General features: G+C 39.4%; 4 protein-coding genes and 1 long non-coding RNA gene across 9 annotated transcripts; 3 read left to right on the top strand and 2 right to left on the bottom strand.

The window, feature by feature from the left end:
• The first annotated feature begins 16,741 nt into the window (after positions 1–16,741).
• LOC124115068 (Rieske domain-containing protein-like) lies at positions 16,742–22,868 on the top strand. The gene is made up of 3 exons (XM_046475906.2): positions 16,742–16,947; positions 18,601–18,780; positions 20,234–22,868. The coding sequence occupies exons 1-3, from the start codon at positions 16,902–16,904 to the stop codon at positions 20,461–20,463; spliced, it is 456 nt and encodes a 151-aa protein (XP_046331862.1). The 5' UTR covers positions 16,742–16,901; the 3' UTR covers positions 20,464–22,868.
• A 3,155-nt stretch (positions 22,869–26,023) lies between these two features.
• On the top strand, positions 26,024–39,571 carry LOC124115069. Of its 5 annotated transcripts, none has more exons than XM_046475908.2 (6): positions 26,024–26,284; positions 34,308–34,419; positions 35,630–35,745; positions 37,303–37,388; positions 38,010–38,186; positions 38,616–39,571. In XM_046475908.2, exons 1-6 carry the CDS (start codon positions 26,208–26,210, stop codon positions 38,723–38,725), a joined length of 678 nt encoding a protein of 225 aa, XP_046331864.2. In that variant the 5' UTR covers positions 26,024–26,207; the 3' UTR covers positions 38,726–39,571. The 5 variants fall into 5 exon arrangements, with proteins under 5 accessions (XP_046331864.2, XP_046331863.2, XP_048242222.1 ...); XM_046475907.2 differs by lacking the exon at positions 26,024–26,284 and adding an exon at positions 29,106–29,259; XM_048386265.1 differs by lacking the exon at positions 26,024–26,284 and adding an exon at positions 31,810–31,904.
• Positions 39,572–52,716: 13,145 nt separating this feature from the next.
• On the bottom strand, positions 52,717–67,620 carry LOC124115070 (zinc transporter 1-like). Its single transcript, XM_046475912.2, has 9 exons — positions 67,299–67,620; positions 61,103–61,294; positions 60,042–60,270; positions 59,642–59,830; positions 58,859–59,000; positions 57,825–57,868; positions 57,412–57,491; positions 55,954–56,136; positions 52,717–55,104 (listed from the first exon to the last, which is right to left on the bottom strand). The coding sequence occupies exons 2-9, from the start codon at positions 61,277–61,279 to the stop codon at positions 54,838–54,840; spliced, it is 1,311 nt and encodes a 436-aa protein (XP_046331868.1). The 5' UTR covers positions 61,280–61,294; positions 67,299–67,620; the 3' UTR covers positions 52,717–54,837.
• Positions 67,621–71,436: 3,816 nt separating this feature from the next.
• Positions 71,437–92,824, top strand: LOC124115072. Its single transcript, XR_006857939.2, has 3 exons — positions 71,437–71,670; positions 83,567–83,659; positions 92,161–92,824. It is a non-coding gene; the product is annotated as an uncharacterized LOC124115072 (long non-coding RNA).
• On the bottom strand, positions 85,715–95,356 carry LOC124115071 (glycosyl hydrolase YngK-like). The gene is made up of 3 exons (XM_046475913.2): positions 95,202–95,356; positions 92,501–92,682; positions 85,715–91,959 (listed from the first exon to the last, which is right to left on the bottom strand). Exons 1-3 carry the CDS (start codon positions 95,341–95,343, stop codon positions 90,718–90,720), a joined length of 1,566 nt encoding a protein of 521 aa, XP_046331869.1. The 5' UTR covers positions 95,344–95,356; the 3' UTR covers positions 85,715–90,717.
• Positions 95,357–115,655: the final 20,299 nt, after the last annotated feature.

Below are 115,655 nucleotides of genomic sequence, written 5' to 3'. Positions count from 1 at the left end.
GATTATTCACTAACCTTAGGACTGGTGAATATTGTAATAAGAAATTAATCATTTGTTAAATCACAAATATGGCTTAAATGGTATCCTAGTACAGGCTCTTCATGTTCACTATTTTCATTCAACTTAATTTCATTCACATGATTATAGTAATCAAAGTTAATTTTCACCTCCTACCTTGTTCGTAATAACCTGTAATTGTTTTCACTCTTAAGCACTTCAGAACGACTATTTCAATTTCAATTTCGTTTTTGCACCGGATTCCGACTTTTTGCACATCGACCCTATGGAGGCGTGGTCAAAAGAGGTCATACGGTACATTAGAATCAAGTTTACATTTACAGATTTGAAACCAACTAAAGTAATACAATAAAATAAAAACGCCCCTCCTATACAGTTAGGTTGGAAAAAAATGGAAAACAAAAATATGTTTTTACCTGTCCCAACAACTACAACTGTCACTGAGTACATCTGCTGGGTCATTATCGGCACATGTACAACAGGTATGTACCCCAGGTGGCAGTATGAACAGCTCTTACGGTCAGGAGAGTACGGTATTAAAGTAAACAACACTCGCGACACATACGACTGCCAAACTGAAACCGGTTTCGTGCATCGTGACAACATATAGTGCCATATATATTGTCAAGTTAAATCCGTGTATACCAAAATGTATCTGGGGTACATTTGTGTACACAGAGAGTGTTTTTAAAATAATATTATTGTTTTGTTGCATTTATCAACATTGTACAGAGAAACAAGTAACAATGGCCTCCGGGGGTAGGAAACAGCATCGGACATATTGGAGTGGGTGAGTGAGTGAGTGAGGGAGTATGGTTTTACGCCGCTTTCAGCACCATTTCAGCAATATCACGGCGGGTGGATCAGAAATGGGCTTCACACATAGAACCCATGTGGGGAATCGAACCCGGGTCTTCGGCGTGACGAGCGAACGCTTTAACCACAGGGCTACCCGACCGCCCCTCTGTACATATTGGACAGCACTAGAGTGGAGTATGGTATGACGACCATAAACTTATAAAAGGAATCTGTGGTACAATCTATTAAAGAGGAACGTTAAGAGATCTTGTGTTGTTTTACTTAATTCTGGAAAGAATAGAACGGTTGCAGAGACGCAACACTAAGTCTTTCCATCCGCAATATCTTTACGTAATGCAAATTCAGGCATTGAAGGTCATGATGATATCAAGTAATTATGCAAGTTTATTTAGATTTAAAATGAGAACTGAAAAAGAAGAAATATTTCTTTGTAATTTATCTTCCGAGAAGTTTTTATCTCTTGTTGAAAAAGGAGTTGATGATGTATTTACAAATTGGAGGGGCACTCTCCTGTGCTGGTGAAGAAATAAAGAAAGTAGTCCACATTGATAAGGGAATATACAGGAATAAGAAATCTTTACAAAAACACGTGCCGGGAGAAGAAATGTTATTTCTTGAAAGAGAAACAATGTTTTTTGAAGATGCCATTAAGTCCTCGAAAGAAGTTTGGACAACCCTTATGATGTTAAATCCACTTAATGAGTACATGTTTACATAATTTTGAAATTGTTAAATGTATGATTATTTCAAAAATATTTTAGTGGTGATGGTGCTACAAATGATACTTTGATTTATCAGATCAGGAACAATGTCAGAATGACAGAACAATTATTGATTCACCAATTACAAGAGAGGTCATTCAAAATGCGACATACGATTTGAATAACAGCAAGGGTCCCGGCATTGCTGGTTTAATTCCAGAGATTTCTTAAACATTCTGTTAATATTCTCCTCCCATGCCTTGAATTACTTTTTAATGTGAATTTAGAAAAATCTTATTTCCGGACTATTGGTGTGATTATTCCACTACACAAATCAGGATTATGTACTGATGCACACAGTTATCGAAGAATTACCTTACGAGTGTTTCTAGCAAAATATTAGTATTTGTTTCTATTATAAATAAAAGACTTACCTTTTAGACTTATTGACTAGATAATATTTCGGAAGAACAAGCCGGTTTTAGACAAGGCTACTCAACCACGGGTAATATTTTATATTTAATGCGATTATTCACAAATATATGCATGCAGAGAAAAGGCGTTTGATTCTGTTAATAGAAAGATAATGATATCATTGTTCCTTTTCAAATTGTGTAAGTAACAAAATTGGTAATTTCTTATGCAATATTTATCAAAATGTAAAGTCATGTGTTATATACCGTGGAATATAATCTGATGTATTTACGTGTAATATTGATGTACGCCAATGTATTTTTAGCCCCCTCCTTCTGTTTATTCATCAATGAACTTGCTGCACAAATTAAGGATAATTGTACGGGTGGTATACAGCAGCATCCAGATATTAAGATATTTTTGTGGTTTGAGCTGATTGTATAGTTCTCTGGTGCTATAAAATGTTTGCAGAATTTGATAGATCAGCTGGAGCTGTATACTGTACTGATTGTAAACTCCACAGAAACACTGAAAAAACGAAAGCGTTACTTTTTAAAAAAAGGATACAAACTATCCCGTTGGGAAAAAAGATTCTTTAACTCCCAAACTCCCTTTTTATAAATATTTGCACAAGAAAATTCTCGCGGAATTCTCGCACCAGTATTGCAACGATCCAGGCAAAAAAGAAGGGACTCTTACTTAGTTTAAAAACTTTCACTGATTTCTTTTTCACAGAAATTGATTTGATTAAAAAACTACTCCTATTTTTTATATGGATCAGATGACTGCGATGATAATGAATACAGAGCCATGGTCAATCCATGTACTTCCTTGGCGTAAAACACTGTACATCGAGTGTTACCACTTTACATAATTATTTCAATATTGGTTCAAGATTATTAACATGTATTTTGAGAGGTCACCTAGAAAATTATATAATATGATGTTGTCCTATGAAAAACATGGAATTCGTAATTGGGTACATGATGAAAAATCCTTATATTACAAAAATGCGGCTATGGACATGTTTGGCCAGAGACCATATTATAGATAGATATATTTTATGGTCTCTGGTTTGGCATAATCAATGTGTACCGAATAATCCAAATCCTTTCTTATCATCTGCAGGCAGAAAGACTTGCAAAGCCAAGGATATCTACGTACACAAATGGTTATCGTACGTTTTAAGTGCAGAACACACATATTTCCCCAGCTGTACTATTTTTTTTACATCAGTTTTAAAATATGTAGAATACCCTTAGCACAATTTAGATGCAGCTCTCATAGACTTAGGATTAAAGTAGGCAGACATAGAAATTAGGGAATTGAGAAAGTAGGCAGACATAGAATTTAGAGAATTGAGAATTATTTAGCAATGTGTTTAACATGTGATTGAAAATGAGTTGAGATTCATTTTCTGTTAGTTTTTACGAAATACGACTATCTAAGAAGCTAATGTATAGACCTCGTTTTATGAAGTTTCAAAAAGTATTATAATAATTTTGATGTGATCATTGTTTCTACTTGGATACCAAGTGGTATGTGCCCCTTTGTAATTTCAAGTTTGATTTTTATCTTACCTTTAAGCATTTTTTTTCAAGTAATTTCCAGAATTTTTGCAATCCCAGAATATATGAGTGGTTGCTTCTTTGTCTTTGACTACAACAACTGCTATCTACATATCCTATTTTTTATATCAAACCTTTTTTGAATGCGTCAAACGAAAGTAGTTTCCTCTTATCATCGATTATGTCATTTACCCAACGGTCACGGTTACCAACGGTTATACCATTCTTTAAGCAAAAGACCTTTCTCGCACATGTCAATGTTGTCATGTCATTACCTTTAACAGCACTATAATCAAACTGAGACGCAAAATCCCACCATGCTGTAATAACATCTTTATAATAATAATTTCGTATCAGTGGTCAACTTTTGTTTCTCAAGTATTGACTGTTAAGTTCAAATATGTTACTCTGGCCAATCTTTGCATGATTCAGTTCGAAAAGGGTGCAGCATTTGGATTGATGTTTGAAATATTGTCTCAACATTGACAATTTTGGTGCTTGAATTATTTCATTTATTTTAGGCACATTTAAACCCCCCGTCTTCTTTTCAATATCATATGATTTCTCTTCACCATATCAGGTTCTAAATTCGAAATAAATCGAAAATAAACAATTTTATAACAGTTCCATTAAGGTTAGGAAGAGGGCAAAACAAATTATTTAGTTTTGGAATAATAAGTGATTTTAAACTGAATTTCTTCTCAACTAGGGTTTGGTTGCTTGTTGTTTAACGTCGCACTCAGCACTAGTCCAGCTATAGGACGGCGGTCTGTACATAATCCAGTCTGAAGCAGACAATCCAGTGATCCACGCAATTGGGATACGATGACATACATCATCCAAGTCAAAGAGCCTGGCCACCCGATCCCGTTAGTCGCCTCTTACGACAAGCATAGTCGCCTTTCATATAGCTGGAATATTTTTAAACAACACACCACCAACAACAACAACGGCAAGCATGGGTTGCTGAATCCAGTGCTTGACATGATGATCATAGATCACGATTATATACATCAACCATGTCCGCCTTGACCACCCGACCCCGTTAGTCGCCTCTTAAAACAAACATGGGTCACTGAAGACATTCTAAGCGGGATCTTCACGTGTCTACCAACGGGGTAAGGTTACAGGATGACCCCACAGACATTTTTATTATTTATTTTTTCGTTCGTTCGATTCTTCTTCTTTCCTTCCTTTATAAGAAATAGAATTTATACAGTTGAAAAGATTGTGTGTACCACATACCTCGTGCTTACCATCAACTCATCAAAGATTTCAATCAGTCGTAATCCTCTTATTTACATGACTGGCTTCACCTGTTACGACTTTTTACCTTCTTTCACCCGCTTTGTGTACATAACAGGCTTATCCACAGCCAAAAAAAAGGAACTGTATAAATCCTACCTCATATACTTGTATATATGCTTCTAATACATACTTCACTTGCCTGATAGCGGTGTTAGAACCTACTCCGAAAAGTAGATCCTAATTTTAATAAAGAACTTGCGCATCCATATATCTTATGCTTGCTGAGACATTATCACACTGATCTTTTCACCAGACCCTCGTTCTCTGTAGTGTGTGACGACAGATACCAGGATGTCTCCGGTGGCTGAACGGGTATCTTCTTCAAATGTGTGGGATTACGACTCGAATATTGATCCAAGCTGCGTAAAATCCTAATTAGTCGGTTTGCCGTTTTGTTTTAGCGCGCGTGTAACGCTACTCAGTTGAGAGACTTACTAGTCGAAACGCAGAACGAAACAGCGATAGCTGGTGCCGCAAACCCGATAAACGTGTAGTTCCTCCTTGGTTTTGTGAAAAGATGGATTTACGTCACGATTAGACAGCGACGACATTTCATTCTAAGTTATCGTGTATTTGAAAGTAGAGAATGATATCCAAGAGGATTATTATAATCAGTTTGAGTAGTGGAAGTAAATATGATGCGAAAACATGCATAATCATTCCATAACATCAAATAAAGAAAGTATATATTCCGTATTTTTTCACTGGCCAGAAATTAAGAAACTCACCAATAAGTCACAATAGTAATCAGACATATTTGTAAACTTAAGACGAACAAAAGGTACACACAACGTAGATAGTACTAGACACTACATACATTCAGATTAACATAACGTGATCGTGTCGGAATGGGTTCAAAAGGGTAATCAAGAAAACAATACATTGTAAAATCACAAGGAAAGAAACAACAAGGATCTAGTTCGACAACACGTTTCAAGGTGCATTTGAAGCCTAAACTTAAGAACACCTAAACACAATTGCCTCTGGACCGAGACATAAATATATAACTAACAGGTAACGACGTCGACAATAAAAAAAATCATAATTCTGGTCCACATGACATACATGTGTTATATACAGGCGCTATAACGATGATTATTAATGATACTTAAATAACATCAAGACTTATGTGAAAGAAGGATATGACAATATTACAATTCGCCATTTCAAACCAACAAAATTTGTTGAAAACGTGAGAATAAGAAACTAAATCAGTATCTGTTTTTGTACGTACCAGAGGGTAGTCCGAACTCCCGTGATTGCCGGCGGAGGACTTTTGTCCTTGTACATTTCCTTAAGATGTGTGTGGTAATGTGAATGTATTGTATTAAGATTGTGCCAGTGCGAGTGTACCACTAAGCGGATATACACCTCGAGCTGCGGAGTTTAGGCTTGGGTGTGATGGAGGTGTGGCATCCTCGATTATCCAGTGTATCATATCTTCACGTACATAACGTACTGGATAACTGAGGATATGTTGTGGTATTTCAGTGGTTTATTAACGGGGAAATATAAATGAAGACACAATGCAATGAATACAAAGGTCTTTTACACTTGGATGACAAATTTATTATACAAAAAACAACAAACAAACAAACAAAAACAGTAGGGAGCGTTGTCTAAATAGAAATGAGAATATTTTTAGACATTGATCTCGGGCTATCGCTGTGAGGAGCTTGATTGATCCCAAAAAATGAATGAAGAAATAATAATGAATTAACACCATTAATTCAGAGCATAAAATTACCACTTTACACGTCAAGTTAACTCAGAGCTCAGAGCATGAAATTATCACGTTACACGTCAGTGAGTGCGTTGGGTTTAACGCCGCTTTTAACAGTATTCCAGTTATATCGCGGCGTGTCAGCTTAATGTGGGAGGAAAGCCCGAAGTGATGCAGGTCTCAGACGTTTACCGCTTCGGTGAAACCCACGAGAACGGGTATGGTGCTGACAAACCTAGAAACATAATCGGGGCGAACCGGGACTCGAACCAACAATCACAGGTTTCTGGCGTGCCCAAGGGACGCAACTCTGCACAGTGAATTACGGCGCCTTAGACGACTGGGCCACCCGTGCAAATAATTACTACTTTACACGTCAACTTAACTCAGAGCTGAGAGCATGGAATTACCACTTTACACGTCAAGTTAACTCAGAGCATGGAATTACCACTTTTCACGTCAAGTTTATTAACTCAATACGTATAGCTGCTTTCTCGATTCTGCGGGCAGAAACGGTTTTCTTTGCTCCTTGACACGTGATTCATTTGCATATATTTAATTCCCAAACTGGCGTTGGTTTCTCCGGAGACCATAAAATATTGTATTATGGCCTCAGAGTTCTTTAAATAGATTGCAGGTCGCAAGTTCATTTAAATAAGACCACGTGCCTTTAACATTATTGGTACAATTCAAGTTAATACGGACTCCAATTTCAATATAATAAGATATTTTACTCCTAAACGTTACCTCTCAACGTGAGATCTCAAAACCTAACAATTAAGTTCTTTACCTGACATTGTAGTTTTGAATTGCCACCTCACTGGTCTGTTACAACAATCATCTAGCAATCTCATTAAAATCAGATCTTAGTTCTCGCTACCGCTAAACAAAGATCTGAGGACATCCCATTACGGGTCACGTCAGAACGACCTATCATCCGACCAATCAGCGCGTCGCTTACCAGATCATGAACGTGTCCGACTGACACTCACTTACCTTCTGACGAAATACAATTTTATATATATTAATGCGCACATTCCAGAAAAATTGCGATGTTTAGGTAATGTTTGTGAGAGATGGGAAGAGATTTTTCGATCACAGAATTGAAGAATGACATTATAAGATAAAGAGGTTATCACGCTTTTGTGTTTGGGGATGGTAAATATCCTGTAGTAGGAATAAACACTATGAACAATGTTTATTCCCAATACAGGATATCTACCATCCCAAAACGCACTCGCGTGATAACCACTATGTACACGTGGCATATCTATACGTCGAGAACACATTGTGTTTACATCACCTTATAAAAAGTAGATATGAAAATGAATGTTATATATGGAAAATCCTTTTTATGAATATATTTAAATATATTTTAAGACAAAATCTATCTTACTCTTGTGTGCGTAAGAATATGAAAAATCCACACACACCTCAAGACACACCTGTGAATTGCGTATTCAAATATATCCATTACATCCTATTGAAGAATATCATCAAATCTTCACACCTGTACACACCTTTGCTCTTCCGAAGTCTAGAATCGTGCAATAAACAACCCCATACCCAACAGTCATTAACCACTCCACTAAGACAACACGATAGTCTCTCTTGTTCGAATAACGGCTCCAAATGTTTAGTTCAAAACTATAGATTAATACCATAATAGGGGAATCCCGGATTCTTGACCTATTTTTATCTAAACGCTGATTGGACGGTTTCTATGTCGTCAATATTGACGACCCCTTTCGATTGCAACATAAGTTGACAAGTAACGTGATACCGAAATCAAGAATATTTTCGCGAGACTTCCGTGAAGCACGAATAGGTTCTGGGAGCGCTAGTACTTATGTTTGGGTAACATCAAGATATACTTCCAATTCATGATAGGGCACATTTCAACAAATCGCTTACAGTAACATTATGTATATGCTTTGGCGAATATCATTTTGAGGAAATTTAAATTATATTTCTAAACTAAGGACACCAAGAATTAAGACACCGCCCAGTCATATAACATTGACTCAGTGACTTGATTAGGTGTCATCGACGGCCTGGATCGTTCATGATATGATTATCAATCTGTGGATTATCTGGCCAGACTCGGAATATTTATAGGCCGATGTCATATAGCTGTGTGTGTGGTGTGTGTGTGTGTGTGTGTGTGTGTGTGTGTGTGTGTGTGTGTGTGCTTGAAATAGTCCGGACTAATGCCGATGTTATAGTGCCAGCCCACAGAGATACATGTCGCAGTTTAACATGATTACCCCACTCAGACACAGTACACAAGTCCCTGTTTTAGCTTCATAATGCCAAGCGTCAGGCAGGGTAAGAACAAGTACCATCTTTTAACATCTTTTTGTGTGACGCGACCAGGAATCGAACCCCCGACCTTCCGCTCCACGGAGGCGGTCGGACGAGAGTGAAAAGTGTTTTGTATACGAGCATAGAAAATAATGCATATCTATTATATTATATATTATGAAAATGTATAAGGCATTTATATTTATAAGACAATTTATAATTGCTCAAATGCGCTAGGACCACGATGGATCTTATTAGTACCCCGGTCACTGTATCAGTCTGCACTCGAGTTTTATTCTCAGCTCCCTGGGGAGTATACAACCCATGCAAGCAAGTCAGTCGCTGGAAAGTTAACAGTCTATCATCTCCTCCTACCGGGTACCCATTCACTCCTTGGGTGAACAGACACATATTTCGAACCAAGTCACTTGCCTAAACCTCTAAGGTTACATGTGCTTCGGCGTGGGAAAAGACCGAAGCCCCAGAAACTCTCAGGGGTCAAGCTAGTCCTGCACCATGACTAGTGATTGACATGATGAGCATCGATCCACGCAATTGGGATACGATGACATGCATCAACCAAGTCAGCGAGCCTGACCACCCTATCCCGTTAGTTGCCTCTTATGACAAGCATATAGTCACCTTTTACGGCAAGCATGGGTTGCTGAAGACCTATTCTATCCCGGATCTTCAGGGGTCATTTTCAAGGATGACATTGACATGGTGTCATTTTTCTATCCAAAGGCATTGCTTGTATTTTATTCCCAGTTCTTATTTTCAGATTTGTTTGATTGGTCAGACCCTGTACAGAAGTGTAGACAAAAGACAGTTGTTGTGCAGCGAGGTCTCACGAGGCAGACCAGTCAGACTGGATCTGTTGTTGAGTGTAATGACGAGAAGATTGCCCTGTTCAGATACCATCGGCAGGTGTACGCCATCAGGGAACGGTGCCCACATGCAGGTAACTAGTTAACAGTATCGATAATATCTGCAAAAGTATTGTCAGTATTCATTTTGCTTATGTACACTCCGTGGAGGAATGTAGTGTATACAAGGTCCTGAAGTATTGGCGATGCTGGAACACATGAAACAATAAGACTTGCAAAGATTGCTACCATATTCGACGTAATAAGCGCCCGACTCTAATAAGCGCCCATGGCGATATTTGCTGATATATTGGCTAGTGAACAATCCCAATTAGCGCTCCTTCCGATTGACACCAAGAATTAAGACACCGCCCAGTCATATAACATTGACTCAGTGACTTGATTAGGTGTCATCGACGGCCTGGATCGTTCATGATATGATTATCAATCTGTGGATTATCTGGCCAGACTCGGAATATTTATAGGCCGATGTCATATAGCTGTGTGTGTGGTGTGTGTGTGTGTGTGTGTGTGTGTGTGTGTGCTTGAAATAGTCCGGACTAATGCCGATGTTATAGTGCCAGCCCACAGAGATACATGTCGCAGTTTAACATGATTACCCCACTCAGACACAGTACACAAGTCCCTGTTTTAGCTTCATAATGCCAAGCGTCAGGCAGGGTAAGAACAAGTACCATCTTTTAACATCTTTTTGTGTGACGCGACCAGGAATCGAACCCCCGACCTTCCGCTCCACGGAGGCGGTCGGACGAGAGTGAAAAGTGTTTTGTATACGAGCATAGAAAATAATGCATATCTATTATATTATATATTATGAAAATGTATAAGGCATTTATATTTATAAGACAATTTATAATTGCTCAAATGCGCTAGGACCACGATGGATCTTATTAGTACCCCGGTCACTGTATCAGTCTGCACTCGAGTTTTATTCTCAGCTCCCTGGGGAGTATACAACCCATGCAAGCAAGTCAGTCGCTGGAAAGTTAACAGTCTATCATCTCCTCCTACCGGGTACCCATTCACTCCTTGGGTGAACAGACACATATTTCGAACCAAGTCACTTGCCTAAACCTCTAAGGTTACATGTGCTTCGGCGTGGGAAAAGACCGAAGCCCCAGAAACTCTCAGGGGTCAAGCTAGTCCTGCACCATGACCGTCGAATATATTTATTTTATGAAAAAAAATAATCTAGAAATGCATACAAAAGCAAGTCTAGCCAGCACAAGCTAGCTCTATTCTGAAATCAGCATAGGGATTTTTTTTATATTTTTAGAGTCAAGAAGGATATTGTGTAATATAACATTTCAGAGACTAAATGTTAGTCTAGGGTCAAGCTGGCGCACACGGTCACCGGTCCAACTCCTCTCCTGTAAACAGGACCACGTGCTACATGAAGCCTCGTTAACCCTGATCCCAATTAATCCGGAAACATAACTTACTTACTTGCTTACTTTGGAGATTTAACGTGCGCTTTCCGACTGATGCGTATTTCGCACACGGGTCCGGAAACCGAGTGAGTGAGTGACACTAGGAGATTTAACGTGCGCTTTCCGACTAATAGCGTATTTCGCACACGGGGAAGCACTTTATACTATTGGGAGAAAAAAAAAGCGTAATGAATAAATAAAGAAGTGCGACCCCAAAAAATGTAACTTTTACAGGTCTAATCTAATAAAGCTGCGGGGGGTGGGGGTTTGGCTTGGGGGGGGGGGGGGGGGGGGGGTGATAATAAAGTACTCAATAATATGGAAAAATTTGGGCGTGGGTTGGAGGGGAGGGGGTCAAGCGTGGGAAGGCACGGCGTCGGCGGGCGAGCATGGTGCTTAGCGACGAGCTCCTCCCAGGAGTCTCTTCGCAAGGGCCTCATCCTTGGGGTTGGGCGACTTGAAGAGGTTCTTGGTGAGGAGGGCGGCTGAGTGGGCGACGAAGTGCTTGTTGGTCTTGATGTCGCAGTCCATGAGGAAGTGGGAGAGATCTTGATAGTTGAAGATCTCGTGTTCGAAACTCTCCGCACCTATCATCTGGATCAGCCTGAGGGGGGCGTCGGTGTTGGAGTTGTTGGTGGAGAGCTCTTGTCCGTTGTTGCAGATGTGGGTAGCATCTGGCATGCCGGGAGCCCTGTAGTGTCTGATGATGTTGTGAGCCTTCTCTAGTAGTGCGGCTCTGAGGCTGGAATCCTGGACCTGGACCGGGGTGGTCTGGGTCTGGACGTCACTAAGAGAGGGGGGCTCTGGTTGACTGGTCTGGATTCCGCTGTCACTCGTGTAGGGCGACTGGGTCTGGCATTCCGTGGACACAGTGGTGGGAGGTGGGCGGGAGGCAGGTTCGGGTGAGGGGATTTCTCTCCTCTTCCTCTTCTTTCTCCCGTGGCCGGTGCCCTCGGGTGAGCGGAAGGGCTCCTCCCCTCTGGAGTCGAGGGGAACGAGGTCCATCGCAGCTACCGGGGGTGGCGGGGTGGTGGGGAGGGAAGTCATTATCTCCATGTCTAGGACTGGAGGAGGGATCTTCTTTACCCGTGGGGGCCCCTTCTTCTGCGCCAGGCGGGGAGCAGGAGGTTTAGGGGCTGGTGCTCGGGCCATCTGAGGCTTGGTCTTAGCCGGGGCTTTGACCAGAGGTCTCTTCCTTTGACCAAGGTCGAAGGAGATGGAGAGCGTGGAGGTGTTGGACTTGTAGGAAGTCCTGAGGGAGTAGTCCCCAACCCGGTAGGCCAGCAAGGGCTCCAGGATGGAGACAAGCTCCCTCGGTAACGACATTGAGAGGTCTCTCATTGTCAGCTTGGTGGTTTGGAGAGCTTGGGAGGACGTGTGCGCGGGGCGAGAGTCCAAGCCAAGATTGTCCGGAAACCCCGTGTTTCGTTCTTTTATAGTATGTTACATTTCTATATATAAATAACTGCGAGTCCGTGACATTTGGTTGGTTAAGCAAGCAATTCTGTTTGCCTTTATGTTTCCTTATACCTTTTCAAAACAAAGTAGGCCACGCCCACAAGCGGACTTCTGTTTCCTGATTGGCTGATAATAGAGTGGGTGGGGCTTCGTTTGCGTTAAATTGCGCCGAATGATGTCACTGATTTCGTATCGTTGTCAAACAAATTTGTGCAATTGATTAAATAAGCAGTCCGCTATATCATTGACATATTAAGAATTGGCTTCACTATTTCTTGCGTTGAAATGTGTAAATCCGCCACGGTTCGGATTAACGGGGTTTGGCGTAGATATCACTCTTGTTGCTCCAGTTGCCATATCTTTGGTGATGGTACAGATACAGATACGTCATCAGCTGAGTCAGATGCTGGCTGAAGAAATCATCTGTAGAACAACAAATACTTCTTGATTCCAATATCCCTAGCTTCCAATACTCATCCGGTTACACTGAATTTCCCTGGCAAATATAATGCGGTACATACATTATTTGCTACCACCCGTCAACGTACATCTTAATACAGTACAATAACAGCAATATTTTGAGACCATCCCCAACTCAGGTGACATTTGCACCTGTGAGAATGCACAGGTGTAAGGTACTTACCTCAGGCTATAGGCCGTTTCTTCCATGCTTGACAATACACGAATAGGCTAAGTTTATCATTTTGCCTGGAAAGGTACCTTTGAGGCTGATCACAGTGTCAATTATGATAGGCTAGATTTGTTAGATTTACGTTATTTGTGATTCGTGATATTAAATGAAGCCGAAAAGGCAGTTTTAGCATTTCCGACAGTACTTTATGGGTTTTTTAAACAATAATCTGTGGATAACAATGTGTGACGTCATTTCCGCTCATGCCCCAACTACTGGTTGGTTGTCATTCGATTATATACAGGCATTCATTCACACACTCCTCCAGCTACAATTCGGAGCGTAACTCAGAACCTATAATTCCCTTGGAAGCGCCCGGCTAACACCAATCCAATACAGGTCATCTCGGCTCGCGTTGGGTGGAATCCATATTGGAACTGGATTCACTAGTTCACGTGACTATCACATTAGACAACACAATCTGGCAGCAGTCGTGACCCTTAGAACTATTACACGATATATTATGATAAGCCTATTTTATTTTAACCATACCAATTTTTTTTAAAAACTTGCCCCTCATGATGTGTATGTGTGAAGCCCATTACTTCATGAAGTCACACTCGGGTTCGATTTCCCACATGGGTACAATGTGTGAAGCCCATTTCTGGTGGCCCCCGCCGTAATATTACTGGAATATTGCTTATAGCGGCGTAAAAGCATACTCACTCACTCACTCATGAAGTAACATTCCGTATTATAAATGTCATAATAACTGCTAAAGCGGTGTAAACCCATTGTCACTCACCAATACCTGAATGTTGTCTTTTCCGTCACTGAGGCTTGATGAGATAACGATGATGCAGGAACCACTCTTAAATAAGATCCCTCCAACCTGTACCTGTATTTGCTCAATAAACGTTTCCCAACGTCCCCAATAGATTTAGATATGGAATGTTATGATGTGACAATATAAGGGCCGGTCGGGTAGCTTTGCGGTTAAAGCATTCGCTCGTCACGCCCGAGACCCGGGTTCGATTCCCGACGTGGGTACAATGTGTGAAGCCCGTTTCTTGTGTCCCCCGCCGTGATATTGACGGAATATTGCTAAAAGCGGCGTAAAATGAAACTCACTCACTCTGACAACATAAAATCAATATCTCACTCCAGCGAAAAAACACTTTACGTCAGAACTACCTTCAGTCTGCCTCAATGACACTACATGGTTTTCAGAGAAAGATTGTGAAGATCAGTTATAAAATAGATTGTTTGATAGGCATTACTTAGAAGTTGACGGATGACAAAGTAGACACAATTTATGGATAACAACTTCTTTAATACTGTAGAGACGACGCTTCGGTATAGATCCTTATACCGTTGTCAAGCAAGACCTCCAGTAAAATGTGTCTACCTTGTCATTTAGAAAATACATAATAAATAGAGGAATTATCTTTTCTGGTCCAATACATCGTTCTCTCATCTCGTGACCTGACGAAGTTGACATTTTCAAGACTTAATGAACTCAATGGTCGACATACACATGTTATTGACAAGAATATGCAAATATCATGTATGTATTGTGCTCGAATAATATCTTTTATTCCTAATATATGATATTTACGATACGGAAACATATTCGGTTAATAATGTATATGAACGAATAGGTATGAAACCCTTACGTTTACAGTTCTGTTCCTGTACACAGTTTCTTTTCTCTCTCAGAAAGAATTGTTTGATAGGCGTTTCTGAGAGGTTGGGGGATGACAAACGTAGACACAATTTATGGGTAATAATTTGACTGTAATAGCGACGTTTCGGTAAAATAGCGACTACAGTCTTGACAACAGTATAAGGATCTGTACAGCAACGTCGCTGTAATAGTACATTAAAGAAGAGGTCATCAATAAATTGTGTCTACTTTGTCTCTCAGAAAGGGTTTCACTAAAGGGGGTAACAGATTCAGATTCAGATTCTTTATTCTCCATAGACCACCGACGGTGGTACAAGAGCATACATAAAGTACAGAGATAATTATATATATACAAGAGCATACATAAAGTACAGAGATAAATATGTACATCAAGACGGCTGTGTGCCTTTAGATTTAGCATTCAAAGTGGTAAATACGAATAATACATATTTTGATAGACGTTTTAGCTCGTTTAGTTTGGTCGTTGAAAATAGGCTTTTCAATGAAAACGCATTTGACAAAGTTAAATATCTTCTAGGAATAAGTGCCAGTATTTTGTTATCAAAAGCTTGACATCGAAATATATAATGGAATTCATTTGTTATTGCTGGGGAGTTACAGAGTGAACATAGACGTTGTTCTCTGGGTACATTATTTCAGCGGCCAGTCTCGACTGGTAAATTGTGGTTATTAGTGCGACATTTTAAGAGCGGGTAATAAACAGATTTAAGTAGATGGAGATAGTTTTCAAATAATGGCATTTCTTTAAGATATTTATAATGGAAACCTTTCGAACTCGACAATATTGAATTTCTCCAGGATTGTAGAAAATGATCGGTCAATATTCTTTCCACAGACGAGACTAGCCACTTGGTGTTGAAATTACATGGCATATCGCCTACTTGGGTCAGGCCACAGGAGCTTAATAGACATTCTAGATTACACAACCAAGGGTGAATATTGGAGTTTACGTTAGCATCCATCCTTATGAATTGATGTATTAGAGTCGAAAACTTATTTTGTTGAGATCGTATAATATGTCTATGCCAAAAACCTATAATTCTCTTAGCTACTCTAATATTAAGGGGGGTCCTGCCTTATTCGCCATAGACCATAAAAGGAATTGAGGATTTCAAACCAGCCGCTAATTTAAGGAATTTTAAATGAACCTTTTCAACCATATTCAAACATTCAAATCCCCATACTTCGGCGCCGTACAGTAAGATTGGTAACACCATAACATCAAATGCATTAATAATACAAACGTTATGCAAGTACTGTAGCGTGTTTTGACAGCTGATACAACTAACGGCTGTCTGTTTCATTGTACATGCACTGACGAGCAATTAGCTACTGATTGCTCTTTCCAGAATTCCCGTTGTTAATTGACATCTGCCAGCTTAATGTTTTAAGGCGATTAGACGCCGTTACTTAATTAGCTGTAATATGCCAGTCTTATAGGGATTTAATTACATATAATGATGTAAATATTGTGAACAAATACAAAGGTACTGATACAATTGCTATCTTAAACACAAGTGATCAAAGAACTGAATGTATTTACTTAAATAGTTAACTTTAAGGTTTAACATATATCAGGGATTTAGGTGCTGTGCATGGACTGGAACGGTAATTAGAAGATAAAAAAGGATTCAAAGACAAAACGACATTGCGAGTGAACTAAGGTCTACAGTCGGAAACACTCGGCTAGTTACGACGTGCTCAACCCTGGCATACAATATCCGAGACTTTCGAAAATGTTCAACGAGTTGCGATTGCTGTAGGAAATGACCCCAAAATGTAAACAGTGTCAAGGTCATATTTATGAACGCGCGTGTTTTGACAGTCAGTGAGTCAGTTCGTGTGTACGCTGTCAGTACATTTAACAGCCGTCACCGTGATGGCACACATAAAGATTAGATCACAGTAGACAACAAGCCAGACCCGGATGCGATGGAAGACAAAATTTACATCCCAGTGAGCGGAGTGAAAGTTTCAGGTGAGACTGATGGTGGATGGCAATCCTCTCCATTTCTTCTCACGAGGGAAATATGGTGTCTTAATGTGGCGTTGGCTAAACATCAAGGATTTTGACAACATACATCAATATGACCCATAAATAGAGTGTGTTTTGATCCGAATGTCGTCACAGCCTGTTACCGGAACTTAATGAAATTGAAAGACCGAAGTGAAACTTCGACGGTACAGGGCCAATCAAAAATGTATCCCCGCTGTAATATATACTGGCCCGTCATCCCAATATACCTAAGGTATTTTACTAGACCTACCTACCACGTTGCCGTGGATGTCACCGAGTGTGGAACGTCGCCAAACATTCGTATCCCCAAGTAACACATAGATTTTCGAGCGGATGTCACCTTTTTCGAGACCTTAGAAGATAATCAGCTGCTTAGGCCTATTCACTTAGTGAATCACTAAAACTAACATTTAGTCTCTGAAATCTTATATTACACAATATCCTTCTTGACTCTAAAAAATTCCCTATGCTGATTTCAGAGCTAGCTTGAGCTTGCTCGACTTGCTTTTGTATGCATTTCTAGATTATTATTTTTTCGTAAAATAAATATATTCCACGGTCATGGTGCAGGACTAATTCACTAGCCGAGAGCTGCGATGGGGTCCTACAGTGAAGACATGACGATGTAACGTCATGTCTTGACTGTAGGCCCCCATCGTGGCTCACGGCTACGTATTCACCGCAATGGTAGAGATGGCTAGACTATATAGAGGATATTTGTTCTTTCTTAAAACTATCATATTTATCCCACTGAGGTAACATATGACAAGGTTGATAATTTCATAAGTATTCCTCAAGATATACATGTTATGTAACAAGAAAAGACAAACGCTCTATTTGTTATGTGTTTTACTGATCTTCACCATATTACTCTCAAAACAATAGTGTCAGAGCAGTCTGAAAGTAGTTGCAGCATTATGTGTTGTTACACAAGAGTGAGATATCAGTTATTTGTACTCAGATGAATGCAGTAGTTCACACGAAATACATAAAAAATCATACTGATAGTGCTTCAAGTAAAGATCTATAATCATGCTACATCTTTTCTAAACTGGGGCTTCAGCTACACGGTATAGTGGTTAAGTTGCAGTGAAACTTGTTCAGTAAAACACCAGTTGACAAAATCAGAAAAATAGTTTTTGACTAGATTCAGTGTTTGAATGCTCATTTCAAGACAGTTTAATCATATCATATATAATTACTTTTTTTACCAAGACGAATCAGAACTTTGATATCACAAAGTAATCATTTAAAGTATGTTTGTTTGATGTTTAACTCCGCACTCACCAATATTCAAGCTATATGATGGCGTCTGTAAACAGCTGGTAAATAATCAAGTCTGGACCTGACAATCTAGTGATTGACATGATGAGCATCGATCCACGCAATTGGGATACGAGGACATGCATCAACCAAGTCAGCGAGCCTGACCACCCTATCCCGTTAGTTGCCTCTTATGACAAGCATATAGTCACCTTTTACGGCAAGCATGGGTTGCTGAAGACCTATTCTACCCCGGATCTTCAGGGGTCATTTTCAAGGATGACATTGACATGGTGTCATTTTTTTTTCCAAAGGCATTGCTTGTATTTTATTCCCAGTTCTTATTTTCAGATTTGTTTGATTGGTCAGACCCTGTACAGAAGTGTAGACAAAAGACAGTTGTTGTGCAGCGAGGTCTCATGAGGCAGACCAGTCAGACTGGATCTGTTGTTGAGTGTAATGACGAGAAGATTGCCCTGTTCAGATACCATCGGCAGGTGTACGCCATCAGGGAACGGTGCCCACATGCAGGTAACTAGTTAACAGTATCGATAATATCTGCAAAAGTATTGTCAGTATTCATTTTGCTTATGTACACTCCGTGGAGGAATGTAGTGTGTACACAAGGTCCTGAAGTATTGGCGATGCTGGAACACATGAAACAATAAGAATTGCAAAGATTGCTACCATATTCGACGTAATCAGCGCCCCACTCTAATAAGCGCCCACGGCGATATTTGCTGATATATTGGCCAGTGAACAATCCCAATTAGCGCTCCTTCCAATTGATCAATGTACACAAGACTTATTTATTCGCGTATAATACGCACTCGTGTGTTATATGCATTCTTAATTATGGGCAATTAAATTCTGGATAAATGTATCTGTCGCATATAAACATTTCAGTGTGTCAGTATAAACCACAAAATTTATCTTTCAACTCTCTTTTTTCCACCAAAATAATATTCTAATAAGAGCCCCCTATTTCTAATTTTGAGAGCGCCTTGGGCGCTTGTTACGTTGAATACGGTATTTGAATTAACTTAGCACCCATCCTTAAGTGAATTTGCTGTCCCTTCGACTTAAGTTGATGCAATAGATGCAATCCAAGTAGGCTTAAGGTATTTTCAGACAATTTTCCATTTAAATAACGAAATCATTCCAGAGAGACTTTTTTGTATCATATGGATTTTATTAGTCATATGACAAACTGCCCTGTTGAACACTTACCAATACATAAAATTATACACTTAATTAATATTTAATTGAAAATTAAGTCTCAAATAAGACCATGAGAATCAATATTGGCAGTATGGTTTTCTGCTTGTCTCTGCTAGTTGACATGAACATAGTCAGAAAATACTTTTCGCTTGCTTGGATAGCAGTTTTCCTTATATTGTACGAGCCCACACGCTACACTTGGTTGATAGGGTGAATGTCAAAGCCTGTAATACTGGACACAGATGGACTTGAATATAAAATGGGTGACAAAATCAAAACAGAACCATGGAGAAGGAATCATGGAGGGGAATATTCTTATTTAACTGTCAACAGATCAGTTATTTGTTTGTTGGGTGTTTAATTCATCAGGGATTGAAGGTCCAAGTGAGTAAGGCATAATGGCAAGTATGTTGTTTGTCGTTTGTCTGTGTGCAAGCCTATACATAGTATGTCCATCTATTCATTTTCAACCTCCCATCTGAACAAGCTGAAGAGATGAAGCTGAAACTTTTGGAGCATGTCTAGAATCATAAAGGGTCTTATATTTGTTCATGGTGTTGAAATAAAATATACTTCAAATTGTGAAAAAGCCTCTTCTTTTCAGACACCACAAGGTCTAGGAATCAGAAACATTCATAAGAAGTGTAGTAATACAATCAGAATCAGATTTGTTACTGCCAATAAAATAACAAATACTTTTTAAAAAAAAAGAAAGAAACTCTTTAAAACATGTCTTAAACACTGATTTCTCCCATGTTCACAGGTGGCCCCCTCCACTTGGGGGACATTGAGGATCTACCCGGGGGAGGGTTGTGTGTCCGCTGTCCCTGGCATAGTTGGCAATTTGACCTTGACACTGGACAGGTCAAGATGCCCAAAGGAAGAAAAGTAACTGCCCAAGTGTTCCCAGTGAGAGTAAAACCTGATGGCAGTTTGTTGATTGGTTTTGATAAATTTGCAGATGTCTATTTCAGTATTGAAACAGAGTTTTAATGCTGCAATTTGTTAGTGCTGTATTCGATTGATCACCATTCATTTGTTTACTATATTCATTCGAGGCATTTACTTGATGATACCAGTATTTTTAGTCTATTCTATGTTTTCACCAGTTTTCTGGATAAGGGCAGATGTGATAATTTTTTAGGGCTGCAAATGAATGATATTTGGTCAAGTTGCTGGAAACGCATATATATATTTCACCTGGCATACTGATGATTGTGTTATCAATCTGTGGAAGTGGTCTACTATATTTCACGATAGAATTTGACTACAAGACAAGTATTATCTTAAACATTTCCTAAAATCCTGTTTATTGTGTTTGTTGGATGCTAAACCGTCACAAGATGTCGAGGTTGGATGACTCACAGTCAATAAAGTCTCCGAGCCTGACCACCATCTGGAGATTAGATAATTATTCACTTACAGCTGCAAAACCAGGATTTTCTTCATTAAAATTATGAGCCTGAATATTATTTTAAGAAAAACACCTTGCAACAATGTAATTTAAGTTTTTTCTTTCAACAGTCTGAGGTATAGTTATTTTTTTCAAGAATTTTCTAGGATAATTTTGTGTGTGGATATAGTCCCAACCCCTCTAACATTCAGTTATGTTAAATGGTCGGTCCCTAACCTGGAATCCCCATGATGGCCTATTTGATATTCATGCAGCAACTTCATAACTTAACATTAATAGATGTTTAGAATTAGTTTTTTATTGATGGTGCTTCACAATATGTTAATGTGTTACAATGTCTTAAAATTTATTGATATTGATATTATTACCAGCAGTGCTGGATGTGAACGTAATTCTAATTTTTCAAAAAAACATACATTGTTCAACTGAAGACTCTCCAGATGGACTGCACAGTCACCCAGGGTGCCACAACTTTGTGCCCCTTACCTTCAACAGCTTGCCTTGCAAGTGTGTCCCTTTGCAGGAAGGACTTTCGGATCATGGATACAAAGGCCAGATTGCCCAGATCATGATCCTTGGTCTGACAACAGCATTCCTGTGCTTGTTGGTTTCACCAAAGTGGTAAATGTTAAAGAATTATATCCTGATATCAATTTAAGGCTTTTCTCCCAATTTTTTTCATATTGCTAAAGGTCATCTAAGGAGCTGCTATTCACTTTGTCAAGTTGTGTCCCTCTTGCATGCTGGAAATCCTGGTTTTCCCTACCTATGGGTCCAGGTTTGTCAGCACCATACCCGTGCTCCTCGGTTTCACCTATGTGGTAAAGGTCTGAGACCTGCATCACCTCGGTCTTTCCTTCCACATTAAGCTGACATGCTGTGATATAACTGGAATACTGTTGAAAGCGGTGTTAAACTTAACTCACTCTCTTCTACATATTACTGAAATACAGTTCAAAAGGCTTTCGCTTTTACTCATAACTCATTTTGATAATAAATTATCTCACATTGTTTAATGGCTATCATTTCTGAAAGATGATAAGATATTTTGCTTGGGAAATGTAAGTTTTTTGGTGAACTGACCTTGACCTCTAGTCTTTGAATATACCTCATGCTGATGCTGTGGTGTACAGTTTTCTTTGTTTTATGTTTTTACTCTCAGTTCTATTTCGCTCACACACAAAAGTTTCTCTTACACATGGGTGTATTTAGATGCCATGTTGGTCAGGATGAAGAAATTATTTATTAATATTGTGACATTGATAGTTACGGGTACTGACCTTGATGAAACTATATATATAGTTTGTATATGTGTTTTATGCTAATTTATTATGAAATGACCCTTGATTATAAATAGAAATATGTAATGGATGGATGCCGTAATATTACATATTACAAGTATTCTTTTGTATACCATATCATGTTATTTGAACACATTATTTGCGCTGTCACAATTAAAGTTCCTATGCTGAGGAACATTGACAGAAATTATTATATTCTTGAAAGTTACAGTGAGCAGCAAAACCTGGTCATCTTGGTACTATACTGCTTCCTTTTATCAGTTATTGTTTCATTTATTTACAGCCAATATATTTTTAGTACATCTGTCTTCGTTTTATGAGAAACATTTATCAAAATATTGTCAAGATAAATCTTTTTTTACGTTAGTGAAATTACATGATTTTTTACTTTTTTAAAATTGTTGTTACATATTAGACTGTTAAATATACATGAGATGTTACGACCTTTTACAGTAGTGAAGAGGCTGTGCCAATCATTTTTAGTTAACATACCTTTAGAATTGGATTTATGATTGAAATTCAAGAACCAGATAGCATAAATGAGAGAGTTGTATTAAGGGTTTTGGTGTGTTTATCAATGTGATGATCTATGTACATATATATGTTATTTAGTCATGACCTGGGTTTGTCCCTCATATGGGTATCCAGAATAAAATTGATATAAAAGTGAATTAAAAATTGTCTGGAATAACTTTGTCTCTTGTTTCTATTATTGGGATAGAATCAAGAAAATTATGCTGTGTTGAAGAAGTTCTTCCTGGAAAGATTGCTTGGTTGTCCCAGCTGTCTGCCATGCTGGAGTTCCATCCCTTAGATGCGCAAAGGTTTGAATCCATAGGGGATGTGATCCTTGGTTTGTTAGCACCATATATACTCACCACCAAAAGAACGCGAACCAAAGAAACATATAGAGAAGTATCTAAATAAAGAAGAGATGTTTCCAATGTGTACCACCTAATGACAAAACTAACAATCAGTCAAGTGTTACAACAGAGTGTCCTTATTCTTGTCACAATATGCTGCAGGTGATTTCCAAACTTTACAGCTAATCCTGCACAAGACAAATAGTGCATCTCTAGTTATGCATCTATGATGTCACATGTGTTGTGTTCATGAACGTCGGTTCATGCAAAATAACAGTATCTTGGTTTGTGCATCAACCAATCTAGTATCTCTTGAATGTGAGTTATTCTTCACATATTAACCAACATGTATGTTTTTCACATTTCTTTTGGCGGTGAGTATACATGTTTATGGGCTGTAATACAGTGTCTAAGATGGTAAGTTTCTCCTACTGGAGTCAGTTTTTGTTTTCCTCGAACATTAAGCAGACAAGTCGTGATATGACTGAATTACTGTTCAAAAGGCTTTGACTAATCTCACTAGCTCCTACTGAAAGGGATCCGTGAAGATCTGGGTAAGAATAGGTCTTCAGCAACCCATGCTTGCCGTAAAAGGCGACTTTGCGTGTCCTAAGAGCTGACTAAGGGATCGGGTGGTTAGGGTCACTGACTTGGTTGATGCATCTCATCATCCGAATTTCGTGGATCGATGCTCATGATGTCAATCACTGGACTGTCTGGCCCAGACTCAGTTATTTACAGACCGCCGTCATATAGCTGGAATGTTGCCGAGTGCGGCGTTAAACTTACAAACAAACAAACAAACAAACCTACTTAAAGGCAGAACTCATGGACGTGTACACCATCCACGGGTCAACATGACGTGAAGCGCTCGTATAATACCACTAACTATAATTTCGGGTTTCTGTGTGTTGGGATCGCTGTGGTACACGACATCGTTTACAGCTTAAATGATTCTTGATATTCATCTTAAAACGCACAACGCTTTGCCGACAAAAAACAGCCAAATGAGACGAGACAGACATGTCCATCTGTAAGTTCCAATAGCGTCCTGAATCCATTTGCGTGTGTGCGTGCGTGCATGCATGTGTGCGCTTGTACCTGTCCGGACTTAAGTCGGTTTTATAGTAGTAGCCCACTGAGATATAAATTTGATAGTGCTAGCCCACTGAGATATAGAATTTATAGTGCTAGCCCACTGAGATGGATACGACACCCAGACACTGTATACCAGCATCGCGCTGACCAGGGTGCTGTTGTACAGAACAACCTTATCACTACGACTGTCGTAAGTCTATGTTAAGGTATGGGAGTTACGATCAGCTTAGCGTTAAGATATCGCTTTGTACAACGGCACCCAGTCTTTGATTTATCCCCTAAATGTCTAGCGCCTGGCATGGTCACAACAAGAACCATCGTTTAACGCCTGTTGGTATGACACGGCCAGGGGGTCGAACCTCCGACCTGTCGCACTCTGGGAAAACACTCTATCCACTAGACCCGCGGAGGTGGTCACCATTGTCCTCTCTCATAACGCTGAAGATTGTCCATGTGACGGAGGCTAACTGACTGGCACGTCGGCTTTCGTTCGTATCGAATGATGGTACCAAGACTTCGAATTAGTCGGCCCTTCCTGTACAAGAACTAGAATATCCACATAAATTATTATGTATTATGTACAGGAATATTAAGTGGACAGACTATTGCAGTTCTTCGCAGCTTCCAACTGAACTGATGACAAGATAATAAAGGTGATCTTGATCCGCCCGCCTCTAGAATCGCCCGCGACTAATTTAAGTTTTAATGACTGTTAAGAGACGATATTTTCTTCTCAAATGTTTGCAGAAGATCTCATCTTGTTCATAGCATCAAAGTAATGGAGTAGGGCAGGGACGGGTAACTCCGATACTCGGGTCCGGTTGGTACTGAGCAGGACCCGGGTACCCACAGGACTACCCGGACTAATGTTCCCATTTCTTTCTGACTATGCACGCATTCCTTCTGACTTTTATATTTTTGAAAAAAAGATAAAACTTCATGCAGTAAACATCAGTGCATATGCATGACCAGATCGTTTTATACGTGTATCTAAATACATTTTGCCAGGACTACGGTCAAACTTTTTCCCAATCGGACAGTTTGTACCTATCTCTTGAGACCTACAGCGGGTACCCGGGTAGGGTCGGGTAATAGCGGGGTGGGTACCTGGTAGTAAATTTTGACTCGTCCCAGCCCGATAATGGAGTCACCATGGCCTTAGGCCCATCTCTTTCAATACTTCGACCCGTGATGATCCGGGTTAGAATTGGTCTTCAGCAGACCCTGCTTGTCGTAAAAGGTGCAGCGACTATGATTGTCGTAAGAGGCGACTAACGGCAGCGGGTGGTCAGGCTCGCTGACTTGGTTGAAGCGTGTCATCGTATCGATTTAGATCGACCCTAAATAACTGGATTTTCTTGTCCAGAGTCGATTATTAAATGCCGCCGTCATATAGCTGGAATATTGCTTAATGAAGCTTTAATCAACAACCATTCAATCGTCTTACATCGAACCACATGGGCATAACTATATTTATAGGTCACGTGGTTTAGAATCAAGATTACTGCCTTTGTTTAATGAAATAAACAAAAAGTCCTTCCTCCCTAACCCAATCAGTTTTAAAAAATAGTCATTAGAAACAAGTTTTTCAACCGGATTAACATACAACATGGCTAAATCCAATAAGCCGACGCTCAAAAGCACAGATTGTCCCACTGTTTGGTAACCCCACCTTAACCTGCACAAGGTATAATCTCGCCACATGGCCACTAATCGTGTCAACGAAACACCTCATTGATTCTCAAGCAGTTTGTTACGTCTGGCTAGAATCTCCGCCCTAATCCGCTAGGCGTTTCTAAGGAGCCCATTGTCTCTGATGTCTAACAAACTAGCCAAACCTGCTCTGGTTACCTCCCGTTTCTATACAATATAATACCATATTATAACACTGTACTGTTCAGTACTGCCGTGTAATTATCGTACAATCACAACCCAAGATCACCTGTGACAGAATACAGGGTGGTTGTCTGACGGGAGTTGTGGTCGCGAGGAGCGTATGGTTGGATATTGTCTCTGCAAAGTTTTGCAGGAATTTAAAGAACCTTTTTAACCTGTTAACGGATGGCTGGAATTGATGTGAAACCAGTGTCGTCCAGCGCGGACTTTTTGGACAACACCAGGCCCATCATTAACGCCAAGTATGTATACCGCCTTTAAATATATACAGATAACAATATCAATAGACGCTAGAAATACAGGTGTTGACGTTTAAGGTGACTTGTCGAGTAAGTAAAATGTTAAATTTACGATATAGACAAATGAAGTACTGTTTATGACTTTTAACTGTGGTTGCTAAGGGACCGCTTGAAATTCCGTTTCCAATGACTGTAAAATAACATGACGAAAACATCTAGTCAAGACTGAACACACTGAAAAATGCTTTAGCCAAGGTCATGGAATATAAACGTAAACAAAGGTTGTCTGTGGATTAGTGTAGAATGAAAAACAGGTTTATACTTGAGTTTGTATACATAGACTGCCGGGGAAAGAAAGTATATACTTAAACATGTAAACTTCACTCTGTTCATTACTGTGTAATTTGACCTCCATGTTCCTTGTTGCGAGATACTCATTGATATGAGGGGGCACGGGTGGCCCAGTCGTCAAAGGCGCCGCGATTCGCTGTGCACGCCAGAAACCAATGATTGTGGGTTCGAATCCCGGTTCGCCCCGATTATGTTTCTAGATTTGTCAGCACCATACCCGTGCTCGTGGGTTTCACCGAAGTTGTAAACGTCTAAAACACGCATTACTTCGGGCTGTCCTCCCACATTAAGCTGACACGCCGCGATATAACTGGAATACTGTTAAAAGCGGCGTTAAACCCAACTGACTCACTCATTGATATGATGGATGTATATCGCCTATGACACCCGTATCAGTTACATCGCCATAACATTTCATTTTTAGCCACTGTCAAACATTGGTTTATATTTCTGTGGCCCTGCAGTTTTTCTAAAAAATTATTGTTTTTTTTTATCATAAATGTAAATAATATGATTCGGTAATAAGGGATTTCATATTTGTATCAACGTTCAAGTCTTTTATGATTATCGTAAACGTTGACACTTTGCGGTAAAAATATTTAGACATAGACATATTATATCCGTATTTATACAAGCAATATAATATGAGGGCATTATCAAGCAACAGTGATCCGCTCATTTCTGGTAACACGCGGGCGGTTTAATGATAATTCTATCCATTTTAGCTATAATATTTAATTACACATCCACTCAAGTTATTATCTTTATCTAAACAGCCCCTTATCCATTCAAAGCAATATTCTGAGTAAATCATGTTTGAGGTCAACAGGTCTACAAGTAGATCACGACCAACATTGTCAGTATTATATCATAAATCTGGCACTTGGTTTCCAAACCCACCCTTCGTGAATTACAAACCATGGTCGTCGAGTACCCTTGTATAAGTTACATACACACTTTAGCGGGTTAAGTTCATTGGGTCTTTACGTAGGGATATAAACACAGCCTGCATGAGTGTATAAACTAATAGCTAGTCACCCCCCGGTTGAACGTTCGAGTGTTGGCAGTTTGGTTTGTATTACGTAATTAAACATAAACTCTGAACTATTTGAGCTAATTATAAGGATATATGAGAACCGCAAATCTACGTTTAAGTATTGGAATTACGACGAGACGGAGTTACGGTAGATTTTGAGATTAACAACAGTATTACCTTTACGGTAAGCAGCGAATATGCTTGTCGTAAGAGGCGACTAACGGGATCGGGTGGTCAGGCTCGCTCACATGGTTGATGCATGTCATCGTATTCCTGTTACGTAGATCGATGCTCATGATGTCAGTCACTAAATTGTCTAGTCCGGACTCGAGTGTTTACAGACCGCCGTCATATTGCTAGACTGCAGCGTTAAACAAGAAAGAAAGAAAGATATGATTGCCTTGGGTCTATTTTAGGCAATCGGAGTTTACAACAGTACTATTACAGTACGAGGATTACGTACGAAGGTTGCGATTGAGTGGTTCGTAAGTTACGACAGTCTAGGCCAGTGCTCAAGTGTTGGAATTACGATTGCCTTGTAGCTACTTTTAAAAAAAGTAGGGCCATCTTCTAGTATGGGGGTTGATACCAGTATTCGCAAGAAGCTCCTGCCAATAGGCCTGTGGCAGGTATATCTTACGTTAGGCCCGTAGTTTCCCATTTGTATGGGCCCTTATGGCCTGCAGTAAATTTGTGTGTGAAATTATTTGTTGCAATAAGCTGCAGTTTTTTTAATCAACGCCTGACGAGTTGAGGGCCTATGGGTCCCGATGGCAGCCTGGTCATATTTTTTTTATTTCAAACATAATTTTTGACAATTAGACAATTTGTGAGTGCTAATATAAGATCGCTTGAAGCGGACACCACATTCCTTTTCCCCTTGGCGATTCCGGCTTAGAACAGGCAGTCGAACAACCTACGCCTGTTGAACGGAGGGCACTAAATAGAGCGGGTGGCCAGGTTTGGTAACTTGGCTGATTGTGTGTGATCATATCCTTAACTGGGGGATCGTTGCCCATGATATCAATAACCGGTTTGTCTGGTCCAAACTTAATATCTACAGATCGCTGTCATATAGCTGGAATTTTGCCGAGTGCAGTATTAAACAAACAGCCGAATGTTGAACAATTCCTCATACATACATACATACATACATACATACATACATACATATACACACACACACCCACCCACCCACCCACACACACACATATATATATATATTATATATATATATATATATATATATATATATATATATATATATATATATATATATATATATATATCATCAGAGTGCCCTCTTCCATATCGGACAGTGGCGTTGTACCTGGAAACTCCACACAGGTAAATAGTCAAGCGTTCGCTCGTTTCCAGTGCTCACATTGATTCAATGTATAGCAAGCTCCCGACAGGGCCCGAAATCGATTCCTTCCATTGAAACTGTCGTCTGCACTCACGCGACTGACAAGTGGCGCAGGGGTGATCTTGATAAGCATGTTATGGAGTCGACAGGTGTCTATAGATATATGGCAGACTTTCCGTCAATCGACAGTTTCGGAACGGGTCTAGATCATTTGGTGCACGACAGGTAAGTGAGCGTCGGGTGGTGAGTATAGGGGGAAAACGGATTGCACGGGAGGATCACAGAGCATAGCAATCATGAAAAGGCTCCACGTACCCATAAATAATTCGGGAACGACAGAGCATTGGGACGTCCCAATATACTAATATTTATCATACGCTGTTTTGGAGGGGAAGGTGTGAGTGTCGCTGTGGATTTTACAGGATTGCGCGTTTGGGGTCAGGTTGGACGTTCATGGCGTACGCAGGTCTAGTTAGCCATGTATGAATATTAAACTAAACGACGGTCATGCATGGGTGAAAATGTCCGATTATTCAAACAGTTTGGTTCATGGGATCGGGTAAGAGGAAGAATTAACCCGTTGAAAGGTCAATACTCAAGTACGTTCGATGACAAAATCTACGCCATGGAACCAGGGCTGAACAATATTTAAGCTGAGCCGTTTTAACAGTTGAGATGATCGACCACAGTATCATCCAGGTTGCACGTGAGATTGATGGCCATATGCGTTTTTGTAAATCGAGAATTATAAATGTATTTTTGTGAAGTGTTGCAAATAAATATTGTTTTACTAGTAGTTGCCAAAATTGGCAAATTTTGATGGGAAGAAATCGGAGAAAATTTGATCATTCTGATTTGAAGTCAAACAGGATAATGCGCATCCATAACGATTAAGAATACCCCTGTTAGGCTTGACGTCAAAATATAAATAGCTGATATGTAAGCACGTTTTTACAACTAAAATAGTAACTGTATATATAAGTATATTCACTGTTTAGCATGAAATTATTTGGCTATCTGTCTTTATGTCACCTTAATCTATCACATATCGTGTTTTACAGATATTAATGCACGTGTGTATGCGTGCAAAGTTCTTTTCATATTGAAAGGTTTCCGTTTAGGCATTTTTAAAAGTAATTACACTTTCTGCATCGTAACACCTTCAACAATAGGACAACCAGCAGCAATGTGTTATATATGCTTAAATATTTAAACGGGTAGCATCGAGACGACCTACTTACCGAACCTGTTATTGATTTTCTTGATCCACACGTCATTAAATATACAGACAGCTTACTAACCTAAGCTGGGGTGTGACGCCCCGTGTCAGCCTGGCCTAGGTGTCTATATAAACACGCAATTTAAAGGGGGACTATATGCTTTCTGCCCTGGTTGTCTATATAAACAGACGGATTGAAGGATTGAAACGCAAGTTGCCCAACCTGACAATCATAATGGTTGTTGGGGACCTATATTTATATCTGGAATGCCCATTGATGTCATTCGTGAAACTGTAGTTAGGGTAATCGTCAGCTACTGGATTGATACACATCCTAACATGTGAATTAGCAGACATGGTCTTGAATGACTTCAGTGAAACTTGCTTGGATTGACTATTTATCCAAGCCTAGCTATAGCTTTAACGCGACGAAATGTGAAACCACAGCGAAGGTGTTATGGTACTTTTGTCAGCGTAAATCGGCTTTAATACATATTCATTCCATTATTGTAACCTGTACGTTAAGAGTGAGTGAGTATGGTTTTACGCCGCTTTTAGCAATATTCCAGCAATATCACGGCGGGGAACACCAGATAGGGCTTCACACATTGTACCCATGTCGGGAATCGAACGCGGGTCTTCGGCGTGACGAGCGAACGCTTAAACCACTAGGCTACCCGACCGCCCCTGTACGTTAAGACGTTTGAAACTTCATGCAGTGTTAGAGTAAAGCGAGCCCACACGTTGCACCTTTTAAAACATTAATATATGTTTGAGTTCAAGTCTCTCAACCGTTTTGAGGTTTCGCCATATTTATAGTATACCCGACCCTTTCTAAAGCAAGACAACATGTCTGTGAGTTTGTCTTCATTCAAATACACCATTTTTGTATATTTTGATAAAATATCCCAAATATGTGTTTAGTGTGTTCTCTGTCATTCAAAGACGCCATTTGTATATTTTTAGATAAATAACCCGCAGTGGTTATTTTTTTGTCAACATATTCCGCGATTTATTTTATATACACGAAGTTTTGTTTGTGTGTTGTTTAACGCCGCACTCAGCAATATTCCAGCCATATGACGGCGGTCTGTTAATAATCGAGTCTGGACCAGACAATCCAGTGATTGACATCATGAACATCGATCCACGCAATTGGGATACGATGATATACATCAACCAAGTCACGAGCCTGACCACCCGATCCCGTTTGTCGCCTCTTACGACAAGCATAGTCGCCTTTCATATAGCTGGAATATTGTTGAGTGCGGCGTTAAACAACATACCAACAACAACAACGGCAAGCATGGGTTGCTGAAGACCTATTCTACCCCGGATCTTCACGGGTCATATACATGAAGTACACATATGCTATAAACTCGCCGTGTGAGAAATCACTGGGAGGTAGCATGAACCTCTGGCATACAGTACACCCTTCACCGAGACCCTAACAACGCGCCGTTGGTCTAATTCCACCCCGATCGAAGCACTGCTTTTTAATCTCCGTTGCCACATGCTTAAACTAATCGTTTGGGGCTTGCTATAATGCCCTCTATGTTCAAGCTCTTGCTGTATGGTTGAACCACAACTTAAGAACGCATTACAAAGAGATTATCGTGGGAATATAGGCCCTGAACCAGCTCCTTCACACGTACGTAGAGGTTGTTTCTCATAACGTATTACAGTGAAACTCCGGTACTCCGGACCCCGTCCCTGAATCCCTGCTTACTGGTCAATTCCTGTTGGGATAAAGGAATCTAAAGAGATATAACAGTGTACATGTATGCTTCGTTAATCCTGAAACTTGCCAATACATACCATTTCACCTGGAACGATACCGTCCGGATTAACAAGGTGTCACTTTACTTGGTACTCTTTCAATATATACTTTTCTGTGTTCGCACGGAACTTTAATTAAACTAGCTGTGTAAAATGTTTAACCTGTTACCTGCATACTATTGTTCATACCATGTATACAATACAATCTCGTTGTATTATCAACAGTCATTATTCTTTATAGTTCAAATCACTATGTAGTTTGAATAGACATGATTTAATGTGTAACTTGATATTGCTCAACCGCCAGTTTTACAGCAATTAGCGGCCATAAGTTGAATTGTTTGAGGTTACTACAATTCATTGTTAAGTCAATGCTAAGCTCTATGAAATGAGTCACTTGTCATTACAATAACTGGTGCAACACGGACTTGAAGCTGCGTTTAAATTGTGAAACACTCAAAATATTAATTACATAACATTTCCCGACGGGATCGAGTATATGTAGTATTGTACAACTTATAATAATAGTCATATTAACAGTGAACCAGTACTGTCATAGGTTGATATTATGATATTATATGCATCATTTCCTATATATTTCCATATTAGAATAGCCATTTTATACAATCGTATCTGTATTTTGCGTTCTAACGAAACAAATTCGTTTTCATTTTCAAACTACGCATATTGACATATGTAAACAAGAATCGTTTATCTTATGATATGATTCAAAACTCCTCCATGGCAGTATTTATTTGACTACCCTTTTTAATTGCTTCTCTGCTGAGGGCTTGCAACCATTTGGGGAAAATACAATGCCCTTGTACCAACTTTTAAGGAGGCATCAGTTTCTTTGATATTTACCCAAACAGATCAATGTCACTATTTCGAAACTACATGGAAGTTTGGGATATATAAGAAGCAGGATGTGATTCAAGCTGTTAATCTAGAAAAGTAAATCAAACAAAATTTGTGTCGCTGGTTCCGTACGATACTCAAGTGAGAAACTGCGATTGTTATCTGACGTCACCAATTTCCCAAACGTATCAAGTTGCGTATCTATGACGTCAAGCGATTGTTGATCTTCGACTGCTCCTGCACAAGCGTTTTCTCAAGGTACCGCTGACACTTGTGTTCTCATTAGCTTAAAGGTCTGAACTAAAGTTTGTTTTAAATGTGTGCGGAATATGTAAAAAATGACGGATGTAGTGACTGATCTTCGCTTGATGTAGTACCTACGTATATCACAAGGGCACTGATCGAAATAACGGGGATACTGTGAAGTGCTTCAGAAGTAAGGTGAATATAGATTTGTTTCATACGTTAAAACCTATTCTGATTGAAGTTCATCACATTTCACGAAAAGCATGCCTGAGATAAACAATCGTTGTCCCAATATATCACGGTATCTCGTCACTCTGGGGTTATTTATCACAAATTCTTTCGGAAAGTTAAGATTTCATAACAATTTTGAACATACAATTTCTATGTTCACAAGTGATCATTCAGACTATGACTGTGTACAAAATTAAAGCCTTTGGACACATATAAGGCACAAATCCCATCAAGTTTAACTTGCACCCAAATACCTGTTCCCTGATATTGTAACAAACGATGTTAAAGTTGGAATGCATCAATTTCAACAATGGTATACAAGATCTGTGATATATCTGTCCATTTTCCAGGGGTTGCCATTACATTAACACCTCTGGATGATGATGATGATGATGATGATGATGATGATGGAGATTTAACGAGAGCTTCCGATATCGAGAATCAGACTCTATTTTATTACTATTACATAAAGGTAATATTTCATAGGTGGATCCAGAGGGCCCGGACCCCCACCCCACCCTCCCACAAAATTTTGAAACCCAAATGTGGTAGGCTGTAGGGAGAGGATTTGATATTTTGACCTCCCACCCCCCTTTTAAAAATTCTGGATCCGCCATTGTATTTATATACATGATGTAATAAAATGGAGTCCAGCTGTATGCACGGCGGCTTGTAAATACGAGTCTGGACCAGGTAAACCAAATCTTGAGTGATGACCCACGAGCACGACGACAAGCAATCAGCCAAATCACAGATCATGGCCACACGATCCACTTTAGTTACTCTTACAACCAGCAATGGGGTGCTGAGCTGATGACCTATTTTAAGCTGGTGCCCATGAACCCGTATTTTCCGCGTGACCACTACACCACTCGCCACTGGACCAACCTTCAGAATGTGACTAAATAACTCCATCTCACGCCTATGCTTCATGTTTCAGGACCACGTACACTTCTATGAACGAGTGGAGAGACATGGTCCACGAGGGGGGCGTGGCACACCCGGTCGTCCCCCAAACCCTCACAGACGCCAGATGGAGTCATTTGAAAGATGTAAGAATGTTTGTGTTTGTTTATGGTGTTTCTGTCAGTCTTAGATATCATATGTTACGATGTCTTAAGCCATGCTAAAGCTGTTCAATGGAGATGGGCTCGCCTAATGGCTGAAGACTTGGCGCATCACGCTGAACACCAGCAGGGTTTAACTTCGCCCCAGGGGTACACGATGTGAAGCCCGTGATATGGCTTGAATATTGCTAAAAGCGGCGTAAACCCATCTTCTCGAGGCAAGGGAGTTATATTTTGGCTGGACTAACCAGTCTATGCATAGTCCAAAATCGCGTGACGAAATCGACATCCGTGCCGTGCAGATTTCGGTCGATTGCAAGACCTGTTTTATCATAATATAGATTTTGATCATCGATCAGATCGTCTGTACTGGGCGCCGCCATTTTGTGTGAAGTAAATGTAAGTGATATGAGAGGTGGAATCTGATTGGTCAGTAAGAGGGACATAGAAGGGACATAACTCGTAATAGCCACTGATAGCGCTACTATCGAGCCCAGAAATTGACTGGTTCGGCATGTGTGGAAACTGGACTTTAAAGTCAGTTAACTGCCTTGCCTTGGGAACATGCGTAAACCCAACTCACTCACTCACCCAATTTCCTTAGGACTGCAGAGTTTTGACTTGCGTTTGTTTTCTCAAATGTGGAATAGCGTTCACTCGTCACATCAAAGACCGTTCGATTATTATATGGGTGCAAAGTGCTAAGATCCGGTATGAGAATTGGTTTCAGCAACCCATGCTTGTCGTATTAAAGAGGCGACTAACGGGATCGGGTGGTCATCCTCGCTGTCTTGGTTGATGCATCGTATCTCAACTGGGTAGACCGATGCTCATGGTGTCAGTCTCTGGATTGCCTGGTTCAGACTCGATTATTTACAGACCGCCATCTTATAGCCTAGTGGTTAAAGCGTTCGCTCGTCACGCTGAAGACCCGGGTTCGATTTCGATTCCCGACATGGGTACAATGTGTGAAGCCTATTTCTGGTGTCCCCCGCCGTGGTATTGCTGGAATATTGCTAAAAGCGGCGTTAAACCCAACTCACTCACTCACTCTAAATACGGGGTAAAACCACACCCACCCATTCATTATCATTTGACTGCTTTCTTGCTGATTACACCATGTGCGTGAAATCAGTTCATTGCGCTTTAAATGAAACCCGGGATGACGTAACCCAGTGTCCTCCTCCACACACAGATGGACTCCGAGAGACGCAAGAACATGGGGCAGAAGGCCCAATTGGAGTTCAGACGCGCCTACAGTGATCTCACCTCTAAGATAGCCTACATTCACCCTAACCCAGGTCTACCCAGGTGAGTACCTAAAAAAGGGATTGTATTACACTGTCTGAAGCTCATGTCTTGTCCATATGCCTAGGGGGGCACGGGTGGCCTAGTCGTCTAAGGCGCCGCCATTCGCTGTGCAGATTTGCGTCCCTTGGACACGCCAGAAACCTATGATTGCGCTCAAGAGCATTTAACTTTCTAAAATTTCTTGGTAAGCTTGCCCCCAAACGTTCCAAGCGGGTCCTCGTAAAGTTGGTTTGGCTTGTAAAACACTTAAAATCAGCCTAGTTGCGCCCCTGCCCGCTGGTCCCAGCAACCCGTGCTTGTCTTTGAGACGAATGAATGGATCAGGTGGTCAGGCTTTGTTACTTTGTTTACTGCATGTCGTCGTATCCCAATATTGTGCGGATCGATGCTCATAATGTCAGTCACAAGATTGTATGGTCCAGACCGCCGTCATATAGCTGGAATATTGCTGAGTGCGGTGTTAAACAACAAACAAACAGACGACATGATAATACGGATGATGCTAACCGGCATTATTTTCTGACGATACGATGTTCTAATATGTTTAATGTGACTCATACCGTAGTTCCTTTTGTAGACGCCCCCGAAGACGATGTTCATTGTCTGTTTTCTGTTAAAATTTGTAAATTTATGGATAACAACTTCTGGTTTATTGCATATAGCGACGTTTCGATGTAGATTGTTACACCGTTATCAAACTGGAGTGACACCAACCAAGTGATGAGGGAATAATTTAGTTACTGATTTACTAGTCAAGCTACTGTTAGAGCTTTAAATGCCGTAAAGATGTGGTAGGGAAAACATAGTCCTAGCTATGTGTATTCTTGAAGGTGTCTTTTTAAGACAAAAATTAACACAAGGTGGCTGTACGCACCTGCTAACGACAGGTAAGATGGCGGATAACAGACGGCATGTTGAAGAAAGCGGCAGTATATGTGGCTATATGTATCATTTCCTATTACAAAACCGAGTGTTTTCAAGTTACCCTTTCAAAACACGAACAACAGTTCCTGAATATAAAAGGGACAAAACCCTTTCCTTAATCATAAATAAGATCAGCTGAAACACGTCACAACCATCGCATCAGCGAGTCCATAACAGGTGATAGCGTTACAAAATTTCTATACAAACATACCGTTTTCATTTATTTCAGTTGAAAAAAACCCCCAAACAAGCAGCATGTTTACATGCTATTGCAATGATCCAATCTCATTAAAATCAGACCTCAGTTCTCTCTACCGCTAAACAAAGATCTGTAGACATCCCATTAGGGGTCACGTTAGAACGACCTTTCATCCGACCAGAGACCATATAATCTATTATGCCGTAAAGATGCTACCACATTTGCCTACTGATTGGTCATTCCATTGGTCGGTCAAAGTTCGCGCAAGGTCGGTCTGGCGTGACCCGTTACTAACTGGAGACTAGCAGTTTGGAGGTCCGTCGTCTATTAGAGAAAATACGTGTCTAACTGGAGACTAGCAGTTTGGAGGTCCGTCGTCTATTAGAAAACATACGTGTGTAACTGGAGACTACTGAAGTCTGTGTTTGTTTCAGAACGAGACAGGGTCGTATTGGAGGAACATGGCGTCACATCAAAGAGGTCCTCGGTCATAGCGGCAACAGGACGGTGTTTGTGGATGGTTAGTGGCAGCAACACATTTTGTTATTTCTGACGGCATGGGTCGTTGCTCATGCTATCAACCACTGGTTTGCTTACCATGAACTCGATAACTCACGTTATCATCATTTAACTATCTATTATCCAGCGCTGTCATTATTCTCCTGTATTTTGTTATAAATAAACCGGACCCGTCAGTTACCGTTGCTTCATTTCGAGTTCGATTCGAATGAGGCTACTCTGAAATTAGCAGCTAAATCAAATTACCATCAAAGTATGGGGGACGTTGCTGATAAGTGGGATGGGGGTGATGACGTCACATCCGAAACAAGGCATTGAAAGTGGGCGTGGGTGTGTGTGGGGGTATCCACGGTATTTATAAGAACAGAATAGAGATATAATACACTGGATAATCGAGGATATAATATAACATGATTGCTGACAACATTCTGCCGTATGACTTTGGCAAATAAGCTGATTGTTCAATCCGAAGTTTCAAATTAAAATAACCATCTCTGATTGAAACAGATAATATAACGTCCGCACCACTCACACATTCCTGTTTTACCCTCTGCGCTCCTTCCTTTAGCTGTACAGGAAACCCATCTGCATCCATGAACTGTGATACCCGTTTTGTTGACAGGTCTGGTGGGTGTGTACGACAGCGAGTTCAACAATTCCCTTCAGGCAGAGATTCCTCATCGACCACATCTCGCAAACCCTTGCTATGCCCCGCTCTCGCGAGATCTGGATAGCTACCACCAGCGGGATCTCAGTACAATGCAGAGATCAGGATACGTTCCGTCGTTCGGGCAAAATCGTAATTATATAAATCATATAATTATTATACATTGATCTTCACAACTCTACTCTACAACACTTTATAACTCTTTGGACCTAGTGCTTCGGATTATCTTGTTGAGTTGGTAAAGATGGGTATCATGTATATTTTTCGTCATTTCGTTAATTTCAAAACACTGACATATACATATACAAAAAAATAATCGGAATAACCTCAAGTCAACACTACGAAATCAGTTACATCGTTCAGCGCAAAAATGAAAACCAAGCCCCGCCCATTCTATTATCATCCAATCAGGAAACGGTTGTCTGGTAGTAGGCGAGGCCTAATTTTTTCGGTTTATAGAAACATAAACGCAGCAAAAATACCATGTGATAACTTGCAATTTATTTCTGTTAAATCAAATGAACAAACGATAAGTAATACGATTGATTTCCTGTTCTCCAGTGCCGAGTGTGCCGAGAGTGGGGATGGTATCCAGCTCAGATCCAGATGTGCTGAGGAAGATGAGCCTTCAGAGCCAGCACAAATACAAGGGAGTGTACAAATACAAATAATATCGTGGCACTTAGCGTGCATAAAATTGCTTGGCAACCAGTGGAGCAATGTTATATTGATGTATGAAAATGAAAATGAAAATGAAAATGAAATTAGTTTTTATGATTTATCGAAATCGCAAATGTTGAAATTATAAAGGTCTAGTGTTCATCGTAAATTATCATCTTCAGTTTAATTTTATTGTTTCTTTACTTCCGAAAATTCATATTTGATAGAATTGTATTTGGAAATAAGATTACCTCTAAATGTGCAGTTAGTTGGACCGGATATATATTTAGAGGTAGCAATCGAACATTACCTAAAGCCTGACAACCTAAAGTAACACGTGACTTGAGTACGTCACAATGGAATTACCATTCAGCACAGAATACCTGTGAAATCCCTACTATTAAAAACGTGTAAGAGTAAAAAGCGCGTCACAAATAGCGCGAAAATGTTAGCCTCGTTGATGCATGTCTGTTGTGTAAAATCATCATTCCAAGCTGTGATAAGTTAACCACTGATGAAAGTCTTTTAGTCAAATAAACTATTGTTAGTTGATGGAGTATAATGTACATGTATTGAAATTTTACGAAGCAGTATTATTCTATGTATATCTTGAAACAGTATTATGTTTTGTTTATGGTTGTGTTTGTTCAATGTGTATATACTATTTATATATTATGTTTAATTTGGGTAGGATAATTCGTGGTGATGTTTAATATTCATTGTCAGGTTCGTGTTTTGTGCGAGTATATTTGTGAAATAAACCCATGACAACCATACGACCCACTGTTTCTCTTTTTGTGTGCTCTGAAAGTCTGTCCCCATTTGGGGATTTAGGGTTAGAATAGTTTCCCAACAACCATGCCTGTCCAAAAGGATCGACGGTCAGGCTCAGTGACGTTAAATTTTAACTCACTCCCTCAGTGACTTGCGAGCTGTCAAACCCCGACGGCGTGGGCCGTTGCTCATAATATCAATCACTGGTTTGTCAGGTCCACACTACAGGGCGCGGGCATGCTGCTGAGTGCTGAACAACAAACTATCGGTCAGTCAACTGTCAATTGCAATTCCCACCGAGGGATTCTGACAGAATGTCGCCAGTACCCCCAATGCCGGTGACAAGGTCCGTCCTGTTAGGATCGTGTAGTTACAATGCCAAAATTGGCTGAGTGTGTGCTATCGTACCACATTCTATCAGCTACTGGCACTGGTTAGATACTTGCGGGCTGTCGTTAAATTGCGTGAACATTGCAGACTGTGGCGTTTGATAGTCTCATGATGATCTGTCGGACAGACACTACACGATGGGAACCCTTTAAGTACTGTTACAAGTTGAAAGGCGAAGGTTAACCCCGAAACAGCTACGTACACAACTAAATTGTGAAATGAGTAAATGACCATTGAATAATTAAATTAATTATGTTTACAATAATAACAGGCAATACAATTGGTCAAATAAGGGCGGGCACTCATGGAGGTCAAGGATTTGTTGCAATCGAATCTCCTGAGTGAGGCACATGCTACTCGTATTGCCCTCGTGTCGTTCTTATATAGGGGCGGTCGGGTAGCCTAGTGGTTAAAGTGTTCGCTCGTCACGCCGAAGACCCGGGTACGATTCCCGACCTGGGTACAATGTGTGAAGCCCATTTCTGGTGTTCCCCGCCGTGATATTGCTGGAATATTGCTAAAAGCGGCGTAAAACCATACTCACTCACGTTCTTATATAGGCACGGACAGCCTTCTAGAAAATGAACCTCGGGAAACGTCTCGAACAATGTAGTCGGTCCCCGGAATTGAATCGACAAGCTCCTCACAGTGGAGCTCTTGAACCCGGAAGGGTAACGACGGTTAAGGTCTCCACTGTTGGTTCCCGGCGCAAGCTTTATACTCATTCAGATAGACTTGAGCCCAGTCTAAACAAACGTGCCTTGTTCGGTGTATACACAACTTAGGGAGGTCACTCTATTTTATGAGATGCGATGGGCATGTCTCTTAATAAAACCCTAGTCACAACAGATAACGACCGCCCTTGAGTATTTGCTTTGCTGCCACTAACAATAATGGGAAACTTAAAACATATACAATCTCATTAAAATCAGATCTTAGTTCTCGCTATCGCTAAACTAAGCTTTGTTTAGTGGTAGCGAGAACTAAGATCTGATTTTAATGAGATTGATAATATATACTGCCACATGACACCTGATGAGTGAGTGAAGGGGTATGCTTTTAAGCAGGTTTTAGCAATATCCCAGCAATATCACGGCAGTGAACACCAGAAACTATCGGATGAACAAGTATGAGTTTGGTGTGGTACATCTTCCCAGCGTCCACTAGCCTTTTTATCAAAGTCTTGTTTCCACACAGGCCACATCAAGCCCTCTTTCCTGTGCTAAATATGATTGGACTATGGCACATATCGATAGTCCAATCAGAGAATGTTTCACAAAATCAACATCCACACCTTGGTATGAAAGAGATTTACCCTGGCCTTTTTTGTTGTTGACACGAATAATATGTCATCTTTTAACCACCACCCCCCAAGATTGCCTATATTTGTATGAAACCACAAATGTTTTGGTTATCTGATCGACTAGGTCATCGACTATGGTAGTCACCATCTTTAAGAACTGCGATCTGATTGGATATCACGTTTTCATTACAAGGAGTACAACTCGTGATCTATGCGAGGTGGCGCCATGGTTGAGCCATGAAAATAGGCCTTGATGTGACAAGGGGAGATACCAAATCACTGTTACGAGATCAATCATCTTAGTGTAGGGCAATTGGGTACTAAGTGGGTAAGTTGTTCGCACATCATGCGGAATGTTTTGGGTTCGATTCCCAAAATGGATACAATGTGTGAAAGACAATGTAAAACATCAGGAGATGACATATTCCCCGGTCTGGTGCAATTAGGAAAAGGAGAATGGCTGTTTATACCCTACTTTTGGTTCACTGCCATTGGATACCTTCAGTTCAGGGAAAAAAAGAAATAATGGTTTTCCATATTTTTCAAAATCCCAAATCATCATAAGGCACCCAGTCCACTAGACTGATCAATATGGCATGTTTCATCTAGCAGTCCACTAGACTGATCAATATGGAATATTTCATCTAGAGATATTTAACTGTTTGGGAGTTCTGCTCCGGAAACGGAAAACAACTTGTTTGTATCATGAAAAATCATGAAAACAAAACAAAATAAGAAGAATAAATATTCCAAATCATAAGGCACCAGCTCCCAACTAGACTGATCTATATAGAAAGTTTCAACAAGAAACACTTAATGCATTTGGAGGTCTGCTCTGGAAACGGAAAAGATACGTTTGATGGATTTATGGAGGGATGGACATGCTGATCGCTGTAACCCCCATGTTTCAAACAGCAATGTACAACCCTCCTTCAGTGAGTGAGTGAGATGGGTTTTAACGCCACTTTTAACATTATTCCAGTTATATCATGGCGTGTCAGCTTAATGTGGGAGGAAAGCCCGAAGTGATGTAGGTCTCAGATGTTTACCACTTCGGTGAAACCCACGAGCACGGGTATGGTGCTGACAAACCTAGAAACATATCGGGGCGAACCGAGATTCGAACCCACAATCATAGGTTTCTGGCGTGCCCAGGGAACGCAACTCTGCACAGTGAATCGCGACGCCTTAGACGACTGGGCCCATGGTGCCCCCCACAACCCTCCTTCATATAAGGTTGGAACAAAAATGACAGGAACATCATGCAAATTTGATTCATTTATCTCTGGTTGTTCAACAAAATCTATACAATTTAGAACACATTTACATACCGGTATTTAAACACAAATTACCTATCTGCAAATATACAATATTCAAAATATATTCAGTCTCTAACATCATAAAAATTCCTTAAAAGACATCCAACAGTCGCAACAAGTACACAGTCACCCATCTACCTACTCACACTTAAAAATATCCCACCCCTCCCAAGCCCCATCACCACCCACACATTTTCATCTGCCTCCCTATTGGAACAAGGAAAGAAAGAATAGGACACAGGGGATTCATAAAACCATCCTTCTCCTGGGAACTATACACACAAAGCAAACTTTTAAGCGCTGATTATTTGAACTATGTTTAAGTTTGCTTGCACTCAGAAATACCCCTGCTTATTGACAGCAGCTTGAAAATAATCCAGTCTGGACCAGACAATCCTGTGACTGACATGAGCATCTATCCACAATTGGGATACGATGACATGCATCTACCCATCTGATTTTGTTGCCTCTTTCAAGCATGGGTTGAAGGGGACCTGGGCTCTTACCTGGAATCTCTACAGGTGTATGTTTAAGTATGACATTGAAGACAGATGTAGTTCAATTGAGTTCTTAGAGTTTATACATCACATACAGTACATATAATTGTGGTCCAAAGGTTTGAGTGTATTTCTGAAAGCGAATAGTGAATGGGTGACTTGGGTTTAACCCCGCTTTTAACATTATTACAGTTATATCACGGCGTGTCAGCTTAATGCGAGAGGAAAGCCCAAAGTGATGCAGGTTTTAGACGTTTACCACTTTGGTGAAACCAACGAGCATGGGTATGGTGCTGACAAACCTAGAAACATAATCGGGGCGGACCAGGATTCAAACCCACAATCATAGGTTTCTGGCGTGCCCCAGGGACGCAACTCTGCACAGCAAATCCTGGCGCCTTAGACAACTTGGCAACCCGTGCCCCCTGAAAGCTAATACAAGTATCTCAATGATCTAAGATCTCACAAATTAACACAATAACAAACCTTTAAACACTACTTTATCAAAGCCAAGCAACCTGAGTATACCTATTCAAAGTTTAGCTAAAAGACTTCTTGAAGAAAATTGAAACAAGTGATTCATGTATGTATAAGTCGAAAGCGACAATCATGTTCATACCGTAAGGCACAATGATAGTGAAGAATGAACGGTGAAGAGTGTGTTACTCTTTTGTACCTCCCCCGTTGATCAATGCTCCTGCTTTTACCCACTGGTTTGTCTGGCCACGTCACCAGGCAACCATGCTATTGTTGAAATCCTGTGTTTTACACAAAATTTTAACAATATGATGCTTGAGACAGCGAGGTATGTTTGATGTTTTCAACAAAATTTCAACAATATCACGGTTGAGACCTGTTGATTTGCATGCCTTATGAAGCTATGGAAGCAAATTGGTCTAGGATTTATATCATAACAGAATGGAGATTTAATATGGCTTGGAAATAGCTGCAGGCTGATGTCTCTGGTAGAAATATAGTAAAGTTCGGGACACCTTTTGAGCAATGCGATGTTGATAATAGTATAAAATCTTTCAGTTGGCGTTACTGCTGTAAGTGGATGACACAAAACTAGCCTGGTGTGTACTGAAGGTGAAACAACATGCAGGCATTCCTGCAATAAATATAAGCATTGACGGAGGAGTTATTGCCATTTGTTTTCCCTGGTAGGCTTAGTGATTACTGCTACAACAACTCCAGGGATCCTATTGCTGCAGGGTGTCATTACAGCCCTATCCTATATCCATATTACAGTATCTTCACCTTATGTCTGTTCGTCATGAGGACAAAACTTTCATTCTGTATATGATAGGAATTAAATACTACAAAAATATTGTTGGTCTCCACAATTTTGCTGGACAGCAAAAACACAAAAATACTTTTTATTGTTGAAATGGTAGATTTATATATGAGAATATTTTATTTGTACACAAGACTGCATTAAGGACTTGGCTCAAGCTATTTGGCAGCCCATGCAAATGGGATTAAAGACTTTCAACCAACACTATACCTGCTGTCCTAAATTGTTTTATGTAGATCACAGTATATCATTACCATAATTTCACTGGAAAATACTTGTATTTCCCACATTTTCACCAGGTCTAAACCTAGGCTGCAAATGGGCACCAGAACATGATGCAAGGCTCTGTTTGAAGTGACACCAGAACACGACACATGGCCCTGTTTGAAGAGGCACCAGAAGACGATGTATGGCCCTGTTTGAATTGGCACCAGAACACGATACATGGCCTTGTTTGAAGAGAGACCAGAACATGACACATGGCCCTGTTTGAAGAGAGACCAGAAGACGATGCATGGCCCTGTTTACAGTGGCACCAGAACACGATGTGTGGCCCTGTTTACAGTGGCACCAAACACGATGTGTGGCTCTGTTTGAAGTGGCACAATAACATGACACATGGCCCTGTTTAAAGTGACACCAGAACATGACATATGACCCTGTTTACAGTGGCACCAGAACACGATACATGGCCCTGTTTGAAGAGGCACCAGAACATGATGCATAGCTCTGTTTGAAGAGGCACCAGAACAAGTTGCATGGCCTTGTTTGAATTGGCACCAGAACACGATACATGGCCTTATTTGAATTGGCACCAGAACACGATACATGGCCTTGTTTGAATTAGCACCAGAACACGATACATGGCCTTGTTTGAAGTGGCACCAGAACATGATACATGGCCTTGTTTGAGTTGGCACCAGAACAAGATACATGGCCTTGATTAAAGTGGCACCAGAACACGATGCATGGCCTTGTTTGAAGTGGCACCAGAACACGATACATGGCCTTGTTTAAAGTGGCACCAGAACAAGATGCATGGCCCTGTTTAAAGTGACACCAGAACATGACATATGACCCTGTTTACAGTGGCACCAGAGCACGATACATGGCCCTGTTTGAAGAGGCACCAGAACATGATGCATGGCTCTGTTTGGAGAGGCACCAGAACAAGTTGCATGGCCTTGTTTGAATTGGCACCAGAACACGATACATGGCCTTATTTGAATTGGCACCAGAACACGATACATGGCCTTGTTTGAATTGGCAGTAGAACATGATACATGGCCCTGTTTACAGTGGCACCAGAACACGATACATGGCCTTGTTTAAAGTGGCACCAGAACAAGATGCATGGCCCTGTTTAAAGTGACACCAGAACATGACATATGACCCTGTTTACAGTGGCACCAGAGCACGATACATGGCCCTGTTTGAAGAGGCACCAGAACATGATGCATGGCTCTGTTTGGAGAGGCACCAGAACAAGTTGCATGGCCTCGTTTGAATTGGCACCAGAACACGATACATGGCCTTATTTGAATTGGCACCAGAACACGATACATGGCCTTGTTTGAATTGGCACCAGAACACGATACATGGCCTTCTTTGAAGTGGCAACAGAACATGATACATGGCCTTGTTTGAATTGGCACTAGAACACGATACATGGCCTTATTTGAATTGGCACCAGAACACGATACATGGCCTTGTTTGAATTGGCACCAGAACACGATACATGGCCTTGTTTGAAGTGGCAACAGAACATGATACATGGCCTTGATTGAATTGGCACCAGAACACGATACATGGCCTTATTTGAATTGGCACCAGAACACGATACATGGCCTTGTTTGAATTGGCACCAGAACACGATACATGGCCTTCTTTGAAGTGGCAACAGAACATGATACATGGCCTTGTTTGAATTGGCACTAGAACACGATATATGGCCGTGTTTAAAGTGGCACCAGAACACGATGCATGGCCTTGTTTGAAGTGGCACCAGAACACGATACATGGCCTTGTTTAAAGTGGCACCAGAACAAGATGCATGGCCTTGTTTGAATTGGCACCAGAACACGATGTGTGGCTCTGTTTGAAGTTGCACAATAACATGACACATGGCCCTGTTTAAAGTGACACCAGAACATGACATATGACCCTGTTTACAGTGGCACCAGAACACGATACATGGCCCTGTTTGAAGAGGCACCAGAACATGATGCATGGCTCTGTTTGAAGAGGCACCAGAACAAGTTGCATGGCCTTGTTTGAATTGGCACCAGAACACGATACATGGCCTTATTTGAATTGGCACCAGAACACGATACATGGCCTTGTTTGAATTGGCACCAGAACACGATACATGGCCTTGTTTGAAGTGGCAACAGAACATGATACATGGCCTTGATTGAATTGGCACCAGAACACGATACATGGCCTTGTTTAAAGTGGCAACAGAACACGATGCATGGCCTTGTTTGAATTGGCAGTAGAACATGATACATGGCCCTGTTTACAGTGGCACCAGAACACGATACATGGCCTTGTTTAAAGTGGCACCAGAACACGATACATGGCCTTATTTGAATTGGCACCAGAACACGATACATGGCCTTGTTTAAATTGGCAGCAGAACACGATACATGGCCTTGTTTGAAGTGGCACCAGAACACGATACATGGCCTTGTTTGTATTGGCACCAGAACACGATACATGGCCTTGTTAAAAGTGGCACCAGAACACAATGCATGGCCTTGTTTAAAGTGGCACCAGAACATGATGCATGGCCCTATTTGAAGTGGCAACAGAACATGATGCACGGCCCTGTTTGAATTGGCACCAGAACACGATGCATGGCCCTAAAAAAACTGATTACATTACTTTATTGAAAATATCTTTTAATTTGTAAGATCAGCACTACATTAGGCAAGACAAGGTCATGTTTTTGTTCCACTGATCTTTATGGTCACTAGGGCAACAGCAAGAAGGCAAATACACAAAAGAAGTTGGGGGTGATTCAAGGAAACTTGCATAAAAGATAGTTGAAATAAAATTGATAACAAAATAGAAACAAAAGATGCCAAAAAGTTAACATTTTTAATTTTGATAATTTAAAAAGATAAATATAAAACATACAGATCTAATCATGATAATAAAATGATAAAGTTAGACTCAGTCTAACAAGAAAATAAATTGGCAAAGCCTTCCTAAACTGATTTAATTTGCTATTCTGTTTCAACTCGGTTTATCTAGGCCTCTCCCAGTGAAGATATGTGGATAATATTCATCTGACATTCCTAAATTAAACATTAAACATAGGGAGCAAATGTATGTTTCAGGGAGAGAAAGGAACAGGTATCACATGTTTATTACAAAATATAAAACACAGACTTCAAAGGAGGTTAGTATTTAACAAATATCTGGTACAATCTTAACTCTGCAAAAACACAAATCTGACCACAATATATTTTAATCCAACAAAGAAATATAGACTAGTCTACCAGGTATCAAATATACTAAACTAAAGTGAATTTCAATGATCTTGATATCATAAATCACTTGGCTATGACAACACTAAGTAGGAAAATTCAACCGGAAAAGGAACCAATTTTCTTAATGAATCTACAAATTTAGCACCAGATGAAGTTCATGGATTTCATGAGTGAGTGAGTGAGTGAGTATGGTTTTACGCCGCTTTTAGGAAAATTCCAGCAATGTCACGGACGGGGATACCACAAATGGGCTTCACACATTGTACCCATGTCGGGAATCGAATCCAGATCTTCGGCGTGACGAGTGAACGCTTTAACCACTAGGCTACCTGACCGCCCCCAATGGATTTCATGATTGCTTTAGTGACTTTGAGTCCACTCTGATCACTCTCTAGTGGACTAAAATACTGAAGGATGTCCCCTTGTCTGTATCAAGAGTATTTTACTTTTAATGAGATATGTATTCCTAAAATCTCTGTTATTGAATCTAATGTTGAAGTAAAGAAAGGAGAGTCAGTCTGCATTCTATTAAGCTTGGCACGATTATTAACTTATTAACCAAATTCATACCTTACTAAGCATGTTAAAGAGGTATGTAGGTTAATCACCAACACTGTTAACAGTTTTACATAAAAAGTACAATTAATAGTATTTAATTTTTCAATAATCTCACAAATTTGACGTTAATCGATTACCTTGATTAAGGTGAATGTGTTGGGTTTAACACAACTTTGAAATGTATCCAAGTAATATCACGGTGGGGGAAAAGCCTGCACACGTTTACCACACGCATCGTGACACCTTAGACTACTTCGTAATTTCTCTTTGTCAGTGTGCAAAATGTTTGATCAAATTCATAAAAACCTGCATGTGTATGTATTTTCCTAATTTCTTAACATGCAGCGACACTTGATAAGATCCTACAGCGCGGTGATGTCAAGAGACAAGGTTACAATGCAATGACATCACAGCAATAGCAAGCAATATATGACATGTTGTAAAATGGGACGTAATTAACTTTTTGTATGGCATATTACGCCATATAATTGATGATTTGACTATTATGATTATTGCCTGCGTCTCTACATTCTGGTGATTGATTTAGAATGTGCCTTAAAGGAATCAGGATTCAGTTGTGCAGTGAACAGAAATACATGGCAGCAGACATCCCTAACTTGCGAGATGTACACACATCCTTTGCTCCTCACAGCAACAAATCAAGGGGAGACAACCCAACAACGCACAATAACAAATCAAAGAAATTGTTCGTAAGCTAATAATTATATTTGTTCAATTTAGGGATAGAAGAAATTAACAGAGTAAGTTTTGGAGGGTTTTTAAGTCAATATCTGTGAAGGAATTTGCCATAGTTAACAATCACTGGTAAAAAAATTCCAACCTGTTTACTTATATTTATCAGAGTTTGTACAAGTCAAAACATATAGCCTTAAGTTCAGCACCTTCTGTGAAATCACCCACACAGCACATTATTGGAGGGAGAAAAACATTCATGAGTAAGATTCACCTTGATGCAAACATGAGACAAACTACAATGAACTACCCAAATATGTTATAAACATTTTGATAAAAAACAGTTTGTCTTGTAAGAGTCCTGGGTAGAATGTGGTGTGTATATATATTTTCAAATGACCACACATTGAGATTACAGCAGAAGTTAGTTCTTTGATTTCTGAGCTTTGAAAAGTATTCTCTATGCATTTTCTGATAAAACAAATCTGTACAGACCTTTTGAGAAATAAAAATGAATGATTCTACCTAGTTTCGTGTTGGTGTAAATGCAATCTCATTAAAATCAGATCTTAGTTTTCGCTAACGCTAAACAAAGATCTGAGGACATCCCATTTCGGGTCACGTCAGAAAAACCTTTTGCGAACTTTGACCGACCAATGAAATGACTGACAAGAAATCGATATTAGCCAATCAGAAGGCAGCTTTCTCGAGCTTAACGACACAAGTTTCAAACTGGCGACTACGCTTCAAAACATATTCTGACGTATTCTCGATTAAAAAAGTTAAAACTGATAAAAAGAACATTCTGGAATGGCTTATAGATGGCCTAGATTGTATGGATATAATCATAAAACCTGTAACTGTTGTTTCGGAATACTCTCTGTTAAATGTTTCAAGATTGCATGATCAGAAAACACATTCCGTCCGTCACTTTCATGATCTGGTAAGCGACGCTCTGATTGGTTGGATGAAAGGTTGTTCTGACGTGACCCGTAATGGGATGTCCTCAGATCTTTGTTTAGCGATACCGCGAACTAAGATCTGATTTTAATGAGATTGGTATAAATAGTTTTGATTAATTAAAACAAAAAAGGAAATACTAACTTCCAGATATTCATACATTCACCATGTATGACAAATACACATAAAACTTCTTCTTGTAGCTATCTAAAATACCATGGAACTATTGTGATCAACAAACAGATCCCTGATAAAACAGAACAAGCTATGACCCTCCACCAGATTATGAAAGTTTTTGGGTGACCCTTACAAAATATTGTCTATTGTGAAGCAACACTTTATAAATTGTTACTGTTTACAAACTAACCAACCTGAGTCACACACCACAACCAAAAGGTAACATTAAAAAAGATTAGATCTATTATATTTGTCCCCTGCTTTGTCTCATAAAATACAAAATACACAACTACAAAAGTTAAAAAATGTCAAATTCAAATTATCACATATTTAAATATAGTATTACATGTTACTTTATGTGAAAATATGTACCGGTAACATCATCTACTGGATTGAATGAAAAAAATCACATATTTAGTATAGAATAATTTCAAGTCATAGCATAATAGTATGGACAGACTACATTCATTAATTCATAAATGAAGGAATATAACAAATAAATAAACATTTTTAGTCCTCCGTCCAGCCTTCCAGCAGTTATCTCCGAACTAACATCAAACTTGGGTGCATGTTTACAGTTTATTGAACTGTTGTGTCCATCAGTCTCAACATACATACATGACATCACTTAAGTTCAAGCTTGGAAAACACTAAGGCCAGGACGGGTTACTCAGGTGTGTCCTGAGAAGGACCTGGGTACCCAAATGTCTACTCGGACCTGTGGTTAGTCACATGATATATTGCTTAAATACAATAACAATAACAGTTGCTTATGTTTGCATTTCTTTCTGACTATGCACACATTGTTTCTTACTTTTATAGGTTTGAGTAAAGATATAACTTCAGCTGACTTCAGAGTATGCATGACCAGATCAGTTTGTAGTGTATCTAAATACTTTTTGCCAGGGCTCTGGTCAAACAATTCCCAATCAGACATTTTGTATCCATCTCTTGAGACCTGCAGCGGGTACCCGGGCAGGGTCGGGTAATAGGGGGTTGGGTAGTATAAATTTTGACTCGTCCCAGCCCTAGTAATACCAACCATGAAAGACTTCTATTCACAGCTACAATAAGCCCAGGGAATCTCTATTCAAGTGGGTGAGTGAGTGAGTTGGGTTTAATGCCGCTTTTAACATTATTCCAGTTATATCACGGTGTGTCAGCTTAATGTGGGAGGAAAGCCTGAAGTGATGCAGGTCTCAGACGTTTACCACTTCGGTATGGTGCTGACAAACCTAGAAATATAATCGAGGTCGAACCATGATTCGAACCAACAATCATAGGTTTCTGGCTTGCCCAAGGGATGCAACTCTGCACAGCGAATCGCGGCTGGGCCACCTGTGCCCCCTCTATTCAAGTATCTAATGAAACAGTTATTTTGGACTTTGACTATTTACCACACAAGAGCATTAGAAAACCTGTATGCTGATGAGGTAGGCCACAAACAGCTGAAAATACCTATATACATTATTACTGATACAGTTTCAGTGAGTGAGTGAGTGAGTGAGTGAGTGAGTGAGTGAGTGAGTGAGTGGTGAGTGAGTGAGTGAGTGAGTGAGTGAGTGAGTGGGGTTACACTGCCATATTGGCCCTACTTCAGCTGGAGCTTGCAACACCAGTGTTAGAGTGCATCAGTTGAAGCTACAGCATCACTGAGTGTAGATAGTTGGGGTGTCAAGACACGCCAACCTTACTTAGGACATAGGACACATATCGCGATACTTGAGAGCTATCATATGGTACATATCATAATACTTAGTTTGCATTTGTTTTTGGCGTATGATTCTCCATGTTCCCCAGCTGACAAAATCTTGTTGCTGTCAACCAGTATATGTTTAATTCTCACAACTGATTAATTTTGGTTCATTCTAATAGTATCATGCATTTTGATTTGGCAAAATGTTTTGTGGAAGGCAGCTGGGTAACACAACCCAAGTAGTTATCAGGCTGGTTACTGCAAAAGTTAGTATCTATTACTTTCTGAAAAATGATACAGAATTAAAACATGAATAGAGACAAGGGTAGACACATCCTATATCGTATAGGCAGGTGCAAATTTGCAATATCCCGACATGTCGGTGTATCATGACACCCCTAATAGATCGACATTTTCCACTCTGGAGCACAAGCAAGCATGGACATTGAGCTGAGAAGCTATTGGCCATCACAGGGAGAACCTTGGATTTCGAACCCAAGATGAGCAGTTCCTAGAATGGCAAACATTGCTAAGGGGAATAACTCTTTGCAACAAATTTCAGCACAGACAACTGGCTCATCTGTGGCCTCACCAATCAATGAAACCCTTTAAGGCTGTGTCTAGTGACATCATCAAAATATTGGGCTGTTCTACAACACAACGATTACACCTACATAAACAGCCACTATTGCTGACATAGTATTAGATGTCCTTGTTTTTGTGTCTGAGGTTCATTTACTTAAGAATTGACCTTCGCTTTGTGTGAGTTCATTGGAGTATGAACCTTCATAGAGTGAGGGCCAAACTGTATGAACGTCAGAGCTTGCGTTGTTAGTCATCATTGATCAACTGGCCGATCATTGAAAGGTGATTAAAGATGCGTCAAACAGACACTAAGGTAAATTCATAAATTGCTGGAGACGGTCACTGTCGGCCTAGACACGGATCGAGTCGATACTACGTGTATTTCTTCGTTTGCTCATTAGGATGGGCTGTAGTGAGGATATTCATGAACAATCATGCAGTCAAGCTCTGACTTTTCTCAATGCATACTGAAACGCTGATTAAAGGTTCTAAAAGATCAGAAAGAACGCTTATGTATGTTTTCGTGCTAGGGAATTCCCAGGGGTTTCCACAGGAATGTGGAAGTAGTCCGCCAGTGTTTACGTCATTTTAAGAACACAGTCTCATGAAAAACGTATAAACGTCAAATTGTGTCGTTCATACACTTATGAACATCAATTTCGCGGTCATGTGACCGACCTCTCGTCCAATGGAAAAGCTGTATATCGTGTAAACTTCAAATTAAAAAATTATTCTACTTTGAGTTGTAGTTAAGATAGTGAAGAAGTTGGTTTCAACTAGGGGTGAAACTATACAGAAAGGTCATACTTATCAAAATACATAAGTCACGACACGATTTGTAACGAGATATTAAATAATTACCCCAAATGATTTGGAAACTTCTTGAATATAAATATTTCAGAGCAGGTTCAAAAGGAAAAAGTGGATGTGGTCACATGTTAGTAGCATGTAGTCATGAACATGCGCTAATTGCAATACATTTTGCAATATTTGACTGACAAAAACTCTGCTGGGTCGTTAAACGAATAGTGAATAATTTACTTTACAAAGTGTATCGTCTTGTATCGATACAGGAAAAAACATATCATGTATCGTAGCGTCGCATGAAAACTCACAAGGCACTGGTGCACCGATGTATCACTTCACTCCTAGTTTCAATGTCACAACTAATGAAGCAGGAAAGCTTAACTGATGCAGGCCACAGACATAAACCTTTGAACAAGGCTATAATACTGACAAGCTAAGGATAAGAATTTGGGAGAATATTGGATTCATAATCAGGGCATCCAGACAACTAATGGATGCAAGTTTAGCTGCCTAAGGGATGTAACTCTGCATTGCAAGTTGTGCTGCATGAGGGATGTATCTCTGCACAGAAATTGTCCTGCCTAAGTGATACAACTTTATAGATAATATTGTCCTGCCTAAGTGATGCAACTTACACAGAAAGCTGTCCTGCCTAAGGGAGGCAACTTTATAGATCATGTTGTCCTCCCCTAGGGATGCAACTCTGCACAGTTCTACAGCAATGTAACCCCTTGAGTATGAGACAGGATGGTTTGCTTAATACACACATAAAGATGAATATATATAACATTTTGTGAAAATGCCAAAAAATTTATCAGACAAAAAAAAGAAATATATGAATGGCCACAATTTAACACCAATTGGCACAAAAATCACAAACGATTTCCTGAAAATGATCATTCATGAAGTCTTTTGCCATTTAACCTATGAAATGTTTGATAATAACTGTGTAATGAAGATACACACTGACATACAAAAATAGCAACAAGGTATTGTTGCTTATCAGCAACAATCAAGTGAGCTCAACCTTCTCTGTTAAACCTAAGTCTGGGTGATCTGAATTATATTTTTGAACGCAATTATCTCTTGTCCTTGTTGTTTTCAGGAGACTTTTCTCAAAGATTTTCAATGTTTAAACATGAACCAATAATGTTCTAGGTATGAAGAAAGCTGAATGACACTCACTTCACATGAAATCAACGCTTCAGTTTCCGAGACCTTGTGTCTGTGAAGGAGAGTATTGAGAAGATTTTTCACATCTTAATTTCTTTTCAATTGATTAAAAAATGTATTTTTTAAATTATTTTACCACGTTCTTAATCTCGTAATGGTGATAGTTAGCCTCGTAAAGTTTCAGGCTAATCCTTAAGATAGTTCAGAAGAGAAGTCGAAACAGTCGAAGCTGACATAGCCACAAGCTCACCTAGACCCTTGGACCAGGTGAGCGAAAATGCCCAAAATAATTCTGCTTATCTGGAACAATTCACCAGCAAACACCCCTCCTCTCTCCAGTGCTCTGGTTCACAATGGAAGGAATGATGAAAGTCTACCCGAGTCTTCTCCATATGAATTAAAGAGCAAGATCTTTGTCCTCTTGATTTTGGCTCCTGATTGGTTCACTAAGGCTCTGGATGGGTTCACTCTGGTCTTCGATTGGTTCACTTTCACTTTGTATTGGTTCACTCTGACTCTGAGTGGGTGTGTGTCTATCCTTGTCATTAGGACTGAAGCTCTTGCCACAGGTCTTGCCTGTCTTGCCACAGCAGGTGTCCCCTATACAGTTTTTGTCAGGACGGCACTCAATCACACAGCTGCGTTTGTTCATGCCCTGTCCAGCCTGCAAGGTGACAGAGAGGTGAGTGAGTGAGTCAGTTTTGTTGGTTCATTTATTTAAGAATCGGTTTCAACTTTCTTTTCCCATTTATGGAGGCATAAACATAAAAAAAAGAGGACACTGATTCAAAATCAGTGACATTGTTAGCCAATCAAATGCCATTGAATCACTTGCAATTTATAGTATTTATCGGTTTTCACAGCAGTCAGCAATATTCCCTCTCTTGGTTGGTTGGTTTGTTGTTTTACGGCGCACTCAGCAATATTCCAGCTATATGATGGCGGTCTGTAAATAACTGAGTCTGGACCAGACAATCCAGAGATTGATATCATGAGCATCAATCCACACAATTGGGATCGATGACATGCTTCAACGAAGTCAGAGAGCCTGACCACCTGTTTTGTTTAAATTTCTTTGTTCGTTTTTTAAAGATGCACTCATCATTATTAGAGTTATATGACATGGTCTGTAAAAAATTGAATCTGGAACAGACAATGCAGTGATTTACATCATAAGTGTCAACCTACGCAATTGGGATAAGGTGATATGCATCAACCAAGTCAACAAGCCTGACCCCCCCATCCCTTCAGTCGCCTCTTACGACAAGCATTCTAACATAGATGCTCAAAAGCATTGCATAGAGTCTCAGGCCTAAAAATATAACAAAACCTTCTATGATGGGAGTCAATGCATAAACATGATACTATAAAACTACTAAACATCCTGCACCGTGTAAGGATGAATTTTTCCACTAAACCTAACGACGTCAACAACTCAACTGAAACAAAAATATATTGATCAACACTAATTTATGTATATATTGTTCACATGAGACCTGCATGTGAGTTTTACCTCAATGAACTCCGGCTGAATGGTTGTGGAATGTATTCCTTCATCATGGAAGATTTCCTTCACCTGGGTGGCGAGAAGCATGTAGCCCTCCACATTGTGGCAGCTGAGGTGAGCTGTTGCCACGATGCGATTCCCGGCCAGCTGCCAGATATGGAACTCGTGGATTGCCACAATTCCTGGAAGCTAAAACAATCATGACCAAAATAAGCAATCTGCATCCTTGTTTATCCAGTGCACCACATCTCCTTCTGTTGAGATAAATACCCTGGACCAGTCACTACGGATAGAAGACAGGCCTCGCTGCTTGAAGTAAAGGAGAGTTAGAAGACAGACATTGTGCTTCTAGTAAGTGAGATAACCAAGGGACATCACTCTTGTTATACTGAGAAATATATTATTGATTTTTATTTTGTTTGTTTGTTGTTAAACGCCGCATTCAGCAATATTCCAGCTATATGACGGCGGACCAGACAATCCAGTGATTGACATCATCAGCATCGATCCACGCAATTGGGATACGATGACATGCTTCAACCAAGTCAGCGAGTCTGACCACCTGATCCTGTTAGTTGCCTTTTACGACAAGCACAGTCGCCTTTTACGGCAAGAATGGGTTGCTGAAGACCTACCTATTCTAACCCGGATCTTCACAGGTCATATATATTAATGATTCTTCAACATGAATGGCAATGTTTAGACCTTCCTTCAGGTTTAAGGCACCCTAAACAGTACCACCATCACCATCGCGGAGCTCTCTATTCTATCGCTGCCACCAACCAAATTTCCCCACTGTGATAGGTGGCCACAACCATGCTTGGAGTTGAACTAGCAACCGAATGACCGTTATGTTTCCAAACCAGTGACGACTGTCGAGACGCTGAATACACCTACCCCAGCTAAATTACTTTCTTTGTCAATTTGAATTTCTATTTCATTAAATCTATCATGTCACTGATATAGTAAGAATGTAAGGGAGAAGTTGGTTGATTTTCTGCAATCTCGAACCAATATGATTATACAAACAACAAAGTAAATTCATCTGGAAAACATGGTCCATTGTAAACTTTTCAAAATGAACTATAATGAAATTCCCAAAGACAAACAAAAGTATGAACGTTAATACTTTTGGGGTAAGAGGCCAAATTTCAAGATTCTTGAAATGGTCGCGCCCACTCTGGTGGCAGCGATGTTACCGAGAGTGTAGCGAAGGTGTCACACGCTGGGAAGAGCTTGAAAAATTAAGGTACCAAGGTACATACCTCTGTTAGACCATCGTAGACTGTGAAATAATCTGGACTAAGAATTAGGCCTCAATCATACTTACATGATCCTTATCAACTTTCCTCTTGTCTGAACCTGGATATATATTAGTTTAAATTCTAACACTTCTCTAAATCCACATCACATCTAGCAACCAGTATGTAAAACATATGTTTGAATATTTAAATACAAAATTACCTTCTCAATTTTTCTTAAGATGGCTTTTGTACGTATGTGTTTTGGTACAGCTTGAAGAAGAATGTATGATGAATCCTTCACTGAAAGAAACAGGAAAGAAATAGATATGGGAGTGCTATGGAAGCCCATTAGGGCCACTAAACTATGTATTTCATCTTGAAAATTCAAGATGCTATCTTGAAAAGTCAACAAGATAGGAACCTATATTTTAAGCTTAATTTCTTGAATTTTCAAGATATTATCATAAATTTTCAACTAAGTATCTTGAAATTTCAAAAGTATCTTGACGCCTGATTACAAAGTTTGTTTTCAGTTATAACATTGCTCGATTTATTGTATATAAACTTTATGTCACTTTGAGTTGACAATTGATTACATTGACATTGTTTTAACCTTGTGCCTATCATACTTACAAAGTGGAATTGTGGTACTGATGATGATGATTACTAGCAGGATACTGGAAGAAAACAATCATAGCATCATAATCATAATCATGATAGAATGACGAATATGGCCACACATAATGTAAGTTTCCTCCCCCATATTTTGACATTTTAAAAATATAGTGAGTGAGTGAGTATGGTTTTACGCCGCTTAGTTTTAGCAATATTCCAGCAATATCATGACGGGGGACACCAGAAATGGGCTTCACACATTGTACCCATGTCGGGAATTTTAAAAATATAAATATACTACTTAAAACAACTAAAGGATCAACCGATTCTATTATATTACTATAGTTAATCTGTCATGGCATGACAGATTAACTATGGTAATTTGAAAGAATCAGATTTCCTTTAACTTTTGTTGAGTACTAAATAATTATGTTACGTTCATTTTTTTCTTTTACACCACAGTCAGTATTATGGTGACACTCATGAGCATGGGTATGCTGCTGACAAACCAAGAAACATTCAGGGTGAACCGGAATTTAAATCCACGATTCATTGGTTTCTGGTTTACCGAAGGGAGGCAACTCTGCGCAGCAAATTGTGGTGCCTAAGACGACAGGGACACCCGTGTACCCTACCTTTGAACAGTATTTAAGCTATACTGCAGCATGTTAGCTTAATGTGGGAGGAAAGAACGACAGGTGCCCTAGGAGACTTAGCCACTAGTGTCCCCTGCCACGGACTTAGCCACTAGTGTCCCCTGCCACCGACTTAACCACCAGTGTCCCCTTCCACCGACTTAGCCACCAGTGTCCCCTGCCACCGACTTAGCCACTAGTGTCCCCTGCCACCGACTTGGCCACCAGTGTCCCCTGCCACGGACTTAGCCACCAGTGTCCCCTGCCACGGACTTAACCACCAGTGTCCCCTGCCACAGACTTAGCCACTAGTGTCCCCTGCCACCGACTTAGCCACTAGTGTCCCCTGCCACCGACTTAGCCACTAGTGTCCCCTGTCGTGTAGGAACTCTGGTTGAGTTGAAATATGGTGCCTACCTCATAACTGGATCCACATAATACTTCCATTCTCCCTCCACAAACCAGATGACGAGGGCGCTGATGATGACAATGACGGACCCAAGGGCGTCGCCCAGCACATGGAGGAACACCCCTCTCATGTTCAGCTGGGACTGGGAAACTGGGAAAACCATCGATTACATCTTGTATTATGAAATTTCCTTTAAAAATCCAAATGTTTCCTCACCTTATACTTTATAGGGGTATTACAAAGATGATATACATGTGAATGACAAATTGTATTATGACAAACACATACCATGTGAACATAAAATATTTGGTCTGTTTGAAAACAAAATTTGAAAAATGACAGTCTGTGTATATGGTCAATAATGTCAATATATTGGAAGCACCCTTTCCAAAAATGTGTGAGTGAGTGAGTGAGTGAGTGAGTGAGTGAGTGAGTGAGTGTGTGAGTGAGTGAGTGAGTAAACATGAGTAGAACACTTATGGCCACCACGATCATCAAGTTTATGATAAATTGTTATATATACCCTATCCCATTCACCAAATGATGTCAGATCACAGCATTTCTTTTGATCATGAGGGGAGTTCCATCATTGGAAGGCTATTTTCAGCATTTTATCATGTATATCAGGCAGTAAAAAGCTATGTTAGTGAAGGTCTTTACCATAAGGGAGTGGATAAAACTCATTCATAATCAAGGATCAGACCTAGGTCATTTCTTTGTCTTTTTACCCAAGTCAAGTGAATATGGGCAGTCTAGGGACATAACTAAAATATGCTTTAAACCATTCTCACCAACTTTGGGTTTGCTGCTCTCGATCTCTATCTGCACATCCATATCACCCTCCCCGTCCTGGGTACTGAGGCCATTGATGATGTTCTGCTTGGCAACAAGCTTCTCCTTCTCAGTGCTTGGTTCCTCATCACTGTTGTGACTGTGACTGCCCCCTCCGTGACTGTGACTGACCCCTCCATGGGAGTGGCCTGGAGAATAGACACCCAACTTATTCCACTGACACACGTTCAATGGAGACAATTTTACCCCAAATGTTTACATCATTGGACCAAAACTTGATCAAGGCCTTCTGCCATTTCCATGTTTGCGCGCGTGTGTGCGACCAAACAAATTGGTATCTAAACTTATTATCGCCTTGAGAGAAAAAATTAGGTTGCAGTTTCTGTGTTATTCTCTTACCATGCTGATGGAACAACGCCAGACCAATGAGGTTTACTACGAGACCACAGACCCCGACAATCAGCATCAGCTTGGGGTCATCGATCTCCTCAACCTGGACCAGTCGTTTGAGGGACTCAACCAGGATGGAGAAACACAGCGCCAGGAGAAAAACAGAGTTGACTAGGGCCCCAAGGACTTCTGCGCGGATCCAGCCAAAGGTATTCTTCTCACTTGGCCAGCGTGCAATCTGGAAGAAGAAATGAAAATTTGTCAAGCAGACATGACAAGGATCACTCAAAAAATGATCTGTGTGACAGTGCTAACAACTTGATGAGCAGTGTTTCCATTACCTTATATGTTTAGGATATTGACAGGAAAATTATGGCTGGATGAGTGGAAGTGACTTACCCTGACACAAGAGAATCCCACTATAAGTGCCACCACATCAGACAGAGTGGAAGTGACTTACCCAGACACAGGAGAATCCCACTATTAGTGCCACCACATCAGACAGAGTGGAAGTGACTTACCCTGACACAGGAAAATCCCACTATTAGTGCCACCACATCAGACAGAGTGGAAGTGACTTACCCTGACACAGGAGAATCCCACTATAAGTGCCACCACATCAGACAGAGTGGAAGTGACTTACCCTGACACAGGAGAATCCCACTATTAGTGCCACCACATCAGACAGAGTGGAAGTGACTTACCCTGACACAGGAGAATCCCACTATTAGTGCCACCACATCAGACAGAGTGGAAGTGACTTACCCTGACACAGGAGAATCCCACTATTAGTGCCACCACATCAGACAGAGTGGAAGTGACTTACCCTGACACAGGAGAATCCCACTATAAGTGCCACCACATCAGACAGAGTGGAAGTGACTTACCCTGACACAGGAGAATCCCACTATTAGTGCCACCACATCAGACAGAGTGGAAGTGACTTACCCTGACACAGGAGAATCCCACTTTTAGTGCCACCACATCAGACAGACTGGAAGTGACTTACCCTGACACAGGAGAATCCCACTATAAGTGCCACCACATCAGACAGAGTGGAAGTGACTTACCCTGACACAGGAGAATCCCACTATTAGTGCCACCACATCAGACAACATGTGAAAGGAATCTGCCACGAGGGCGACGGAGTTGGTGATGTAGCCCACGATGATCTCCACCAGAAAGAATGCTCCAGTCAGACCCAACATGGTCAACAAGCGACATGTTTTACCAGAATAGCGACCCATTTCTTTTCTCTGAAACTAAACATTGGCAAGTAAGCAGACATTTGTCTTTCCCCGTCAACAACTCCAATCTTAACATTTTCCACATTAGGGTAACTTGATTAAATCTTCCTCTTCAGTTAACATGGTTTAAGATTTAATACTCAACTTTGCTAAAGACGACAATATTGGACATTAGCAAATGTTGAGTTGTATATGGCCGTAAACAATGTTAAATCCAAGAACACGGTAGGCTTCTCAGTCACATGATTAACCCAAGTGTAAATATTAATTACTTATCGAAACTGCCTTAATTGTTTGAAATAAAACAATTTGCAAAGCTGCGATCAGGACCCACAGGCCCTGACTAAATTCTGCAGGCCGTCATTTAAAACACTGCAGCTTATTGTGACATATAAACCGACAGGCCATAAGGATGGACCCATACAGATTGGAAACCACAGGCCTGACTCGAGTTCTATCTGCCACGGGCCTACAGGCAGGCGCTTATTTCGAACAAAGCATGACATGCATGATTTCTATACAAGTTCTATTACACGCAGGAACACTGATTACATAAAAAAAACATTTGAGGATGAATAAATTGACTGATGGAAAATTGTGTATTTGACACGACACAAAAAAGTCTTTGTTTATCCAACCAGTCCGATGATGCTAAAAAGCTTACTTTTAATTATCTTTGTTTATCCAACCAGTCCGATCATACAAAAATGTTTACTTTTAATTATTTTCTCACCAGCTGTGACTACAAAAACCAAAAGTACTAAAAGTGAGAGTGCCCACTGCAGTAGATTCAAAATTTAGAACCAAGACATGAAGCTGAATACGTTTTCCAACATGTGTCATGCACTGTTGATGAATTATGTACATATATTTAATGCTGTATTGAAAATGTTTTAATAAAATATTGTTGTTTTAAAAGTGGTTTATGTTTGTCCATTGTACATTTTGCAGACATTAAACCGGCAGAATTGTAAAGCTGATTTCTTTTTCCTGTGCCATGTTGAGATGTGCACTTAAAGGTATGCAACATAGTTCTGGGTGTTTTCTTTGCACACAGATTCAAGTTCACAATCATTTGGTTTCTCCAATATATTGTTCACTAATTATTAGTGAAAGTTAACAGTGGAAACGTAAATATTTTTATCTGTTTTACCATACTTCACCCTAAATTGTCAGTGTGCCAGATATTTGATCATCCTGTCTATGAAAAAGATGGCTTGCGGACCAGAGATAAAAGCACATGCAAGTATCATATTGGATCGTGAGTAAGATATCGTGATACGTATCGCACAGTTGGGGTATCATCCCAGCCCCAGAAATTACATTTATGCCAGTTCTGGCAGGACAATTTAAATCACATTAAAAATAAATTGATGAAAAATCTCTTCGTCCCATGTTACTTAGCTACCCTCCACCATATGTGGACAGGTCCTACAGTTGCTCTTCATGCACCTGCAACTCCACGTTTTTGGAGTACTTCAACCAAAACAGGCTTTGGGTCAGACGCTTTTGCGATTCAAACTTGTCGACAGCAAATTAACAATTTCCCACTTCATGTTAATAATTAGTGTGATGGCTTGGTTGAAGTGACTTGTGTTTCACTGATAACCAATAAAGAGAGAGAGGCGTTCACTTTAATTTGACATCATTGAATCGAATGCAATACTAAACTACAATGTTAAAATATCGCTGATAGTAAGAAAATAAGAAGTCTAAAATTGTACAAATTTTGAACAAAATAGTTTTTCCCCAATTTGCCTGGCAAGGGTTTAGTTTTAAATCCCAGATATATTCCTGGATACATTGTTTCTGTATGCCGAACCTGCGCTGACAATGACCCAAACAGTTCCAGCTCTAACAGGGATATGCTTTTGTATAGCCAAGACAATTGCAATTCCCATACTGTAACACAGACAGACAACAGTCATTGCACTACAATCGTTTGGTGGAACGGGGCTCAGTCCAGCATTGATAGTAAAACAGAGACCCATCATCACAAAACCCTGAGAATAGGTCAAAATGGAATGATCTGTGACTAGGAATGTATAGTTAACAAAGAACAATATAGATATTTGACCTGCAAAGTTATTTTTGGACTCGGATGAGTCCAAATGCATTACCCAACCCTACTGGGGTACCCGCTGTAGGTCTCAAGTTGGGTACGAAATGTCCGATTGTGAATTACTGGAGCCCTGGCAAAAACTGCTAAGTTCTATTCACATGTAAAACGATCCAATCATGCATGCACTGTGAAGTTGACAGAAGCCTTATCTTTACTGAAACATATAAAAATCAGAAGGAATGCAACATTTAGCAACTTGATGTGTAATCATGGAGTTTTGATTGTTATTGTCATAAAACAATATATCATGTGACTAACTAGTCTTATAAGTTATAGTAGTCCTGTGGGTATCCAGGTCCTACCCAGGACCCACCCGACCTGAGTACCCGAATTACCTATCCCAGAAGTAAAGTGTACCATGACACATCATAAATTTGATTTGAATCATTATCAATTGAAGTATTATCTCATTAATTAAATCAGTTTTGGAGACAGGTTTTAATTGCTGTAGTTGACACTGAATACACACAGGTAAAATTAAAGTGAACGAAACGGTTTAAAAATGTACCATTATTTATAAAAGTTTTATATCATAATTATCATTATATAACATATATTCAGATCAGAGGTTTTCAGACATACATTTTTGGATGGACATAATGTGAGTATTATAGGGGTAACGCTATTTTTCAGGGCAATTATCATTTGCAGAAGCCTGGGGTCTTCCATTAACTGCCTGACGAAGGAGGGCAGTTGAGAAGACCGAGGGCTTTTGCAAATGATAATGCCCTGAAAAATAGCGTTACCGTTATTATAGCTGAAATGGATATAATTTGTTATCAAATAAAAATAAACAACAATATCGGTTTTGAAATATATATTGCAATCACGACGAATGTCACTGACCCACTTTTACAAATATGGAAACGTCAGAGAACAAATCAGATGACATCACTATTGAACGTGACGTCACCTATCCCTATCCTATGACATCACCTAACAATGGGCATGATAATGGCCCGACGTCAAGCAATATGAGGGCATTATCAAGTTACAGTGGCCTGCTCATTTATGATAACATGTGGGCGGTTTAATGATAACTCTATCCATTTTATATCCAAGTCTATAACAATGCAATAATGAGTAGTGTGGCACGGACACTGTAAATACTCAGATAATGGTTTGTTTTTAAGATATAGTTGTCTTTCAGAAGTAAATGAGATGTTTTACAGTTGTAAGACATAGTTGTCTTTCAGAAGTAAATGAGATGTTTTACAGTTGTAAGATATAGTTGTCTTTCAGAAGTAAATGAGATGTTTTACAGTTGTTCATGTATTTAGCAAGAAAACTTATGAATGTTTCTTTAAAGCGTCTGAAAACCCATAACACGGGAAACATGTATATCATTCATTGTTTTCAGCACATTAAGTTTCTAGTGTTAAAGGGGCACTGATCTAACGCAATTCCCCGGACTGGTTGTTGCCTTTGTTATTGTTATTTCCCCCGTGAGTACCCGGATGATACGCAACGCAACTGAGCATGACCAGAGACTGGGCTACCGTCTGCAAGGACAGCTAAATAAACTTGGAGGATGGAGGCAATATTTGTTTTACGCATTTTTGCATAAACACTGATTTGTTAACCGTGATCTAAAAAGATTTCGACAAAGGGCGCATGTTAATTAATTTCTTCAGCCTAAACTAACAGACAAAAAGAACGGCGGAGCTCATCGGGTGTCGTCATTTGGAAATACCCCAGATGGTTATAGTTAACACTAAAAAAAGTATCCATGCAGTGAAAGCATTTTCGGTTTTCGGATTGCGTCGATAATACGATTACTACTCCCTTGTTGTCATCCACGTTTTCTCGCATAACCCTACACTTGTGTATTAGTCGTCATTCACTTGATGCTCAGTTAATGAATTTATTACAGGTACAATTAGTGGTAGCACCACATAGATTACCTGACAAAGGTTCCCATTTGGCATTTATTGTGTCTGGGGTAATTATTCAATCTAAATCCAGGTTTGAAGTGAGGTGAAATGTGTGTTATGTAATATGCACGTGGCAGACCAGCAAGAGGTGAATGATCAGTTGATTTACTTTTTTTTTGTAAATCAACGGATCGTTCCTAGTCATCAAAGGATTAACAGAAAATACGTTGATTGATTAATCACTGTTATCTTGCACAGTGGATATGCCAAAAGTGAGTGTTTACATGTCTAGGTTTACTAAAACAAAGGGAATACACACATATCCTTGCGTGAAGTGCCGATGTAAAAACAACATACTTTGTTCAAAGGGTGAACTGATAATACGTTGATTGATTGATCATTGTTATCTTTCACTCAATGGAATTTTTAGGAACCGTGGATGTTATGAAAATAGTTGTCACGTGGGCTTTCTCAGATGACCCTTGAGACTTGACACCTATGTGAAACACCTGAAACAATCCAAGTGATCAGTTGAGAAACGAACACGGGTTATAATATCCCGAAACGATATATATCTTTTAAAATATGTGATTGTTGCAGAGACACGTGACATCGAATAGGTTTCTTTGTACAGCTGCAGACGAATGGGATATTGTTCCTTTGGGTGGATATTCACGGATACATTCCTCGAACAAGGAAGCTGCCTAAAATTTATACACATAAATTTGGTAGGTTGTAATTATGGTATTTGCATTTTGTTTTCCTTCATTTGCTGTAGCATTGAACCGATTCGTCCTTGTTTCTCTACGTCTTGGTTGGGAAATTCTTCAATGCGCGATATACGTTGTTTTCACAGGCCTTTTCCCTTGTAAGCGTGTATATATTACCGTCAATTTGTAAAATGTAATTCTCTCATTCAATTTATAAAATGTGTAAATATTTCAGTCTATTTGACTAAAAAATCTGTCCAGATTGATTAAGGCGATCAAAAGGGCCTACAAACATCACAACAGATTATTATGTAGGATTAGAAGCCAAACAACATAGAAATGTACTTTTCAACGTAGCATTTTCAGTCTCTTGGTGATGACATTAAACATCAAAATGTTTGGAATTCGTTATCATAATAATACAGATGGAAATGTTTTTCAGTCACTTTGTTAAATAACTGAATATTTAGGCGTTGAATAAATTTGAAAATGTTACACATTTTGACAGTAACAAATATACACACTATCAAAAAGCAATGCTCAGGTGAAATATTTACTTTGTGTTGCAAGTCAAAATAGTGTAAACGAAAATCGCAAAATTGCCAAGCAAGTGACTTATCAAAACTTCGTCACCATTACCGATGCTAACCACAAAGATACCTACATTTCCTTATTATCTCCAAAACTGTATTTCATTTTGTTGATCAATGTGACCATACGCCCTCTATATTACTACCCATACAAGTGACTAATGCGCTTACGAATGGCGCAGCAGAGGTCGCGAACTAGTCTAGATTTCTGCTATGCATCCGGGTACTCACTGGGAAAAAACAATAACAAAGGCAACAACCAGTCCCGGGGAATTGCGTTAGATCAGTGCCCCTTTAAATTCAAAATATCTTTGAAAATAAGAGTCCATATAATATCTTCATTATGAATGTGAATCCTATATTTGGCATGTGGATATTCTAAATGCATGATTTCACTTAGGCCTAGCCTCGATGAATTTGGAACATTCCATTGGTTTAACAAAGCTTCTTTACGTCAGCTGTAATCGTGGTTGAACGCCTTTCTGTTAGATTGCGCCATTTGCTCACTGGTATATCGGCAGTGATAAAGTGATAAGCAGCTGATAAGGACACATCAACATGTCACTGACCTATGGAGTTTGATAACCTAGTCATAACAGCCAGGGGACAGTTGCCTCATACACTGGCATTTCGGCAAATAAGGCGTATTTATGCTGCCTAGTAACAATAACAAACCAATACTAATGCGGTATTTACTGACAAACAAGAGGTGTATATACTTACTGTCGGTTCTTCTCAGAATATGGCCGAACGTTGTGGAATATTTTGCACACAACTCCCTTTGCAACACAATAGCATGACTACAATTTCTACATTTTTCGAGTTCAGAATATTGCACTCGACACTCGTCAACTTAGATCTGTGTGCAAAAACGGATATGAGACGATTTCCACGGCCAATGCGTCTACTTAAGGCATCACGACTGAGTCATTTTCGGGCCGTGAATTAAATGATGTTATTTCATCGTTGTGGGTCGTTCTCCCGTCTCAAATTCGCATACAGCTGATCTTACCGGCTGACACGGTTCTTAACGTCCCTTTCCCAGACCAGGCCTTATCGAGAGGTATGCCTGTTGTACACGCGCGTGTAGTTCAACTGTACTGTATTTAAGCTTCCGCACGCAAAAACGAAATGCGCGGCTAATAATAGACAAATCCCAGTCAAATCCCAGTCAAATTCCAATTCCACACATTTGTGTCTGAATAAATATTACTCAAAAGCGAACGCCGTATTCTGGGACAAAATGTTCATAACAAATAACGTTAAAGGAGAGTATTTTATGCTCTAAGCCTTACAATTCGTACTGTAACGTGTTTTATAATTGTACATAAATTTATAACACTTAGAGCCATTAATTTTCTTATCTGTACTCTCAGTGAAGTGACGATTGAGATCATCTGTGGTTTGATTTAGTCTCTTTAGACATCGTGGTAATGGATCACAATACCCTAAACTAATAAATACATGCACGTTTGTAAAATCCGTTTGACTATATACTAGAACGGACATATACATACATTTTCTTCATACGCATTCTGGCAGTCACAAATATAGCTGACAAACGATATCCGAACTTTCTTTTCAGAACACAGGCCACTTTATTTTACTCTGATCTCTTTTTTTCCTTTTTCTAGAGACAAACGTTGCTATCAAAAGTGGTACGTCATCTGAGAGGAAAACAGATATACTGGTTGGCTCACTTCTTTACACAATATTTTCTGTTAACTATCGGATTTAGATAATTTCTATCAAAGGGGAATCTTGACTTAATATAAGCTTTTCCACTATATCATATATCGTCGAATTATCATATAAATTATTAAATATATGGAAAAATACATTTTTACAGCTAGGGGATATTCGAAGCCAGTGGCATTGATGCTGACTCACTTTAATCTATTCAACGTTTTTCAGAATGTATTCTTTGTACCCACCCTACACTTTATCAAAAAAAGAGCTTTGCATATTTTGCCACATTGTATACGGGGCGCGAACGGGCGTCTGGGAAAGGGACAACAACAGAATCTTCATATTGCCTTGTATATAGCGTGTGCGTAAATCAGCGCCGCAAGCCCGTACAACTGGTTTAATACAATTATCATTTGTATATTCAAGCCACTGATTGGTCACTATATATGTATGACTCCTACTGGTCACTCTACACATTATTATATCATAGAAACATTCTTGTGTATTTCACGCATCAATGAAACGGGAGGCTTACGTTGGTCTGGGAAAGTGACAACTACAGACTCTTCATATTGCCTTTCTTGGTGTGTGCAAAAATCCTCATAGGCTACCCCTACAATGGGTATAATACAATGCCTTTTCTATTCGGTCCACTGACATGTCACTCTTACACAATATTATGAAAAAAAGAGCACTGAGTGTGTTTCATGGTATTTTATACCGGACGCGAACATTGGTCTGGGAAAGGGAAAACTACACACTGTTCATATTGGCAGGCACAGGTTGTGGTAAAATCATTGCAACTATACCACATAACTAGTATGATACAATTATTATTGTGTACGGGGGACGGACATTGGTCTGCTAAAGGGACAACTACAGACTGTTCAGATTGCTTGTCTATTGAGTGTAGGTAATTAATCGTCGCTACCTCCACAACTGTTGTAATATATTTATTATTTTTACTATGTATGACTCCTACTGGACCATCTATACATTATTATATAAAAGAAACATCGCTGTGTGTTTTCCAATCTCAATTAAACAGGAGACGAACACTGGTCGCGGAAAGGGACAACTACAGACTTTTCATATTGCTTGCATATAGCGTGTGGGTAAATAATCGTTGCTAACCCCACAACTGTTGAAATATATTGATTATTTTTACTATGTATGACTCCTACTGGACCGTCTACACATTATTATATAAGAGAAACACCCCTGTGTGTTTTCAAATATCAATCATATGGGTGACGAACACTGGTCGCGGAAAGGGACCTCTACAGACTTTTCATATTGCTTGCATATAGCGTGTGGGTAAATAGTGGTCACTACATCCACAGCTGTTGTAATATATCTATTATTTTTACTATGTATGACTCCTACTGGTCACTCTTCACATTATAACATAGAAGAAACATCGCTGTGTGTTTTCCAATATAATTTAAACAGGAGACGAACACTAGTCGCGGAAAGGGACAACTACAGACTTTTCATATTTCATGTATATAGCATGTGGGTAAATATTCGTCGCTACCTCCACAACTGTTGAAATATAACGATAATTTTTACTATGAATGACTCCTACTGGACCATCTACACATTATTATGTAAAAAAACCATCCCTGTGTATTTTCGATTGTCAATTAAACGGGAGACGAACAGTGGTCGCGGAAAGGGACAACTACAGACTTTTCATATTGCTTGCATATAGCGTGTGGGTAAATAGTGGTCACTACATCCACAGCTGTTGTAATATATCTATTATTTTTACTGTGTATGACTCCTACTGGACCATCTACACATTATTATATAAAAGAGACATCCCTGCGTGATTTGCGATATTAATTAAATGGGAGACGAACACTGGTCGCGGAAAGGGACAACTACAGACTTTTCAGATTACTTGCATATAGCGTGTGGGTAAATAGTGGTCACTACCTCTACAGCTGTTGTAATATATCTATTATTTTTACTGTGTATGACTCCTACTGGACCGTCTACACATTATTATATAAAAAAACCCATCCCTGTGTATTTTCCATTGTCAATTAAACGGGAGACGAACAGTGGTCGCGGAAAGGGACAACTACAGACTTTTCATATTGCTTGCATATAGCGTGTGGGTAAATAGTGGTCACTACATCCACAGCTGTTGTTATATATCTATTATTTTTACTATGTATGACTCCTACTGGACCATCTACACATTATTATATAAAAGAGACATCCCTGTGTGTTTTCCAATATCAATTAAATAGGAGACGAACACTGGTCGCGGAAAGGGACAACTACAGACTTTTCAGATTACTTGTATATAGCGTGTGGGTAAATAATCGTTGCTAAACCCACAACTGTTGTAATATATTGATTATTTTTACTATGTATGACTCCTACAGGACCATCTACACATTATTACATAAAAGAAACATCCCTGTGTGTTTTCCAATATCAATTAAATGGGAGACGAACATTGGTCGCGGAAAGGGACATCTACAGACTTATCATATTGCCTTTATAGGGTGGTTTGAAAATCCTCATCGCTACCCCCACGAGTGGTATAATACAATGATTTTTTTATATACTTAGTCCACTGGCATGTTACAGTTGACATTATATAAGAGGAAATGTGTTTTCCATATTAGCTAAGCGGGAGGCGAACACTGGTCTTGGAAAGGGACAAGTACAGACTGTTCATATTGCTTTGTATGGGGTGTGGGGAAATCATCGCCGATACCCCACAACTGGTATGGTGCACTTATTATTTGTATATTTACGACACTGAATGATCTCTCTACATATTATTATGTAAAAGTAGCCTCCTTGTGTATTTTCCATATCAATTAAACGGGAGGCGAACACTGGTTTGGGAAAGGGACAACTGCAGACTGCACACGGTCCTGTGTCTAAATATAGACACGGACGCGGTGATGGAGGCTGGCTCGGTCTGGGAAAGGGACAAGTACAGACTGATAGTGTAGCGACCCGCACAAGTGGTATAATACAATTATTTTTACATCTTTAAGCCACGGACATGCCATTCTACAAAGCATAAAACACAAGAATAGCCTGGCTTATTTCCATATCAATTAAACGGGAGGCGAACATTGGTCTGGGAAAGGGACAATTACAGACTGTTCATTTTGCCTTGTATACAGGTGTGGGAAAACCCTCATCGCAACCCCACAACTGGTATGATGCACTTATTTACGACGCTGAATGATCTCTCTACATATTATTATATAAAAGTAGCCTCCTTGTGTATTTTCCATATCAATTAAACGGGAGGCGAACACTGGTCTGGGAAAGGGACAATTGCAGACTGCACACGGTTCTGTGTCTAAATATAGACACGGACGCGGTGATGAAGGAAGGCTGGCTGGGTCTGGGAAAGGGACAAGTACAGGTGGTAAAATACAATAATTTTCACATATTTAAGCCACGGACAGGCCATTCTACACAGTCCCATATGCAAGAATAGCCAGGCTTATTTCTACACAATTAAACGGGAGGCGAACATTGGTCTGGGAAAGGGACAATTGCAGACTGCACACGGTCTAAACACTAGTGTAGACACGGAAGTTGTAATGACGGCTCGCTGGGTCTGGGAAAGGGACAAGTACGGACTGATTGTCTAGTCTACTATAAGGTGTAGGAAAATTATCGCCGCTACTCCCACACGTGGCATAATACATTTTTTTACATAGTTAAGCCACGTACAGATCATTCTTCACAGCATAATAGACAAGAATAGCCAAGCTAGAAGTGTTGAAATCCTCATCGCTACCCACACAATCAGAATAATAAAATGATCTTTCATATATATTTAGTCCACTGGCATGTCACACTGCCACATAATACTGTGTAGAATAACCAGTATCAGACATACATATAAAAAATAATAAATAGATTACAACAGTTATATGTGGAGGTAGCGACGTTTATTTACCGACACGCTATATACAAACAATATGAAAAGTGTTCGTCTCCCATGTTACTGATTTTGGAATACACTCAGGGATGTTTCTTTTATATAATAATGTGTAGACGGTCCAGTAGGAGTCATACATAGTAAACATAATCATTATATTTCAACAGTTGTGGAGGTAGCGACGATTATTTACCCACACGCTACATACAAGCAATATGAAAAGTCTGTAGTTGTCCCTTTCCGCGACCAGTGTTCGTCTCCTATTTAATTGATATTGGAAAACACACAGGGATGTTTCTGTTATATAATAATGTGTGTAGAGTGACCAGTAGGAGTCATACATAGTAAAAATAGTATTTATATATTACAACAGTTGTGGAGGGAGTGACCACTATTTACCCACGCGCTACATACAAGCAATATGAAAAGTCTGTAGTTGTCCCTTTCCGCGACCAGTGTTCGTCTCCTATTTAATTGATATTGGAAAACACACAGGGATGTTTCTGTTATATAATAATGTGTGTAGAGTGACCAGTAGGAGTCATACATAGTTAAAATAGTATTTATATATTACAACAGTTGTGGAGGGAGTGACCACTATTTACCCACGCGCTATATCCAAGCAATATGAAAAGTCTGTAGTTGTCCCTTTCCACGACCAGTGTTCGTCTCCCGTTTAATTGATATTGGAAAATACACAGGGGTGTTTCTTTTATATAATAATGTGTAGACGGTCCAGTAGGAGTCATACATAGTAAAAATAATAAATATCTTACGACAGTTGTGGGGGTAGCGACGATTATTTAGCCACATGCTATATCCAAGCAATATGAAAAGTCTGTAGTTGTCCCTTTCCGCGACCAGTGTTCGTCTCCTGTTTAATTGAGATTGGAAAACACACAGCGATGTTTCTTTTATATAATAATTTGTAGACGTTCTAGTAGGAGTCATAAACGATGCGGTTGTACGATGTTTCAAAGGATGTGTGGCAAATTTTTTCATGCAGAGAACATGACAGTAATCTGCAAAGAGAACGTATTTTAAGCTTTAAGGTCAACAGAGAGCTTGCTATTTGGCACTTTTGTACGACGTTGCATGTGTTTGGCATCACAATGAGCAATATGACATCATAACAGTTGACCCGTGAAGATCCAGGGTAGAATAGGTCTTAGGCAACCCATTCTTGCCCTAAAAGGCGACTATGCGTGTCATAAGAGGCGACTAATGGGATCGGGTGGTCGGGCTCGCTGACTTGGTTGAAGCATGTCATCGATCCCAATTGTGTGGATTGATGCTCATGATATCAATGACAAGAATAGGTTGCTGAAGACCTAATCTACCCCGGGTCTTCACGGGTCTGATAAGTTTTTGTGAAGTATTAAGGGGTAAAGGAACTGCTGGACATATAGAGCACCATATTATGTTTACAGGCTGTTGTCAGGGATTCCGTAAATTCAGATCAACAACCCACTCAAAATACTGGACTCAACCCATGCCACTTCACTCAATATATTTTTGTATTACAAAAGAGTTGGCATTTTATTTAGTCGTGGTAGAATGGAGATTTAATATTTGAAACCTCATGCTGCGCTTTTGGTTCCAAATTCAATTTAGCATGGTTAAATCTACAGGTAACCTAGCTCTACATTGAAAACACAGTATGTTTATGTCCTAAATATGATGCGCTGCCCTTTTGAAGCTTTTAGGTCAGGGGTATAAAAATATTTCTAAGTTGAAAACATGAAACAAGATACCGGTATATTTTCTGAGAAATTCCACTTATCAAAATGTGCACTGCACCTCCTCTATTTTAGTATGGAAACTGTTCCCTAAATTTCAAAAGAATGCATGCAGTGATTAAAATGTTTAAGTAGAAAAAATATAAGTAACCCAATGAAAAACAGCTGTATTTTTTCAGAAAATCCAAAAATTGAAATCAAACCTCACACAGCACCTGTCCTATTAATACACAACGTTTGAGAAGAATCTATGCTGTAGTTTTCAAGTTATAAGTCACACTAGAAAATGTCCTCGGAAAGATTAAATCCCCGACCTTTTATGGTTCAGAAACCATTAATTTCAAGTAGGGCTCATGAAAATAACATTAAGGTTGCCTGACTGGCTAACTTAATTTTCTTGTGAACTATAACACATTATTCAGTTGACAAATGTGAAACGAGAATATCATGTTAAAATTGTCACAAGCTAGATATGATAAATAGCTGAGTTCTGATATTAAGGATGTACTGTAATATTTGTCATGCTTGTTATGATCCATTGTTGTAGTTCTGCAAGTGACAGAAACCCAATTGATTTTGACTGTATTTCTAACAAAAGTAACATTCACTGAAACTTGAATACCAGATTTTATTCCTTGTATTGGGAAGTGTAAAAGTGCATTAACACTGTCACATACGCTTTATTTGTAAATTTAAGTTTAAAGCACAGATGAAATGAAATTAAGACTTAAAACTAACTACCATACCACAATAAAACTTTTCACAGTTTGCAGTTATTGAGGCATTTATTTTGTGATATATTTGCAGTAGGGCTGGGACGAGTTCAAATTTACTACCCGGTTACCCGATCCCCTATTACCCGGGTACCCACTGCAAGTCTCAAGAGTAGGGAACAAAATGTCAGATTGGTAATTGTTTTACCGCAGCCCTGGCTAAAGCTATTCAGATACATGTATCAAACAATCAGATCATGCATACACTGAAGTTGACTGAAGCTTTATCTTTACTCAAACATTTACAAGTCAAAAGGAATGAGTGCATCGTCAGAAAATAATCTTAACATTAGTGTAACCATTGAGCTATAGTATGTTTTTGTCTTTAAACAATATATAACGTGACTATCTACGGGTCTGGGTAGTCCTGTGGGTACTCGGGTCCTATTCAGGGCCCACAAGACTCGAGTACCCGAGTCACCCGTCCCAGCCCTAATTTGCAGTGTAAATGGTAGTGTTTTCTATTTTGGAAACAGAACACAAACTCAACATATGAGTGTTAGAACATAGAGACTTTCAACACATCCTTTTGTCTAACATTGTGCATGATACACAAAAAATAATAACGGGTGGTATAAAATGATTTCACAAGGTTTGGTTGAAAAGTTCAGTGCCGCTTATTGTTAATGGCTAAAATGACAATACATGAGCAAACTCGATTATTTACAGACCGCCGTCATTTAGTTGAAATATTGGTGAGTGCTTCGTCAAACAACAACAAACAAACAAATCTGACACAACTAACCCAAAGGATCTAAGAGGCACGCGTGGATAACATAAGATGCTAAAAGATATGTCTTGAGCCATATCGATTTTAATCATACTTGGTGGCAAACAAATTTTGAATTCGCACTGTTGACACAACCACAATAAAACCGACCATAACCCACCTAAGAGACTTCCTGGCAGTTATAGTTAGCGATCTGTACGTTAATATAACAACAAGCCGACCTTCGACAGTAAACAAATGCGTAAACAGATCCGCTCAGTAGCACTGAGCGCAAGTAATTAATGGGAAGAGTCGCGTCCCTTGCAAGATGTATACCACTCGATAAACGTAGCGCTGTGGCCTGGTCTGGGAAAGGGACGTATGTAGCGTATACTGACTCGACCTAGTTCGGTCCTTATTATCATATAAGGTCGACTGGGTGCTATTTTTCGATAATAGACTGAGCACCCGTCTGTCAAGATATTTAAGGTGTACACGACAGTGCGATCGCACACATTACAAGAAATACCAGTTAAGATGAATACAGCGGCCGCGCATTTCAGCAAAGGCACCAGTTCCTTGAAGAAGGGAGGTAATTTATCATTTGTCTCATTTTGTGAAAAATAGGCCTTGCACAATACCGTAAACATTGTGAAAACGAGGTCGAACCAGAACGTATGCATTTTTTATTTGGCGATTAGGTTTTGTGAATGCATCTTTACAGTTAAAACAAAAGTCGTAGTTTCATTGTCAATACTTGTTAAATGTACATATGCTTGGTTATGATGTCTTTCGGCCATAGATATAACATAAGATGCGTTGTATCCCCGTGAAGATCCGGGGTTGAAGAAGACTTCAGCAACCCATGCTTGCCGTAAAATGCGGCTATGCTTGTCGTAAAAGGCGACTAAAGGAAGCGGGTGGTTAGGCTCGCTGACTTGGTTGATGCATTGCGTGGATCGATGCTCATGATATCAATCACTGGATTGTCTGGTCCAGAATCGATTATTTACTGACCGCCGTCATATCGCTGGAATATTGCTGAGTGCAACGTCACAAACAAACATAGGGACTCATTCCTTTTTTTCATTTATTAATCATTTATTATTAGTAGACAAAGTTCTGTCATCGACTTCTACAAATAATATCGCTTTTTTCAAATCGATATTCTCATCCTCCCCCCCCCCCCCCCCCCCCCAGTTTCGTGGCGGCCGCCATCTTGTTATATAAAACCGGGTTTTTTTTATCTGGAATCCTGATTAATTTACTAGTGGCGCACTTTTATCTAACGGGGAGATCTATGGCCCGCAGAAGTGACACATGGGGCATAGTTGACACAATAAGCGATGAACCAATGAGGGGATAAGGTTTCCGCAGCTTGGATGCAAAATAAAACCTCAGGCTACATTCGTGATGGACTGGATGGAGCAGTCTCTATCAAACTACATGGTAAATAGTGTCTTAAATAATCAAATCAATATAACAAACAAAATGCCACAAAAAAATATCATTTGAAACAGTGTTCCAAAATAGTAATAAAATAAAGTCAGTTTGCAGTGATAAAATCAAATCTGTGTTTGCAGTTGTTGATTTTTTGCATTCAGAACAACCAAGGGTGGAGGGTAAAAAGCGGATTTTACATAATATATTTTTAGGGACTTCCAGTAAACATGCCTGTCTATTTTCAAAGATGTGATCATGTCGAATACAAAATCCTTAACCCAGCCTTTAATTTACATTTTGTAAATCATTGAAGGCCTTCTGATATTTGGGATTTATGTGTAGTTTGTTTGTTGCCTATATACAAGAACTTGCAAGACGACAAAGGCCATAGGGTGGGTACTTTTTTTTCCAGCGATTCTGATATAAACTCCCTTATATTTCGATCCAGGTTGTATTATTTTTATTCACGAGTGTACACCATACACTGACCATCCTATATGGTATTACCGTGTGTCATCAACCCCAATAGCATTGTGACATAATAAAAAAAACCCACACACAATAAAATAAAGTAAAACCACACTTAAAGAGATTACTAGATGTTTAGTCCTTCAAGGTGCCTACTTAGCTATTTACCACTTAATTACTCCATATTGTGTAAGTGAGAGAGCAAACGCGGTTTTATGCCATTCGTTCATGCTATAGTTGCTGCACACGGTACAAATACAGCCTTGCACCCCACTTCATGCACACGCCAAGCTTCGCTTATTCAGGGGGAAACGTATTGAAAACGTTACGTCAGATCCAATGGCCGGTTCTGCACACGGCCATCTACGCCATATGTGCACACGACAATGAGGACATATGTCACAAACGTAATTCGTCTTGTGACTGTTATTTATAGCGGGGTGACCCTGCCTAAGAACTTAAGCCCTATTTCCTTGTTTGGTGTGTGGCCACGAATTATGTTAAGCAGACAGACACTGATCCAGTTGGGTATATTTGCGTTGTGTTTATTCATGTCTGCCTTCCTCACTGATGTTCAACCCTCGTTCACTTGTGTCCAGTCGCTCTCTCACCACCCTCCCCTCGCGTCTGTCACTTCTATTCTACACTGGGTTATTAGTTCGGTAAATGTAGTCCATTATGCCACGCACTTATATTATTACCACTCGTGTCATCTGTTTTTGAAGCCGAACCGACCCGTGGACATTCCGGATCAGAATGCATGTCCCCAGCAACCCGCGCTTGTCGCAAGAGTTGGCTAAATGGATCGGGTGGTCAGTCTCGCCCGCTTGGTTGATTGCTTTGTTTTGGTAGCAGGGATCGAAAAAAATACTTTAACCGAACTTGTCCTGCAGGGCAAGCAGATATTATTTTGTACCCATCCTGCAATATTTTCACTTGCCCTTTTAGATTTTATACAGCTTTATGTTCTGAGTTATTATTACCATTTCCTGTAATTAACCTTTAAGTTGAGGGTACATACGACAGACAGTACAAAATAGTTCGCAGTCACTGCCATCTACATTAATCTCCGCCCATTCAAAGTCACCCAGTCATGAACATTTCGTTTTCGGTTTTTTAACAGTCATACTTTTTTTAATTAAATAAATTCGTCTTTTAGCCTGTTTGGTAATCAAATCATGTTTTTTTCTCGTCAACCTCACCATTCCCGTTTAAAACAGCCATAACCCTCACAGAAACATTCACTTTCGCTTTGACGTTTGAGACTTAGCAACGAGTCGCTTACAATACAAATGATACGTGTAATTGTATCCCTTTAAGATTCCGGGGTAGAATAGGTCTTCAGCAACCCATACTTGCCGTAAAAGGCGACTATGCTTGTCGTAAAAGGCGACTAACGGGATCGGGTGGTCAGGCTCGCTGACTTGGTTGATAAATGTCATCGATCCCAATTGCGTAGATCGATGCTCATGATGTCAATCACTGGATTGTCTTGTCCAGACTCGATTATTTTACAGACCGCCTTCATATCGCTGGCATATTGCTGAGTGCGGCGTTAAACAACAAACAAACAAACAAAGAAACAAATGTATCCCTTTAAAAATAGATTCGAGTCCTGCTGGCCGGGCTGCTGCGCCGCATCTTTTGTATATTTCTTCAACAGACAGTTGCCACATATGCCGTCAATTTAGGATATAAGCGAAATGTATTTCGTTATTATTACTACGAACGTGCGAGAACATCTATCCGAGGCAGGATCGTCCACTAGGCTTTTTAAAAAAAAAATATTTTATCAAAGTCTAGTTTCCAAGTAGAACTAGGCTTTGATACAGGCTAGTGGACACGCTTGCCTCGGGAAGATGGTGCGAGAATTGAAAACGTATTTTATGTTCGAAATTAAGCTGATTATTTTATTAAAAACGATTACGGATGAATTGATACGATTGTAATAAACGTACTACTGTTTCTTCACGTCTTTCTGGCCCTGGGCCCGCTTGCACAAAACGATCTTTGCGCTAAGACTATTGTAAGCCTATGTTAACGTATGGGAGTTAAGATCATCGTAGCGCTAAGGTCGCTTTGTGCCAGTGGAACCTGGACATGCTGCGGTTCCTACTATTTAACGACCGGGGAACGTACAGGAGTTAAATAACGCAAAAAGTCAGTAAATAAGACATGTCGTTCTCATTTTGGTTCGATCGTGAGAATATCCCTGTTAATGGCGTACATAGATATTGTTATACAAGCATGATTTTACGAAACGAGTTACATAATTCTTGTATTTACCGAGCTAGGGTAATATCGTAAAATCAGTTTGAAACACATAAGAGTGTAACAATTTCATTATTACTACCACTATATGCACTGTCCACGACCACCGCCTTGGAAGACAATCTTCAGCTATGACGTCGTTTCTTGTGTGACGTCATTGCTACCTTACGTCACAATAACATTCGTATGACGCAATGACGTCAACAATGCCGTCCAGATGACGTAAACAAATTTGTACTAGTGCACATTCGATTTTTCTGAACTCGGATATTTCGTGAGGTTTCAAATGTTATAAATTTAGCGCGGTTAAATCTACAGGTAACCTAGCTCTACATTGAAAACACATTATGTTTATTTCCATTGTACAATGACTAAATAAAACGCGAACTCTTTGGTGTTAGCAAATAAAACTGAGTGAAGCGGCATGGGTTGTGTCCAGTGTTTTGAGTGGGTTATCGATCTGAATTACGGAATCACCGAACACAATATGGCGCTGTATATACTCAAGCAGTTTGTTTACACCGTAATACTTCACTCGAACATTTGACAGGCATTGAAAGCATTTAAGCACGGCAACTTGGTAAGCTAACGTGAGGTGGGCATTCCTAAACAAAACAAAGCAAGCTTTGCAAGGCTTTCGCTCTACATTGCACGTCACCATTATGACGTCATATCGCTCATTGTGACGCCAAAGATATGACGTCACAGTCGTATATAGGAAAGCGCCAAAATTCCAAGTTCCCTAGCTGTTGTCTCCAAAACGTAAATGCATTCCCTTTGTAGATTTCTATCGTGTTTTCTGCACGAAATGTATTGCCACACATCCTTTGAATATTGTAGTAACAGCATCTGTGCATTTTGTAACCTGTAATTGTAGATATAATTATTAAAATATGCCTTCCGACAATGACTGAAAAAAGTGCTATTAGCTTCCGCGGTGATGCGGCCGTAAAGCCAGCTGTTTCAATCAGAGGGGGTTTATTGTTATAAGGGTAACGCTATTTTTCAGGGCATTATCATTTGCAGAAGCCCGAGGTCTTCCATTAACTGCCCGACGAAGGAGGGCAGTTGAAAAGACTGAGGGCTTCTGCAAATGATAATGCCCTGAAAAATAGCGTTACCGTTATTATAGCTAAAATGGATGGAATTTGTTATCAAATAAAAAGAAACAACAATGTCGATTTTGAAACATTTACTGCAATCAACACGAATGTCACTGACCCACTTTTACAAATATGGAAACGTCATAGAACAAACCAGATGACGTCACTATTGAACGTTACGTCACCTATCCCTATCCTATGACGTCACCTAACAACGGGCGTGATAATGGCCCGTCGTCAAGTAATATGAGGGCATTATCAAGTTACAGTGGCCCACTCATTTCTGATAACATGCGGGCGTTTTTATGATAATTCTATCCATTTTAGCTATAAGATTTAATAGCCTCTGATTGACCAATCAGAATCGAGTAAATTCCAAATTCATGGTAGAATAGGCGATGAAGATTTTTTACAATCCAACAATGATTTAGAGAATATAATACTTTGAGAGGCCAAACTGACCAATTTACGAAATTTAGTAATGAACAAAAGAAATTTCAAATAAGAACTAAGTGATGTTGTTATGTTATCAATATTCCACAGGAAATGGGTAGTTCCTAATTGAAAGTGAAAGAATTTGGAGAATATGATTCCTATAAGAAGAGTGAGTGAGTATGGTTTTACGCCGCTTTTAGCAATATTCCAGCAATATCAGGGCGGGGGACACCAGAAATGGGCTTCACACATTGTACCCATGTCGGTATTCGAACCCAGGTCTTCGGCGTGACGAGCGAACGCTTTAACCACTAGGCTACCCGACCGCCCCTATAAGAAAAAGAAATGTATGTAAATAGAAATGATCAAGAACAATCGCGGTGGAATGAAGCACAATTGTGTAGGAGATATGCAAATAAGAATAACCATGACTTGTGTCAACAAATGGGAGACTGATGTAAAAACACGAATATCATTTCTAAAAAAAATAAATTACGGCGCCTTATTATAATCAATACAAGAACACAATTACATACATAAAGCCTTATGATTCAGTATTATTCTCCCGGAATCCCCCGGCGTTATTTTCTAGGACCGCATGCTGCTACTCGTCAAAACGAGCGGACGAGTAGATTTTAGTTATTTTGGTAATGTCACTTCTACGAGGGGATATCAAAAAGTATTCCTGGTCGAATGGTACAATGCGCTAGCGCTACACCTGATGTACATGAATGTCTTAGCTACTGATGCTATGTAGAAACATATTGCTGGCTGCAATTATTTTGTCACAATACTTCGTGGAAGAGACCTACCCTTAGTGAATTGGCAAAATGGACAAATCTGAGTACAGAGCGGTGATAAAGTTCCTTGTCCGAGAGGGTCAACCTGCCAAACAGGTGGAAGAGCGATTGACTGCAGTTTATGGAGAGTCTTCCCCATCGTCTGCAACAATCAAACGGTGGGTGAAGGAATTTCAGCGTGGCAGAGAGAGCTTAGAAGATGATGCCCGGTCCGGACGGCCATCAACCAGTACCAGCCCTGAAAACATTGACACTGTACACGAACTAGCGATGTAAAACCGCCGTATTACTTTCCATGAGCTAGAAGAAACAATAGGCCTATCATATGGATCCATACATAATATAATTCATGGCAAACTCCACATGTCCAAAGTGTGTGCCAGAATGCTTACAGATGACATGAAGCTATCAAGGGTCACCATCAGTGGAGCCTTGCTAACTCGGTACAACGCCAACCCAGATGATTTTCATTTTAGGATTGTAACCAGTGATGAAACCTGGGTTTATCATTATGATCCGGATAGCAAACAGGAGTCGACGGAATGGAAACACGCCACTTCTCCAAAGACAAAGAAGTTCAAAGCCACCAAATCCACCAAGAAGGTTATGATGACCATCTTCTGGGACAGCAAAGGAGTGATTCACATCGACTACCTGCCCCATGGCACCACAATGAATGGGGAGTATTACGCCAAGTTATTGAAGCAGGTGCGCCAATCCATCAAGGTGAAACGCCGTGAAAAAATCCGTCGTGGGATTCTGCTTCACCAGGACAACGCACCAGTCCACACGTGTTACAATGACAGCTGTGCAAGAATGTGGCTACGAACTCCTCCCTCACTCACCCTATTCTCCAGACCTAGCCCCTAGTGACTTCTCTTTCCCAGGCTGAAAAAACACCTCCGGGGCCGGAGATTTGAAGATGACGATGAGCTAACTGCTGCTGTGGAGGGTTGGTTGGGGGACCAGAATGTTGACTTCTACCGATCAGGCATCACTGACTGGCAAACTAGGTGGAACAAGTGTGTGGAGTTGGGAGGGGACTATGTTGAAAAATAAAGTAGTAACAATCCAATTCTTTTACTTTTTCTGTGTGAGGCTCAAAACTTTTTGATATCCCCTCGTATGTCGCTCCTGTTGACCAATCAGGTTCCACCTGTCATATTACTGGCATATGCTTTTAACAATAGGACGGCGCCTTGTCAAGACGATCTGATCGATAATCAAGATCTACATTATTATAGAACGGGTCTTGCCTCGCGAAGTACATCAAATGACTTTGAGCACCTTGGTTAAAAACATGAACAGATTTGGAAAATAATCTGTCGGCGATTATTTTTATCTTATTAATGACAAACACGTTTGAGTTGAAAATGAAATACAGTCTGTTTAAGGTACTCGTGAATAAAAGCCGCTCTCAGCAAGGTATCTTCTGAAAACGTTTGCCAGGGGGGCCGACAAAATCTTCATCCTTTCTTTTTTAATTGTTGACTTTATCAAAGGATGTTAGTCTTCTAAGTGTATAAACACGGTATCTATTCAATATCCAAGATGAATACTCTTTTTATCTATGATATGTGTGATAAAATACCAATGGTACGTAATAGTTACCAATATATTTTGGTTCCAGGGTCATCTGGTGGCACGGGTGGCCCAGTCGTCTAAGGCGCCGCAATTCGCTGTACAGAGTTGCGTCCCTTGGTCAGACCGGGAACCTATGATGGTGAGTTCGAATCCAGGTTTGCCCCAATTATAATTCTAGATTTGTCAGCACCATACTCATGCTAGTGGGTTTCACGAAAGTGGTAAACGTCTGAACCCCGCACCACTTCGGGTCTCCCTCCAACATTAAGGTGACACGCCGTGATATAACCCGAACACTTTAAAAATTGGCGTTAAACCCAACTCATTCACTCCAAGGTAATCTGGAATGGAATGTTTGTGGTCTTTTTATGTTTGTTCTCTTTAATTCAATTTCTAATTATTGATTTTTTAATGTTACATGATATATATTACTGATGAACTATTACCCATGAAGATCCGAGTTAGAATCGGTCTTCAGCAACCCATAATCGCCGTAAAATGCGACTAATACCATGTCGTAAAATGCGACTAGTACCGTGTCGTAAAATGCGACTAATACCATGTCGTAAAATGCGACTAATACAACGTCGTAAAAGGCGACTAATACCATGTCGTAATAGGCGACTAATACCATGTCGTAAAAGGCGACTAATACCATGTCGTAAAAGGATACTATGCTTGTCGTAAGAGGCGACTAACGGGATAGGGGGGTCAAGCTCGCTGACATGGTTGATGCATGTCATCGTATCCTGATTGCGTGGATCGATGCTCATGATGTCAATCACTGGACTGTCTGGTCCAGACTCGATTAATTACAGACCGTTTTCATATAGCTGGAATATTGCTGAGTGCGGCGTTAAACAACAAACAAACGAACAAGTCTACTGAAATACAGAAACCGAACTGAATTATGTAATGACATGTTGTGTAACAGTCCTGTGGTAACAGCTACTTGACGACTCCATTATGTTTTCCCACTTCTTCTCACCATCATGTGATATGACTCAATGCTTGGGAGGGGCGGTCGGGTAGCCTTGTGATTAAAGCGTTCGCTCGTCACGCCGAAGACCCGGGTTCGATTCGCGACATTGGTACAATGTGTGAGGCCCATTTCTGGTGTCCCCCGCCGTGATATTGCTGGAATATTGCTAAAAACGGCGTAAAACCATTCTCACTCACACTCACTCGCTACTAGTGTCCATTTGGCGAACCGTATTATGTCTGTACACTAACATTTCACCAGATAGAGTATCTTAGATATTTATCAAAAGGATGTCAATGCTACATGTAGTCAATGAGAAAGGATACATAGCAAGTCCATATAATGAATAGAGAAGTGGTGGTGTTTCTATGTTTTCCTGGTGTATACAGGTATATCCGCCATGCATCTTTCTTGCTGCTGCTCGCATACCACTTATCACGGGTCCAATATTACGTTTCTACTTTCAACTTCCTTATTTGAAACATGAGCTTAGTAATTACCATGCGCATTTGCTAATTATAAAGCGTATATAAAATGACGGGAAATTGTTAATGCGTATTCATACCCAAGAATCTGTGCCATGAGTATCACCCGACGTTGAAATCACTCAACCGTAAAATGGTGATAGATAAAGAGGACGCGTAGTTTCAAAGTTCTGTAGTAAGGTTGAAATATTCAATAAAGTTTCCACTGGACTTAAATGATTGGATTACATGTTTTTATAGTGAAATAATTTACAAATGTTTAAAGCATTTGGGAAACATTTAAAACTACGTTTGAAATATGTTACTCGATGCTTCTACGTGTATGTGTAATTCCCCAATTTCTGTGAAAACACCGAACTTCAGTGATCGATTAACAGTTAAATAATGTAGAAACGTAAACGTTTCAACCGATATCATAACAATCAACCTTTTCTCTATGTCTATGCAAATTATCAGAGGTGTACATAAACACCTTCACAGTTAACTTTTAACTTTTATTAACCATAATAACAGGACGTTTAAAGTTATGTGGAGTTACATCCCTTTACTCGGGGCACAAATATATGTATAGGTCAGTATCCACTGGCGAGGACGCTCAGTGGGGGTAGGCAATTAAGCCGGTGCATCCGGTCATGTACAGGAATACCCAGGCAGAGGTTGGCAAGTAGTCTAAGCCACATGTTATTTCATGGGATAACGAGGGGACATGATATATACAAAGTAAATATAGTATTCCAAGAAGTTTATTTACCACATTATTTAAACAATCACAAATCATTATCACAGGTCATTGCATTATACACAATACATTTTAGTCTGGACAAGTTTTTCACACATCTTTGAACTTGAAAACAAATGTTGGTTAGATATCATTAGTTATGATTATACATTTGTCAGTTTCCTGACGGGCAGATTAAATATGCATTGCTGAATGGATCAGGTCAATTAGTTTCTCCCTGGAAGACACTTTAGTGTGTACTCCAAGTGAGACAAGTTTGTCTCGCAAGTCAGCCACACACATGTCATCTAAATGTGACTGAGTACTGGGAGCAACGCTGCTGATGTCATTTTGTATATTGGCCCTCTTTGCGCTTCTGGCCTCTTGTAGCTCAGATTCCCAGTACTCAAGCTTACGTTTTGTGTAAGGTCGTTTTGTCCTAGCCAAGTGTGACTGACTTTCGACACGCTTTCTGACAGTCATAGTCTCAATGGGACCGTCCCACTTTTGTGTTTTCTGCTGGTGAATCCTTTTGATATCGTCATTTATTTTGTCAAGGGCCTGTCCACTAAATTTGCCAATATTCCCGTGCCTCGACATGAAAACGGGAACATGGTACACTAAGCAGTGCATGTAGGGAGTGATGTTCTTTTTCAAGCAGCCCCTCCTTTTCTCCCCTACTCTAAGAAGTAACTGTATCCACTCCCTAGCCATGTCGTGCAACTGTCGTGCGTCACTACTTTCCCCGCCAACTACGAACTTGAAAATGTCCCTGAACCCTGTCCAAACGTTGATTAAGTCTGTCTCCGTGTCTGGAGTCAGTCGACCGTGAAGTTTGTCAGGCAGTTGATTGAGAACTTTTTTCTTGTTGTCCCCTGAAAGGCTGGTCCACTGTAGACCCTTGCTGTCCCATACACTCAGGTAACACGCGGGATAAGTTGAATGGAAACACATTGTATGTCATAATTTTAATAATCTCCATGTCTGATGGTCCCTCTCTTAGAACATGAGGATATAAATACAATGAAGTGAGTAGTCATTAAATATAATCAGATAAATACATTTCATTTTTATACTAGCCCTTTGGGCTTGTTGGGTTTTTGAGTTGATTTCAATCCAGTTATTAGTTAATGTTCAATACAAAATATTCATCTTATTGAGTCATATATATCCAAAATAATGTTGGTAAGTGAGTGAGTAGGGTTTACGCCGTTTTGAAAGTATGTCAGTTATATCACGGCGTGTCAGCTAAAAGTGGGAGGAAAGCCCGAAGTGATGCCTGGCCAGCTAGAAACATACTCGGCGAGAACCGGCACTCGAACTCACAATTGTATGTTTCTGGTGTGCCCAAGTGACGCAAGTCGACACAGCTAATTGCGGAGACCCACACAACTGAGACACCCGTGCCCCCATAATATTTACGAAAACAATTAATTGAAACACCACGTATGGATAACCGTTAACCATAATAATTAATAAATATCTTACATGAACACATAAAGCAGTATCTATAAATATAGCTCTTAATATTTTTTCTTTGTCTGAATATTTCTGATATGAGCATAACTATGGGAATTATCAAGAAGATTTTCAAAACGCAAGTACAATTTATCGCAAGTCGGACAGAAATCTTGACAAATTTTGGTTGATATCATAAACAGAGAACTTCTTATCTTGATAATTTTTTATTTTAGTTTCATAGACTTTTTACGCAATAATTTAGGTTTTTGGTACATTTCGCAAAAGTTCCAGTTGTTATAATGCATAAAATAACCGATCCTGCATTGCGGATTGTCAATTTCCTATTTTGAATGGTTTGTTTTCGGAGATGTGACATGTTTTGTCAACCAGACAACTTAAACTATTTGTCGAAAGTATAGACTATAAAATACATATTGACTGACTGACTGACTGATATAGATTTAACGTGCGCTTTCCGACTGCAGCGTATTTCGCACACGGGCCTGGCCGGACCAATAATACATATTAAAATCAATAAGTTAATATATCAACATACCTGGGGAGACTTGCGCTTCCAAATGAGTCTCTCTACGGGGTAGATTCCAACTGTGACACGATTGCTGACAGATTTGTTGAAAGAAACAGTCTGTCCTTCATGGAGCACTGTAGTTTGTGACAATTCGAGGGCGAAGTTCCATGTGTAACATTTGGCGAACTGATGACACACACCAATGAGATTCCACACGCTTGTAGAGCTTATTCTTTCAATCCAAATGATACCAAACATAAACAACATTTCAGTGCTTTCATTGTCCCCTATGTCGTAACGAGGATAACAGTACAAATATTGTTGTCATAGAAATTAGAGTAGGACAGGTGTAACTCTAATGGACCAAGTCATGTTTTCATATCAATAAAGGATAGTGCAGGTACACATAATCGTGTATATATAAATTTGAAGATTATCAACATTTCCCGGCTAAATTAACATTGTTTGTAATGTTAAAAACGACAGCAGTGGACATTAATGGTTATGATACTTTGTATGAAGGTCTTATAGACTGGTTTTAGAATGGCTCAGATGACGCAATAAATACAATCGTTGCTGTGCCTTTTGTAAATGTAATCTGTATTAACATTCAATGTTAGATTGTGATCAGGCTTATTTCATTTATCTCATAATCGTTTCTTTGTTCCCTAAACATTCAAACGCAAATAGGTTTCTTGACACCAATTCAGAAATTATTAAACAGTTTAGCGAGCGCTGCGATATCTGAACATTTCAGTGATGCAATTATTAACAAAACTGCGACAATGGAGGAAGCCATTTATCGAAAAATATTTTAGCTAATACTATCTTATAATAAACAGCAATATGAGTATGCATATTGATGGCTTTATTCAGTTGAGTATGCAACCTGGTATTATCAATAATATAGCAGGAGTAGAATCTTATTCATTGTTATATTTATTCCACTACCAATACAATGTTTTCGAGAACTAAATGTAACCACAAGCTCCCGTGATGAAGCACACTGCAGGGGTCTGGTCATGGGCTCTTGGTCCTAAGCCAAACCACATGTGCTGTTGTCTATATTGAAGGGCATTAAAATAATCAGAGGGTAGAACCACGCTTCTTATGACAAGACGAGTAACATGCCCTTGTTTGTACGGTTGGTTGCACATATGTGTGTATGAAGCCCCAAGTGAGCCATGGTAACACATCCGCATCTTCTTGGTTAATTTAATTTGTTTGTTTGTTGTTTAACGCTGCACTCAGCAATAATCAAGTCTGGACCGGACAATCCAGTGATATCATGAGCATCGATCTACGCAATTGAGTTAATTTATATCTTGTATCAGTATATTATTCCCAATCGAGAAAAACAATACATGACATAATAATACAATATTAATGGTTATAATTTTTCGGAAACAACAACAGAAAACCGCTAATAAATATAAACATCAAAAAAGCAAATTACAAGAAACACAAACAAACGATGAAAAATAATGACAGCGTTATGACTTAGGGCCATTTTACGTGTCTAAGTGGTTATCATCACTGAGATTGGTTGCACCCCTTAACCGTTCCAGGATCCGCATATCACAGACTCGTTCTTTCCTCGGTCAGTCAGCACTATACCTGTGCGCGTGGGTTTCACAAACGTAGTAAACGAAGGAAACCTGCGTTTATTTGGCTTTTCCTCCCACTTTCTCAGGAGATGTAGCTTAATAAAGTGCGATTATACTTGCTCCCAATTACATTTTCTCTAAATTTGTAAAATCTCCATTTTCACTTTTCTGTCAGTGATCGTGCTATAAGTCCAAACTCTGCTCGTGAAGGAAATAAAACATATGTTTCTTGTCATTCGAATGAACATTTCCGATAACAATCATAGAAATGTTACCATAACTGTCTAAAAATGTGCTTCTTGAACAAAAACTAGCTCAGAAAGAACGTTAGGACAGCCACTAAAGCGTTTGCTCGTTGCCCCGAGGACCAGCGTTCCACTCATTCATGACGATTCGTAATAAACACCAGTGAATGTATGAAACACGTGTCGTGTCCCCAATTGTTAAACAACTGGAACATTGCTTAAAGCGGCATAAAACCTTACTCACTCATTCACTATACCGTTATCTTCCTAGCACGCTGATGCAACAACTACCCAGATGTGAATTATTCCTATGGACGCCAGGTTGCGAACCGTTATTTATCTCCTCATGACATGTCTATACTTGATCACGGTGAGTGAGTGAGTTGGGTTAACACCGCTCTGAACAGTATTCCAGTTACGTCACAGAATGTCAGCTTTATGTACGAATCAAGCCACGCCCGTCATCCAGCTTTAGGTACACCAGCGTTTGCTCTGACCAATAAGCGCTCAGGTTAAATCCCACTACGGTAATATTTCCCGTGCAACATATGCTGGAGTCTTGCGGCATCTACACATTGCTTTTGTTTCAGGTAACGGTTGGGTTCGCACAAAAATCACACAAGGAGTAGAGCTCATTTGACTTTAGACTAACATTTAGTCTCTGAAATGAACATATTTTACAGATAAATATAATAAAAATGAGCCCAGAGATTCTCTTCATTTCCTGATACTGTGGTAATCTAGACTCAGGGCTGTATTGGATGTACTTGTTTCAGGGTCTGTATGACAGACTAGTGAGGTATGTATATGTCCCCATTTCATTACCTGTGAAGATCCTGTTTAGAACTGATCTTCAGCAACCCATTCTAGTAGTAAGAGGCGACTAACGGGATGGGGGTGGTCGGGCTCGCTGACTTGGTTGATGCATGTCATCGTATCCCAACTGCCCAGATCGATGCTCATAATGTCAATCACTGTGCTAGTGCTAGTTTCGAATATGTACAGACCGCCATCATCTAGCTGGATTATTGCTGAGTGCAGCGTTAAACAACAAACTACTTGACTTAAATTATACACAAGCATATTGTCATTAGGATTATAACCCCGATGATGATTATTATTAGTTATCGATTACATTTACAAACAATGTATTTGCTAGGTTCAACATTTTCAGCCAATGATACTGCCTCTCCCTCGCACCTCCACGACCACCCCGTCACTCTGATTGGACAGTCTGTCCACAGCTGTAATGGCGTAGCGGCCACTGGGCACTGACCAACTGGTTGTATCCTTGTTTAGGATCTTCTTCAACTCCCATGCGTCTGCCTCGTCCTTGTAGACAGCCCAGCTCCTCGTCACCCCGGAACAGTCCTTGTTCCACGTCAAGGTGCTGCCAGAAACCTTGACTCCAGAGGGCGCTGGGGGTGGAGTGACGCCAAGCCATGGCATAGCAGGCGCGAGAGCTGGAACAGTGTAGAGGTCTTTCTGGAACAAGGTGGACAAACCCTTGCTGTTGTCCCGGAAGTACTTGGCGCTGAAGAACACGTCACCAAGGCTTAGCTTGTCACGTCGCTTCCTTGATTCCTCAACCTGACGTTTAATTTCATCAAGAGGCCAGTTTTGATGTACCACATTGCCTGCATAGCTCCCTGCATAGAAATGGCGATGTTTGGAGTTTTGCTGCAGCCACCAGTCCAGCAGGTGCGTGAAACTCTGTTGCGCCGGATCAATCCGCCAGTACAGCTGAGGAGTAAAATAATCAACCCAACCCTCATCAAACCATTTCCTACTGTCTGCGTACTGCGCAGAGTAAGCCGACAGCCCAACTATGCCATGAGGAATCCCTGATTTCCATATTCCAAATGGACTGAGACCAAATTTAACATGCTTCTTGGTTGCCTTGATTCCATTATACAGACGCTGGATAAGCGAGTTGACGTTGTCCCGTCTCCAGTCATCCCGTCCAAGATGGCCGCCTCCGTGTCGATAGGCGTTGTAGGTGGCGTCATCGGGGAAGCTTTGACCTGAAACGGGGTAGGGGTAGAAGTAGTCGTCCATATGGACACCGTCAATGTCGTAACGCTTTACGACATCCATGATGACATTGTAACACTGATCCTGAACTACCTTGGCACCTGGGTCCATCCATAGATCCTTCCCATAGGCATGGGCGTATTGTGAGTATTTGACAGCCATGTGGTTGTGGGCAAGTCCGGCCCTGGATGTACTCCCAGCCCGTGCTCGGTACGGGTTGTACCAGGTGTGGACCTCCATGTTACGTCTGTGGGCCTCCTCCACCACAAAGGTCAAGGGGTCGTAGAAGGGAGAAGGAGCCCTGCCTTGGGAGCCTGTCAAATACGCGCTCCACGGCTCCAGTGTGGAGTTGTACATGGCGTCACCCACTGAGCGGATCTGCAAATATACAGTGAATGGGTTCAGCGCAACCTAACGTCGTATATAATGTACAATAAACTTTATTCGTTAGGCGATGCAGTTGATGAAAATAATTTACAAAAAGGAGAGGGTCGACACGTATTTGCCTGTCTAAATGTTGCATTGTTGTAGAGTAAGTGCGAGAATTGGGTTTAATGTGGCTTTAATCATTTGTTTCAGTTAAATCAAGGAGTGTCAGCTTAATGTATGAGAACTGAAAACCCCAAAACACAGAGTACTAAAAGACCATGGGTCACAGTCAGGGGTAATCCACGATTCAAACCAATGCTCAGCGGATCCTAGTACGGTTCAAGGAGGCAACACTTCACAACAAAGTGTCAGCTGCAGTGCCTTAGATTTCTGGGCCCCGAAATGAATTGAACTATTTATACTTAAAAGAACTTTAAAAATTGTTTTTGACTGTTCTGGCATTAATCATTCAAATTGAACTCCAATGTCTAAAAGTAATTACAACAAAGATGAACTTCTAACACACGATGCTGCGGGAGTTTGGGTATACCTGGAACACGATGGCGTTGAAGTTGAGCTGCTGCAGCTTGTCCAGGAGGAGGACCAGCTCCGCCTTCTGCTGGGAGGTGGAGTGATGGCTGGACAGGGGCCAGTCGATATCCGCCACTGTGGCCACCCACACAGCTCGGAACTCTCTCACTGGCCAGCCATCGTCGCTAGATTTGACGGTCTCTGTTCCACCAAACATTTGATGTTATGTACCTCATTCAACATTATGCACAAAACATTTAACATTATGCACAAAACATTCAACGTCATCAAAAATATTCCATGCCTTTTAACTTCTTGCAGAAATAAACACAATTTACATTCACGGAGGGTTAGACCGGTTCCATTATTGATCGACGAAATATAAGAAATTTAAAATCGTCGCTGCGTTCGGTCGATGTTGAACGTGTAAAATGAACATTTACTGCACGTGAAGCATGGGTATGAAGCATGGGTTTGTTATGGTATCTAAACGGTGCCATGGCAAAATAAGGTCATCAGTCAACAGTGAAACACCTGAGAACATGGCAAGGATACCTGCTGAACAACAAGGGAGAGGAACTGGCATTGCGCAGTTGGGGACAGGTTACGCCCACGTCGCAAATGATCATGGACTGTACGATTGCGACTGCGCTTGGACGTGCTATTTATCGCTACACAGTGTGTTGCGTGGTATCAGGGTCTAGAGTAATAGAGAGATGACAACGACGAGGAATCAACGCCTTCAACGTTTACGTCTGGCACGTCAAGTTCACCCTGACGTTAGCAGCATCGAGTCAAACAACGTGTTCCCTTATGAGGGTAGTTTCCAGCTGGTCAAAGTCGACGCCACAACACCGACGTGGCCAGAGAAAACGACGTCAAATGAACAGACAGATCGGATTGTACATGTATATTCACTGACACATGAATGGGGGACAATTACTGATGACCTCATTAGACGCACGCTACATGCACGATACTGAATCATTGTTCGTTTCTTGTTTACCGCCGCACTCAGCAATATTCCAGCTATATCCTAAATTGACGGCATATGTGGCAACTGTCTGTTGAAGAAATGTACAAAAGATGCGGCGCAGCAGCCCGGCCAGCAGGACTCGAATCTATTTTTAAAGGGATACATTTGTTTCTTTGTTTGTTTGTTTGTTTGTTTGTTGTTTAACGCCGCACTCAGCAATATGCCAGCGATATGAAGGCGGTCTGTAAATAAATCGAGTCTTGACCAGACAATCCAGTGATTAACATCATGAGCATCGATCCCCGCAATTGGGATACGATGACATGCATCGACCAAGTTAGCGAGCCTGACCACCCGATCCCGTTAGTCGCCTCATACTGAATTATTGACATTTATTTAGTGACAGTTATGACCGTGGATATTCACACTTCTTCCTGGGTGTCATTATGTAAAATCGTACATTTACAACTAGTGCTGTTTGTGAACTGTGATGTTGACGTTTCATGGTAATTACCATGTATATCAGTGTTAATATCTCGTCAAAAGGTTAAACTTGTATTTTTTGTCGGTTTTACCAAATTAATCGTTTTTTAAAATAATTTTACTAAAATTGCCATTTACAACTCAAAAGAATTTTGTTATATGACCAATTAATCCGAGATGACAGAATAACAATATCATATGAAACAATTGGGTGTTCTTTAACTACAATGTATTTTGAGTAGTATACTCGGACCCCATGGTACCGCGGCATTCATCGTATCGCGGATTTGTGATTTCCGGTAGTTCACGTGGGACACGCCTCTTAGCAGCTGTCTATTAATGCTAATCAGTAACCAGGAAGTGCTCACTTCGTAAACAATTTCAATTTCCTCGGAATGTTCCGTCTGCTGTAAGTAAGGAGTTATTAATGCGTTGATACATATTTCTGGCATCTGTTGTAATATTGCCTTACCCCCATCTATCAATGGCCAACGATATAACCCGCAGTTCCCCAAGTAAACTTTCTTTATCGACCTGAACTAGATCATCTGCATATTCATTGCGACTAATGAGGTAACGGAAGTTACGTAGTCCGCTGATTTTTTCCCGCTCTGTGCCCAGAATCTATTGGGAGATCATAAGGGCCATAATGCCAAACTTAGAATTACGTTCTTCACTAGTAACCAAAAGATAAATACATACTTTGGGCATACTAGGAGAGCTTTTTATATACATTATTGTTGACTTTTAACATATTTCCATTTTGTGACAAATTATTGTCATCCATTTTTTTTTAAACAATCTTAAAATATCATTTTCTCATACTTTTCGATAAATATGCTTTGAATACCTATTGCTGATAACACATTTAGGATTTTACTTGTGCTGTCTTTGCACTTGTCTGAACAAATCACTGATGTCTGGCATGATCATACCAAGTGGTTGGTAGAATTATGTCCTCTTTTTGTCCAATTCGGACCTCCATACACAACTTTTCTCTGTACCGCGATACGATGGAGTTCTCTCCCTTGTCAAACAGAGCGCGAGGCCCGGCTTTTACTCGGAGCTACTAATGTAAATAATGAACTTTTATCAGTAAAATATGCATTGTTTGATAACATGAATGATATCTGATACAGAGAACACGAATAAACATAAAGGTTAGTGAGTGGATTTTGTTCCGTTCAGCGTACATGACAAGTACCGCGATACCCCGAGGTTGCAGGTATATTTCAGAAATATACAGGTTAATGTCACTTACCAGCCCTTGTGTATTGCACGCCACACAGAATGCACACGAGCGTAATACACTCAAGTAATGTCTTCATCAGGGTTATGATATTACAAAAAATACACTGACTAGATGAAAACCGTGTCACTTGGGCCACAGGGAACGGAAACATGGGATTGCCTAAAAGTCGGGCCGGGCCGGGCCAAGACGGGCCAAAGTGTTATTGGCTAATTACTTAAATATGGGCGATCATATCTACATATTATTGATGCAACATACACACATGACACAACTGAACAATCACCAATCCAAAACGTGCAGCATAATTAAGTAATTCGGAGTAAATCACTTAAAAACTAGAAAGTGGAGCTATGTGTTAGCGTCGCTGATCTAGGTAACATGTAAAAGAGCAATCGTTAAACGAAATAGGATTTGACACGTATCAAATACTTCTAGCTATCGTCATACGAATTTCCATCTGTCGGCATAGCGTTTATATTATAGGAACGTACTATATCTAAGTAAATACCACTTTATAACGTCACTGTTCATCGTATTTAAAGCAGACACGTTGGTTAAAGTAGACCTCTTCTCCCTATACTCTCGACAGTCACACAGTTCGCTCCGACTTGGCCCAGGCTGTCAAAATCAACTTTAAACAGACAGATTTATCTTCAAATGTGATTACCTCTATAGATTAGTGTTATATCTACATATTCACCACTTTATAATGTCACAGATCGCAGTATTTATAGAAAACAAGGGGCTCAAAGTGAAGCCCTTTTCCCTCTACATTCTCAACATAGTCTCTATCAGAAGTGTTTGGCTTGTGTTGGGTCCGACTTGGCCCGGGCGGTCAAAATCAACTTTAAACGCACAGATGTATCTTCAAATGTAATTAAATCTATAGATTAGTGTTATATCTACCTATACACCAATTTATAATGTCCAGGTGTATCGCATTTAAAGGAAACTGCGCCGTTAAAGTGAAGCATTTTTACTGTATTTTCTTAAAAAAATCCAAGTCAGAAATGTTCGGTCCGACCTGGCCCGGGCTGTTAAAATCAACTTAAACCTCACAGATGTATCATCAAATGGATTCACATCTATAGATTAGTATTATATCTACCTATACACCAATTTATAATGTCACAGATTGCAGTATTTATAGAAAACAAGGGGCTCAAAGTGAAGCCCTTTTCCCTCTACATTCTCAACATAGTCTCTATCAGAAGTGTTTGGCTTGTGTTTGGTTCGACTTGGCCCGGGCGGTCAAAATCAACTTTAAACGCACAGATGTATCTTCAAATGTGATTAAATCTATAGATTAGTGTTATATCTACCTATACACCAATTTATAATGTCCAGGTGTATCGCATTTAAAGAAATCTGCGCCGTTAAAGTGAAGCATTTTTACTGTATTTTCTTAAAAAAATCCAAGTCAGAAATGTTCGGTCCGACCTGGCCCGGGCTGTTAAAATCAACTTAAACCTCACAGATGTATCATCAAATGGATTCACATCTATAGATTAGTATTATATCTACTTATACACCACTTTATACTGTCACAGATCGCAGTATTTATAGAAAACAAGGGGCTCAAAGTGAAGCCCTTTTCCCTCTACATTCTCAACATAGTCTCTATCAGAAGTGTTTGGCTTGTGTTGGGTCCGACTTGGCCCGGGCGGTCAAAATCAACTTTAAACGCACAGATGTATCTTGAAATGTGATTAAATCTATAGATTAGTGTTATATCTACCTATACACCAATTTATAATGTCCAGGTGTATCGCATTTAAAGAAATCTGCGCCGTTAAAGTGAAGCATTTTTACTGTATTTTCTTAAAAAAATCCAAGTCAGAAATGTTCGGTCCGAACTGGCCCGGGCTGTTAAAATCAACTTAAACCTCACAGATGTATCTTCAAATGTGATTAAATCTATAGACCAGTGTTATATCTACCTATACACCAATTTATAATGTCACAGATCGCAGTATTTATAGAAAACATGGGGCTCAAAGTGAAGCCCTTTTCCCTCTACATTCTCAACATAGTCTCTATCAGAAGTGTTTGGCTTGTGTTTGGTTCGACTTGGCCCGGGCGGTCAAAATCAACTTTAAACGCACAGATGTATCTTCAAATGTGATTAAATCTATGGATTAGTGTTATATCTACCTATACACCAAAAAAATCCAAGTCAGAAATGCTCGGTCCGACCTGGCCAGGGCTGTTAAGATCAACTTAAACCTCACAGATGTATCTTCAAATGTGATTAAATGTATAGACCAGTGTTATATCTACCTATACACCAATTTATAATGTCCAGGTGTATCGCATTTAAAGAAATCTGCGCCGTTAAAGTGAAGCATTTTTACTGTATTTTCTTTAAAAAATCCAAGTCAGAAATGTTGGGTCCGACCTGGCCCGGGCTGTTAAAATCACCTTAAACCTCACAGATGTATCTTCAAATGTGATTAAATCTATAGATTAGTGTTATATCTACTTATACACCAATTTATAATGTCCAGGTGTATCGCATTTAAAGAAATATGCGCCGTTAAAGTGAAGCATTTTTACTGTATTTTCTTAAAAAGATCCAAGTCAGAAATGTTCGGTCCGACCTGGCCCGGGCTGTTAAAATCAACTTAAACCTCACAGATGTATCATCAAATGGATTCACATCTATAGATTAGTATTATATCTACCTATACACCACTTTATACTGTCACAGGTTGCAGTATTTATAGAAAACAAGGGGCTCAAAGTGAAGCCCTTTTCCCTCTACATTCTCAACATAGTCTCTATCAGAAGTGTTTGGCTTGTGTTGGGTCCGACTTGGCCCGGGCGGTCAAAATCAACTTTAAACGCACAGATGTATCTTGAAATGTGATTAAATCTATGGATTAGTGTTATATCTACCTATACACCAATTTATAATGTCCAGGTGTATCGCATTTAAAGAAATCTGCGCCGTTAAAGTGAAGCATTTTTACTGTATTTTCTTAAAAAAATCCAAGTCAGAAATGTTCGGTCCGAACTGGCCCGGGCTGTTAAAATCAACTTAAACCTCACAGATGTATCTTCAAATGTGATTAAATCTATAGACCAGTGTTATATCTACCTATACACCAATTTATAATGTCACAGATCGCAGTATTTATAGAAAACATGGGGCTCAAAGTGAAGCCCTTTTCCCTCTACATTCTCAACATAGTCTCTATCAGAAGTGTTTGGCTTGTGTTTGGTTCGACTTGGCCCGGGCGGTCAAAATCAACTTTAAACGCACAGATGTATCTTCAAATGTGATTAAATCTATGGATTAGTGTTATATCTACCTATACACCAATTTATAATGTCCAGGTGTATCGCATTTAAAGTAATCTGCGCCGTTAAAGTGAAGCATTTTTACTGTATTTTTCTTTTAAAAAATCCAAGTCAGAAATGTTCGGTCCGACCTGGCCAGGGCTGTTAAGATCAACTTAAACCTCACAGATGTATCTTCAAATGTGATTAAATCTATAGACCAGTGTTATATCTACCTATACACCAATTTATGATGTCCAGGTGTATCGCATTTAAAGAAATCTGCGCCGTTAAAGTGAAGCATTTTTACTGTATTTTCTTAAAAAAATCCAAGTCAGAAATGTTCGGTCCGACCTGGCCCGGGCTGTTAAAATCAACTTAAACCTCACAGATGTATCATAAAATGGATTCATATCTATAGATTAGTATTATATCTACCTATACACCACTTTATACTGTCACAGATTGCAGTATTTATAGAAAACAAGGGGCTCAAAGTGAAGCCCTTTTCCCTCTACATTCTCAACATAGTCTCTATCAGAAGTGTTTGGCTTGTGTTTGGTTCGACTTGGCCCGGACGGTCAAAATCAACTTTAAACACACAGATGTATCTTCAAATGTGATTAAATCTATGGATTAGTGTTATATCTACCTATACACCAATTATAATGTCCAGGTGTATCGCATTTAAAGTAATCTGCGCCGTTAAAGTGAAGCATTTTTACTGTATTTTCTTTAAAAAATTCCAAGTCAGAAATGTTTGGTCCGACCTGGCCCGGGCTGTTAAGATCAACTTAAACCTCACAGATGTATCTTCAAATGTGATTAAATCTATAGACCAGAGTTATATCTACCTATACACCAATTTATAATGTCACAGATCGCAGTATTTATAGAAAACAAGGGGCTCAAAGTGAAGCCCTTTTCCCTCTACATTCTCAACATAGTCTCTATCAGAAGTGTTTGGCTTGTGTTGGGTCCGACTTGGCCCGGGTGGTCAAAATCAACTTTAAACGCACAGATGTATCTTCAAATGTGATTAAATCTATAGATTAGTGTTATATCTACCTATACACCAATTTATAATGTCCAGGTGTATCGCATTTAAAGAAATCTGCGCCGTTAAAGTGAAGCATTTTTACTGTATTTTCTTAAAAAAATCCAAGTCAGAAATGTTCGGTCCGAACTGGCCAGGGCTGTTAAAATCAACTTAAACCTCACAGATGTATCTTCAAATGTGATTAAATCTATAGACCAGTGTTATATCTACCTATACACCAATTTATAATGTCACAGATCGCAGTATTTATAGAAAACATGGGGCTCAAAGTGAAGCCCTTTTCCCTCTACATTCTCAACATAGTCTCTATCAGAAGTGTTTGGCTTGTGTTTGGTTCGACTTGGCCCGGGCGGTCAAAATCAACTTTAAACGCACAGATGTATCTTCAAATGTGATTAAATCTATGGATTAGTGTTATATCTACCTATACACCAAAAAAATCCAAGTCAGAAATGTTCGGTCCGACCTGGCCAGGGCTGTTAAGATCAACTTAAACCTCACAGATGTATCTTCAAATGTGATTAAATGTATAGACCAGTGTTATATCTACCTATACACCAATTTATAATGTCCAGGTGTATCGCATTTAAAGAAATCTGCGCCGTTAAAGTGAAGCATTTTTACTGTATTTTCTTTAAAAAATCCAAGTCAGAAATGTTGGGTCCGACCTGGCCCGGGCTGTTAAAATCACCTTAAACCTCACAGATGTATCTTCAAATGTGATTAAATCTATAGATTAGTGTTATATCTACTTATACACCAATTTATAATGTCCAGGTGTATCGCATTTAAAGAAATCTGCGCCGTTAAAGTGAAGCATTTTTACTGTATTTTCTTAAAAAGATCCAAGTCAGAAATGTTCGGTCCGACCTGGCCCGGGCTGTTAAAATCAACTTAAACCTCACAGATGTATCATAAAATGGATTCATATCTATAGATTAGTATTATATCTACCTATACACCACTTTATACTGTCACAGATTGCAGTATTTATAGAAAACAAGGGGCTCAAAGTGAAGCCCTTTTCCCTCTACATTCTCAACATAGTCTCTATCAGAAGTGTTTGGCTTGTGTTGGGTCCGACTTGGCCCGGGCGGTCAAAATCAACTTTAAACGCACAGATGTATCTTGAAATGTGATTAAATCTATGGATTAGTGTTATATCTACCTATACACCAATTTATAATGTCCAGGTGTATCGCATTTAAAGAAATCTGCGCCGTTAAAGTGAAGCATTTTTACTGTATTTTCTTAAAAAAATCCAAGTCAGAAATGTTCGGTCCGAACTGGCCCGGGCTGTTAAAATCAACTTAAACCTCACAGATGTATCTTCAAATGTGATTAAATCTATAGACCAGTGTTATATCTACCTATACACCAATTTATAATGTCACAGATCGCAGTATTTATAGAAAACATGGGGCTCAAAGTGAAGCCCTTTTCCCTCTACATTCTCAACATAGTCTCTATCAGAAGTGTTTGGCTTGTGTTTGGTTCGACTTGGCCCGGGCGGTCAAAATCAACTTTAAACGCACAGATGTATCTTCAAATGTGATTAAATCTATGGATTAGTGTTATATCTACCTATACACCAATTTATAATGTCCAGGTGTATCGCATTTAAAGTAATCTGCGCCGTTAAAGTGAAGCATTTTTACTGTATTTTTCTTTTAAAAAATCCAAGTCAGAAATGTTCGGTCCGACCTGGCCAGGGCTGTTAAGATCAACTTAAACCTCACAGATGTATCTTCAAATGTGATTAAATCTATAGACCAGTGTTATATCTACCTATACACCAATTTATGATGTCCAGGTGTATCGCATTTAAAGAAATCTGCGCCGTTAAAGTGAAGCATTTTTACTGTATTTTCTTAAAAAAATCCAAGTCAGAAATGTTCGGTCCGTCCTGGCCCGGGCTGTTAAAATCAACTTAAACCTCACAGATGTATCATAAAACGGATTCATATCTATAGATTAGTATTATATCTACCTATACACCACTTTATACTGTCACAGATTGCAGTATTTATAGAAAACAAGGGGCTCAAAGTGAAGCCCTTTTCCCTCTACATTCTCAACATAGTCTCTATCAGAAGTGTTTGGCTTGTGTTTGGTTCGACTTGGCCCGGACGGTCAAAATCAACTTTAAACACACAGATGTATCTTCAAATGTGATTAAATCTATGGATTAGTGTTATATCTACCTATACACCAATTATAATGTCCAGGTGTATCGCATTTAAAGTAATCTGCGCCGTTAAAGTGAAGCATTTTTACTGTATTTTCTTTAAAAAATTCCAAGTCAGAAATGTTTGGTCCGACCTGGCCCGGGCTGTTAAGATCAACTTAAACCTCACAGATGTATCTTCAAATGTGATTAAATCTATAGACCAGAGTTATATCTACCTATACACCAATTTATAATGTCACAGATCGCAGTATTTATAGAAAACAAGGGGCTCAAAGTGAAGCCCTTTTCCCTCTACATTCTCAACATAGTCTCTATCAGAAGTGTTTGGCTTGTGTTGGGTCCGACTTGGCCCGGGTGGTCAAAATCAACTTTAAACGCACAGATGTATCTTCAAATGTGATTAAATCTATAGACCAGTGTTATATCTACCTATACACCAATTTATGATGTCCAGGTGTATCGCATTTAAAGAAATCTGCGCCGTTAAAGTGAAGCATTTTTACTGTATTTTCTTAAAAAAATCCAAGTCAGAAATGTTCGGTCCGACCTGGCCCGGGCTGTTAAAATCAACTTAAACCTCACAGATGTATCATAAAATGGATTCATATCTATAGATTAGTATTATATCTACCTATACACCACTTTATACTGTCACAGATTGCAGTATTTATAGAAAACAAGGGGCTCAAAGTGAAGCCCTTTTCCCTCTACATTCTCAACATAGTCTCTATCAGAAGTGTTTGGCTTGTGTTTGGTTCGACTTGGCCCGGACGGTCAAAATCAACTTTAAACACACAGATGTATCTTCAAATGTGATTAAATCTATGGATTAGTGTTATATCTACCTATACACCAATTATAATGTCCAGGTGTATCGCATTTAAAGTAATCTGCGCCGTTAAAGTGAAGCATTTTTACTGTATTTTCTTTAAAAAATTCCAAGTCAGAAATGTTTGGTCCGACCTGGCCCGGGCTGTTAAGATCAACTTAAACCTCACAGATGTATCTTCAAATGTGATTAAATCTATAGACCAGAGTTATATCTACCTATACACCAATTTATAATGTCACAGATCGCAGTATTTATAGAAAACAAGGGGCTCAAAGTGAAGCCCTTTTCCCTCTACATTCTCAACATAGTCTCTATCAGAAGTGTTTGGCTTGTGTTGGGTCCGACTTGGCCCGGGTGGTCAAAATCAACTTTAAACGCACAGATGTATCTTCAAATGTGATTAAATCTATAGATTAGTGTTATATCTACCTATACACCAATTTATAATGTCCAGGTGTATCGCATTTAAAGAAATCTGCGCCGTTAAAGTGAAGCATTTTTACTGTATTTTCTTAAAAAAATCCAAGTCAGAAATGTTCGGTCCGAACTGGCCAGGGCTGTTAAAATCAACTTAAACCTCACAGATGTATCTTCAAATGTGATTAAATCTATAGACCAGTGTTATATCTACCTATACACCAATTTATAATGTCACAGATCGCAGTATTTATAGAAAACATGGGGCTCAAAGTGAAGCCCTTTTCCCTCTACATTCTCAACATAGTCTCTATCAGAAGTGTTTGGCTTGTGTTTGGTTCGACTTGGCCCGGGCGGTCAAAATCAACTTTAAACGCACAGATGTATCTTCAAATGTGATTAAATCTATGGATTAGTGTTATATCTACCTATACACCAAAAAAATCCAAGTCAGAAATGTTCGGTCCGACCTGGCCAGGGCTGTTAAGATCAACTTAAACCTCACAGATGTATCTTCAAATGTGATTAAATGTATAGACCAGTGTTATATCTACCTATACACCAATTTATAATGTCCAGGTGTATCGCATTTAAAGAAATCTGCGCCGTTAAAGTGAAGCATTTTTACTGTATTTTCTTTAAAAAATCCAAGTCAGAAATGTTGGGTCCGACCTGGCCCGGGCTGTTAAAATCACCTTAAACCTCACAGATGTATCTTCAAATGTGATTAAATCTATAGATTAGTGTTATATCTACTTATACACCAATTTATAATGTCCAGGTGTATCGCATTTAAAGAAATCTGCGCCGTTAAAGTGAAGCATTTTTACTGTATTTTCTTAAAAAGATCCAAGTCAGAAATGTTCGGTCCGACCTGGCCCGGGCTGTTAAAATCAACTTAAACCTCACAGATGTATCATAAAATGGATTCATATCTATAGATTAGTATTATATCTACCTATACACCACTTTATACTGTCACAGATTGCAGTATTTATAGAAAACAAGGGGCTCAAAGTGAAGCCCTTTTCCCTCTACATTCTCAACATAGTCTCTATCAGAAGTGTTTGGCTTGTGTTGGGTCCGACTTGGCCCGGGCGGTCAAAATCAACTTTAAACGCACAGATGTATCTTGAAATGTGATTAAATCTATGGATTAGTGTTATATCTACCTATACACCAATTTATAATGTCCAGGTGTATCGCATTTAAAGAAATCTGCGCCGTTAAAGTGAAGCATTTTTACTGTATTTTCTTAAAAAAATCCAAGTCAGAAATGTTCGGTCCGAACTGGCCCGGGCTGTTAAAATCAACTTAAACCTCACAGATGTATCTTCAAATGTGATTAAATCTATAGACCAGTGTTATATCTACCTATACACCAATTTATAATGTCACAGATCGCAGTATTTATAGAAAACATGGGGCTCAAAGTGAAGCCCTTTTCCCTCTACATTCTCAACATAGTCTCTATCAGAAGTGTTTGGCTTGTGTTTGGTTCGACTTGGCCCGGGCGGTCAAAATCAACTTTAAACGCACAGATGTATCTTCAAATGTGATTAAATCTATGGATTAGTGTTATATCTACCTATACACCAATTTATAATGTCCAGGTGTATCGCATTTAAAGTAATCTGCGCCGTTAAAGTGAAGCATTTTTACTGTATTTTTCTTTTAAAAAATCCAAGTCAGAAATGTTCGGTCCGACCTGGCCAGGGCTGTTAAGATCAACTTAAACCTCACAGATGTATCTTCAAATGTGATTAAATCTATAGACCAGTGTTATATCTACCTATACACCAATTTATGATGTCCAGGTGTATCGCATTTAAAGAAATCTGCGCCGTTAAAGTGAAGCATTTTTACTGTATTTTCTTAAAAAAATCCAAGTCAGAAATGTTCGGTCCGTCCTGGCCCGGGCTGTTAAAATCAACTTAAACCTCACAGATGTATCATAAAACGGATTCATATCTATAGATTAGTATTATATCTACCTATACACCACTTTATACTGTCACAGATTGCAGTATTTATAGAAAACAAGGGGCTCAAAGTGAAGCCCTTTTCCCTCTACATTCTCAACATAGTCTCTATCAGAAGTGTTTGGCTTGTGTTTGGTTCGACTTGGCCCGGACGGTCAAAATCAACTTTAAACACACAGATGTATCTTCAAATGTGATTAAATCTATGGATTAGTGTTATATCTACCTATACACCAATTATAATGTCCAGGTGTATCGCATTTAAAGTAATCTGCGCCGTTAAAGTGAAGCATTTTTACTGTATTTTCTTTAAAAAATTCCAAGTCAGAAATGTTTGGTCCGACCTGGCCCGGGCTGTTAAGATCAACTTAAACCTCACAGATGTATCTTCAAATGTGATTAAATCTATAGACCAGAGTTATATCTACCTATACACCAATTTATAATGTCACAGATCGCAGTATTTATAGAAAACAAGGGGCTCAAAGTGAAGCCCTTTTCCCTCTACATTCTCAACATAGTCTCTATCAGAAGTGTTTGGCTTGTGTTGGGTCCGACTTGGCCCGGGTGGTCAAAATCAACTTTAAACGCACAGATGTATCTTCAAATGTGATTAAATCTATAGATTAGTGTTATATCTACCTATACACCAATTTATAATGTCCAGGTGTATCGCATTTAAAGAAATCTGCGCCGTTAAAGTGAAGCATTTTTACTGTATTTTCTTTAAAAAAATCCAAGTCAGAAATGTTCGGTCCGACCTGGCCCGGGCTGTTAAAATCAACTTAAACCTCTCAGATGTATCATCAAATGGATTCACATCTATAGATTAGTATTATATCTACCTATACACTACTTTATACTGTCACAGATTGCAGTATTTATAGAAAACATGGGGCTCAAAGTGAAGCCCTTTTCCCTCTACATTCTCAACATAGTCTCTATCAGAAGTGTTTGGCTTGTGTTTGGTTCGACTTGGCCCGGACGGTCAAAATCAACTTTAAACACACAGATGTATCTTCAAATGTGATTAAATCTATGGATTAGTGTTATATCTACCTATACACCAATTTATAATGTCCAGGTGTATCGCATTTAAAGAAATCTGCGCCGTTAAAGTGAAGCATTTTTACTGTATTTTCTTTAAAAAATCCAAGTCAGAAATGTTCGGTCCGACCTGGCCCGGGCTGTTAAAATCAACTTAAACCTCACAGATGTATCATCAAATGGATTCACATCTATAGATTAGTATTATATCTACCTATACACCACTTTATACTGTCACAGATTGCAGTATTTATAGAAAACAAGGGGCTCAAAGTGAAGCCCTTTTCCCTCTACATTCTCAACATAGTCTCTATCAGAAGTGTTTGGCTTGTGTTTGGTTCGACTTGGCCCGGGCGGTCAAAATCAACTTTAAACACAGAGATGTATCTTCAAATGTGATTAAATCTATAGATTAGTGTTATATCTACCTATACACCAATTTATAATGTCCAGGTGTATCGCATTTAAAGAAATCTGCGCCGTTAAAGTGAAGCATTTTTACTGTATTTTCTTTAAAAAATCCAAGTCAGAAATGTTGGGTCCGACCTGGCCCGGGCTGTTAAAATCACCTTAAACCTCACAGATGTATCTTCAAATGTGATTAAATCTATAGATTAGTGTTATATCTACTTATACACCAATTTATAATGTCCAGGTGTATCGCATTTAAAGAAATCTGCGCCGTTAAAGTGAAGCATTTTTACTGTATTTTCTTAAAAAGATCCAAGTCAGAAATGTTCGGTCCGACCTGGCCCGGGCTGTTAAAATCAACTTAAACCTCACAGATGTATCATCAAATGGATTCACATCTATAGATTAGTATTATATCTACCTATACACCACTTTATAATGTCACAGATTGCAGTATTTATAGAAAACAAGGGGCTCAAAGTGAAGCCCTTTTCCCTCTACATTCTCAACATAGTCTCTATCAGAAGTGTTTGGCTTGTGTTTGGTTCGACTTGGCCCGGGCGGTCAAAATCAACTTTAAACGCACAGATGTATCTTCAAATGTGATTAAATCTATGGATTAGTGTTATATCTACCTATACAACAATTTATAATGTCCAGGTGTATCGCATTTAAAGAAATCTGCGCCGTTAAAGTGAAGCATTTTTACTGTATTTTCTTTAAAAAAATCCAAGTCAGAAATGTTCGGTCCGACCTGGCCAGGGCTGTTAAGATCAACTTAAACCTCACAGATGTATCTTCAAATGTGATTAAATCTATAGACCAGAGTTATATCTACCTATACACCAATTTATAATGTCACAGATCGCAGTATTTATAGAAAACATGGGGCTCAAAGTGAAGCCCTTTTCCCTCTACATTCTCAACATAGTCTCTATCAGAAGTGTTTGGCTTGTGTTTGGTTCGACTTGGCCCGGGCGGTCAAAATCAACTTTAAACGCACAGATGTATCTTCAAATGTGATTAAATCTATGGATTAGTGTTATATCTACCTATACACCAATTTATAATGTCCAGGTGTATCGCATTTAAAGTAATCTGCGCCGTTAAAGTGAAGCATTTTTACTGTATTTTTCTTTTAAAAAATCCAAGTCAGAAATGTTCGGTCCGACCTGGCCAGGGCTGTTAAGATCAACTTAAACCTCACAGATGTATCTTCAAATGTGATTAAATCTATAGACCAGTGTTATATCTACCTATACACCAATTTATGATGTCCAGGTGTATCGCATTTAAAGAAATCTGCGCCGTTAAAGTGAAGCATTTTTACTGTATTTTCTTAAAAAAATCCAAGTCAGAAATGTTCGGTCCGACCTGGCCCGGGCTGTTAAAATCAACTTAAACCTCACAGATGTATCATCAAATGGATTCACATCTATAGATTAGTATTATATCTACCTATACACCACTTTATACTGTCACAGATTGCAGTATTTATAGAAAACAAGGGGCTCAAAGTGAAGCCCTTTTCCCTCTACATTCTCAACATAGTCTCTATCAGAAGTGTTTGGCTTGTGTTTGGTTCGACTTGGCCCGGACGGTCAAAATCAACTTTAAACGCACAGATGTATCTTCAAATGTGATTAAATCTATGGATTAGTGTTATATCTACCTATACAACAATTTATAATGTCCAGGTGTATCGCATTTAAAGAAATCTGCGCCGTTAAAGTGAAGCATTTTTACTGTATTTTCTTTAAAAAAATCCAAGTCAGAAATGTTCGGTCCGACCTGGCCAGGGCTGTTAAGATCAACTTAAACCTCACAGATGTATCTTCAAATGTGATTAAATCTATAGACCAGAGTTATATCTACCTATACACCAATTTATAATGTCACAGATCGCAGTATTTATAGAAAACATGGGGCTCAAAGTGAAGCCCTTTTCCCTCTACATTCTCAACATAGTCTCTATCAGAAGTGTTTGGCTTGTGTTTGGTTCGACTTGGCCCGGGCGGTCAAAATCAACTTTAAACGCACAGATGTATCTTCAAATGTGATTAAATCTATGGATTAGTGTTATATCTACCTATACAACAATTTATAATGTCCAGGTGTATCGCATTTAAAGTAATCTGCGCCGTTAAAGTGAAGCATTTTTACTGTATTTTTCTTTTAAAAAATCCAAGTCAGAAATGTTCGGTCCGACCTGGCCAGGGCTGTTAAGATCAACTTAAACCTCACAGATGTATCTTCAAATGTGATTAAATCTATAGACCAGTGTTATATCTACCTATACACCAATTTATGATGTCCAGGTGTATCGCATTTAAAGAAATCTGCGCCGTTAAAGTGAAGCATTTTTACTGTATTTTCTTAAAAAAATCCAAGTCAGAAATGTTCGGTCCGACCTGGCCCGGGCTGTTAAAATCAACTTAAACCTCTCAGATGTATCATCAAATGGATTCACATCTATAGATTAGTATTATATCTACCTATACACTACTTTATACTGTCACAGATTGCAGTATTTATAGAAAACATGGGGCTCAAAGTGAAGCCCTTTTCCCTCTACATTCTCAACATAGTCTCTATCAGAAGTGTTTGGCTTGTGTTTGGTTCGACTTGGCCCGGACGGTCAAAATCAACTTTAAACACACAGATGTATCTTCAAATGTGATTAAATCTATGGATTAGTGTTATATCTACCTATACACCAATTTATAATGTCCAGGTGTATCGCATTTAAAGAAATCTGCGCCGTTAAAGTGAAGCATTTTTACTGTATTTTCTTTAAAAAATCCAAGTCAGAAATGTTCGGTCCGACCTGGCCCGGGCTGTTAAAATCAACTTAAACCTCACAGATGTATCATCAAATGGATTCACATCTATAGATTAGTATTATATCTACCTATACACCACTTTATACTGTCACAGATTGCAGTATTTATAGAAAACAAGGGGCTCAAAGTGAAGCCCTTTTCCCTCTACATTCTCAACATAGTCTCTATCAGAAGTGTTTGGCTTGTGTTTGGTTCGACTTGGCCCGGGCGGTCAAAATCAACTTTAAACACAGAGATGTATCTTCAAATGTGATTAAATCTATAGATTAGTGTTATATCTACCTATACACCAATTTATAATGTCCAGGTGTATCGCATTTAAAGAAATCTGCGCCGTTAAAGTGAAGCATTTTTACTGTATTTTCTTTAAAAAATCCAAGTCAGAAATGTTGGGTCCGACCTGGCCCGGGCTGTTAAAATCACCTTAAACCTCACAGATGTATCTTCAAATGTGATTAAATCTATAGATTAGTGTTATATCTACTTATACACCAATTTATAATGTCCAGGTGTATCGCATTTAAAGAAATCTGCGCCGTTAAAGTGAAGCATTTTTACTGTATTTTCTTAAAAAGATCCAAGTCAGAAATGTTCGGTCCGACCTGGCCCGGGCTGTTAAAATCAACTTAAACCTCACAGATGTATCATCAAATGGATTCACATCTATAGATTAGTATTATATCTACCTATACACCACTTTATAATGTCACAGATTGCAGTATTTATAGAAAACAAGGGGCTCAAAGTGAAGCCCTTTTCCCTCTACATTCTCAACATAGTCTCTATCAGAAGTGTTTGGCTTGTGTTTGGTTCGACTTGGCCCGGGCGGTCAAAATCAACTTTAAACGCACAGATGTATCTTCAAATGTGATTAAATCTATGGATTAGTGTTATATCTACCTATACAACAATTTATAATGTCCAGGTGTATCGCATTTAAAGAAATCTGCGCCGTTAAAGTGAAGCATTTTTACTGTATTTTCTTTAAAAAAATCCAAGTCAGAAATGTTCGGTCCGACCTGGCCAGGGCTGTTAAGATCAACTTAAACCTCACAGATGTATCTTCAAATGTGATTAAATCTATAGACCAGAGTTATATCTACCTATACACCAATTTATAATGTCACAGATCGCAGTATTTATAGAAAACATGGGGCTCAAAGTGAAGCCCTTTTCCCTCTACATTCTCAACATAGTCTCTATCAGAAGTGTTTGGCTTGTGTTTGGTTCGACTTGGCCCGGGCGGTCAAAATCAACTTTAAACGCACAGATGTATCTTCAAATGTGATTAAATCTATGGATTAGTGTTATATCTACCTATACACCAATTTATAATGTCCAGGTGTATCGCATTTAAAGTAATCTGCGCCGTTAAAGTGAAGCATTTTTACTGTATTTTTCTTTTAAAAAATCCAAGTCAGAAATGTTCGGTCCGACCTGGCCAGGGCTGTTAAGATCAACTTAAACCTCACAGATGTATCTTCAAATGTGATTAAATCTATAGACCAGTGTTATATCTACCTATACACCAATTTATGATGTCCAGGTGTATCGCATTTAAAGAAATCTGCGCCGTTAAAGTGAAGCATTTTTACTGTATTTTCTTAAAAAAATCCAAGTCAGAAATGTTCGGTCCGACCTGGCCCGGGCTGTTAAAATCAACTTAAACCTCACAGATGTATCATCAAATGGATTCACATCTATAGATTAGTATTATATCTACCTATACACCACTTTATACTGTCACAGATTGCAGTATTTATAGAAAACAAGGGGCTCAAAGTGAAGCCCTTTTCCCTCTACATTCTCAACATAGTCTCTATCAGAAGTGTTTGGCTTGTGTTTGGTTCGACTTGGCCCGGACGGTCAAAATCAACTTTAAACGCACAGATGTATCTTCAAATGTGATTAAATCTATGGATTAGTGTTATATCTACCTATACAACAATTTATAATGTCCAGGTGTATCGCATTTAAAGAAATCTGCGCCGTTAAAGTGAAGCATTTTTACTGTATTTTCTTTAAAAAAATCCAAGTCAGAAATGTTCGGTCCGACCTGGCCAGGGCTGTTAAGATCAACTTAAACCTCACAGATGTATCTTCAAATGTGATTAAATCTATAGACCAGAGTTATATCTACCTATACACCAATTTATAATGTCACAGATCGCAGTATTTATAGAAAACATGGGGCTCAAAGTGAAGCCCTTTTCCCTCTACATTCTCAACATAGTCTCTATCAGAAGTGTTTGGCTTGTGTTTGGTTCGACTTGGCCCGGGCGGTCAAAATCAACTTTAAACGCACAGATGTATCTTCAAATGTGATTAAATCTATGGATTAGTGTTATATCTACCTATACACCAATTTATAATGTCCAGGTGTATCGCATTTAAAGTAATCTGCGCCGTTAAAGTGAAGCATTTTTACTGTATTTTTCTTTTAAAAAATCCAAGTCAGAAATGTTCGGTCCGACCTGGCCAGGGCTGTTAAGATCAACTTAAACCTCACAGATGTATCTTCAAATGTGATTAAATCTATAGACCAGTGTTATATCTACCTATACACCAATTTATGATGTCCAGGTGTATCGCATTTAAAGAAATCTGCGCCGTTAAAGTGAAGCATTTTTACTGTATTTTCTTAAAAAAATCCAAGTCAGAAATGTTCGGTCCGACCTGGCCCGGGCTGTTAAAATCAACTTAAACCTCACAGATGTATCATCAAATGGATTCATATCTATAGATTAGTATTATATCTACCTATACACCACTTTATACTGTCACAGATTGCAGTATTTATAGAAAACAAGGGGCTCAAAGTGAAGCCCTTTTCCCTCTACATTCTCAACATAGTCTCTATCAGAAGTGTTTGGCTTGTGTTTGGTTCGACTTGGCCCGGACGGTCAAAATCAACTTTAAACACACAGATGTATCTTCAAATGTGATTAAATCTATGGATTAGTGTTATATCTACCTATACACCAATTATAATGTCCAGGTGTATCGCATTTAAAGTAATCTGCGCCGTTAAAGTGAAGCATTTTTACTGTATTTTCTTTAAAAAATTCCAAGTCAGAAATGTTTGGTCCGACCTGGCCCGGGCTGTTAAGATCAACTTAAACCTCACAGATGTATCTTCAAATGTGATTAAATCTATAGACCAGAGTTATATCTACCTATACACCAATTTATAATGTCACAGATCGCAGTATTTATAGAAAACAAGGGGCTCAAAGTGAAGCCCTTTTCCCTCTACATTCTCAACATAGTCTCTATCAGAAGTGTTTGGCTTGTGTTGGGTCCGACTTGGCCCGGGTGGTCAAAATCAACTTTAAACGCACAGATGTATCTTCAAATGTGATTAAATCTATAGATTAGTGTTATATCTACCTATACACCAATTTATAATGTCCAGGTGTATCGCATTTAAAGAAATCTGCGCCGTTAAAGTGAAGCATTTTTACTGTATTTTCTTTAAAAAAATCCAAGTCAGAAATGTTCGGTCCGACCTGGCCAGGGCTGTTAAGATCAACTTAAACCTCACAGATGTATCTTCAAATGTGATTAAATCTATAGACCAGAGTTATATCTACCTATACACCAATTTATAATGTCACAGATCGCAGTATTTATAGAAAACATGGGGCTCAAAGTGAAGCCCTTTTCCCTCTACATTCTCAACATAGTCTCTATCAGAAGTGTTTGGCTTGTGTTGGGTCCGACTTGGCCCGGGTGGTCAAAATCAACTTTAAACGCACAGATGTATCTTCAAATGTGATTAAATCTATAGATTAGTGTTATATCTACCTATACACCAATTTATAATGTCCAGGTGTATCGCATTTAAAGAAATCTGCGCCGTTAAAGTGAAGCATTTTTACTGTATTTTCTTTAAAAAAATCCAAGTCAGAAATGTTCGGTCCGACCTGGCCCGGGCTGTTAAAATCAACTTAAACCTCTCAGATGTATCATCAAATGGATTCACATCTATAGATTAGTATTATATCTACCTATACACTACTTTATACTGTCACAGATTGCAGTATTTATAGAAAACATGGGGCTCAAAGTGAAGCCCTTTTCCCTCTACATTCTCAACATAGTCTCTATCAGAAGTGTTTGGCTTGTGTTTGGTTCGACTTGGCCCGGACGGTCAAAATCAACTTTAAACACACAGATGTATCTTCAAATGTGATTAAATCTATAGATTAGTGTTATATCTACCTATACACCAATTTATAATGTCCAGGTGTATCGCATTTAAAGAAATCTGCGCCGTTAAAGTGAAGCATTTTTACTGTATTTTCTTTAAAAAATCCAAGTCAGAAATGTTCGGTCCGACCTGGCCCGGGCTGTTAAAATCAACTTAAACCTCACAGATGTATCATCAAATGGATTCACATCTATAGATTAGTATTATATCTACCTATACACCACTTTATACTGTCACAGATTGCAGTATTTATAGAAAACAAGGGGCTCAAAGTGAAGCCCTTTTCCCTCTACATTCTCAACATAGTCTCTATCAGAAGTGTTTGGCTTGTGTTTGGTTCGACTTGGCCCGGACGGTCAAAATCAACTTTAAACACAGAGATGTATCTTCAAATGTGATTAAATCTATAGATTAGTGTTATATCTACCTATACACCAATTTATAATGTCCAGGTGTATCGCATTTAAAGAAATCTGCGCCGTTAAAGTGAAGCATTTTTACTGTATTTTCTTAAAAAAATCCAAGTCAGAAATGTTCGGTCCGACCTGGCCAGGGCTGTTAAGATCAACATAAACCTCACAGATGTATCTTCAAATGTGATTAAATGTATAGACCAGTGTTATATCTACCTATACACCGATTTATAATGTCACAGATCGCAGTATTTAAAGAAAACATGGGGGCTCAAAGTGAAGCCCTTTTCCCTCTACATTCTCAACATAGTCTCTATCAGAAGTGTTTGGCTTGTGTTTGGTTCGACTTGGCCCGGGCGGTCAAAATCAACTTTAAACGCACAGATGTATCTTCAAATGTGATTAAATCTATAGATTAGTGTTATATCTACCTATACACCAATTTATAATGTCCAGGTGTATCGCATTTAAAGAAATCTGCGCCGTTAAAGTGAAGCATTTTTACTGTATTTTCTTTAAAAAATCCAAGTCAGAAATGTTGGGTCCGACCTGGCCCGGGCTGTTAAAATCACCTTAAACCTCACAGATGTATCTTCAAATGTGATTAAATCTATAGATTAGTGTTATATCTACTTATACACCAATTTATAATGTCCAGGTGTATCGCATTTAAAGAAATCTGCGCCGTTAAAGTGAAGCATTTTTACTGTATTTTCTTAAAAAGATCCAAGTCAGAAATGTTCGGTCCGACCTGGCCCGGGCTGTTAAAATCAACTTAAACCTCACAGATGTATCATCAAATGGATTCACATCTATAGATTAGTATTATATCTACCTATACACCACTTTATACTGTCACAGGTTGCAGTATTTATAGAAAACAAGGGGCTCAAAGTGAAGCCCTTTTCCCTCTACATTCTCAACATAGTCTCTATCAGAAGTGTTTGGCTTGTGTTTGGTTCGACTTGGCCCGGGCGGTCAAAATCAACTTTAAACGCACAGATGTATCTTCAAATGTGATTAAATCTATGGATTAGTGTTATATCTACCTATACACCAATTTATAATGTCCAGGTGTATCGCATTTAAAGAAATCTGCGCCGTTAAAGTGAAGCATTTTTACTGTATTTTGTTTAAAAAAATCCAAGTCAGAAATGTTCGGTCCGACCTGGCCCGGGCTGTTAAGATCAACTTAAACCTCACAGATGTATCTTCAAATGTGATTAAATCTATAGACCAGAGTTATATCTACCTATACACCAATTTATAATGTCACAGATCGCAGTATTTATAGAAAACATGGGGCTCAAAGTGAAGCCCTTTTCCCTCTACATTCTCAACATAGTCTCTATCAGAAGTGTTTGGCTTGTGTTGGGTCCGACTTGGCCCGGGTGGTCAAAATCAACTTTAAACGCACAGATGTATCTTCAAATGTGATTAAATCTATAGATTAGTGTTATATCTACCTATACACCAATTTATAATGTCCAGGTGTATCGCATTTAAAGAAATCTGCGCCGTTAAAGTGAAGCATTTTTACTGTATTTTCTTTAAAAAAATCCAAGTCAGAAATGTTGGGTCCGACCTGGCCCGGGCTGTTAAAATCAACTTAAACCTCTCAGATGTATCATCAAATGGATTCACATCTATAGATTAGTATTATATCTACCTATACACTACTTTATACTGTCACAGATTGCAGTATTTATAGAAAACATGGGGCTCAAAGTGAAGCCCTTTTCCCTCTACATTCTCAACATAGTCTCTATCAG

The sequence above is a fragment of the Haliotis rufescens genome, unplaced genomic scaffold (genome assembly GCF_023055435.1).
Source record: "Haliotis rufescens isolate VD_foot unplaced genomic scaffold, xgHalRufe1.0.p SCAF_6, whole genome shotgun sequence".
Lineage (NCBI taxonomy): Eukaryota > Metazoa > Mollusca > Gastropoda > Lepetellida > Haliotidae > Haliotis > Haliotis rufescens.
The sequence above is the reverse complement of the archived record's forward strand: the minus strand, read 5'-3'. Positions and strand labels throughout refer to the sequence as shown.

What these genes read in the sequence shown, in the direction of transcription:
- LOC124115068 (XM_046475906.2), top strand. Translation starts at nt 16,902, where the DNA reads ATGGAAGACAAAATTTACATCCCAGTGAGCGGAGTGAAAGTTTCAG. An exon ending in GAGCGGAGTGAAAGTTTCAG is followed by an intron (nt 16,948 to 18,600) that starts GTGAGACTGATG and finishes TCTTATTTTCAG; the next exon opens with ATTTGTTTGATTGGTCAGAC. An exon ending in GGAACGGTGCCCACATGCAG is followed by an intron (nt 18,781 to 20,233) that starts GTAACTAGTTAA and finishes CCATGTTCACAG; the next exon opens with GTGGCCCCCTCCACTTGGGG.
- LOC124115071 (XM_046475913.2), bottom strand. Translation starts at nt 95,343, where the DNA reads ATGTTTCCGTTCCCTGTGGCCCAAGTGACACGGTTTTCATCTAGTCAG. An exon ending in CGTGCAATACACAAGGGCTG is followed by an intron (nt 92,683 to 95,201) that starts GTAAGTGACATT and finishes TTGGTGGAACAG; the next exon opens with AGACCGTCAAATCTAGCGAC. An exon ending in TCAACGCCATCGTGTTCCAG is followed by an intron (nt 91,960 to 92,500) that starts GTATACCCAAAC and finishes GTATATTTGCAG; the next exon opens with ATCCGCTCAGTGGGTGACGC.
- LOC124115069 (XM_046475907.2), top strand. Translation starts at nt 29,171, where the DNA reads ATGGAGTCGACAGGTGTCTATAGATATATGGCAGACTTTCCGTCAATC. An exon ending in CCTAACCCAGGTCTACCCAG is followed by an intron (nt 35,746 to 37,302) that starts GTGAGTACCTAA and finishes TGTTTGTTTCAG; the next exon opens with AACGAGACAGGGTCGTATTG. An exon ending in TCCGTCGTTCGGGCAAAATC is followed by an intron (nt 38,187 to 38,615) that starts GTAATTATATAA and finishes CCTGTTCTCCAG; the next exon opens with TGCCGAGTGTGCCGAGAGTG.
- LOC124115070 (XM_046475912.2), bottom strand. Translation starts at nt 61,279, where the DNA reads ATGGGTCGCTATTCTGGTAAAACATGTCGCTTGTTGACCATGTTGGGT. An exon ending in GAGCAGCAAACCCAAAGTTG is followed by an intron (nt 59,001 to 59,641) that starts GTGAGAATGGTT and finishes TGGTTTTCCCAG; the next exon opens with TTTCCCAGTCCCAGCTGAAC. An exon ending in TTCAGCCGGAGTTCATTGAG is followed by an intron (nt 55,105 to 55,953) that starts GTAAAACTCACA and finishes GTCACCTTGCAG; the next exon opens with GCTGGACAGGGCATGAACAA.